Below are 124,389 nucleotides of genomic sequence, written 5' to 3'. Positions count from 1 at the left end.
AATATTTCCTTGTTTTTGATAAAAGAAATGACAAACATAATTACCTGCCCTCCCGAAACAGTTTTTTAAAACTCTGGACGGGAATCTTATTTCCCATGGCCTTAATTTGCAATGATCATAGCATTTCAGATGAAATTTGGTCTCGTATTTATTCGACTAGAAATAGAAGAATAGCCGTCAGGACTTTAGAGGGGCATAATTCCGGAGAGACTGGCGCAATTCAAAACGTAATCAAACTCGGTCGAAACGTTTCAACCAGATATGATGAAGACTGGAGAATTATTTATTTATTTAGAGCGCAGATACTGAAACTGTGATCGATTTTGGACCATACTTCCGGGAAAAAAGGCATTTTTGGACTAGGGCACTTGTGGCCTAGTTCATAGACATGACCGCGATGTCTGCATTTTCAAGCCGCATCTGAGGGTTCACTGACGTACTGTATTCATACGCTGTATTTTGATTGGATTGCCGTTAGCGAATTTGAATAATCAAAGTAGTACCAGAACTGATTACAATCACAACATCCAATAAAAATAGTTCTCTTAACAATTCAAGCTAACTGTATGTTCTTTTAATGAAGCACAATAAATGCATACGTAGCGAGTGAGTTAATCGGGTTTACCACATGAATGTTCTTGCATACGGTCAGATTACATGCAATAAGAATATGAACATATTGGAAAAGTACGCATCGAAGTTTTTCCGTTCAATGCTCTGTAGTGATATACTGGTACCCTCTTTCTCTTTTATCCGAAAAGAAATTAGTATCAGCTAACCGTGGTGCCCGTCGCGCATTCGAAATGTCTTGTGAATTCATACGTATTAAAAGCGAATAAAGCGTGCGGTCTAAGTAGAAAACAAACAGGAAAGTTGGTTTAAAAAAGTAGTGTTATCCTTTGTATACAATGTTGGTATTCCGAAGTCGGTCCCTGATCTTTTTTTCGACATAATTTGCATGTTTCCGTGATATTTTCTTTTCGATACAAAGTTTTTTTAACTAATCATCGCATGGCACTTAGCAATTGTTTTAAATACAACATGATTTTTGGTATTTATTGTTCAAATACTATTAATGTTAACTAAAAACCATATGCCGCGAACCTGTATAACTTTATATTTTTGAGGAAAAGTAAATCAGGGTACCGGTCTACTTATTGACCTCAAAATTTACTCTGATCAGAGCGGCCGAATGATTCAGACATGTATGTTATCACTACTTCCGGATGGTGATGATGTGAATTTCATAGTGTTTTATTGAGGAAATTTATCAATAAAGCCGCCATTGAATGATTACCACCATCAAACGGATTTATTTTCATCTTACCGTGGGTAGCATTTTTAATTTGACACGTTAATTTTCAAGCAATACAAGTTCGTTTGAAATCAAAGCGCTGAAAGCGCTGAGGAACGGTGGCCCCGAGAGAGTAAGCATTTTTTTTCAAATGATGACAGGAATTTCAGAAACGAATTGATAGGAACACACAAGGAAGTTGAGAGGTGGGGTTCATATGTTTACAACAACGTACGAGTTGTCATGCTTCAATTTTATTAGGCGTGATATATACATATAGAACATATATGTATAGTGTAAGATAAAAATAATGTATGCAGAATATGTTTGAACATTTTAGGGTTGGGACGTTTGTTATTTCGAAGTAGTTGAAAGGGAAATACAGATACATAAGTTGATATGAAATGTATGTCATTGTATATTTTTATGCAGTAAGTATGCATAATATGGTCATTTTTTAAAACTCATCCAGGCATGTATGCTAAATGATGTTGATATTGATCCCAAGGGATAAGTTTCACAATGGAAATGAACATCACGTTAATTTTGAACAAGAGCTGTCACAGAGACAGTGGGCTCGACTATTCCGCCGCTGTTCAGTGTAAGGATTGAAAAGTTTTGGCGAAACATGCATGGATCGCTGTTAGATAAGATTTCAATGCAATTCATGTGGTGAGATAATAACATAAATGTGGTTACATGAACATTTTCAACCAGAATGTTTAAGTCTAATAATAAAGGGCAATTATTCGCAAAATACAGTTATATATCTTGGTTATTCAATGGCATTGAGTGGTTGAATACCATTCTATAAAGTCTCAATGCAATACATCGAGTAGTTGCTGAGAAATTTACCTATGTGTGCTTACACGCAAAACCTTAACTAGAATTTCTATGTCGAATAATAAAGGGCAACTATTTGCATTAAATGAAACTAGAGCTATCTTACATGGGGAAGTTTGATGGTTGAGTACAATTGTATGAGTATCAATGCAATACATCAAGTAGTTGCTTTGATATTTATATAATGTGTGCTTGCACACAAAACCTTAATCATAATATCTAAATCTAATAATAAAGGCCTATCATTTGCATTAAATGCAAAGTCAAGTTATCTTACTTGGTTAATTAATAAGGTTGGATGGTTGAGTACCTTGTAACATGTCTCAATGCAATACCTCAAGTAGCTGCTGAGATATTAACCTATGTGTGCTTGCACGCAAAACCTTAACCAGAATCTCTAAGTCGAATAATAAAGTGCTATTATTTGGATTAAATGCAAACTACAGTTATCTAACTTTGTTAATTAAGTAGGTTGGATGGTTGAATACCATTGTATCAAGTCTCAATGCAATACCTCAATTACTTAATGAGATATTTACCTATGTCTGCTTGCCTGCAAAACCTTAACCAGAATTTCTTAGTCAAATAATAAAAGCCTATAATTTGCATTAAATGCAAAGTAGAGTTATCTAACTTGGTTAATTAAGTAGGTTGGATGGTTGAGTACCATTGTATCAAGTCTCAATGCGATACCTCAAGGAGTAACTGAGATATCAACCTATGTGTGCTTGCACACAAAACCTTAACCAAGGTGTGACGCCAACGCCGACACTTGGGTGTGTAGTATAGCTCTCCATATTCTACGAATAGTCGAGCTAAAAATTGATATGAAAATATCATATGTATGCAGTTAGAACATGGAAACAAACAACATAGCAAATGAAAAGTGTTTTGTACAAACGAGAAGTACAATGTTTTATTTACATATCAAAATTAACGTAAAGTAGTAATACATTCAGTAAATGTCTGTGTTGGAAATATGTATGTGAGCAAACTATGCATGTTTTGAAGAGGTTGGCAATAAACACATGTGAAAATGCACATGAAATATGTCTTAACATTATCACCATATACACTGAAAGAACATGTACAAATGTATGAATGAAACATTTATGTGTTGTCAGTGTTTATGTTTATTTTCAATAAAAGTTTCAGTATAAGGCAACAACTGGTACATAAAAATGTGGTCATTGCAGCATTGCTATATTATGATAGATGGCACAGTGTAATTGCAAGCATGTTTAGTTGTGGAATACGAATGAGTAAGAGATGCTTATGAGTAAGACTGTTTGTCATTATTCAGTAAAATTTACATCGAAATTGGCTGATGAAATAAACAGAGCATCCCAAAAGTTTATGGTCAGTTCGTGGTACATCTCATATTCAAAACAAGTGACAGTTTGTGTGCTCCTCCTCATAATGATTTCCATGGCAACAGGGCAATGGTCCATTTAGAACGTCTGAATGTTGTTCGGATAGTGGCTTGAAGGCATGTTACATCACAGCTGAGTACATCAATACCATGGTGGCATTGACTCCCTGAAGGCTTCAGTTTTCTGAAAGTACATGTACCACATACATAGTCATTGATATCCATTGCATGATAGAGGGGGGAACAGGCTTCAAAACTCATATAGTTCATCTGCAGGCTATATGCAACACATACTGAAAGTTTAGAAATGATATATTAAACAATAAATGATTGAGACAAATATTAGCACCTGTGGTATTTTCATAAAAAGCAGAAACAGCCATTTCCCTCAAATGGTAAGCTGCAAACCTTTGAAGAGCCATTATTTCCTTATACATTGGAATAATTTGACCAAATAAAGTTTTCCTTGTAGCTTTCAATGGTGTCTACAGAACAGCACCACAAAAATGACCTGCCTACTCTTATAAGTTTTTTTTCTAAGCAAAATAAGGTTTTTGCACATCTTTTGCGCTTAGAGTTTTATATAAACAAGAGGCCCAAAAGGGCGTATGCTCTACTGGCTGAGTGGATCTGGCTGGTTTTCAAAAGGAACCGAGCTCTTATGGATATGTAGATACTGTACAAGTTTCATCGAGATACAATCAAAACTGAAGGCTGTATCGTGTTAATGAGCAATTGTTTACAGGATTTTTATACTATCAAGGCCCATAATCTAGGCAAGCATGGTCGTCTCTGGTTGGTTTTCAACAGAAACCGAGCTCTAATGGATATGTAAATACTGTACAGGTTTCATCAAGATACAATCATAACTGAAGGCTGTATCGTGTAAACATGAATTGTTTACAGACGCACGGACGCACATACTACGTACAAATTACCATCTCATAACAAAAATGACATAGAGCCAAACTGAAATGCTTCAACTTGTCAAAATTTTGCTTTTCTTATCCACTTATATACAAAGGTAACAGAACTGTTCAGTTTAACAAAAGAAATTTAGTGATAATGTGTTTATAGACAGTCTAAACACCACTATATGCCTAACTGTTTGCTTCAGGGACAAATGGTGCAACAAAAGAAATGGTAAAAAACCCCACCAAAACTGACAGATTCATGACAACTGCTAGTGTTTTCATGTATGAGGTGGCTACATGATGTAGAGATAGCATTAATATGCCCGTTTTTAATATTGTTTTTACATTAAGTATCTGTTTTGAAGGCTAGATTTGGCATTAAAATCAGAGTACAGCACTTCACCAATGTCTATAAGTTGCTTATTTACACCTGATTTGCTATAAATCTCACTCTTTTGATCATTTACACACAAACAAGTACCACAGAGTTGACTTACATATTCATTCTCCTGAAATATTGGATTCAGAGCTGCATCTCCTGGATTCAGATTGCAGGATTACCGGTGGGAGGAAAAAGGCGCAGCTAACTGAAGCTTATTGGCACATCATGATCTGCAAGCAAGACACAAAAGCAATGTTTTACACTTATAAAACTATCTGCCAATACTGTTAAAGTTTGAAAAAAGCATGTTAACACTCATTTGAGGCATACACAACCTTTTGTGGTCATAAATGTGATAAATATGCAGAAAAGCTCATGAATTGAAAGATTTTCAGGACAAATTTTATGAAATATATAGTCTTTTGGACATTTTGCTATCAGTTTTTAACAATTCAAAGGTTAATCTCATCTTATTGAGTACCCAGATGCATTTTGAAAGCATTAAAACCAGACATGCTTAGAATTTCTTCTTACTTGGAGACAGTATTCCTTTCTCTGAAATCCTTGCTGAATGCCGGTATGGAAAACCACATGAGACCACATTTTTACCAGCACTGGTTCTTGTCCTTGAATTCCCCTGTGGTACAGCAACCAGGCTGGCTATTGAAATAATTAATACATTAGGGTTTAAAGACATGTATAATGAATTAAGGTTATTTTTAATGTATGAAGGGAAAAGGCTCTAATCTTTATGAAAGTGGCTCAGTTTTTATTTATTTTGCCTTGAGAAATGTAAATTCCCCTGTGGCTACAGCAACCAGGCTGGCTATTGAAGTAAACAATACGTTAGGGTTTTAAGACATTTATAATGTATTAAGGTTGTTTTTTTAATGCATGAAGGGAAAAGGCTCTAATCTTTATGAAAGTGTTTCACTTTTTATTTCTTTAGCCTTAAGAAATGTCAAGTTTTTCAATGTATAAACTGCATAAATATATATGAATGATTGATGGAATGAATTAATGAATTATTTAAAAAATGGCATTATTTCTTTAAAATAGGGATCTCGTTGTGTTGCTGTGATTGTTGAAGTAGATGTTTTCTTGTCCATAAGCTGAAAACATCATTCTGCATCAAATGTGCAGTAAGTTTTGTTTAATTGCTTATAGAATTTTAAATTAATGTAATGTTTGCTTAAAAGAGCAAACAAAACGTGCGAATAGATGCACAATACAGACCAAAGACTAATAATACGAGTCAGCAGTTTCATTAGAAAATAATATTATTATCAAAGCCGCACCAGAAATGATCGACAAACAACATGAAAGGAATTCATTTAGGAATGGAACAAACAGTATCAATGGGCTTATATGACCAAAACTTACTCACTTTATACTTCAGTTTGGATAAAAATTTCCATTATATGATCTTGAAGTACTAACAAATTACAGCATGGCGGCATGTTGGCATACACAAAGTACAGCTCGGCCGGGTGGGCAGCTCGGCGGGCGGGCTGTCTGGCTGGCTCTTTACAGTTCCTCCCGGGTCTGTTTAAAATAATAAGAAAGGAAAATAAATCAACAACACCCAAACATACAATCATTGACGCCCTTATAGCCTACACAAGATACTCAATTAACACATCTCTGGCATACCAGTTTAAATTGATGGGTTCAACTTTTAAGTGTTCCACCACGACCAAAAGCTGCTCATGACAGGTGCGATGAAGCCAACACTTGAAGATGAACCCAATATCACATTTCAGTTAGAAAACTACTGATGTAACCTAAAACTGGCATTTTTCTCGGGCTTTATTTTATATAAACACGTCTTTATTACATACTGTAAACATATTTGAAAACGAAACCGTGCGAAACTTGGGACGAACACAAACTTTGTGAAAAAACATGGGTTTTTTTAACAAATATTTAAAGAACATACATAAAATGTACTTATTCTTAATGTTTACACCTATTTACACAAGGTGTACTTGCATTTTGAAGCTGTAAGCAACTGCTTCATGCATTAATCATCAAACATCTGACTAAGTGAAAACTGTAGTCCAGTTGTTTTCGTATCAAAAGTGATAAAAACTATGAGAGACCCCTCCCATACTTAAATACAAACCAAATAATCCTTTGTACTTGCCTAAAAACATGAAAAATACGTTTAATCAATTTTTCACTTTCGTTTTTCACGTTTTCAGTGAACTCTGGGATCCCAGAATATTTCATCATCTAGTTAACTATAAATAGCCCCATGATTATTCGCAAATGTTGATACATGCGTTTTAAAGGGTGTACAAGAAAGACCATTGATGCAAAGCATCAAAGGGCGCCGTTTAATAGTTTATGCATTTGTTATATGTTGAAAAACAAGAAATGTCAAGGCCAACAAGCATATTACAATTCATCGAACCGCATCCATGAAATTCTCAAAATATTTGTAGTATTCTGCTTAGCAACATAGGCTAAAGCATTGAAATTAAAGAGTTTCAAGTTGAACATTTCATTAGGGGTGTGGTACATTAATGAACACGACAGAATTAGGGTGCACTATACTATTTGTCATTGCCACCTATCCATATACCAAGTTTTATTTCAATACCATGAGTATTTTGAAAGTAATGCTCTGGTCAAGAAAAAGAGGCAAAGGGCAATAATTCTGTAATTAGCTGAAATACAGCTATAGTCATTGTGCACTGCACTTCCTCTTGTTGTGCTTTACCATTGAATGATGTTTAATGAAATTCCAAAAAGTAGTTTTCTTGTTATGCTACGGACAGGAAAAGGAACAAAGGGAATAACTCTTGCAATTCGCTGAAATAGAGTTATTGTTCTTGTACACTGCAGTTCTAATCATTTAGGGGGAGGGGGCAAAGTCACCATGCTGGAATGATAACTTGAAGGGAAGAATAAGTTTTCTGATTATATGGGGAATTCATCATGAAGAAGTGACATGAAATAACATTTTTTGTAGTACTTTAATAAACATTATCATTTCGTCTGAAAGTTACATAAATAAATAGAACATAATTATTGAACTGTTATATAAAAAGAGAACATTGTTTACTAGATGAAATGCATTTATAACATAACATGCCTTGTTTTTAGCTGTTAAATAATACTAAAATGTATGAAATTGGACAAATTGCATAAAAAAACTGGTCAATGGAGTTATAATGTTAACTTCCCCATTTACATGGTAAAGAAGAGTTAAAAATGGATGTTTTTAGTTGATAGTGATATTAACACAAAAAAAGCATGTGTCTTATAGGACAATGGCAAATTTTTCAAATATGATATAAATAATGCATACAAACTGAATATCAGACTATGTATGAAAGAAATAATACTGTTTCTATTTTTCACAAAGGTTTTGAAATACAACAATGCACAAAGCATAAATAGGCCAAATATGCACAAAATAATAGTAAACAATGTGTGAAAGTGATACTGAACACTTATAATAATTTCTTTGTGCATTAAATGAATATATACCAGAAAAGCAATACGGAATCAAGTCCAAAATGTATAATAACATGAATAACACCCCTTTATGAATATCTTCATAACAAATTAGAGTACATGTAAACAATAATCATTTATATAATTAGTATCAAATGTGTCTACTTTAAAGTGTGTTTTCATTTGCATTAAATTAATATATACCAGAAAAGCAATTATAAAAATTCTTAAATGTATAAGAAACTGAAGACAACAAAGAATAACACTCATTTATGAATATCTCCAAAACAAATCAGAGGTCACCTAAACAATAATCATTCATACAATTAGTATCAAATGTGTCTAGTTTTTGTGTGTCTGTTCATTATCTTTAAATGAGCATCTTTAAAGTGAAACTCTTATTTGAAATCAATACATATATGATATAATTGTATTTATAACACACATCAAATTGACTGATAGAACAATAACTACTTACTAAATAATGCATTTACTGAATTATTGTTTACTGATTTATAACAAGCTTGTGACAAGCAAGCTTTATTTATAATAGCAGAAAGCATGACAAATATTAAATGATTGGTGATTGCTAAAAGATTTACTGTGGTCTACTATAGTATCACAAGGCAAAAATACCATGTTTTATGTTTATTCTTATTAGCAAATTGAACTCAAAATCCTTCATTAGAAACATTGTTGTTGACATCTACCAACCCATTTTGAAAAATCAAAACAATAATATTAATTGTGATAAGTCTTGTTTGGGAGTAAGAGTGCATCTTTAAAAATAGTGTGTGTTTTTTTCACTTTATATGAAATATGTACCAATTCAATTTGACAAATGAGACCATTTTTTTAAGTTAGGAAATAGAAGTAGTAATTGTACATAATAAAAACAACAACAAAATTGACAAAGCTCAATATAACAGGAAATCTATATGAAAACAAAAATCATTAAAGGCCATAATTATTTAAACTGAATTAAGGTATTAGTAATACACACTTTAATAAAAGCTTTCACCGACAACAAAGTTATTATCATGGTACACAATGGGACTTTTTTCCAAATTTTGAAGATATTTTACCGTGAATTAAAAAAGTTATTTATGTTTCATTACACCCACCACCAAACTCCAAGGGCTACAAAGAGCAACAAGTAAATATTTTGTCTATATTTGATTTTTTTTCACATTATCAGAGCTTATGAAATAAACACAACAGTTTCTGGTGAAATAAACTTCAGTTAACAGAAAACTTAAGTTCAACCGAACAGCATTATTGATACACATGGAAAAAAATCATTTTGATTGATTTTGTGAGTCTTCTGAACAGAGCAGTATTTCGATGTTCGAAAATATAAAGCAGTTTTATGAATTCATAAAAAATAATTAATAATAAGACAACCTGCTGAAATCATTTTAAATATTTTCTATGATGTCTAATGAACAATTTAAAAGACAATTCATGATAGTTTACCGTTCAATTTTGAAGAAAATATACATAATGTCATGTAACCATACAATTTTATAGCTAATAAAATGCTTAATCATTCAAATAAAGGAATTTTACGTAAGATACTTACTCAGAATTCAGATTTAAAAACAACGAATGTACTTTCAAATTAAAATATGTAACGAAACAAGAACACTATGTACATGTAGGCGGTAATGCCCCTCCAAAAATGTTAGAGTGAAAGTTCTCAACTAATTTGTCTTTTTAATATTATAACATGTAAACAGTCTCTGTAGGTAATCGATGTCTATTTGTTTTATTTTGTCAATGGTTTTCTTACATTTAGAATTTTTCACAATAATTCTTCACTCTTCAACATTTGAAGCTTGGTCTGTTCCCATGCGTTTGTACTTGTAGTGTGTGCACAGATGATAATTACTCAATGCTGAGTCAATGCTGATTTGGTTTTCATGCCCCTTCAGGTTCTTTACCCATCTAGAATGTTTAGTGCTGTAAAGGAAAAAAATGTACTTTAAAGCCTTTCTAACTTATTAGTATAGATAATAATACTGCCATACATATACAAAATAAAATATAAACAGTTTAATATTTCTCGACATTATTTAAAAAAACAAAAACAAGCTGATACATACATGTAGATAATATATAAAGAAAATTACTAAATTTATCAATAAAAATCATCATCATCATCATCATCATCATCATCATCATCACCACCACCACTTGATTATTGAATACAGTGAGTTTATAAAACAACAAACACCAACTCAAATATGTTTTATATGAAATACTCAAATCATCTCTATCAGATGTGACTGCCTTGTGGATGACATGGATGTCAAATCTGTCTCAATGATCCAACGTAGTATTTAATGCAGGCTGGAATTCTTCATAACCCCAATTTGTTGACTTAGTAAAATTCAGTCATTTTCCTACCTGAAATAAATTAGACTTCTGATTACCAACCGGCAGAAACTACAACTGTGAAAGACAAATGCACATGTATCAATTATACATTCTGCACTAATATCCGTGTTAGCCAAGAGTAAGTTGGTAGGCACAAATGTGTAGTTGTTGTGCATATGGTTGATAATGATTCACAACAGTACGGGGTTTTAACGAGACCTACACCAAGCAAATGAATGTCGCTAGTGTCAAAGCTGTCGTGGCTTCCAGCCCGAAACCATGTACGTCTTTTCTTACAAGTTTATTTTGAAAATATGCAGTTTGTAAACAAATAATGGGTATGTTCATGTATTATGGTATGTTAAAAATTGGTCACATACCAAAACACATCATTTTTAAACCAAATTTTAAGTCTAATATTTTTCTAAGATAAAACAATCAAATAAAAGATTACATACTCATATCATATACATAAATAATGTGCATAAGTACATTTAAAATATGAAACATGTACATAATTCACCAGTCAATTTTAACCATGGCCCCTCAGGTCCGAGGTTATGCCGGGGAAACGGGCCGTGTTTTTACCTTTCAGGTTGCCCTGCAGTGCCGGGTGAATGCGGTGGTTTTGTCTTCGAGCAAAATATAGCGGGGAATATGCCTCACCTAGGCACCTAGGCTCCCTGGGGTGCGGGGGCATATGGCAGGGATTTGACCATCAGTTCGTCCTCGCAGGACGAGGATTTTACCTGGGGTTGGCTGGACCGAAAGTCAAAGTACCAGCTATTCTCCTTACCTGGGGGGGCGTGGTTACAATTGACTGGTGCATAATGCACCAGTCAATAGTAACCACGCCCCACCATCGCATTCACCCGGCACTGCAGGGACACCCCGAAGGTAAAAACACGGTCCTTTTCCCCCGCTATCCCCGGTATACCCCCGACCTGGGGGGGCGTGGTTACAATTGACTGGTGCATAAGTAGATGTAACAGGTATATTTATAATAATATATAATTATAGTACACATGTATGTAAAAATATACACACGCTGTCTTAGCATTTAGCAAATAAAAATGATTTAAGAATTCCAAAGATAAATTAAAAACAAACATTTTTGAAAACATCAACGTACAAAACTACTCAAAGATACTTAAATGCATAGCCCTTTGATACGAATATCCCAGTTCCATGCCGATTGTTGACATTCGTTTTTTCGACAGAAAATCTTCTCCTACGCGTATAATTCACTTATAATCCATATTTTACTGTAATGACTCAAATTGTTAGGTGTATCGTAATCAACTGTCAGTGTGCACTTTTAGAGTTTACTTATTTTAAACGTATGTTCATGATAAAAACATCACACGAGTTTCCAACTACTACGACGTAGAAATTGACCTATGAATAGCGGGGAAATACCTTCTGGTTCTAAAAATAGCAACATCCGGTATGTGTTACAACTCGGGGACAATCGTAATAAAAATTTACTAATGTCACCTTCAACACATTAACAAATAAAGTTAGGTGAACATTTAATTCCAATATCGATTAGATTTAAGAAAAAAGATTACCCCATGGTTTATCAATGCAGTAAACATAACAAAACAACATAAAACATAATTATTCCCATTCACATAATTACCGGTCCACACATTTTACATTTCCGGCACATGATATTTCAGATATTTCAGGTTACCAATCGGAAAACGTAAACGAATCGGGAATAGTTATTAAACTTATTTGTCGTTCTTCCTAAATAATGTTTTAAAGATAAATTGAAGACTATCTATTCAACCATAAATAGCATTTTTAACACCAATGCAATCGCCACCCATTTGCATTTTTTAATCATTATAAAATAACAGTAAACCCCAACTGTCAACCAACTTAAAAACCGGTCCTACCACTAACTAAAATAAATTCCCATTCCATAATAGGCGCGCACTTCAGTGCGGCGCCAATAAAACCGGTACCAGCATTGAGTCGCCTTCCGTGTAAAATTAATATTCATGAGATTCATAAGGGGAGATTACTACAATCGATTTGGCTTCGTTACTGAGTACATTCATGATACATGTATGTAACTACGTAGTAGGTCACCTAAGGTCACGAAGCTGTGTGAGCCACGAACGGCACGAATGCATAAATTAACGAAAAGCATAATATACGTCATTAAAATTAGCTAGTTGAACTACACAAATTCACATCGTAAGCTAAACAAATTAAATAATAGAAAAAACACGCAGGTTCATGATTTAGGCATCTCAATTAATGTAGGTCACGCACATAAACAACGCAGGTAAAACACAGATATTTGCACAAAGAACAATATGTATACAGTGCAAATAATGAAGCAATTTCAATAACTGTCATGTCACGCACACGTAGAGCCGTTCATGTGTAACAATCTGATTATAAAATACTTACAATACACATTTAATCCAGCTGAAGTCCATGAGACACTTTTAGGCAGGGCGCTTACAAAATGGCGACGATCGAAAAGTGAAATGGTCATGCTAAATATAGGCGGAGTAATCTGTATAATATACTTTATCGATATACGGTTTCCAAAAAGCATTCACTTCGTTTGTTTGTTTATTGATCAGTGAAATAATGTTCACATATCATTTCATTTTTAAGGAAATTTTAGAATTGTTTGGAATCGATTAATCAATTATGGTAACTACTTCTTATACCTACTCACACCTGTAACAATACATTAAGTTTTTCGCCGTTTTTGAGCGGTTGCGTATAAATAAGTTGTCTTCATTTTGTGATTTTTTTTCAGCTGCATTTTCAGGGATATGAAAAATGTACGAGTTCAAGTGTACATTACTATACATCAATTCAGATTTGTTGAAGTTTAAAGATGTCATGTGTATTCAAGCATTCAATGAGCGCATTATTTCGACCGAATCACCGTGTAATCATTTGTAGTAACGATCTGATGTGCCTACTATGAACGAGGCCCTGAAGGGCCCCCGTTCAAAAATCATGTGATTTCAATTTTGCAAAATGGAGATAAAAAATATCAAATATGCGCATACTTATTTATGAAGTTTCATTCTAAATGAAGCCAAATGTATGGATATGTGCACAGCATCTGTGAATAAGATGATTGTTTACCTATGTGCATAGAAAAATCTTGGAGCCACTCTCAGTGTAAGTACATGACATTGTGATAAACCATCGCCATTGATAAAACAATCTTGCAAGCTCAATTTTGATTTCCTCTCTTATATAATGCACCAGTCAATTGTTACCACGGCCCCCTCGGGGATATACCAGGGAAAAGGGCTGTGTTTTTACCTTTCAGGTGCCCTCGTAGCTAAAGAACTTCAGCGAATACATTATATATTACCTTTTTGGACGTGTTGTAAACATAAAAAAAAAGAAATCAACATTACAGTTATGGAAGCCAGAACTAGTGTCCTCGCAATGCTGGGTGATTGCGGTGGTTTTGTCTTCCCTCAAAATATATCAGGAAATTGCTCTTACCTTAGATCCCCGGGGTGTGGGGTTATTCACGGGATTTTACCACCACTTCGTTCTCGCAGGGCAGGGATTTTACCGGGGATTGGCTGGATGGAAATCCGGGGGGGGGGGGGGGGTCGTGGTTACAATTGTCTGGTGCATACTTTACAAGTTCTTTTTCTGAAGACGCTTTGTGCTCACTTTTTGTTTTCTAGCCAAGAATGAAAATCAAAAATTCAAAAATCAGTCAGAGATACAGTATGGTGATGCATTGTTGTTGATAGATCATTATAAATTTGTGAAATATTTGAGGGAAAGGTATTTGGTTAAATAATTTACAAGTGTAACTTTTGAGTTTTATTTAACAATGCAGTGCCGAAAATTGTGGATATATAATTGAATTTGTGTTACGGAAATTAATCAGTTGACTTGTGGCGTTTAGGGAACAAAATCAAAATATTCAATAAAGATCCCTTATGTTGTGGAATAGTAAAGTAATGAAGATTTAATCTCACAACAGTCTTTCTCAAATGCTGTCAAGGCTTTTTTATGCTTAGGAATATCTAACCTCGCGATGTCAGACCAGAAATCATCTAGGCATGAGCTTGGATCACTATGTACCATTATCCACCAGTCAATTGTAACCACGGCTCTCACATCCGGGTGTATACCGGGGATAGCCGGCGAAATGGGCCATGTTTTTACCTTTCAGGTGGCCCCGCAATGGCAGGTCTTCCCAGAAAATACAATGACCAGTGTGGATGGGGCTTAACCTAATGTCCCTTGGGTGCGGGGCATTTGGTGGGGACTTTACCATCAGATTATCTCCGTAGGTCGGGGATTTTAGCTAGGGTTGGCTGGACCGAAAGTAAAAGTCCCCGCTATTCCGGGACTGGGGGGCGGGGCCATGGTGACAATTGACTGATGCATTAGCTTGTGTATTCAGATAAAGTTAAGAATAACTATTTATTTATATAACTTATACTTTGTAATCTAATTCAAAGATTTGAAAAAGGTATCCTTTATCAATAAATGCAAATATACATAAATGGCTGTGCAAATCTTTTTGTATCATCCAAATATGAGTACCTTGCAGGGTGAATGTTATTTGTAAAAATTATACTAAGTGAGCTTTCAAGATTTCTTTTCCAATCGCATACACAATGCAGTTGAAACCTGAATAATTAAAACAAATCTTGGTTGTAGACCATTACTATTAAATATTTGATAAGTCACAGACATTATAAGGTACAGTTTAAAGGGGCTGTACTAAGTTAATGATGAAAAAGCAAAAATTTAAAGAAAATTGTAGAAAATTGACATAAACTTGGTATCGATGTGTACAATTAATGCATTGAAACTTACTACTGATGATCCCCATAGTTTACAAATGATTTATTTATAGCAGTTATTTCGTGTTTTTCCATTAAAAATGATTACTAGGTATTGTCGTTCCAAGACAAAAATTAAAAAAGTTGTCAAAATGAGAGTGCAGCTTTAAACTCATAATAAAATGTCAATGCTCTTCATTTGACATAATTTTAAACAGATGAAAAAATGTTATTTTTAAAAAGCACAATATATCTTTTATGTGACCTTACATTCTAATAAATTTATTCAGATCAGTGACTTTTCTTCATTTAAATGAGAACAAGAAAGCTTGGGATTGAACACTAAATGAAACAGGAATGAAATTACATGTAAATGAATCACAAAATATCATCAAATTTATACACACAAATGTTCTTTGATATACCAAAAAATAAACTTTTTAGACATACAAAAATTTAACATTTACTAAATACGGTTATAAAAAATGATGAATACATGTGTAGGATTTGATATCCTACTAGATGTAACTCGGCTTCGTTCATTCTTCTAAACTTTCTCTCAGTGATGAGGAATAAATTTTATTCACTGCAGTTGTGTTTTCTAAGTTTATGAAAATAAGAACAATTGAAACAATTCATTAACTTCTGTTGATCAGTGCTGATTGTGGAAGGTCATGGTTGATTCAATGAACCACCAATAAGTCCTGCCAAAATTGGATACTGATTGGTCAGTCAGGTGCTTTTGGTAGGCATGATTAGCATGAATGTTAATTTTATCCATCATTTATGAATGTTTACACAATCATTGAATATTGAAATAACAAGCGAAATGTTAGTTTGAATGATGAAAGCCATGAAATATGTGAAGTATTCAAAAAGAGACCATTTTTTCAGCTTGAATGTGTAAAAAATGAGAAAATTGTTAAGTAAAATTATTTATTGTTTATCAGGAAAATGTTGAAATCTCATGTTTAGACCTATAGTGATCATACTTGATTGCTATGTTATTGGCACTTATTGCAATATGTTTTATTCATTGCAATATTTATGTAAAACATCAATTATTATGTTGACTTAAGTTTGTAGATAAGAACTAATGGTATAGGTGATGTGAGAATGATCTCATAAGTCTTTAAAACCCCTTTTGGTATTGTGAGTTTTTTGCTCAAGTCTTGTTCAGTTTAGCTTTTGAAGATTTTCAAAGTAACTGCAAAACAAGTCCAGCTGTCTAGAAAGACTATGTCAAACCCTGAAATTTCTTGTCTTTTCAAATAACCAACTTGGCAATGGTTTTATCATAACATAGGATATTGGTTTTAAAGAACATGTTAGTGTTTTTGTATGTGGAATGAAATATCATAAGTGGCACTAAATTGAACATAATTTATAGTTCTCATTGATATTACACATAGCCCCAAGTACATGTTGATCTAAGATTTAAGGCTTGGATGGAGTCAAGGCAAGAAAAATGCATGTTAATGCATTGCACTTTCCAACACAAGAACTGTTTGTTTATTCAAGTAAATAAAGCAATCCCAACACCAAGGAACTGCAGTATTGCATAACCAGCTTAATTGACATTATGAGTTGGAGTTCAAATTGCTGCAATTAAAGGCACATCTAGTTTTCAGAATTATTCAAACTCTGATTAAGCAACCTTAATTTAGTTATAGGAACTTCTTTTGCGAAATAAAAGCTTTTTTAGATTTACAAGGACGGGTGAAAAGTATTTGCCAAATGTACTTCAACACCTGATACCTGTTGCCTAGGAATCCAACAAATTCTTGGCAATCCAAATGTTACAGTATTATTCAATTTGGAGTGCCTGAAAAGAAAGCTTCTTGATTCTACATTCAACATCTTCTTTCTGTATGACATATTGGACCAGGGAATCATGAACCTACAACCTTTTGCATCTATTGAGATAGGGAGCTATCAGGACAGTGACAGAGGACAATATAAGAATGGCCAACTGCTGCATTTATTGAGTTATCTAATGCATACAAATTACGACGGAGAAAATAATTCTAAATTTTTCCAAACTACTTCCTTAAGCATCTTGTACATGTATTTAGTTGTCTTTTACAATGATTGTTCAAAGTTACAATGGCCCTGTGGGTTAAAGATGCTCTGTCCACGGGGTAACAGGTTTTGTACATAATAGGGTTATAAGTACTGCGTTTTGATCCAGGAGGTTGTATTCGACTCAAGTAGATTTTTGCAGATTCGGACACCACAAGGCACAGGCCGAGTAAAATCAAAATCTACAAAAAAACTACCAGAATCAAATATGACATTCCGCCATATCCGGATCAAAACGCAGTTACCACATTTTAGCCTAAAATGTTATAATTATGGGAACTACTTTTATGCGCAGTCACCCATAGTCGCTTAGGTGTTAATCCGATCTGGTCATTGTTCAGTTTAATTTCGTCCCGTCCAGACGTCCAGTATTTGACTTAAAAATGGCGACATCAGAAAATGGCGCTCGACCGAAGACAAATGCTTCGCGAAACGTTCAAGAGGCCATTGAGTCTCTAGTGGAGGAGAACAAGGAAATACAAGAGGAGCTTGTGAATTTGACTCAGAAGAAGGAGACCTCTTACGACTCTCTGGATGCTTTACGTCGTGAACGCTCGGTTCTACAAGGGATGACGTCACCTTTACGTCGTATGTACTTCCGATTGAGCTAGCTTTGGGTGTATTTATGTATGAAGGACTAATCGAAAGTGTTTTTCATAAAAAATGCAGGGACGGGTTTAGTTATAGGGATGACGTCACCATTACGTCATATGTACGTCCGTTGTGTGGAAAATTCTCAATAAAAAAATGTTCTTATGATTGATAGACATGTTTTCACATGCTCAATTTACTGTAAATCAAAAATATCATTATTCCTGAAACTTTTATACCTTAAGTATCTATTCTTGCTTGATTTATCATTTAGAGTAGAGATTAAAGCATAAATCGCTGCCCTATAGTTGAAAGGTCATTTTGGAAGAACTGTCATGGCGGACGGTGCAATTTTTAGAATTTGTTTTTCAAGTGGAGTGATTTTTCTTTGGAATAACTTGACCCCCCTTTTTTATTGGCTTAAAAGGTAATTTAAAGCTTGTACTTTAAGAATATATGTGGTTATCATAGCCTGCATTCGCTCGAAATGCCTTTAAATGTTGTCTAAAAATTATAATTTTACATTGAATTGTATAGGGAATAACAATGGTGGTGTGTAACCTAAAACAGCAAAAAAGAAGAGCGGCGTACCGACGTCACAAGAGTGGTATATGGCCGTATTGCACTGAAGCGGAATATGGGTTAAAGTATTTTGTGATATGTATTGCATGTGGATTGATGATGGGTATAAAATAAAGAATAAAATTATGTTTGGTATTCCATTCTCACTAGCAGTGTGATGAACTGCTGATACCATGTTATGAAATTTGATGGTCAAAGCATTTAGAAGACATTTCAATAGTACATACTTTAAAAACGATATTCATCTCATCTTCGTCTACTCCACTTGCTTTGCTATGTACAAAAGTCCGCAGCAGTAATATGAATAGCATTAGACAGAAGGCAGTTATCATGGTAACGTGTTATATGAATTGAATACCAAACACAAATTAAGAGGGAGAAAACAATTCTTCACTTTTTAAATAAAAACTACTTCCTAATAGCATTGTGTATGCAGTCTGACATAGGTGTACAATGTAGATGTCTTTTACAAAGATTGTTCAAAGTATGGCCCTGTGGTTTAAAGCTCCCCTGAAAAAGAGGTGACAGGTTTTCTATATAGTATATAATTACATCATTGAAAATCTTCTCTGAAACTGCAAATATCAGTCCTTTGATATAAAAAGAATTGATCAAATTAAAGAAGTATGTGTGCCAACCACGTAAATTAATTTGTACAAGTCTGATTTAACGACTTTGAGAAATTCAAAAGAACTATGACTTTATCTGATTTAACGCTTTAGCCCCCCCCCCCCCACCCCCCCCCCCTCACTCTACACACACTTAACTAGATTTTTTCAAATTTCCTTTGCAGCTTGCTTGTTTTAGTCTAAAGTTTTTTCAGCACTTTGATTGTTGATTATAATTATATTCTTCGCTCCTACCTGCAAACTGTTTGACCAATTTATTGAAGATTGACTAAAAGAGACGGAGAGAAAAAATGATGTATCCGATAAGCACATACCGAGGGATGACATACGTTGTCGATATATGTTACAGTGTGGACATACCACGTGATTTGTGACGTCACATTTGGTTATTGCAGGAAGCAAAATACATCTCGGTTCAGATAGAATTATATAGCCGTAAAGTTGTTATTTTCATATCATTTTTTACACATAACATAATTCAATACTGAAAAGATACAAGGACAATGTATGTCATAACTAAAACAGGCCAAAGGGCAGCCATATGATATCGTTCCATATCAGTGAGTCGGATGTGGCCTACACGGGTCCGACATAAGTTCTGATGAATCACAATAAATAGTATTTGTTGGGGATGAAAGTTCTCAACATATTAGACATGTCAATTCATAGATCGGATACACATGCGAGGGTTTATGAAATGTCATTTATATATGAACGTGAAGTTAGCGGCCTAGCGACGTGAAGTTAGCGGCCTAGCGGCGTGAAGTTAGCGGCCTGGCGGCCTAGCGGCCTAGCGGCGTCAAGTTGGCAGCCCGGCGGCCTTATGATTTTTTTTCTATTTCCAAGCAATTGTTAATGCGTTTTTTTTAAATCCATTATAAATCAAAGTTTTTTATTCATATAGTTACATAGCGGCCTTAAATTGTTTTCTATTCAGAACATTTTTCATTACCTTTTATTCTAAAACATTTTTAAATTAACTGTTTTATGCACAAATTATCACTCTGAAGCGTTTTTCAAGTATTTTCAAAAAAATCGATCAAGCATGTCAGCGACCTAGCGGCCTAGCGGCGTGAAATGAGCGGCCTGGCGGCCTGGCGGCCTAGCGGCCTAAACTGAATCCTATTTCAAAGCATGGATACATGCATTTTCTTCTAAAACAATTACATATTAACTGTTTTTATGCAGACATTAACACATTGAAACGATTATCAACATTATTTTTTCAAAAACGTCGTTAAAGCAGTCAGCTAATTCAAAGTATTGAACATGCATGTTCTTCTAAAACAATGATGTATTTACTGTTTTTATGCACAAACTATCACTCTGATGCGTTTTCAACTTTTTTCCAAAAAAGTCGATCGAACACTTCAGCGGCCTAGCGGCCTAGCGGCGTGAAGTTAGCGGCCTGGCGGCCTAGCGGCCTAATATGGTTTCCTATTTCAAAGCATGTAAACATGCATTTTATTCTAAAACAATGACATATTAACTGTTTGAATGCACAAATTAACACTTTGAAGCTATTAGCGATAATCAACATATTTTTTTCAAAAAAGTCGATTAAGCAGTCAGCTATTTCAAAGCATTAAACATGCCTGATCTTCTAAAACAATGATATATATATATATATATATATATTTAATGCTCTTATGCACAAATTATCACTCTGAAGCGTTTTTCAACTTTTTAAAAAAAAAAGTCGATCGAGCACTTCAGCGGCCTAAGCGGCCTAGCGGCGTGAAGTTAGCGGCCTGGCGGCCTAGCGGCCTGAAATGGCTTCCTATTTCAAAGCATGTATACATGCATTTTCTTCTAAAACAATAACATATTAACTGTTTTTATGCAGACATTAACACATTGAAACGATTATCAACATTTTTTTTTCAAAATCGTCGATAACGCAGTCAGCTAATTCAAAGTATTAAACATGCCTGTTCTTCTAAAACAATGACGTATTTACTGTTTTTATGCACAAATTATCACTCTGATGCTTTTTTCAACTTTTTTTCAAAAAAGTCGGTCGAGCACGTCAGCGGCCTAGCGGCGTGAAGTTAGCGTCCTTGCAGTTTAGCGGCCTAGCGGCCTAATATGGTATCGTATTTTAAAGCATGGAAACATGAATTTTCTTCTTAAACAATGATATTTTAACTGTTTGTATGCACAAAATATCAATTCGAAGCGATTTTCAACATTTTTTCAAAAAAGACGATCAATCGATTCAGCGGCCTAGCTGCCTAGCGGCATGAAAGTTAGCGGCCTAGCGGCCTAGCGGCCTAATATGGTATCTTATTTCAAAGCATGGATACATGAATTTTTTTCTTAAACAATGATATATTAACTGTTTTTATGCACAAAATATCAAATTGGAGCGATTTTCAATATTTTTGTCAAAAATGTCGATCATGCTTGCTCTTCTTAAACAATGATATGTTTGCTGTTATTATGCACTAAAGATCATTTTGAAGCGATTTTCATTTTTTTTCCTCCAAAAAGTCGATCAAGCGATTCAGCGGCCTAGCGGCCTAACGGCGTGAAGTTAGCGGCCTAGCAGCCTAAGATGGTATCTTATTCTTAAGCATGAGTACAGGCCTTGTCTTCTTAAACAATTATATATTTACTGTTTTTTATGACAAAATATCAATTTGGAGCGATTTTCAATATTTTATTCAAAAATGTCGATAAAACATTTATCTATTTTAAAGCATGCAAACATGCTTGCTCTTCTAAAACAATGAAATATTTGCTGTTTTTACGCACTAAAGATCATTTTGAAGCGATTTTCATTTTTTTTTCCAAAAAGTCGATCAAGCGATTCAGCGGCCTAGCGGCGTGAAGTTAGCGGCCTAGCGGCCTAATATGGTATCTTATTCTAAAGCATGAGTACAGGCCTTTTCTTCTTAAACAATGATATATTAACTGTTTTTTATGCACACAATATCAATTCGAAGCGATTTTCAACATTTTTTAGAAGAGCAGGCATGTTTGATGCTTGAAAATAGATAAAGGTTTGATCGACATTTTTGAAAAAATGTTGAAAACCGCTTCGAATTGATATTTTGTGCATAAAACAGTTAATATATCATTGTTTAAGAAGAAAAGTCATGTATCCATGCTTTAAAATAAGATACCATATTAGGCCGCTAGGCCGCTAACTACACGCCGCTAGGCCGCTGAATCGCTTGATTGACTTTTTTTAAAAATTGTTGAACATCGCTTCAGATTGATCATTTGCGGATATAAACAAATATATCATTGTTTTAGAAGAGCAGACATGTTTGCATGCTTTAAATTGAAAAAAAAATGTTTGATCAACTATTTTGAAAAAAAATGTTTCATCAACTTTTTTGAAAAAAAATGTTGAAAATCGCTTCAAATTGATATTTTGTACATAAAACAGTTAATATATCATCTTTTAAGAAGAAAAGGCCTGTATTCATGCTTTAGAATAAGACACCATATTAGGCCGCTAGGCCGCTAACTTCACGCCGCTAGGCTGCTAGGCCGCTGAATCGCTTGATCGACTTTTTTGAGAAAGAAAATGAAAATCGCTTCAAATTGATATTTTGTGCATAAAACAGCAAATATATCATTGTTTTAGAAGAGCAAGCATGTTTGCATGCTTTAAAATAGATAAATGTTTGATCGACTTTTTTGAAAAAAATATGTTGAAATCGCTTCAAATTGATATTTTGTGCATAAACAGTTAATATATCATTGTTTAAGAAGAAAAGTCATGTATCCATGCTTTAAAATAAGACAACAAATTGGGCCGCTAGGCCGCTAACTTCACGCCGCTAGGCCGCTGAATCGCTTGATTGACTTTTTTGAAAAAATTGTTGAAAATTGCTTCAGATTGATCATTTGCGGATATAAACAAATATATCATTGTTTTAGAAGAGCAGACATGTTTGCATGCTTTAAATAGAAAAAAAATGTTTGATCAACTTTTTTGAGAAAAAAAATGTTTCATCAACTTTTTTGAAAAAAAATGTTGAAAATCGCTTCAAATTGATATTTTGTGCATAAAACAGTTAATATATCATCGTTTAAGAAGAAAAGGCCTGTATTCATGCTTTAGAATAAGATACCATATAAGACCGCTAGGCCGCTAACTTCACGCCGCTAGGCTGCTAGGCCGCTAACTTCTCGCCGCTAGGTTGCTAGGCCGCTAACTTCACGCCGCTAGGTAGCTAGGCCGCTAACTTCACGCCGCTAGGCTGCTAGGCCGCTGAATGGCTTGATCGACTTTTTTGAGAAAGAAAATGAAAATCGCTTTAAAATGATATTTTGTGCATAAAACAGCAAATATCATTGTTTTAGAAGAGCAAGCATGTTTGCATGCTTTAAAATCGATAAATGTTTGATCGACTTTTTGAAAAAATATTTTGAAAATCGCTTCAAATAGATATTTTGTGCATAAAAACAGTTAATATATCATTGTCTAAGAAGAAAAGGCATGTATCCATGCTTTAAAATAAGACAGCATATAAGGCCGCTAGGCCGCTAACTTCACGCCGCTAGGCCGCTAACTTCACGCCGCTAGACCGCTAGGCAGCTTACTTCACGTACAACATTTATAATGTAGATAAAAAACCGTAACACATGTATAATGTTCAAGCAAAAAAAAATTACAAAAACACCTATTAGTGACTTTTTTGAGACCTTTACCAAGGGTAAAGATTCAAACATTTTTTTAATAAGTCTTCGACACAAAATCCATGCTTTGTACTCGTATGCTCATTATACCTATTAGTAGTGTTGGGAATCGGTTGCAATTTTACTATCGATGATCGGTTCCGCTCAAGTAACCGATTATCGATAGTACAATCGGTTTTTATAGATAGTACCTGAGTTGTAGTTTTATTCATGTACAGTATTAAACTCTTAATCATTATATGCATATACCTTATGTCTATGATTAAAGTTATTAAGTGTTGTTGTATAAAAAATAGTTCATTTTCTTGCTCATTGTGGCTTTCATCAGCCATTTTGTTAAAGATAGCATCTGAACACTTACTAATATATATATATATAGTTCAAGTTATCCCTTTAAGGATAGCTTTCGTTATTGGTATCTTGGTAATACATCTAATTAATAGTGTTCTACAACCATATCGCCAGCAATTACATGACGTAACGTAGTACACTGTTCTGATTGGCCGCAGTGCGCGCCCCCTACAAAGCACATGGTTATTCAGGCCTCTTTTGCTCTGACTATCGTAAGAGAAAGGTCAGTCTGTGGCAGCTCTTATATTAAATTCTGATTTATTTTTCCCACCCTCCCAAAACCCCAAGCTTCGCCTACGTACATGCATATATGTTATGAATGATATTTTTTTCGATACATGTGTTCTGCTTGCTTGCTATCTATATTTTCAGTAAATTCGGAAATTGACTCGAAGTTACAAACGAAATCGTACTGCACATCGGGCTGACCACTCGGCTTTCTACCTTATGCCAAATTCCAGCTGACTGATTCCAATTTAAGATGTGCTGCTCCTATTGTGTTTCCTTTGCTATTTGCCATTACAATATTTTGATGTTGCTTTGTTCGTTTTTTGTTGTTGTTTTTTGCTTTGTATTTTTATTCTTCTCTGGTAAGGCTCTGACGATTTAAATTTCAATCACACCTAGCAGCTGAGTATTCAGAGGGAGTAGTATACCGCTTCCTCAGCATATTCTTTTGCTCGGCGATTGGCAACTCTCAAAGAACTGTTTATGGACAATTTGTGGTATTTAAATAGATTGGTTGGATCTGATCATAGATATACCATGACAGAACCGTTGATGTTTTATCTACTCTTCGTCCGAGCCTTGCCCATTTTCAAACATAAGATAAAGACAATGAAAATGAAATAAATATTGAAAAGGCTATGTTTTCCTTGATTGAAATGATGGGTAATATAAGTATCTATCATGTGTTTCCGGTACGGATAGAAAAATCCGACCCGAGGGCACGCGCGTAGGCCGGTAACGAGGCTTGCCGAGTTACCGGTCATGCAGCGTGCCCGAGGGTCGGATTTTTCAGTCCGGACCGGAAAAACATGATTGATATTTTTTCTTGCATACCTAAAATAATGAGTTTGTGGAAAAAATGACGTAGAAAACGCACTTTTGTACATTTCACCAAAAAGCGCGTGCGACGTGCGCGTACTGACGTCATAAAGCGCAGTAATTTTAAATAACTAAAAATAGCGTTTTATTACGATTATTTGTTTTTAATTTTAATTGAAAGTCTTGCAAACATATATATTTGATTGCGCTTTAATTAAATTGCATAATATGTTTTTCATAAATCATGCAATATGTGAAATAAGAAGTGGCGCATTGTTGCGCGTGACTCATCTTACATGGGGTATGTAAGATGGGTTTTTCCAGCACTGGTCACATGACCGGAAACACACGTCCGGTATGCAAGAATAGGATATCCACTACGGGCTTGCCCTAGTTGCTGATCTACTTCCGATCATAAGTATACCAATAAATATATATATATATATTTGATAATCGGTTATAACTAAATACTATCGATTCACGCCGATTTCAGGCCCAACCAATCGATTTTCGATTATAATCGATCATCGGAACATCACTACCTATTAGTCACATTGTCTTTGGCATTGATGTAGGGTATTGCAGGGCACGGCGCAACTCCCTTTCATGGCTAACAGCTCATTAAAAGCCTCAAGGATCGGCAAGTGGCAGCTAAACACTTGATAACATCATATATGTTATACACAGACATATGGACAACTTGGCAATTTTCCAGTATCTTAAATGCCGAGAAGGGGAAAATGTTGCGAAATCGCAGTCATCCGTATGAAATTCTCTTTTTCTGTGTTAAAGATGTGTAATTATGGAATATGTGCCAAGAAGTCTATACATTCAAAGTTGTCCAGCATAGTTAGGAAAGTATTTAACTCGTTTCAAGTGTATTTTATCAGTTAATTTGGGAACTTATTTCGCGATCGTCTGAATTACAGACAAACGCTTGTATTTGATGAACTTGCATCTGTGCTGTTTACCCTATTAATTTCAAGATTGAGGGAAGAATGCTCAACTTTTGGAGTTCGTTAGTCTCCGGAAAAGCAGATAAATATTGTGCTGTCCTATATAAACTTATGTATAATTTGCATATCAATAATGTCTACAGTTGCCCCTGGATTGTTAAAGTGGAAAGTGTATTAAATAATCTAGGTATCGCTGAGTATTGCTCTCTTAATCGGTTATAAATGTTAGTATGTTTAATAGTAAAGTAAAACTGACTTTGCAAGATCAATATAAGCGAACTTGGTCAAGTGACATTAACACTTTTTCTAAATGTATGAGCTACAGATTATTCAATACAGAATTTAAGTTGGAAAACTATCTTACACATGTTTCATGGAATCTTGCTTATACGATATGTAACTTTAGATGTTTGAACAATTGTATTCCTGTTGTGAGTGGTCGCTATATGAATGTTGATAGGGCTTTACGAAAGTGTACATTATGTGATATAAATGACCTTGGTAATGAGTTTCATTATCTTTTGAGATGTTCTTTTTTATGCTGATAGGAAAAAGTTTATTGATAAATATTACTTTCAGTATCCAAATACACTTAAGTGTCAGAAATTAATGTGTAGCCGTGACTGACATCTGTACTATAATTAGATTAGCTAAATTCATAAAAATTATTTTGTTCAAATTTAAAAGATAAATTTTATATAGTTCCAACACCACCTTCCTTTTTTTCTTTTCTTTGTTTCTTCTGATGCAAACTATTTTGTCATTGTTCATTGTACATATATCTTGTTGTGGTGTTGTAGAGAGTAGTTTCCATGTCATTATGTGTATGTTATGTGTATCTATTGTTCGCCATTCAATTTTATTATTGTATTTTGTTTGTTAACTCGTATGCATGTAATATGCCATGAGTATTTTAATAAAAGTTCAAAAACGAAAGGTCACCATTTTCTCAATAGTAAACAACTTGGTAACTATGCCTTTTATTAAAAAGGCATAGTTACCAAGTCGTTTACTATTGTCAAAATGGTGACCTTTCGTTTGGCCGACTACACTTAAACTTTGAACTTTTATTAAAATACTTTATGCATGTAATTTATAATATTGTTTGATTGATTAGTTTAAAGTAATTGGTGTTAATTTATATTATAAGCATTAAAAGTTTGATGAATACAGTAAGTTTATGGAAGCAGCAGTGTTGTGCCGATGATCGATTATAATCGACAATTGATCAGAAAGGTCTACGTCGGCGACAATCGATGGTGGAATTTGAACAATCGATTATAGAAACAAGGGACGTAACCGCTACCGACTAATTTTCTTTTTCTGGTTAATGCTAGTTAATGTTGTACTATTAAGGTGTTACTATGTTAAGTTATCTTAGTCATATTCTTATCAAGTCAGTAAGTCACTCCAATACCTGATATCAACACTGTACTTGATACTGACTGATTATTAAAAAAAGATATCTTTCTTTGTGTTTATTTTACACATGTATACAATACCAAATGTAAGACAAAAATAAGAGCCTGTGGTCTCATGTTCTGTAATAGTAACTTGTAAACACTAAAAGATAGTCGCGTTCTAAATAAAAAATGTAATTAATACAAAGAAATCAACAAACAATAGTGTAAGGGAACATTGGTGCTTAAACATGGTGCATTTACTATATATCTGTATGCATTAATATGGTAACAAAAGATAATTATATAATGATTCGATCGATTAATAATCGATCATTGATCGGTTTCATAAACCGATTATGGATAGTATTTTTTCTGTCTGATTTCCAACACTAGGAAGCAGCATAATGTTCATTTTTGTCTTAACTCTTACACATTCGGTCTTAGTAGATATGCTAGGCAAAATCAAGAGAAACTGTTTAGGGAGCGTAGTAATCGTGCGGAGTTACTCTAATTTTTAGAGTGGATTAAACCGTCAGGTACAAGAAAGGGATAGGAGCCAGAATGCTGATGTAGTAGCTGCGAGTCGGGTGGACAATAGGACTAATACTGGTGGTGGGGACCGAGACGAACTACTCGGAGGTCACCAGGCCCAAATATTTGGCAGCTGAATTGGAGGAGTAACAGGTGGAAGTGCAGCGAAGGATTTTGGTGAAAGGTATGGTTTTCAAGGTAGGGACTCTAGAAATAGGAGAGAAGTTACCACTGAAATTAAGTTTCGTTCATTTAATGGCAAGGAGGAGTGGAATTTTTGGAACAGTAGCATGGGCAGTAATGTCAGGTGCGTCCAGGTTTAAGGGTTCATTGTTTGGGTTGAAAAATATCCTCTATTCGGTAAGTATTAACATTGTTTTCTATACGTTTCACCGATATATTTTATTAAACACCTAGTGCACCGAGTGTTCGTGAAGTTGGCAGACTGGCAGCCCAGCAGCCCAGCGGCGTGAAGTCAGCAGCCCAGCAGACTGGAAGCCCAGCAGCGTGAAGTCAGCAGCCCAGCAGACTGACAGCCTAGCAGCGTGAAGTCAGCAACCCAGCCTGACGGCGTGAAGTCAAAAGCTGAGCAGCTGGGCAGATTAGCAGCTATGCTAAGACGAACTCGTGTGAAGTTTCCCGTCGGTTTTCAGTTTTCAAAGCCAAACAAATACTTAAAAAATGAAAAAAATCATTCACTGTTTTGCAAAACACACCTTAAACTGAAGCAAAAATACTAAAATGAATCATTTAAAAACATGTACACTATTCCTTTTTTGTGAACTAAAGAAATCACTTTACTCCACTTTTTGATTTCACGCGTCTGACAGCCCCAGACGTTTTATAATATTTTTACTCGTGCTGGATACATGGCTTCTAGTATATGAAAAATCAAAAAAATCATTCACAATAATTCGTTTGCGAAATACTCTTTAAATGACGCAAAATACTAAAATGAATACTTTTTCAACATTTACACTATTCTTTGAGTGGGAACTAAAAACATCACTTTACTCCACTTTTCTATTTTAGTTTTCTGGCAGATCCGAGCAGCCCCGGGCGTTTTATGGTATTTTTACTCGGGCTGGAGACATGGCTTCAAGTATATGAAACGTTCGAATAATAACATGTTTAATGACTTAACAACACGGAAAATTCTGAAATTCATGTTTTCAAAGCCGAACAAAAAATCAAAATATCATTCACAATAATTTGTTTGCAAAATACTCTTTAAATGACGCAAAATACTAAAATGAATACTTTTTCAACATTTACACTATTCTTTGAGTGTGAACTTAAAACATCACTTTACTCCACTTTTCTAATTTAGTTTTCTGGCAGCCCCGAGCAGCCCCGGGCGTTTTATGTTGTTTTTTTACTCGGGCTGGATACATGGCTTCTAGTATATGAAACGTTCGAATAATTACAAGTTTAATGACTTAACAACACGTAAAATTCAGAAATTCATGTTTTCAAAGCCGAATTTAAAAAAAAAATCATTCACAATAGTTCATTTGCAAAGCACTCTTTAAATGACGGAAAATACTAAAATGAACACTTTTTCAACATTTACACTATTTTTTTGTGTGAACTAAAAACATCACTTTACTCCACTTTTCGACTTTAGTTTTCTGGCAGCCCCCAGCAGCCCCGGGCAGCCTGAAGCGTATAACGATATTTTTACACGGGCTGGATACAAGGCTTTAACTATGTGTAACGTGCGGATGATTCCAAGTTTAATGACTTTAAAGCAAAGATAAGATGTAAAATGTTACAGAACACTAATTATTTAACGTAATCTTGCTAGAATTTCACTCGATTTTTATCGCTCTGCTAAGACGAAATCGTGCGAAGTTTCCAGTCGTTTTTGTAAAAAAAAGCGCGTCTTCAAATTCAAAACACTTAAATTTGCCATTTAAGCTGTAATTTAGTTTCCCCTTACCACACTACGCATCAGAGCGTTATATGCTGAATGTTGTCTTTTCTAACAACACGGAAAATTCAGTAATTCATGTTTTTAAAGCCGAAAAAAATCATTCACAATAGTTCGTTTGCAAAGCACTCTTTAAATGACGCAAAATACTAAAATGAATACGTTTTCAACATTTACACTTTTTTTGTGTGAACTAAAAACATCACTTTACTCCACTTTTCGACTTTAGTTTTCTGGCAGCCCGTGACAGCCCCGGGCAGCCTGAAGCGTATAACGATATTTTTACACGGGCTGGATACAAGGCTTTAACTATGTGTAACGTGCGGATGATTCCAAGTTTAATGACTTTAAAGCAAAGATAAGATGTAAAATGTTACAGAACACTAATTATTTAACGTAATCTTGCTTGAATTTCACTCGATTTTTATCGCTCTGCTAAGACGAAATCGTGCGAAGTTTCCCGTCGTTTTTGTAAGAAAAAAGCGCGTCTTCAAATTCAAAACACTTAAATTTGCCATTTAAGCTGTAATTTAGTTTCCCCTTACCACACTACGCACTATCAGAGCGTTATATGCTGAATATTGTCTTTTCTCACAACATGGAAAATTCAGAAATTTATGTTTTCAAAGCCAAAAATAATCATACTAGTAGTTGGAGTCATAGCTGAAGCTGTAGAAGTGGCAACAACAACAGTATCAACAGCAGCGTCAGTTATTTTAGGGGATGCAAAGTCATCACAATATCGGTGGTGGTGATGGTTGCTGTGGTGGTAGCGTCGCTGGTGATTTTGCGGTGTTGATGACAGTGGCAATAGCAGAAACAGTAGTGGTAGTATGGACAGCAAAATCTTAAGCATTACCAGCTGTATTACTAAGATTTAAAGCAAACACACTTAATGACCAAACATGCTCACCTAATATATCTATTTAAACTTCAATAGAACATAGTCGGTTCTGTTCGGGGATATATACTTTTTTACAGACACGATCGTGGGAAGTCATTTATTATTTTTAGAGGTTGTGGGGAGGGGGGGGGCAATATAATACAGAAAACGAGTCACTCAAGGATGATGATTTTATGTCGGCAAAAATATGTTCTAACACAGATCGAGGTATGAAGAAAATGCAAGATGCATCTGTTATACGAAAATGAATTCACAGTGCCCTAGAATGTGTTCATGATGATGTAAACACAAATGAAGTAGATTTGACATTTGAAGTTCAATTTCACCAATATGATATATTTTCAAGTTTCGATTGTATTTTACATGGTGTTTAGGTATACAGTACAACTCCGTTGGCTCTAACTCGTTTGGCCCGAATTCCTCGTTGGCCCGAAAATGTTTCATTATACTGAAAGTAACCATTCCCGCTTGGCTCGAATTTTCCGAGGCTCGAGGTATTTTTGCCGGTCCGTATGAGTATGAGGCAATCGGGTTAGACAGTACTAACGAGTTTTATAAAAAAAATACAGTTATCAACGGCAAAGCTTTAAAAATGAATAATTAAGAGTTTTCGTATCTTTTATAAAATGCGAAATCAATCAAGCTTCGAAACATTCGAAACATTTTATTTTGCCATCTAAGCGGAAGTTTTGTTTCACCTTACCATATCACGCATCAAATCGTTATATGATGGATTTAGTTTTTTCTTTTACGCGATAGTATGCAACCCGGCCTTACATTGTGTACAGTGATCAACCATTGTCAGACGGGACACATGCGCTTGCTGTTCGTCCTTTACCAAGCGATCTAGCACGAACACCTCTCATATTCAGATGCACTTTGTTTACCAACAGACAGAGTCAGTTTAACACCGTCGTCAAATACCCAGGCATGTATACGTTTTGTTAATAAGTCCATTGTTATGCTAAGTGTCTCAACATACCGTAGTTGCTGACTGACGTTGAAGAACGTTGACGTCGACGTCACGAGTGCAAGCATGGTGCCCCGTCTTTCCTTACATTGTGGAATTGTTGTCAAATTATTCAGATGACCTTACTGTCTTCATTATTTCGATTTACGTGTACTTTAAGTTGGATTTTGTTTGAAAATTAACTAAGTACTTATGAGCATGAGGAAAAGAGCATTATGTCATAAATAAAAAAAATCATTTCCAATTAGGCAGCGAAGTATTCTTTGCTGTTCCTATTAGAAATCAATCGACTCTCCAACACACACGTCTATGGTTTGTCAAAGGGAGAGCAATCAGTATTTCGAGATGTTGACAAGTATTTTACAGTCTGCTCCCATGAATTGAAAACTCGCAATGTTTTGGTTTATCACTTCTAATATAATAAATCAATTATTATCAATTTATTACATTAATTATTAACTTTGGTAAAATATATAATAAAATTATCACTAAGTAATAAAGATGTCTATTGGTGGTAATTTTGACAGTTAAGGCGTAACTCATACTTTCCAGTTGAACACGTATAGACGTGGCAAATAACTCGTGCACCGACATTTGGTAAACAAAAGTTTTTATCGGTATTTTCGATATATTGTTGAATAATTCGCTTCACTTGATTAATTTGAGAGGACCTTTCACCATGGAATCAACTCTGCACTGTGGAAAGTGCAATTGTCATTTAATATAAACATAAATGTATATTGGTGATATATTTGACGATTAAGGCTTAACTCACATGTAGTTTACAAAGTCTCCATTTGTTCAAAGGCATCAATGATGGTACTACGATGACGATGATGGTAAGGAGAATAACGATTACATATTCACGATGTTGCCGTGACTACCCAAACTCGTTGCTATCATTTCGGGGGTCAATTAGGAAACCTGTAACGCCTTCACTTTCGTAGAAACTACTAAGGGCTCATGCAAAAAAACACACCCGAATAGTCGTATTCAAATTAGTGTTTGGAAATCAGACTCCATTTGCTATCGAAAATCGAATCGAATCGGACCAAGCATTTCGATTTTCTATCGGACAATAATCGAAAGTTCATTATATCAGTAAGGAATACATTCTTTATACATAGTACCATCATGATAATTTAAATGGTTAATCCTGGAATCAGTACGTGTGCTGCTATCGTCATGCTTTTTACAACAGTGAGTAAATTTCCATAACCTTTTTCTGTCTTTAATAAATAAACGAAAAAACATAACAACACAACACATACTAGATAATTGCACATCAATTGCAAAATGAAGCACACCGCATCAAGTAAGTTATCTTAGCATTTTATCCTTTTAAAAGCATATTAAATATGTGTGAACCGGCTTAACATAATAACCAGTAACATTGAAGATTTCATTAGAATATCTTAAGTTCATAAAACTTTCACAAAAAAGTAAATTAGTTAATTACAAACGATACCAAAAAAAGGTTTTAAAAACAGAATGCATCGAGCCGGGATTCCCGGTAATTGCAGGTAAGACCGGGCCTACTACACCATAGAGACAGGTAACTGAAGAAGGTTTTATGGAATATATATACAATTTAATACAATTTGTAATTTTGGGAGAGTTTGTAAGTTTTTAAGCAAGTGTTTACATTCACCGCCGCTTTTTTGTGTAAGAGAGTGACCTACCTAGTTAAAATGAACTCAACGAGAATTTACCTGAAAGAAAAATTGTCATTTACTCTACTTTTACCACAAAAAAAAACGTAGTTAGCGGAAGTAACATTAGCGACATCAATTTTGGACATAACATTGTCAGCAACGAGTTATCGATTGAACTTGATAATCGCTCATCACTTATTCAAATCACAACATCATATATCGTTTACCATCGTCACCATGATTGTTAATGTCTGTGTTTTACCATGACGATGATTGTGATAGCTCAAGAATCACTACCAGTTTCGCTGCAAATGTTTACAAGAAGCGTTCCATAATTTTACCAAAGTACGCACTTTTCTGAAATATCTAACGACACATGCTTTTAATCAGTCGTCTGCTGAGATCAGCCATTTGCAGACGCCGTCTGATTAAAAAAATTTTTTAGGGCTTGTCTCAAAGTTGTGTAAAAGTTAAACTTGAACACATTCTCTATATCGAAGTGGGCCTGTGACTGTATTGTATGTCCTTCTAAAAGTACAGGTAATTAGTACAATCTTACAGGCCACGATGATTTAAAACAGTTACTGGCCCTTATACTTTTAGCTCAGTATTTAAATTTAATGTTATTGTAAGAAAACTATTTTTTAAGCTTGATTGAAGCCATACACTTGACCAGCACAATTTAGTAACGACATAGTGTGATTTACAAACGTAACCCATAGAAAGTATAGCATACAATATAGCTGAGAAAGTGGCAACATAATGAATGATAACGACTAGGATCTACTACCCTATGCTTCAAGCATTCCTCATAACAAAGGGTCAACACCATTATAACATTTACCAAACATATAAAGTTAGTGTTCTTGTATTTCATGGGTCGAAAATTCTATGAGTTATTTAACATATCTGTCAACTTTCAAAATGCAAAATCCCTTATGTCAGCTTATTTCGTATCGAAAGAGTCTGAACATGATACGCTGCTATAACAGTAAAACCCAGCTGCCGAGGCTTATCAGTACTTAATCTGCCATACACATAGAGTTCTCTCACGCTTCGTCTGCTGCGGTTAATTCCACTTTGCTTGAAATTAAAACAAAGTCAGTGACCTACATATCCATTGCAAAGTACATAAAAACATATCGCTCCGCCCGATGTTGGATGTAACAGAAACTCCTATTGGCTGAGACATAGTAGGCGGCGCTTATGAGGTAGTTGTTGCCGCGGAAAGCTGTAGCGCGGACGGGAAGCCTAACATTGAGACTGACGGCTGTGACGGCCGTTTGAGGCAACCGAAGAGCTCCGGGATTGAGCGTTCCACGGAACACAGGAGCTCCGCGTCCCCTAACGGTAGCTGGCGGTAGCTGGCTTGCCAAGGACGCCATTTCCTGTTTTAAAAACGCGTCCTTCATGTATTGAATAGGGGATTATAAACATGAAGTTCGACATAGTGCGGTGGGCGCTTTTACCCTTGCTGGTGGTTGCCGTCACTGCTCAGAGCGAAGGTAGGCTTTGATTGTGCATGTCAATGTATCAGAAATTATTCATTTACGAAGTTATCACTTATAAAACTTAAAAAGACACCTTCCGGTTGTGGCAGAAAAGTAATAGGTAAAGAAAAGGAGACTTATCCGATCGTTCTTAATTCCGTTTAAAGTCGAAAAATACAGAAAATATATACAATAAAATAACAACATGCTTCACGACTTTTTTGTTTCGGCACAATATGAGGAGTGACCTGTGTTGCATTTCACCATGGTGTTTATGACGTAATTTGCTGTATAAATGCATAATGGACCGAATATCTTATTATCATGTTTTTGAACAACTGTATTCAAATAAATCTTTATCATAAAATTATGACCAATAGAAAAAGAGTTTAGCTATATTACACAATTGTACTATAAAAACAATCGTAATGGTTGTTTTAAACCGGAAACAAAGTGAAACATGTCATGATCCATAGGTCTAATATTATTTTCTTAAAGCTGTACTCTCACAGATTGAACGTTTTGACAACTTTTTTTTGTCTTGGAACGAGCCAATTATTGTGAAAATCCATGAAAACTAGTCAAATAAGACTGCTGACAAAAAATAAGATCGCAGATTTTTATATTCAATTTCAAAAATTGATGGTTTTTGCATTTTCCTTAAACCGTTAGTAATGGTTTAAGCCATAAAACATTAATTTTCGAACGGAAATATGAAAATTTACGATCTGATTTTTTGTCAGCAAACTTATATTATTGGTTTGCAGATATTTACGCAAAAGTTTGCTCTCCCCAAGACAAAAAATAAAAAAGTTGTAAAAGTGGTATATCTGTGATAGTGCAGCTATAAACCGTAATCATTTATTAATCAGTAGTATTCCATAATAGTTGTATATTTACTTGTAAAACAACTTTTGATTATTCACGGCTCGCTAATCATGTATTATAAGAGATTTGTCTTTAAATCGGTATCTTGTGTAAAACAATAATCATCAGCTATACTAAAGATGGCATTCATGATAGGTATTAGTTATGTATCATTCATTATTCATAAACATACTACTGAAATACCGATTATATTTCAAATATTCAATGTGTTCGTCTGTTATAATGGCCTTATTTTGTCTAAACTAATTTATTCCATAAGCATTGGATCTCCATGAAACATGCTGTAGTTTTGTCAAACATTCGGACATCGGCATCGGCTCGAGAGGAAAACGAACTAAAAGGCACGGCTAAGGTTAGGATCCCTCGATAATATTGGCCTGTTTTGACGATTAGCAACATTATTCATGATTGTTGTGTCAAGTTGGTGCAATATAAATGTGTATTGATCAAAAGTTATTTGTCTAGAAACCGGTAATGACGTATTTGCTTCCAAATTAGTATTTATGCACAATGCTAAGGAGCAGTGCACGCAAATAAGTGGCTAAGGTTAGGTGCCATTTATTGAGAGAGGCGTTCATTACCTACGGTAATTTTGTTTCGTGTTTGTATCTGTTCTTTCTGAGAGATTAAAGGTTTCCGTAACACTGTGCGACATCATCATTATCCAGATGAGGTATTTTGAAACTGCCAAATCTGATTTCGCTGTGTTTTCATCTAGATACAGTTGAGAAAAAAACTACAGTGACGCGATGTTGTGGATGAAAAGCGTCTATTTTGTACTTTTGGTGTACCTTTTTAAATTTGAGGATGCATTAAAACAAGTAATAAAGAAATATTCACATTCATATTTAATCAATCGTTACCAGAAGCGAAACTGATCGCACTTAATTAGTACTTAAATTGTTAACGGTAGGTCGGTCTTGTCAAAAATGTTGACAAAAGATTGTAATGATGATAAAGGTTTAAAGTAGATGAATGATGTTTCCTGTATACTCGTATTTGAAAATAATGTCTGGCTCGATCAAACATAGTTTAAACGGTTGCAGGCATAGGACGAATACTTTACAGGTTGTTAAATAGGGCCGATCTAGAACTGTTATGTTTGCTGTGTCACTAAACCCTAGTTTCTCCTCACATAATAATACTCTATTGTTTAGATCTTCATTTGTGATTTAAGACAGTCTTGCTGTACGTAAGCGCAAACATGGCTAACGCTATTTAGCAACCCGAGACAAATTTACCGTACGCACAGCTGTCATTAGGTCTAGAAAATGACACAGCAGGATCCAGATAATAAGATTCTGAACTTGTCTCGGAGGCAGAATCGGTAAATGCCACAAGTCGAGGGAGTGAACTGAATCTCCTTAGACCGAGCCTGGTTTGGCAATTTGTACCAACAAAAAACATGTTTAGTGACACAGCAAACATAACAGTTCTAGATCGGCCCTATTTAACAACCTGAAAAGTATTCGTCCTATGCCTGCAACCGTTTAAACTATGTTTGATCGAGCCAGATATTATTTTCAAATACGAGTATACAGGAAACATCATTCATCTACTTTAAACCTTTATCATCATTACAATCTTTTGTCAACATTTTTGACAAGACCGATCTACCGTTGACAATTTAAGTACTAATGAAGTGCGATCAGTTTCGCTTCTGGTAACGATTGATTAAATATGAATGTGAATATTTCTTTATTACTTGTTTTAATGCATCCTCAAATTTAAAAAGGTACACCAAAAACTACAAAATAGACGATTTTCATCCAAAACATCGCGTCACTGTAGTTTTTTTCTCAACTGTATCTAGATGAAAACACAGCGAAATCAGATTTGGCAGTTTCAAAATACCTCATCTGGATAATGATGATGTCGCACAGTGTTACGGAAACCTTTAATCTCTCAGAAAGAACAGATACAAACACGAAACAAAATTACCGTAGGTAATGAACGCCTCTCTCAATAAATGGCACCTAACCTTAGCCACTTATTTGCGTGCACTGCTCCTTAGCATTGTGCATAAATACTAATTTGGAAGCAAATACGTCATTACCGGTTTCTAGACAAATAACGTTTGATCAATACACATTTATATTGCACCAACTTGACACAACAATCATGAATAATGTTGCTAATCGTCAAAACAGGCCAATATTATCGAGGGATCCTAACCTTAGCCGTGCCTTTTAGTTCGTTTTCCTCTCGAGTCGATGCCGATGTCCGAATGTTTGACAAAACTACAGCATGTTTCATGGAGATCCAAGTACCAATGGGTGTGGAATTTTCTCTAGCAGGTTTTTCACAATATGCCAGTGTCTAAGCTGGCTTCCAAAATTTTAAATCGCCGAAAAACTCACCTTTTACATGGGCGCCGCCATCTTGTTTGAATGCTAAGGTTAAGCTCGATTCTCCCCCCTGTTAAGGGCCATTTTGAATTATGATCGTGTGTCACGACTCAACGAGGGCTAGTATTCTATGTGTAGGTTGCGAGTGCGTCATATATCTTTGTGTTGGCTGTTTTTTATTCAATCAGTTGGGGGGATTGGGTGTCATAGTTCTATGTTATACCGGCAATCTTTTATTTGACATCAAATTCAAAAGAAATTTATTCCACTTTGTTTCGAGCCCTGCATAAATTGTGATGATTAGAACGTTGCGCTTTTCTACCTTTGGTGAGAACGAGGTTTACGCAAATCAGTTTCTATCCATACTAACCGTCCGAAATAAGCGACGATTTGTCTTGGTATTTTTTAAACCGCTGACTAATAAAGATGATTCATACGTTTTTGTGTCAACAGAGAAACCGTGTGTCGAGGACAACGGGGACACGTATTATGACGGCGATACGTGGCGTCAAAAGGTTGGTGATGTGGAGAAAATCTGCGAGTGTATCAACGGGAATATAACGTGCCTTACAGAGGAAGAATATAACATTGGTACGTTTCAACGGGCACATTCTGTAATTCACTGTACTCGCCTCGCTGTAACCGTATATTTGAAAGCTCTTATAAACGCAATGAATATTATTTAAAGCAACATGCTACCCTAAGGCGTCAACATATCTTTGCTTCCACTTTTATTTCATACCGACCGTACGTTTTTTTTGCGTTTTGATCGGCATGTTGCTGTTTTTAGTATTTCTCTAAATAAACTAATAAATGAACATGTTAATTTTTACCATTTATATAATTTAAAACTTCCTGCAATAGTGATTTACCCTATTAAAGGTCTGTTTGGTACAGACTCCTGGTTTAAAGAAATAGGAAAGCAGTTTTGCCTACCTACCTACCTACCCTTTTTGAGTTGTTAGGGAAACCAAGATTTAAATTGATTATCACGTTAATCATTTCAACTGTATTCTATAGAGTACGAAAAGGAGCCGGAATCCGTACCCTACCACGACCCCTACGAGTACAAGACCATCATGCCGGTATGTGTTCATTACTCTAGTGCGTAAGACCAAGCATGCCAATATGCTTAAACTATACTAGAGTGTAAGGCCAACATGCCGGTATGTATTCCCTACGCTGGTAAGTAAGGCCAACATGCCGGTATGTATTCCCTACGCTGGTATGTCAGGCCAACATGCCGGTATGTATTCCCTACGCTGGTAAGTAAGGCCAACATGCCGGTATGTATTCCCTACGGTGGTAAGTACGGCCAACATGCCGGTAAGTATTCCCTACGCTGGTAAGTAAGGCCAACATGCCGGTATGTATTCCCTACGCTGGTAAGTAATGCCAACATGCCGGTATGTATTCCCTACGCTGGTAAGTAAGGCCAACATGCCGGTATGTATTCCCTACGCTGGTATGTCAGGCCAACATGCCGGTATGTATTCCCTATGCTGGTATGTCAGGCCATCATGCCGGTATGTCAGGCCAACATGCCGGTAAGTATTCCCTACCCTGGTATGTCAGGCAATCATGCCGGTATGTATTCCCTACGCTGGTATGTCAGGCCATCATGCCGGTATGTATTCCCTGCGCTGGTAAGTCAGGCCAACATGCCGGTATGTATTCCCTACGCTGGTAAGTCAGGCCAACATGCCGGTAAGTAATCCCTACGCTGGTAAGTCAGGCCATCATGCCGGTATGTATTCCCTACACTGGTATGTCAGGCCATCATGCCGGTATGTCAGGCAAACTTGCCGGTAAGTCAGGCAAACATGCCGGTAAGTTTTCCCTACGCTGCGGCCGGTATGTCAGGCCAACGTGCCGGTATGTATTCCCTACGCTGGTAAGTCAGGCCGACATGCCGGTATGTATTCCCTTCGCTGGTAAGTCAGGCCATCATGCCGGTATGTATTCCCTACGCCGGTATGTCAGGCCATCATGCCGGTATGAATTCCCTTCGCTGATAAGTCAGGTCATCATGCTGGTATGTATTCCCTACGCTGTTAAGTCAGGCCAACATGGCGGTATGTATTCCCTACGCTGGTAAGTCAGGCCAACATGTCGGTATGTATTCCCTTCGTTGGTATGTCAGGCCAACATGCCGGTATGTCAGGCCATCATGCCGGTATGTATTCCCTGCGCTGGTAAGTCAGGCCAACATGCTGGTATGTATTCCCTACGCTGGTAAGTCAGGCCATCATGCCGGTATGTATTCCCTACGCTGGTAAGTCAGGCCATCATGTCGGTGTGTATTCCCTACGCTGGTAGGTCAGGCCAACATGCCGGTATGTATTCCCTTCGCTGGTATGTCAGGCCAACATGTATGTATTCCCCACGCTGGTATGTCAGGCCATCATGCCGGTATGTATTCCCTAAGCTGGTATGTCAGGCCAACATGTATGTTTTCCCTACGCTGGTAAGTCAGGCCAACATGTCGATTTGTATTTACTGTTCAGACCATCAAGCCGGATGCCAAAATTACTATATACTGTTTGAATTTATTTCTAAATATTAATCTTAATTTTAATTCATGTTAAATGATAATTATATTAACGGGATAACGTTTCAGGGGCCGGCGGGACCCGTGGGAGAGCCAGGGCCGATGGGACTCCATGGACAGATGGTACGTGCCTCTCGGCGGAATAATGCCCGCCCTAGACTAGACTCCCAGAATAGATAACCATTAATTGTTTATGATTTCGTTAAGAACAACTTTTGCATACGATTGATCATGATATAAACAACAAGAAGATAATGCGCGAACTTTTATCGAAGAGTAGTACATGTTTATGTTGTTTTTACAATACTGGGGAGTAGAAGTTGAATTCTTATTTAACCGCTGATCATATAAACTCGTGTTTGAGTGCGCGTGCTTCCGGTGTTGCAGGGAAGCCGTGGGCCGGACGGGGAACACGGAAAGCCGGGACCTCCGGGAAATGTCGGACAGACACTTATGGTAAGTTGTCGGAGACGCAACATTTGGTATCTAACAAGTAGTTCTACACAAGCAGACCTAATATAATTGAAGAGAAGTCAGACAATCGATCATCATAATAAAACACAAATTTACGCGACGTCAGTTTGAAATAGGTTTCAATGTTGTACCATGGATGATCACGTGATTAAAATGGATCAGCCAACATTATTATTGTAAAATAAAACTATAAAACATGTTTGATAAAAAAAAACCTTTATAAACCAACAATTGTATTAACTGAGGGAAGAAAAAGGAAATATCATGGTACAAAAAACTTTGTTTTTTTACCGTTATTACAAACTTTTGGGCACATTTAATTAAGGAATGAATTGCGCGGTTGATGTCATAATCGGGGATATGAACGCAATTGGGCTGGTCAAAGTACGCGTGGAGTCCGTACTTTGACCAGTCCAATTGCGTTAATATCAACGATAATGACATCAACCCCGCAATTCCTTCCCTATATTTACACCAATAGTTCATTATTTCATTATAGAATTGTTTGAAAAAATACTTCATTCAATTTAAGAAAACCTTTCAGTAATCCTTTCTTACCCTTTCTGTAAATAGAGCGACCCGACTGTAACCGGAAACATTTTTTTTTCAAATGACGTCACAATAACGCGGGAAAAGATCAACCACTAGAAATCTTTTCAACGTAAAAACACTTTTGGCAATGGTACGTTTAAAATATAATAAATTAACACTTTCTAAAATGTTGATCTATATTTTACGGCAGCTGCTGACACAATACAAACAATAACAAGATCAATTAAGTTTTCATGTATATTGTTATGCGATGAATTTCGATCCGAACATATCCGAAGATGTTGCGTTCATCGATTGACGAACGCAATTGCCGAAAGGCAGTTCATTTAAGGAATGAATTGCGGGGTTAATGTCATTATCGGGGTATGAACGCAATTGGGAAGGACTCCACGCGTACCTTGACCAGCCCAATTGCGTTCATATCCCCGATAATGACATCAACCCCGCAATTCATTCCTTATATTTACACCAATAGTTCATTATTTTATTCAAGAAACGTTAAAAAGATACTTCATTTCATTTCAGATTACCTTTCAGTTATCCTTTCTTACCCATTCTGTAAATAGGACGACTCGACTGTTACCGGAAACATTTTTTTAAATGACGTCACAATAACGCGGGAAACTCACTTGAAATCGCTTTTAAACATAAAATTGAAACACTTTTGGCAACAAAACGTTTAAAATTTAATAACTTAGCACTTTCAAAATGATGATTTTTCTTTCATGCTTTATGATGAAATATGGGGTTTTAACAGTGAAATAACAACAGTGAAAATTCACTGCAAAATAAGGAGTGAAAATATCAACTTTCAGAACTACTTTTAAATCCCTTTGTTGTTACATGTACTTGCCTTGATCAAAACAGAACACTGGACTTCAGTAAATTATGTCAAAAAATGTTAAAAAAAATAAAAAAAATTTTTTATAAATTTAAATAAATATATAATTGGAAATTAAAAACTTACCGCTTATTACCGGTTATACCGTTTATCAAACATTTTACTGATCTTTTAAGCTGAATGTTCGAACATTTGCTTTCATACCAAACAAATTACAGACAAAAACAACTGTTCGAACATAAATAAAATTTTATATCATCGTTCAAATGTATTTTGAACTGTTAACCGTTGAAGTACGTAAAATGAGCTTCCTGGAGAATTCACACAACAATTTACAGATAGATCCGATATTTTTTACCCCACCCACACCTCAAAATGTGTCAACAAACTAGCGTGGCATTAACTCTTTATCTGGAAAACAAACATTTTAAAGCGAAACAGACAGGTCTCTGACAGTAGGATGACAGAATATTAACTTACTATAAAAACACGCGTACATGCAGTCTTAAGTAAGAAGAATGGTTAAAATCCAATGAGTATCCGCATTTGTTTTGCTAACACATTTGACCTTCCAAATTTTCATTCTTTAAATATCGGCGTAGTAATTTGGTTATATATTCATGCCCATCTTAAAATAAAAGGTGTTTTCATTATTTTTTGGAACAAATGTGCACTAATAATACTTCATTGTTAACTGTTCATAAAGCTTTGCAATGAAAAACGAGCGAATATTAAGCTATAAGAATGATTAGCAGAGAACTATTTCTAAGCAAACCGAAAGTAGAAAAGTTGACAGCTATAATTATGCATGAGGGGCGCCCCACGGGTAGCGGGGTAAAGCCCACCCTTTTCAAAAAAGGGGGTAATTCAGAAATAAATAAAAAACAAAACGAATAAAACTCCGAAAATAAGCATAAAAGAAACAGAAAATTTGTTTATTTCAGTGTAAGGTCGTATTTAATTTCACTCGTGATAATAAAAAAACTACATTTTCTATGACACTCGTGAAATAAAATACGATCTTACACTAAAATAAACACATATCCTCTATATATTTTACGGGACCTGCTGACACAATACAAACAATAACAAGATCAATAGTTTTCATGTAATGCGATGAATTGCGATCCGAACATATCCGAAGATGTTGCGTTCATCGATTGATGAACGTTCATCGATTGATGAACGCAATTGCCGAAAGGCAGTTCATTTAAGGAATGAAGTTGAGGTGTAAATATTGGGTATTTAATAACTTGTCCCTTAACTCGTAGGCTTTTATAGCTTGGTTTACGAACCTTATGCTTCGATTCATCAAAGCTCAAACTGTCATTTCTGTTGAGAAATTAATACGCATTAAATGGTTTAACTTTAGGTATTTCAATTACAATAACTTATTATAATTATTTCAATTGTGGATTAAGCTTGAAATGATATCCCTGAAAATATACAGTTTCTTATCAATAATTGAAAAACGCTTAGGCGTAGAAACCTCAAACTTAGTAGACATCCCTCATACATGACCAGCGTTCTAACTGTTTTACGTCAGTTGGGCTAAGATCCAGGTCGTGGTGACCTCGAGCTAAAATCCGATTATTTCAATAAATGAAGAAGTATCCAGGTACCTCAAACTTGGTATGGTAGTAAATTGGAAGTGCTTCCTTTAAGTCATATTTCAACAACGTTCGCGACGTCTTTAATGCTTTGCATCAACATTAATCTTGTACATAACTGTAATTTATCTTAGGGTTATAACAATCAGCGACTTTAATCTTGTACATAACTGTAATTGATGTTAGGATTATAACAATCAGCGACTTTAATGAACCTTGGTATGGTGTGTAATGGCACTATTTGCACACAAATCAAAACAATTTACAATTGTTGTTACCTACAGTTTTGAGTTAAAGTCGGTTTTCATGAATGAACACTTCCGAGCCAGATTTCACTTTCAGTCAGCAGATCAGGCGTACCAGAACTACTACCAGGCGATGTATGGCCAGAAAGCTGGTGGCTTCCAGATGGGACCCCAGTACCTCACCGCCAATGTCGTAAGTTACAATTTCATGCACGCTTACGCCATTCAAATTATGGTCGCTCTGCTTCCAGCATTTGCGTATAAATAAAAAGTATTGGCATTATTTAATATAAACGCATAAAATCATAGAATGAATAGTATCTTGTTATTGTGTTGCAGGTAAATTACAATGTATAGTATTTGAAGCATTAGCAATGCGAAACCTGAGATACAACTATTTTAAACTTAGACAATTATTTTTGTTTCTTATCTCATAAAAGTCAAATAAAAAAGCACCATTACAAATAAGCGTGCTTCAGGGTCACGTCAGGTTATAATAACAAATCCTGCAGGCGATGAGACACTTACGGTCGGTAATCATTTCTGAAACATCATGGGCTGAACTCAGAGTGAATATCAATATGTTATCTTCCTACCAGAGCCTCCTTTCTTGACCCTTATTAATCTGATAAATATAACGATCTAAAAATAGTTATATGATAAAAATAAAACGACGGGATACATAATTACAGCGCGGAAATAGCCGAACAAGCAAAAACTCATACTCGGACTGCAACACAACCAATCCATGTTTATGGTTTCGACGTCATTCTGCTAAACATAGAGCGCATTGAGACAAAAAAAATGGGTTAAAACGACACAAATAGAAGTAGTTCTTTGGAGTTTGTGGTCTTAAGACTACCTGCGCGCATGCGCAGATAGTCTAAAAAGTATGCTTTTAATAAATCGCATAAACACCGAAAATATTTCTTTCACTGTTAAGAAATCAATGGCTGTTGTCTGTGCTGGTCACGGGTGTTAAAAAATCTTACACTCTGATGGCTATTCTTGAGTATTGCCATATATCTTTTATTATCATGGATGGACATTGTAAAATGTATTGATATTATAACAAGAAACACCCGTTTGCATGCTACAGTGGGAAAGTTTGGAACTTTTTACCAGAAGGAATACGTAAATCGAACACGGAAACGACATTTAAAGCCTAGTGCAAGAAGTTGTTTTTTTACATCATCAGTTGCAAAAACCGTTGTAAGAATTGTACGCATAATTCCATGACTATTGTGTTTACATTATGTATATCTCGAGTAAGGTGTTAAATACATGTGTGACCGTCCTACTTACTCAGTTAATTAATTTTTAATGATAGTTTTTGTTAATCTTTAGGTACAAATTGATGTATTGTTCGGCATTGATGTATTAATTAATTATTATATTAATGTTTCTTTATGTTTTCGTATATTTTTTAATACAATACAATACGTTTATTTCGGCTTTAAACTTACATAGTTTATAGCAGTGAAAAATAACAGATGAAAAGTAGTAAACAGAACTTAACAAAGGGATGTTATGTATAAAAGACATATGCATGAGATGTTATTTCATACATGTATATTATTCCAATATAACAGTACAAAAAGTCAGACGAAGGTGTAATTTCAGGTTTAATATTTAACTTAATATATTAAGTCGTTGGTAAAATTTCATTTCTTAATTTCATTGCAAAAAATATGTATTGCGCAATATTCATTTGACATTTTTTTGATTTGGAGGATATAAGCGTTTCGAACTTATTTAAAGTAGGCCAACTACAAAAGTAAGGTTTAAAATATGTTTTTCTTAGGATCTATATACAGGACAGACAAGCAAAAAGTAAAATTCTGTTTCTGTTAATACGTACCCTTTTGAAATAACATAAATCCATGCTTACGTTTTCATTCTAAGCATTTATGTGTGTGTGCGTGTGCGTGTGTATGTTCTTTCAGAAGGCCACATTGTAAAGAAGTCGTATGTAATGTTTGTTTATAATATGATGTCTAAATGTGTTACCTTCTTTAAATAAAGTTATTATTATTATTATTGTTATTATTGTTATTATTTTATTATTATTATTATTATTATTATTATTATTATTATTATTATTATTATTATAACACTGTCTCTGTTCTAGGCTGGCGGTATTTAACTGTATAATTATATATTCGTTTTTTCCAGGGCCCACAGGGACCACGCGGCCCCAACGGTCTTCCTGGTCCCTCGGGACAGCAGGGTCTCCAGGGTAACCGTGGCTCAACAGGAGAGCCAGGTCCGCCGGTAAGGCTCGCTCACACGTGCTACCGTTCTTGTATTTTACTACACTATTGTCTGCTTAAGGTGGTGTAGAGATATTTTTATAATTAACATGTTTAGATGACTGAAATTGAATACAACTAAAGATAAATATGCAATGCTCTCCTTCAATTGATTTTACACTGACTTGCTTTTCAAAACTGGTTTCAAATCTATGAAGAAAAACAAAAAATATGTATCCTGGTATTACATTACTTTAGTTAAACAATGTACAGGTTGCTAACATAGTGTACCCATTGGGAAATCCTTAACATTTATGCTTTTAGGGACCTCCCGGACCATCCGGTTTGCCTGGCTCCTCTGGCCCCCCTGGCCCCGACGGAAATCCAGGCCGCAACGGCGTCCCGGGTCAGAGAGGACCACAAGGAACAAAGGTGGGAGTTTCAGTTGTCTTTAATGACTATCTCTCTTTTTCGTCCGAAAACACGCTGTCAAATAAACAACAACAACTTCTACTACTACTACTGCTACTACTACTACTACTGCAACTGGTACTGCTGCTACTACTACTACTACTACTACTACTACTACTACTACTACTACTACTACTACTACTACTACTACTACTACTACTACTACTACTACTACTACTACTACTACTACTACTACTACTACTACTACTACTACTACAGCTGCTGCTGCTGCTGCTGCTGCTGCAGCTGCAGCTGCTGCAGCTACTGCTACTGCTACTGCTACTGCTACTGCTACTTCTACTTCTACTACTACTACCTGTTACTGCTACTTCTACTTCAACTGCTACTGCTACTGCTACTACTACTACTACTACTACTACTACTACTACTACTACTACTACTACTACTACTACTACTACTACTACTACTACTACTACTACTACTACTACTACTACTACTACTACTACTACTACTACTACTACTACTACTACTACTACTACTACTACTACTACTACTACTACTACTACTACTACTACTACTACTACTACTACTACTACTACTACTACTACTACTACTACTACTACTACTACTACTACTACTACTACTACTACTACTACTACTACTACTACTACTACTACTACTACTACTACTACTACTACTACTACTACTACTACTACTACTACTACTACTACTACTACTACTACTACTACTACTACTACTACTACTACTACTACTACTACTACTACTACTACTACTACTACTACTACTACTACTACTACTACTACTACTACTACTACTACTACTACTACTACTACTACTACTACTACTACTACTACTACTACTACTACTACTACTACTACTACTACTACTACTACTACTACTACTACTACTACTACTACTACTACTACTACTACTACTACTACTACTACTACTACTACTACTACTACTACTACTACTACTACTACTACTACTACTACTACTACTACTACTACTACTACTACTACTACTACTACTACTACTACTACTACTACTACTACTACTACTACTACTACTACTACTACTACTACTACTACTACTACTACTACTACTACTACTACTACTACTACTACTACTACTACTACTACTACTACTACTACTACTACTACTACTACTACTACTACTACTACTACTACTACTACTACTACTACTACTACTACTACTACTACTACTACTACTACTACTACTACTACTACTACTACTACTACTACTACTACTACTACTACTACTACTACTACTACTACTACTACTACTACTACTACTACTACTACTACTACTACTACTACTACTACTACTACTACTACTACTACTACTACTACTACTACTACTACTACTACTACTACTACTACTACTACTACTACTACTACTACTACTACTACTACTACTACTACTACTACTACTACTACTACTACTACTACTTCTACTACTACTACTACTACTACTACTACTACTACTACTACTACTACTACTACTACTACTACTACTACTACTACCACTACCACTACCGATACCACCACCACCACCACCACTACCACTACCACTACCACTACCACTACCGCTACTACCACTACTACTACTACTACTACTACTACTACTACTACTACTACTACTCCTACCTACTACCCACTACTCCTACCTACTTATTATCATTTAAACACAGCATTTTGTTATTTATACGACTTAACTTTAGACTTTTTATTTCAATTATGTATTTGAAAATTGATCGAAATAACTTGACCAATTTTTAATTTGATGACTGATTCACAAGCCCTTATTGTATTATATTTATTTACCGAAGAATATGAGATATGTTTAACAATTAAAACATAACTCATTTTATTCATTTAAAGAAATCGTGGTTTGATACCCCAATACAAACTTTAGATCCAGTACGCTCTTTATATTCGCGATCCGAATATATCCAAAAAGTCGCATTTGCTAAAAGGCCGCTCACTGAAGGAATGGAAGTTGATGTGGAATTATAAACATTTGGCCGGTTGCTCTAGTTTACCTAGACCGAGTTTATAGCCTGGATTAAAAAATGTCTTACCTTTAATTGTATTTTCACCGTTAGCTATTGACCCAAGATTGAATAAGAAACAGCTAAGCGACTGGCCAATAGTCTTAGAGAGAAAAAGTAATGAAACATTAGAGAAATAAGTTTTGCTATTGACCGTTAGGCCTAGAGTTTACATACGCGCGTGAGCGATATGTACAGGTTATAGTAGAGTTTACATACGCGCGTGAGCGATATGTACAGGTTATACTAGAGTTTACATAAGCGCGTGAGCGATATGTACAGGTTATACTAGAGTTTACATAAGCGCGTGAGCGATATGTACAGGTTATAGAAGAGTTTACATACGCGCGTGAGCGATATGTACAGGTTATACTAGAGTTTACATAAGCGCGTGAGCGATATGTACAGGTTATACTAGAGTTTACATAAGCGCGTGAGCGATATGTACAGGTTATAGAAGAGTTTACATACGCGCGTGAGCGATATGTACAGGTTATACTAGAGTTTACATACGCGCGTGAGCGATATGTACAGGTTATACTAGAGTTTACATAAGCGCGTGAGCGATATGTACAGGTTATACTAGAGTTTACATAAGCGCGTGAGCGATATGTACAGGTTATAGAAGAGTTTACATACGCGCGTGAGCGATATGTACAGGTTATAGAAGAGTATACATACGCGCGTGAGCGATATGTACAGGTTATAGAAGAGTATACATACGCGCGTGAGCGATATGTACAGGTTATAGAAGAGTATACATACGCGCGTTAGCGATATGTACAGGTTATAGTAGAGTTTACATACGCGCGTGAGCGATATGTACAGGTTATAGTAGAGTTTGCATACGCGCGTTAGCGATATGTACAGGTTATAGAAGAGTATACATACGCGCGTGAGCGATATGTACAGGTTATAGAAGAGTATACATACGCGCGTTAGCGATATGTACAGGTTACAGAAGAGTATACATACGCGCGTGAGCGATATGTACAGGTTATTGTAGAGTTTACATACGCGCGTGAGCGATATGTACAGGTTATAGTAGAGTTTTCATACGCGCGTGAGCGATATGTACAGATTATAGTAGAGTTTACATACGCGCGTAAGCGATATGTACAGGTTATAGTAGATTTTACATACGCGCGTGAGCGATATGTACAGGTTATAGTAGAGTTTACATACGCGCGTGAGCGATATGTATAGGTTAGGCCTAGAGTTTACATACGCACGTGAGCGATATGTATAAGTTATAGTGCATTAAGTAATTTCTTCGTGAATAAGTTACCCAAGAGAGCGGGGCGCAACGAAGCGACCGTGGTTTCTTATTCACAAAGACAATACTTAATAAAATCTAACCGACCTGTGTAAACTCCTCAAAATTCAGCTTTAGAATTAAGCCGTGCGCCTGTTAAAAATACCTGTTGATCAATGTTAGATATTGTAACATCATTCCAATCAGCATTGACACTGAAATTGCCCCTTTGTATATATAAACAGTGGGCGTGGCTCTATGCTTATGCACAGTTATAGCAATTTACTTAATCATAAAGAATCGTCTTCAGAAATAAGTAACGATCCTTCACAAGTAAGAAACTGTATATTGTTGTTTCCGGCCAATCATTTATCATAAATGTAATATGTAGGATGCTATTTCAGGGACCCTCGGGCTCACCAGGCATGCCAGGGATGCCCGGCGCTAAAGGACACATGGTAAATACCAAATATCTTATTTACCGTAGCGGTTTCCGCATCAGTGGATTTGCATTATACATAATTAACGTAGATAATGATTTGAGTTGAACGCGTTTTCTGAAGATATATCAGTATATTAGAAAATACGAATAACTGCTTTTCTAATTGTGTGGCCCCTGAAGTGCGCTTCCGCTATTTTAGGGATTCCGGGGTGCACCCGGCTCGGCCGGAGAGCAGGGATCGGAAGGAGAAAAGGTCAGTCTCATAGGATTTTGTCAAGACATCTTACTTTATTTGTGAGTCGATAATCAAATGTGTTTTTTTCCTTAAATGAGAGAAAATGCAGGCTCTTTGTACGCTATCATTGAAAAGTGTATGCACTTGCGAATAATGAAGGGTTTATACAGACAATAAAAGACTGGTTACTGACATGGATAGCTTTGGATTATTAGGGACCAGAGGGGCCTCGCGGACCCCCGGGCCGCCCAGGACTGCAGGGGCAACGCGGTGTACAGGGTGACCGCGGACAAGACGGATCTTCCGGACCACAGGTACGTTACATTTTAATGTCACTTCCGGCAATTTGATAACAATCCATAAGTAATGAAACTGATGAAATATGAGGGGTTTTAGCTTATAAAAACAAAACAGTGAAAAAGAATTAGACGAGTATTGTGATTCACAGACATATTAAATGAATTATTTTCTGATACCAGGGCCTGCGCGGTGTTGACGGACTTTCGGGTCAATCAGGACCCCCGGGTAACGTAGGAAACATGGGCTCCCCGGGCTACCCCGGAGTTCCCGGCCTTAAGGTGAGATACCGTTTATAACACAACATTCCGATTTTGCTGATACATACGTTTACATAATATAGCATAAATTGTACACATTGCTGATTAACGTTTATAACGTAGCTTCCACATTTTGTTGATATATCTTACATTACATAGCGTACAACATTGTTGATATTCCGTACATTGCAAACACATATTGCCGAGATACCGTACATTGCATACACATATTTCTGTTTTACCGTACATTGCATACACACATTGGTGTTTTACCGTACATTGCATACACTCATTGCTGTTATTCCGTACATTACCTACACATATTGTTGATATACCGTACATAACATTGCATACACACATTGTTGATATACCGTACATTACATGACATAGACACATTGTTGATATACCGTACATTACATGACATAGACACATTGTTGATATACCGTACATTACATGACATAGACACATTGTTGATATACCGTACATTACATGACATAGACACATTGTTGATATACCGTACATTACATGACATAGACACATTGTTGGTATACCGTACATTACATGACATAGACACATTGTTGATATACCGTACATTACATGACATAGACACATTGTTGATATACCTTACATTACATGACTTACACACATTGTTGATATACCGTACATAACATGACATAGACACATTGTTGATATACCGTACATTACATGACATAGACACATTGTTGATATACCGTACATAACATGACTTACACACATTGTTGATATACCGTACATTACATTGCATACACACATTGTTGATATACCGTACATTACATGACTTACATACATTGTTGATATACCGTACATTACATGACATAGACACATTGTTGATATACCGTACATTACATGACATAGACACATTGTTGATATACCGTACATTACATGGCATACGCACATTGTTGATATACCGTACATTACATGACATAGACACATTGTTGATATACCGTACATTACATGGCATACGCACATTGTTGATATACCGTACATTACATGACATAAACACATTGTTGATATACCGTACATTACATGACATAAACACATTGTTGATATACCGTATATTACATGACATAAACACATTGTTGATATACCGTAAATTACATGACGTAAACATATTGTTGATATACCGTACATTACATGGCATAAACACATTGTTGATATACCGTACATTACATGGCATAAACACATTGTTGATATACCGTATATTACATGACATAAACACATTGTTGATATACCTTACATTACATGACATAAACACATTGTTGGTATACCGTACATTACATGACATAGACACATTGTTGATATACCGTACATTACATGGCATAAACACATTGTTGATATACCGTACATTACATGACAGAGACACATTGTTGGTATATCGTACATAACAGTGCATACGCACATTGTTGATATACCGTACATTACATGACATAGACACATTGTTGATATACCGTACATTACATTGCTTACACACATTGTTGATATACCGTACATTTATACATGGCTGACACACATTGCTGATATACCGTACATTACATGACATAGACACATTGTTGATATACCGTACATTACATGACATAAACACATTGTTGATATACCGTACATTACATGACATAAACACATTGTTGATATACCGTATATTACATGACATAAACACATTGTTGATATACCGTAAATTACATGACGTAAACATATTGTTGATATACCGTACATTACATGGCATAAACACATTGTTGATATACCGTATATTACATGACATAAACACATTGTTGATATACCTTACATTACATGACATAAACACATTGTTGGTATACCGTACATTACATGACATAGACACATTGTTGATATACCGTACATTACATGGCATAAACACATTGTTGATATACCGTACATTACATGACAGAGACACATTGTTGGTATATCGTACATAACAGTGCATACGCACATTGTTGATATACCGTACATTACATGACATAGACACATTGTTGATATACCGTACATTACATTGCTTACACACATTGTTGATATACCGTACATTTATACATGGCTGACACACATTGCTGATATACCGTACATTACATGACATAGACACATTGTTGATATACCGTACATTTATAAATGGCTTACACACATTGTTGATATACCTTACATTACATGACATAGACACATTGTTGATATACCGTACATTTATAAATGGCTTACACACATTGTTGATATACCTTACATTACATGACATAGACACATTGTTGATATACCGTACATTACATGACATAGACACATTGTTGATATACCGTACATAACATTGCATACACACATTGTTGATATACCGTACATTACATGACATAGACACATTGTTGATATACCGTACATTACATGACATAGACACATTGTTGATATACCATACATTACATGACATAGACACATTGTTGATATACCTTACATTACATGAAATAGACACATTGTTGATATACCGTACATTACATGATATAGACACATTGTTGATATACCGTACATTACATGACATAGACACATTGTTGATATACCGTACATTACATGACATAGACACATTGTTGATATACCGTACATTACATGACTAAGACACATTGTTGATATACCGTACATTTATAAATGGCTTACACACATTGTTGATATACCTTACATTACATGACATAGACACATTGTTGATATACCTTACATAACATTGCATACGCACATTGTTGATATACCGTACATTACATGACATAGACACATTGTTGATATACCGTACATTACATGACATAAACACATTGTTGATATACCATACATTACATGACATAGACACATTGTTGATATACCTTACATTACATGAAATAGACACATTGTTAATATACCGTACATTACATGATATAGACACATTGTTGATATACCGTACATTACATTGCATACGCACATTGTTGATATACCTTACATTTATACATGGCTTATACACATTGTTGATATACCGTACATTACATGACCTAAACACATTGTTGATATACCGTACATTACATTGCATACGCACATTGTTGATATACCTTTCATTTATACATGGCTTATACACATTGTTGATATACCGTACATTACATTACATAGACACATTGTTGATATACCGTATATTACATGCATACGCACATTGTTGATTTACCTTACATTTATACATGGCTTACACACATTGTTGATATACCTTACATTTATACATGGCTTATACACATTGTTGATATACCGTACATTACATGACCTAAACACATTGTTGATATACCGTACATTACATGACATAGACACATTGTTGATATACCGTACATTACATGACGTAGACACATTGTTGATATACCGTACATTACATGACATAGCCACATTGTTGATATACCGTACATTACATGACATAGACACATTGTTGATATACCGTACATTACATGACATAGACACATTGTTGATATACCGTACATTACATGGCGTAGACACATTGTTGATATACCGTACATTACATGACGTAGACACATTGTTGATATACCGTACAATACATGACATAGACACATTGTTGATATACCGTACATTACATGACGTAGACACATTGTTGATATACCGTACATTACATGACGTAGACACATTGTTGATATACCGTACATTACATGACATAGACACATTGTTGATATACCGTACATTACATGACTTACACACATTGTTGATATACCGTACATTACATGACTTACACACATTGTTGATATACCGTACATTACATGACGTAGACACACTGTTGATATACCGTACATTACATGACGTAGACACATTGTTGATATACCGTACATTACATGATATAGACACATTGTTGATATACCGTACATTACATGATGTAGACACATTGTTGATATACCGTACATTACATGACGTAGACACATTGTTGATATACCGTACATTACATGACGTAGACACATTGTTGATATACCGTACAATACATGACATAGACACATTGTTGATATACCGTACATTACATGACGTAGACACATTGTTGATATACCGTACATTACATGACGTAGACACATTGTTGATATACCGTACATTACATGACATAGACACATTGTTGATATACCGTACATTACATGACTTACACACATTGTTGATATACCGTACATTACATGACTTACACACATTGTTGATATACCGTACATTACATGACGTAGACACACTGTTGATATACCGTACATTACATGACGTAGACACATTGTTGATATACCGTACATTACATGATATAGACACATTGTTGATATACCGTACATTACATGACATAGACACATTGTTGATATACCGTACATTATATTGCATACACTCATTGTTGATATACCGTACATTTATACATGGCTTACACACTTTGTCAATATATACCGTACATTACACCGTACATTACATAGCTTACACACATTGCTGTTATACCTTACATAATTTATACATTCATATATTTCTAACATTAAAACATTGCTTATAAAATGTTTATATCAAAGCATTCACACATTGCTGATATAACGAACACATCATAATGTTGCTGATATTGGCATTACTTAAAGGACTCAATTGTTGCGTATCGGTTCTTTTAAGTATCTTGTATTCTCAATATCAAGATAATTAATAGCAGTATTCTACAATGCATCAATTGCTCGGTATTTTGTAAATATCAAACTGTTAGTTAGCCTTTTATCAGTTGTTATACCCTTAAAGGGAGAATCCGGGGCATACGGTCCAAAGGGAGCCCGTGGGCCTCAGGGTCCCCGGGGCGAAAACGGCGTACCAGGCCCTCAAGGCGAAGAAGGCCGGCAGGGACCTACGGGCAGGGACGGGGCAAACGGAGAGAAGGGATCTTCTGTAAGTTATCAGAAGACAATTGTTCTTATATAAATTGTGCTAGTAAATAGCGGAACTATCCTCATAACCAGATGAAAAATAATACTAGTACTCTGGTATAGTTGTAGTTGAATGCCTACACTATGTATACACCGATTTATTTTATTTCAGGGCGACTCTGGACCAGCCGGACCTCCCGGATTCCCCGGACCCCGTGGACCGCCTGGTGTCGACGGCAGCCCCGGCTCGAATGGACCAAAGGGACATCCGGTAAATGCCGTCTCACGTCGAATACTACATAGGAGTGTGTTCTTTTTAAACTCCCGCAAAAAAGTGCATTGAAGTAATCACCCTGTATGTCTTCATGTCTGTCCGTTCTTCCATTCACATGTATTGTGTTGTTTTGTAATAATTTCGAAACCGTTGAAGATTTCAAATTCCAAACTTTATGAATTTGATAAAAGTAATAGTATGCTCCTTCACGAGAAGTTATGTGAGGCGACTATAAATTAGTTGTTAGATTTTCACCGCGGCCCCATTAACAAAAAAAAATGGATGAAATCCAGCAATTAATTTATATTGGCCTAACCGAAACTAAAATATTGTTAGATTTGTGATCCTTTGTAACCTTTAGCAAATGAATTAACTTTTCATGGTTTCAAATGAAGTATATGAAACTTGCGCATCGATATAGGCACGGCAATCAGAACGTGTATGTAGTACAAGAATCATTACTATTATGGAACCCATTATTACCGAACCGCCATGTATTCAAACTAATAAGTGACTCGATCACACAAAAAGACCACATACCCCTGTGGTCAAATGTTCCCTACTTGTCTCGATTAAAATAAAGTGCATTAGAACTTGATTAATTTTAGATGGATGTAAATGGAACTTTAAAATGTGTGAAAAAAGTGATTTGATTGATGGCAGTAAGGACATGTGCTCTATAAAAATACACACTTCAGTCCTTTTGTTCCCAAATAATCTCTCCTGACAAACAAGAATGTTGTATTAAATATTCAAGAAAGAGAGTTAAAAGTGAAATTAGTTAATTGCAATATGCATTTGTAGTATTGTACTCATTTGTTTAACCACAACTCTCAGATCTACAATAGTCCCCAAGTTGATTATGTTAATGTAACTTCTTCTGAAACAGATTCTCAATGTGAAAAAAAACGCAATAACTTTAACTTTTTAAATATATTCTGTGATGACTTTAGTTTATATACGTCTCAAAATGAATATTGTCTAATAGTTAATATATTATTACGCTTGTACACAGGGTATGCCAGGAAACTTCGGTTACAAGGGTTCACGCGGGGCGAAAGGCTCCTCCGGTGTTGATGGGGAACGCGGACCCCCGGGCAGTCCCGGGCAAGAAGGCAAGAGGGTAAGTAGCGTAGCGGGCAGGGAATATGCATGTAGACAGTATGCTTGCTGCTCCAAACCGAGTGAAAACGTGGCGTACTTCTATCAAGATAGAAACAATAAGAAGCGCAAAGCAAAACAGATAAAACGCATGTGATGTTGCTTTTAAATGAGAGAAAACGACATCCCGTCCGCGGGAGCATATTTGTTAATCGAAACTTAACAAAGGGCAAATACTTCAATTATGAAAGTAAATCATACCGGTTGTTCAGCATTTTCATGAACAATGTTTCAGGGAGAGACGGGTTCCCAAGGCCAGCAGGGACCGCAGGGGCTCATGGGAGAGAGGGTACGCTACCTAATCCATTTGTCATTATTCGCATACTCATTAGTTTCAGGATTAATTATTTTGTTCGTTCTATCGAATTAACATAAGTTCTTCTATACGTTTGCCTTGGTGGAGTTTGTATCTTTTTTTATATGCCAGGGCACACCAGGTGGACGCGGGCGTCCGGGTTCTATCGGGGACCCCGGGCCGGCCGGTGAGCCGGGATCAGTTGGGCCGCGAGGTATCAGGGGTTCGACAGGACCTCTCGTGAGTACACTTCGAACCTTCTATTTACAGTGACTCTACATATATTTTGTATAAACATGTATTTTCACTTCAGCTTTTATACAAAGCTCACAGCAATACGTAAAGTACATAGATAAACATGTGTTGAAATACTGAACAATACCTACACGTGTGTGATACAACAGCTTTACCCGGAAGTTGTTTGTTGCAGGGCATGCCGGGACGGGCAGGACCACCAGGATTGATTGGAAACAGGGTATGTGTCTCACTTTATTACGCTTCAACGTAAAGCTGTGGAGCATCTACTATGTATGTGTATTATCAACGCCATGTAACACGAGAAACTTCATTATTGTAGAAGTTTCGGATATTATTTGAGTGCACGAAGGGATGTAAGAACAGACTATGTCAGTGTGTATGATTTTAGGGACCCCCAGGACCGTCGGGACGTGATGGCGCCGTCGGCAGACCGGGACCCTCGGTAAGCTAATATCCAGTTCAATTGGATTTAAGTTTGTATACAGTTTTTGTTTTTTAAGTTTGCTAAGTAGAAAGATATTAATATCGTCTTCGCTTGAATTGATAAGAACTACAACTAGCATATGGCGTAAATCTGTGTTCCTTTGTCCAGTGTTCAGTGGTAAGTTGATGCTTTCCAATTGTTTTGACGGACTGTGGGTGTGTTTTGCAGGGACCGGCCGGTAACGACGGGCGATCTGGAGAGATGGGACCCCCGGGAATACCAGGTGTACCGGGACTCCAGGGCGCCATGGGAAACTCTGGAGAAAGGGTTAGATGTGCTGCTGCAATGATGGATAACTCACAGGCTTTAAATTCTCTAAAAAAAATCAGAGTGGTGAAACTTAGGACTGCGCTTCCTCCTTCAAAATCGTAATATAAATACTTAAAAATTTGCAGACCTTCCCCAAGAACGTTTTTGCTATATTTAAATTAAAATGGTGAACTATTGTTAATTTTGTTTATGTATTTTTTCCGATATAGAAATAAACAATCAGTAAACTTGGACAACTTTCGACAACATAAATAAATGCATGGGCAACTGGATGTAGAATTATGTTGACATTTTAAACAACCTGATTTGTGCATTGTTTGACCTGTAGGGCGACCCAGGTCGAGATGGATCTACCGGACCCCAGGGCCAGCAAGGTCCAGCGGGCGACAGCGGAGCCCCCGGCTCACAGGGACTGGCTGGACCACCAGGACTTGAAGTGAGTATCAGCTGACTCGCTGAGTATGGCGAACACTGTTTTTTTCCTGTGGCTTCATCAGTTTTTCTTAGGATACGCATAAGAAAAGTTAACCATGCTTACGATTACATACGTTTCTACTTGTATTATGCAGTATACTTCGATGTTTTTATGACCAAAATCTTGAATAGTATTACTTTGTTCATGAACGATTGACTACTTTACCTCAACCCTCTAGGGCGAACAAGGCGGAAGAGGACCAGTAGGAAACGCGGGACCTCCGGGATTCCAGGGCCCCCCAGGGATGCAGGGCGCCCCCGGGGAACAAGGGATTTCTGGGGAACCAGGCCGCCCCGGAGAGGCCGGAAGACCAGGGAGAAACGGTGCTCCGGTAAGAAACTACGCCATTTCTAAAAATGGTCAACATGCATTTTTTCTACTGGAAGATGTTTTCCATGTCTGGATGGTGACAAAAGTAGTAAGAAAAACTAATCAATTGTGCTATTGGCGATGTTTGCAGGGTGAGCGTGGGTTTCCCGGGGAACAGGGATCGCCGGGAGCTGTCGGGGAGCCGGGCGAGCCTGGCCTTGTTGGACCTGCCGGAAGGGACGGCACCAGGGTGAGCTCCAGCTGCTGACATGTGTATAAACAAGTAGTATTGGTAATGAGTTAACTTCAATGATAATTTATTTTTATGTATATAACGAAAATTGCTGAAAACTAACTGTGTTAGTATTTAGTACATACTTCTATTGGTAAGTGAGGATTGTGCTTTTGTTGTGTGTTTCAGGGTGCTCCTGGTATCGCTGGTCCCACGGGCGAGGTTGGATCTCCGGGAAACAGTGTGAGTAACACACAAACTCTTCGTGGTTCTATGATCTACTTCGTTATAAAGCTGAAAATAATTTAACGAAAATACTACTTAGTGCCAACTAAAATCTTGAATATTTGTGTTGATTATCTTCATAAATGTATGCCATAGCAGTTTTCAGATTTAAAATATTTCCAACATCATTATCTTTGTATAGTTGTTTTCGTCTGGAAACACAAACTTGGTTTCTGTGTTTTAGGGACCACCGGGACCAAGAGGCAGCGCCGGGGCACCGGGAGGCAAGGGAGAAGTGGTAAGTTCGCCGGGGCGCCGGAAGGCAAGGGGGAAGTGGTAAGTTCGCCGGGGCCCCGGAAGGCAAGGGGGAAGTGGTAAGTTCGCCGGGGCGCCGGAAGGCAAGGGGGAAGTGGTAAGTTCCCCGGGGTACCAGGTGCCAAATAAAAGGGATACGTTCACAGGAGCGCCTGTAGGCAAGGGGGGAAGGGGTAAGTTCATGAGGGTGCCACGAGGCAAGGAGGAAGGGGTAACTTCACCAAGATGCCGGGGGATACGGGGGATGGGGTAAGTTCGCCGGGGAAACGGGAGGCAACGGGAGGGTTAAGTTCACATGGGCACCGAGAGGCATGGGGAAGGGGAAAGTTGACCAGGGCGCCGGGAGGAAGGGGAAAGGAGGTATTTTCATCGGGGCACCGAGAGACAAAGAGAAACGGTATATTTAGGGGGAAGGGATAAGTAAACCAGGGCACCAGGAGTCACGGGGAAAGGGGGCAGTTTACCAGGGAACACAGGGAGGCAAGGGAGAAGGGGTAAGTTCAACGGGGCGCCGGGAGTCAAGGGGGAAAGAGAAAGTTAATTGGGGCACTGGAAGACAATGGGGAAGGGAAAAGTTTAGTCAACCACGCATGTGTTATGTACAAGTAGCATATAACATTATATAAATAAATAAATAAATATAAACAGGTATGTGTTTCACCTGACCACAAACAAAGAATTTGCAGCAAATTTGACTGAAATAATAATTCAAACTGTTATTACTAAAAGATGACGCGATTCTCGTAAAAAATAAATTTCTCTGATCGCTCAGTGAAAATAAGCTGATATTTCAAAAATGTGTTACCATCAATTGATTAACAATCATCTTTGCAAATTTTCTCTTCCTTGTATAATGTGAATATATATGCACATGATATTCACTTTATTCTTTAGGGCGACCCCGGAAACCCCGGAGAAGACGGCAAGCCTGGACGACCAGGAGCCCCGGGTGTGGTTGGGCTACAGGGTCCCCCGGGTCCTGTCGGTGAGACACCTCCGAAGGGTGAGGCCGGCGACGCCGGGTTCCCCGGTCAGCCTGGATCGCCCGGAAAGACGGGGCCGCGCGGACAAAAGGGACCGGCCGGGGAAGCGGGACCTCCAGGCATGATGGTGAGTTGCCAGAGTTAAGCTTACTGCAAAATAAAAGTTTAGGTGAATATCCTTAATATTTTTTTATTCAGAACTTAATTTCAGTATCTGGTTAAAAATGATATACGTCCAGTCTTTGACCTTCAATTTTGACGATTCGCAGTGATATTTGTGTTTTCTAACGCTGATCCTGCTTCTTTTTTGTTTCAGGGCAACCCAGGATCCCCTGGACCCAAGGGCCCCTCTGGCGCACCCGGTGAGAAGGGAGAGGAAGGAGAGCCCGGATCTCCAGGAGATTCAGGAAAACCAGGACTGACGGTACGCCAAACAATCCTACTTAATTGTTTATGTGACAGGCATTATAAATAAAACTGTGAGTTTAAACTAGCATCTTTAATTGAAGTTGTAATCTTTTCAAAGCTTGAAAAAAAAATATCATTATAAATAAGGGATCACGAGGGGTACGCGGACCAAAAGGCAGCAGAGGCGACCGTGGACAGCAGGGACTTCCGGGTCAAAACGGTGCTTTGGGACGGCCGGGTCCACAAGGCGCCCCTGGCAAGCAGGGGGAGTCAGGACCCACGGGCGTTCCTGGTGAAGACGGTGTGAAAGGAGCCCGCGGCCCCACGGGACCTATGGGTCAGAGTGGTGAGGATGGCCTGTCTGGACTTCCAGGTGTCCCAGGACAGAAGGGTTCTATGGGAGAAGTTGGATCCGCTGTAAGCTTCTCTTCTATTTATTCTCCAATAGTTCATCAAGAAATAATTTATTACATTTTTAAAGGTTCACAGAAAATTCTTAAACATATTTGCTTTAGCACAAATTCGCTTGCCTATGTTTTTGCTGTTAAACACGCATGCTTTTGCTGTATTGTCACATAATATTTGTACCTGTTGTCCATCGTTTTCATAAACATAAACATATGCGTCTTAAATCTAAAATTCTGAGATAGAATAGGAAATAAGTTTACCGCATTAGAACATAATTATGTTACTGTTGTGCATTATACAATAGATCGAATCAGTTTCTAAATTATGATAATCTTTTAGATAATTAGTTTTCATCATCAAATTTATTGCTATTTTTTTGTCTGGGCATGGGCTTAACGAAAAAAGCATTTCCCGAATTCACACGGTATATTTTGACAATTTTGCATAAAACATAATTTTACTGTTTATATGTTTAAAACATTGAATCCTACTCAAGGGCGAGCCAGGCCCAATAGGACCCGCAGGACGACAGGGTGACCAAGGCGCGCCGGGTCAGCCGGGCGTTATGGGCGAAACTGGCCCGATGGGCTCCACTGGCGACCGTGGGCAACGGGGAGAGCCTGGTCGCCCTGGTGACGACGGCATTCCTGGCCCACAAGGACAACCAGGACCGCCGGGATTGCTTGGACCCGATGGTATTCCAGGAGACCCGGTAAGTTTAAAAAAATAAAACTACCATGATAAATAAATTATCACAATACATACCGCTTTTTAAAAACTCTCGTTTACAAAATCATGACCTATCAATTGCTTCATTAGGGACCACCAGGTCATGACGGACTTCCAGGATTAGCAGGTGCTAGAGGGGAGCGCGGCATGGCTGGCGACCAGGGACCCCCAGGACCACCAGGTGCCTCGGGATTCATGGGACCGCCGGGACCATCCGGCCAGCCGGGACCTACCGGACCTCGAGGGGAAAGAGTGAGAATAATTTAAGATAACTGAAAAAACTTATTTTGATTTTAATAAATACTATTGTTACTAAAAATATGCGATGTTAAGTTTTACTGTTGCGTATATGATTAAACTATTGTTTAACTACCTTTTAAAATGGTGATAGTCATGGTGTTTTTCTCTACAGGGCGAGTCCGGACCCGAAGGAGCACCAGGCGCCAACGGACCGCGAGGCCCACCGGTATGTCATCTACCCTGTAATAATTATAATGCTATTTTTGGATTGAATAGAAACGTTCAGTTAAAGGGATTTATCGACTTCATTGCCAAATAATGGTTAAACACCATCTTAATCTATTTCAGGGCACCCAAGGTCTTGAGGGCCTTCCGGGCGAACCAGGAGACGAGGGAACAGATGTACGTACTTTCTATTGTTTGTCTTCGTTTCTGTTCCCAAATGCTATATTTCCGAGTGCATGCTAGGTGCTGCCTATTGCTGTATCTCCGAGTGTATGATGTGTGTCTACCATTGCTTTATTTCCGAGTGTATGCTGTGTGTTCACCATTGCTTTATCTCCGAGTGTATGCTGTGTGTTCACCATGGCTTTATCTCCGAGTGTATGCTGTGTGTTCACCATGGCTTTATCTCCGAGTGTATGCTGTGTGTTCACCATTGCTTTATCTCCGAGTGTATGCTGTGTTTTCACCATTGCTTTATCTCCGAGAGTATGCTGTGTGTTCACCATTGCTTTATCTCAGAGTTTATGCTGTGTGTTCACCATTGCTTTATCTCCGAGTGTATGTTGTGTGTCTACCATTGCTTTATCTCCGAGTGTATGCTGTGTTTTCACCATTGCTTTATCTCCGAGAGTATGTTGTGTGTTCACCATTGCTTTATCTCCGAGTGCATGCTGTGTGTTCACCATTGCTTTATCTCCGAGTGTATGCTGTGTGTTTACCATTGCTTTATCTCCGAGTGTATGCTGTGTTTTCACCATTGCTTTATCTCCGAGTTTATGCTATGTGTCCACCATTGCTTTATCTCCGAGTGTATGCTGTGTGTTCACCATTGCTTTATCTCCGAGTGTATGCTGTGTGTTCACAATTGCTTTATCTCCGAGTGTATGCTGTGTGTAAACCATTGCTTTATCTCCGAGTGTATGCTGTGTGTCTACCATTGCTTTATCTCTGAGTGTACGTTGTGTGTCTACCATTGCTTTATCTCCGAGTGTATGCTGTGTGTCTACCATTGCTTTATCTCCGAGTGTATGCTGTGTGTCTACCATTGCTTTATCTCCGAGTGTATGCTGTGTATCTACAATTTCTTTATCTCCGAGTGTATTCTGTGTGTAAACCATTGCTTTATCTCCGAGTGTATGCTGTGTGTCTACCATTGCTTTATCTCCGAGTGTATGCTGTGTGTTTACCATTTCTTTATCTCCGAGTGTATGCTGTGTGTTTACCATTTCTTTATCTCCGAGTGTATGATGTGTGTCTACCATTGCTTTATCTCCGAGTGTATGATGTGTGTCTACCATTGCTTTATCTCCGAGTGTATGCTGTATGTCTACCATTGCTTTATCTCCGAGTGTATGTTGTGTGTTTACCATTTCTTTATCTCCGAGAGTATGTTGTGTGTTTACAATTGCTTTATCTCCGAGAATATGCTGTGTGTCTACCATTGCTTTATCTCCGAGTGTATGCTGTGGGTTCACCATTGCTTTATCTCCGAGTGTATGTTGTGTGTTTACAATTGCTTTATCTCCGAGTGTATGCTGTGTTTTTACAATGGCTTTATCTCCGAGTTGTTGCTGTGTGTTTACCATGGCTTTATCTCCGAGTTTATGCTGTGTGTTTACCATTGCTTTATCTCCGAGTGTATGCTGTGTGTTTACAATGGCTTTATCTCCGAGTTTATGCTGTGTGTTCACCATTGCTTTATCTCCGAGTTTATGCTGTGTGTTCACCATTGCTTCATCTCCGAGTGTATGCTGTGTGTTTACAATTGCTTTATCTCCGAGTGTATGCTGTGTGTTCACCATTGCTTTATCTCAAAGTGTATGATGTGTGTCTACCATTGCTTTATCTCCGAGTGTATACCATGTGTTAACAATTACTTTATCTCCGAGTGTATTCTGTGTGTTAACAATTGCTTTATCTCCGAGTGTATGCTGTGTGTTAACAAATGTTTTATCTCCGATTATATGCTGCGTGTTTCCATCGTTTTATCTCCGAGTGTACGTTGTGTGTTCACAGGGAGACAAGGGCGACCCCGGTCTGATCGGACTGATGGGGCTCTCGGGACCGGAAGGGCCGCACGGCGATGACGGTCTACCAGGACCACCCGGACCACAGGGAATGAGAGTACGTTACTTTATGTTGTTCAAACTTCACAAAATATGGTGTCCTTGTTACGCTTATATGATTGTAAAAGTTAAACATCTGCACCATCTGCTCCTTCATACACGTGACATGCATGTTAACACACGAGTTTAAATTGCAGGGACCCGACGGAGCACGCGGCACTACTGGGCCGGACGGACAGCCGGGACCTGTCGGATCGACTGGGCCTATGGTAAGTCTCGCCTGCTGAAATACAATTATGTTACATGCAACTGATTATTTTGCGCTTTAATCTTCTTTTGAAAATGAAAGGAAATCAATTTTAAACATAACTAGTGTATTTCAGAAGTTTTGAATCTGGAGCAATGAGCCGGACAAGTTAAAACGTAAACCCGAATATCTATATCTGAAATATATCAGTTTAAGTCTTATGGGGATAAAGTCTACTGGATGAAAGGGATATGGACCAAGAATTATTCGCTATGTTAATTTTGAGGCACGTTGGTTTTCGAAAATGATCTCGACGAACAAACAACAAACACGTTAACTAATAAACTTAGCATATGCACATTTATCATGGTAAAAAATAAGTAAAAACATTCATAATGTTAGTTCAAGTAAAACAGTTCTAAAGAACAACGCTGACATCAAAGTAAATAAAAGATTGGTATACTCTGACGTGAAAAGTGTATCAGTTTTGTTCGACATACTGTTGACTACACATCATAAGAGTTCTGTTTTTCCAAGCAAAAAGGTATATATATATACATATATATGCCGAGAGCTGAAATACCGTTTATTAAAGGAATGACGTCACCATTACGTCATATGTACTTCCGTTGTGTGGAAAATTCTCAATAAAAAAAAAGTTCTTATGATTGATAGACATGTTTTCACATGCTCAATACACTGTAAATCAAAAATATCATTATTCCTGAAACTTTTATACCTTAAGTATCTATTATTGCTTGATTTATCATTTAGAGTAGAGATTAAAGCATAAACCGCTGCCCTATAGTTGAAAGGTCATTTTGGAAGAACTGTCATGGCGGACGGTGCAATTTTTAGAGTTTGTTTTTCAAGTGGAGCGATTTTTCTTAGGAATAACTTGACCCCCCTTTTTTATTCGCTTAAAATGTAATTTAAAGCTTGTACTTTAAGAATATATATGGTTATCATAGCCTGCATTCGCTCGAAATGCCTTTAAATGTTGTCTAAAAAATATAATTTTACATTGAATTATATAGGGAATAACAATGGTGGTGTGTAACCTAAAAAGGACCAAACTGCTTTGTTTAAAAAGTGTCATTTTTGGTAAGAAATGTATTGCATTTCTCTATTTCTGGCAAATTTTCACATTTAAATGCATTTATTTTGTCCGGTTGATCAAAATATGCTATTTCCTGGTTTTCACAACTTTCGCCTTTTTTTTTTTAAATGAGTCGTCTGCAATCTTACTAGCACTGAAAATATCAAAATTTGGTGAAAATTCGACTCCGGGAACTTGAAATGTGTGCAAAGATGTGTAGAACTGCCCCCATTTGATGCTTAGAATGCCATTTGGGTCAAGGTTCAGTTGAAAAACCTCAAAGAATGGCATTTTGGGCCAAAACGCCTTAGAGAATACAGCCGCACAGGCACTTGGGTGACAGGCAGTGAAACTGGAAAACCTGACACAGACTATCAGATTGAGCTAGCTTTGGGTGTATTTATGTATGAAGGACTAATCGAAAGTGTTTTTCATAAAAAATGTAGGGACGGGTTTAGTTATAACGTTATTTTCTGTTTTACAGGGCCGTCGCGGACCGGAAGGCGAAGACGGTCGCAGTGGTCCTATTGGGCCGCAGGGACCACCTGGCCAACCGGGACCCCCTGGACAGCCCATGTACGCTCCAGCAATGGGGGCGTGGTTTGGGGCCAGCGCTTACAAGGGCAATGTGAATCCCTACCAGGCCGACGACGACACATCAGAGCCCGTGAGTTGCCGTTTTATTAACATTTTTTGGCTTTTATTTAAAACACATGTTTATTTAACACATCTTATTAAAATAAATTTAATCCACGATCCAGTAATTTTATATTAAAAATGAATAATCATTATGGAAAAATACTTATATAGCATCAAAAAGACTAGTTCAGAGCTTCTTAATATTTAGGTTTAAAAGTAGAACGCAAACCACACAACAGCATAGAACGTTTTCGGGAATTTATTTGGACCTAACCGTAGGTAGCGTGTAACTACTTGTATGTTTGTTTCCCTTGGCAGGAGAGGAAGGCACTGGAGACGCTGGGCGAGGTAGGAGAGAAGATTCAGAAGATGAAGGCGCCCACAGGGGAGCCGGACGCTCCCGCAAGGTCCTGCCACGACTTCCGGGAACACAACCCCGAGGAGGCAAACAAAGGTGATTTTCCGCGCCTGGGCGTGCGTGTGTGTGTGCGTGCGTGCGTGCGTGCGTGCGTGCGTGTGTGTGTGAAGGGGTTGACTCTTGCAAACATATATCTAAATAGACGCGGCGTGATTCTTGTAAACATGTATCTATATAGAGGCGGTCTGATTCTTGTAAACATATATCTATATAGAGGCGGTCTGATTCTTGTAAACATGTATCTATATAGAGGCGGTCTGATTCTTGTAAACATGTATCTATATAGAGGCGGTCTGATTCTTGTAAACATGTATCTATATAGAGGCGGTCTGATTCTTGTAAACATGTATCTATATAGAGGCGGTCTAATTCTTGTAAACATATATCTATATAGAGGCGGTCTAATTCTTGTAAACATGTATCTATATAACCGCGGCGTGATTCTTGTAAACATGTATCTATATAGAGGCGGTCTGATTCTTGTAAACATGTATCTATATAGAGGCGGTCTAATTCTTGTAAACATGTATCTATATAACCGCGGCGTGATTCTTGTAAACATGTATCTATATAGACGCGGCGTGATTCTTGTAAACATGTATCTATATAGACGCGGCGTGATTCTTGTAAACATGTATCTATATAGACGCGGCGTGATTCTTGTAAACATGTATCTATATAGACGCGGCGTGATTCTTGTAAACATGTATCTATATAGACGCGGTCAGATTCGTGTGAAATCTTGTTTCATTTTAATTAAGGTAATTGACATTATATTGAATTATAGAACTAGTTAGGAACATGACTGAAAGGTCGCACGGCTGTTTACATCTATCTGTTAAAAGTACTGGTAGGGATTTGACTAGCGTATAGCTTACATGTATTTACCGTTCGAGTTACATATGATGGAAATATTGTTGCTTTATTTTAGACCACAAGATCTGGATCGACCCTAACAAGGGTGATGACTCGGACAAGATACAGGTGGTGTGTGAGTTCCGCTCCAAGATCGCCTGGACATGCATACACCCATCCAAATATCGCGTACGTTATGGATTGAACTCTATTACAACCTTTACACATGCTACTACCTATATGAATGGACTCATTGAAAACAAACATAAACCTCTGGCTTTGTCCCTATCAGTATTAAGCACAAATACGTTATGTGTTAAGCACATACTAGACGTGTTAATGTATCCGGTGCACCGTACTGTGAGTGTTCATGTCGGGTAACCTCATACTAGACGTGTTAATATATCCGGTGCACCGTACTGTGAGTGTTCATGTCGGGTAACCTCATACTAGACGTGTTATGTATCCGGTGCACCGTACTGTGAGTGTTCATGTCGGGTAACCTCATACTAGACGTGTTATGTATCCGGTGCACCGTACTGTGAGTGTTCATGTCGGGTAACCTCATACTAGACGTGTTATGTATCCGGTGCACCGTACTGTGAGTGTTCATGTCGGGTAACCTCATACTAGACGTGTTATGTATCCGGTGCACCGTACTGTGAGTGTTCATGTCGGGTAACCTCATACTAGACGTGTTAATGTATCCGGTGCACCGTACTGTGAGTGTTCATGTCGGGTAACCTCATATTATTATGGCATTAGATGAAAGGGATTTAGGAGAGAAAGAGAATGTCAATAACATACCAGGGAAAGGATTGGAAAAATAGGTCATTACACAGCCGATTTCATTTGAAATAAAGAATAGAATTAAAAACGACTTTACGACGATTTTTCATAATATAACTTGTCTAAAGTTTTGTAGCCCACCAATAGTTCCGAACTTTCTAATGAGTAAACTATTTGTTGTTGGTTTATTTCATATTATTTTATTTCTCTTATTTTAAATACTCATTTATCGTGAAAAAAAAACATCTCTTAAATTAAATTGCTGGTATGGTCGGGCTTTTTTGTTACAAAATTCTAGTTACAAATGTATCTAGTTTCAAATATACGCGGTTCGTTCTTTTTTTCTTTTTTTAAAGAGGTGTTTAGTTCAAATATTTTAAATTCATTCACGTTTGCATACTCGCATTTTAGACTTTATACATACACACAAGCAAGAGAATTTGATAAATAGATCTTACGAAAAACAGGCCTCAATTCCTGGAAACTTCTTACGTTTAACAGGCTTAAAGATTTTATTTTTAAAAGCAAAACTACTTGCTTCAATTTTTGGTTTTGTTGAATAGAATTTATTGAGATGGTGATTATAAGACATATTATAGAAGAACACAAATAGTAAGCTTAGCTGTCATAGTTTCGAGAAATCGGCCCAGGTGTGTGTTTCACACTAAGGTATTTTATGATGGTATATTGTTGTGGATACTTAATACGCTTGAAATTGATTTCTAAAGTCATGCATTAAAACACTAATTAAAAGGCTTGTCAGTAAAAAACGACCACCATTTCCCCTCTGCCGTAGAAGGCTCAGGTGAACATTTGCCATAGAGCCAAAGGTCACTGATCATTCCCCGACCGCGGGCAAATAGTTTTGATTACTGACCGACAAGCCTTCACTAGGACAGTCTCGGTCTCTCTAAGATTGTTGGATGTTTGTTTTCAGTTTGAGGTTCGGCGATGGGTTGACGAGCCTCCCCGTAACCACACCTGGTTCTCAGAGATTCAAAACGGCGGCGCAGCCCAGGTAAAGGAAACCTCTTTATATGCTTATTTTAAAATAAGTATGTTTGAAGTTTTGAACAGATTGTATATACCATGTTTGAACGTTAATGGTACCAAATGTTAGTAAAATCATATAAAGACTCGGTTATGATAACTATTTATTAAAAATATATAAAGTACATGTCTCACTTTGTAGCTATTGTATATGTGCGTGACAACAACACAAAGTTAGAACAATTAAAACAATTTCGAAAAGGACAAGTACATTCTGTCAGACCGTTGTTGTGTACGCTGTTCCTGCTTGTCTCATCAACCATTCCCATTTCTGCTGCAGGCGAACCAGTACGAGTTCAGTTACGACGCCCGTAGGTCTCAACTGAATTCACTAGCCGGGGTCAGCAGCATCGTCCGACAGGAGATCCGTGTGAATTGCAAGAACAATATAGCCTACTACGACGCCCGCACCCAGGTACCTAAGCTCCTATATTCACTGCGCCACTCAGGTACTTTAGCTCCTATATTCACTACGCCAGTCAGGTACCTAAGTTCCTACATTCACTGCGCCACTCAGGTACCTTAGCTCCTATATTCACTGCGCCACTCAGGTACCTTAGCTCCTATATTCACTGCGCACTCAGGTACTTTAGCTCCTATATTCACTACGCCAGTCAGGTACCTAAGCTCCTACATTCACTGCGCCACTCAGGTACTTTAGCTCCTATATTCACTGCGCCACTCAGGTACCTTAGTTCCTATAGTCACTACGCCAGTCAGGTACCTTAGCTCCTACATTCACTGCGCCACTCAGGTACTTTAGCTCCTATATTCACTACGCCAGTCAGGTACCTAAGCTCCTACATTCACTGCGCCACTCAGGTACTTTAGCTCCTATATTCACTACGCCAGTCAGGTACCTAAGCTCCTATATTCACTACGCCAGTCAGGTACCTAAGCTCCTACATTCACTGCGCCACTCAGGTACCTTAGCTCCTACATTCACTGCGCCACTCAGGTACCTTAGCTCCTATATTCACTACGCCAGTCAGGTACCTAAGCTCCTACATTCACTGCGCCACTCAGGTACCTTAGCTCCTACATTCACTGCGCCACTCAGGTACCTTAGCTCCTATATTCACTGCGCCACTCAGCACTCAGGTACCTTAGCTCCTACATTCACTACGCCACTCAGGTACCTTAGCTCCTATATTCACTGCGCCACTCAGGTACCTAAGCTGCTATATTCACTGCGCCACTCAGGTACCTAAGCTCCTATATTCACTGCGCCACTCAGGTACCTTAGCCCCTATATTCACTGCGCCACTCAGGTACCTTAGCTCCTACATTCACTACGCCACTCAGGTACCTTAGCTCCTACATTCACTGCGCCACTCAGGTACCTAAGCTCCTACATTCACTACGCCAGTCAGGTACCTTAGCTCCTATATTCACTGCGCCACTCAGGTACCTTAGCTCCTACATTCACTACGCCACTCAGGTACCTTAGCTCCTATATTCACTGCGCCACTCAGGTACCTAAGCTCCTATATTCACTACGCCAGTCAGGTACCTAAGCTCCTACATTCACTACGCCACTCAGGTACCTTAGCTCCTACATTCACTGCGCCACTCAGGTACCTTAGCTCCTATATTCACTACGCCAGTCAGGTACCTAAGCTCCTACATTCACTACGCCACTCAGGTACCTTAGCTCCTACATTCACTGCGCCACTCAGGTACCTAAGCTGCTATATTCACTGCGCCACTCAGGTACCTAAGCTCCTATATTCACTGCGCCACTCAGGTACCTAAGCTCCTATATTCACTGCGCCACTCAGGTACCTTAGCTCCTATATTCACTGCGCCACTCAGGTACCTTAGCTCCTACATTCACTACGCCACTCAGGTACCTTAGCTCCTACATTCACTGCGCCACTCAGGTACCTAAGCTCCTATATTCACTACGCCAGTCAGGTACCTAAGCTCCTACATTCACTACGCCACTCAGGTACCTAAGCTCCTACATTCACTGCGCCACTCAGGTACCTTAGCTCCTACATTCACTACGCCAGTCAGGTACCTAAGCTCCTACATTCACTACGCCACTCAGGTACCTTAGCTCCTATATTCACTGCGCCACTCAGGTACCTAAGCTACTATATTCACTGCGCCACTCAGGTACCTAAGCTCCTATATTCACTGCGCCACTCAGGTAGCTAAGCTCCTACATTCACTGCGCCACTCAGGTACCTTAGCTCCTACATTCACTGCGCCACTCAGTTACCTTAGCTCCTACATTCACTGCGCCACTCAGGTAGCTAAGCTCCTACATTCACTGCGCCACTCAGGAACCTTAGCTCCTACATTCACTGCGCCACTCAGGTACCTTAGCTTCTACATTCACTGCGCCACTCAGGTACTTTAGCTTCTATATTCACTGCGCCACTCAGGTACCTTAGCTCCTACATTCACTGCGACACTCAGGTACTTTAGCTTCTATATTCACTGCGCCACTCAGGTACCTTAGCTCCTACATTCACTGCGACACTCAGGTACCTTAGCTCCTACATTCACTGCGCCACTCAGGTTCCTTAGCTTCTATATTCACTGCGCCACTCAGGTACCTTAGCTCCTATATTCACTGCGCCACTCAGGTACCTTAGCTCCTATATTCACTGCGCCACTCAGGTACCTTAGCTCCTACATTCACTGCGCCACTCAGGTACCTTAGCTTCTATATTCACTGCGCCACTCAGGTACTTTAGCTCCTATATTCACTACGCCAGTCAGGTACCTAAGCTCCTACATTCACTGCGCCACTCAGGTACCTAAGCTCCTATATTCACTACGCCACTCAGGTACCTAAGCTCCTACATTCACTGCGCCACTCAGGTACCTAAGCTCCTATATTCACTGCGCCACTCAGGTACCTAAGCTCCTACATTCACTGCGCCACTCAGGTACCTAAGCTCCTATATTCACTGCGCCACTCAGGTACCTTAGCTCCTATATTCACTACGCCAGTCAGGTACCTAAGCTCCTACATTCACTGCGCCACTCAGGTACCTAAGCTCCTATATTCACTGCGCCACTCAGGTACCTTAGCTCCTACATTCACTGCGCCACTCAGGTACCTAAGCTCCTATATTAACTGCGCCACTCAGGTAGCTAAGCTTCTATATTAACTGCGCCACTCAGGTACCTAAGCTCCTATATTAACTGCGCCACTCAGGTACCTAAGCTCCTACATTCACTGCGCCAACCAGGTTAAACATTCGTCGGGCTTTATACACTAAATCTTGGGTTTATATTTACTTTAACGAACTATCGCCAAAAAAACTCTAAAAACCATACCATGATTTCTATACAATAACCATTATTGCCTAGTATAGTAACGATTCAACTTGTTCTTTACATTACCGATGTAACTAGCACCGATGGTAAAAAAATATTTTGTATACTTATCAGTACTTTTTAGTATTTTTTTTCAACACATCTTTTCAGAGGAATCGATGAAACATAGACATCAACGAACAGTAATCTTATTCAAACAATGTAAACATCAACGAACAATAACCTGGTTAGATCAATGTTAACATCAACGAACAATATCCTGATTAAAACAATGTAAACATCAACGAATAGTTAATTTTCTTAAACATTTCGCCGTCGCTTGATTTCCAGACTTCTTAATGTGTTTTGGCTCAAATAGAGACATTCATATCACAGGTATCGTCTTTTCAAGCACTATCGGAGTTGGACAGGCAGTTAGTCAAACTAAGAAAAGCATTCATCATTCCATTTTGTTCTCATTCAAAATCTGCTGCTCTCATAACTTCAAGAATTTGTTAAGTCTTGAATTGGCCAAATGAATTATGGTATCACCGACACGTGATTCATTTTTTTACAAATCCATAAAATTATTATGTTTTTGTGAGTCTCGATGCCTTTGTGTTGTCGGACCGGTAACAATGTGTGTGTTGGCTGGGTAACAATGGGTGTGTGTGTGTGTGTGTTGTCTGGCTGGTAACAATGTGTGTGTTGTCTGACCGGTAACAATATGTGTGTTGTCTGACCGGTAACAATGTATGTGTTGTCTGACCAGTAACAATGTATGTGTTGTCTGACCGGTAACAATGTGTGTATTGTCTGACCGGTTACAATGTGTGTGTTGTCTGACCGGTAACACTGTGTGTGTTGTCTGACCAGTAACAATGTGTGTGTTGTCTGACCGGTAAAATTGTGTGTGTTGTCTGACCAGTAACAATGTGTGTGTGTGTGTGTGTGTGTGTGTGTGCGTGTGCGTGTGTGTGTGTTCAGACCGGTAACAACGTGTTCGTGTGTTGTCTGACCGGTAACAATGTGTGTGTGTGTTGTCTGACCGGTAACAATGTGTGTGTGTGTTGTCTGACCGGTAACAATGCGAGTGTGTGTGTTGTCTGACCGGTAACAATGTGTCTGTTGTCTGACCGGTAACAATGAGTGTGTTGTCTGACCGGTAACAATGCGTGTGTGTATGTTGTCGGACCGGTAACAACGTGTGCGTGTGTTGTCTGACCCGTAACGATGTGTGTGTGTGTGATGACTGACCGAACAATGTTTGTGTTGTCTGACCGGTAACAATATGTGTTTGTGTGTGCGTGTATGTGTGTGGTGCGTGTGTTGTCAGACCGGTTTTAATGTGTGTGTTGTCAGACCGGTAACAGTGTTTTAACATGGATGCCCCATGTTTCAGTCGTACGACAAGGCCGTGCGTCTGCGCGCATTTGACGAGAAGATCCTGACAGAGGGCGGTAAGCGGCGGAGGAAGGGCTCCTTCAAGTACGCTGTGGATCCCAGAGACGATGGCTGCATGGTGAGTCCGTGTACTTGTTATATGTATGCTTGTTATAATACTAGCTATTTCTGGTTTAAGTTTGTTTCATAAAGAAAGATACATTTCACCATGACTCCAACGCATGTCTTCGGTTGATAAATGTTCTGTAACGCCCTTTTTCGTAGGGAAATCCTACGAAATTCACAGTTGATTCCTAGTCTCATGTTATCATTCACAGAACGGAAATGTTGACGCCTCGTCACTGATCGACATTCGCACGAAGAAGGTGAGTTTGTTACCCATCATCGACATCGCTGTCCTTGACGTCGGCGCTGACGACCAGCAGTTCGGATTCGAGTTGGGACCGGTTTGCTTCGGTACCAAGACATCCGGCGGCCGCAATGACGACGACGACGACGAGACTGACCAGTAAAAGGAAGGGCGTGTCACATAAAAACACAATTCTCTAAAATCTTCAGCTACCCAAATGCTTTCCTCTGTGACGTTCTGCGATTTAACGGGCTGATTAATTTGCCGGAAAACATAAAACTGTTCCCTCAGCATGGTTACTTTACATGGCGTTGGTGATAACTTATAAGACATGACGTAATGCCATTCGGATGATGCCTGTTGAATCGTATATTATAAAAGGTTGCTCCGCAGGAAAGTGCGACACTAATGGTGTATGTGCGTGAATAGGAAAAACGGCTTTAAATGCGAATGTACTTTTGTTTGGCTTTGTTATTTGTTACTCAATTTTACATTCCTTTACATCACAGTTATGATCAGGGAATGACGTCATATTATGTGAATTTTTATCATTACTGCATGAACTGTACTATTTTCAATTGCATCTACCATTCGTCATGGAAACGGAAGTGACGCCATTTTGAAATGGTTTGCCATGATACCTCAGAAATGACGTCACTTCCTATACTCTGCGAACTGTGATACCCTGTGTTATCAACTTAATCGTGACTTTAGATGCGACGTAAAATAAATTGTGTGCTAATTGTATGTATGTCATGTGATATGTACAACATTGTCATGTCAAAAATAAAATAAAAAGTAAAATGTGAAAATTGTGTTTTAATTAATTAAAGTAGCATAATTACATAATAAAGACCAGATACAATAGATAATACTTCACACATGATTGTTCTCGCTTTTCTCTTCAATTATGTTGGGCATAAATTAAAATCAAGGAAACAAGTTTTAGTATAACTAAAATGTTCCAAGGATAAACTATGCTTTATTGAAGTTCTTCACGTTCTTTACCTCCCAGAGGGCAGGTTAAACGTCACGCGGGTCAAATTTAGTAACAAAAATGAATTTATAGGTCCCGCCCCAAACGTTCAATCTCGTGTATAACAAAATCCATATCTGCGGTGGTGCAGGACGGGTTGGCCACGATGATTCGGAAGAAGTTGACGAGCCCTTTACACGTGAGCGGGTTATAGCCAATCATCATCGTCCCCTGCTCCATCATCCTGGCCTTTATTGCAGGCGCCACCTGTAGGACAAGGACTTTCATGAGCAGGAGTTGTTGAACGTTATACAAACTACCACCCATAGGTTGTTACTACGAAATAAAGTTAACCGATTTAGTATCATATGCGTGATTGTTTTGTTGAAATTAAAGTTATCAGTGGATGTGATTGGTACCGACACTACACAACGTTCTTGTAAAAATGTACCATTGGGAATGATGTATGCTCATTGAATGTCGGTGAGAATGCATTAAGCTTATGATCCTATCATATATAGAAATAAGGACATTTCGAAAAAAGGCATTCACTTTCCTTCTTAGTTTTTAAAAGCATAGCACGGTTCAAATTGAGTTGACTAAACACAAAATACTGTTTCTTTTGTACAGTTGAAGTCAAAACCTCAACTACATGTACAGTTATGGAGGGAAGTCAGTTATGGAGGGAAGTCAGTTATGGAGGGAAGTAAAAATAATAGCATAACAATGGCAGCCACATACTTCCATATCCTCCGCCGAATTAAGAACAGTATCAACAAACGATTAGAATTATACAATGGGCGATAACTCAATAACCAGTTGATCCAGGGTTATGGTTTGTTTCCACTTCTCATAAATGAGATCTATCTGTATATGAAGTTTGAATTCAATACCCCAAAGATTTTTCAAGTTATACTCCGGTCAAAAAAAAGAGAATGAATTAAAATAACAAAAGGCAATTACTAAAACATACTTCAGCCAGAGTTATGGACCCTGTGCACTACCTTTCTTTTCAATGAGATCAATCTGTATATGAATTTAGATGTCAATTCTTCAAAGACTTTTCAAGTCATGCTCCGAACAAAAATAAGTATGAAAACTAACAAACGGCAATAACTACTGCAGCCATAGTAATATATATATATGGATCCTGTACACTGCATCCTCAATGAGATCAACGAAGTTTGAAGACAATACCACAACGACTTTTCAAGGTATGCCCCGGACAAGACTCCGATGTCCCAGGACGGACGGACAGGCGGTCGGACGGGCGGACGGGACAAGGTTATTCCTATATCTACCTCACAGCTACGTGGTGGGTGTTGCGAGTATTATGAATAGTAAATTCGCACCATGGAAAAAGAAGGTGTACTCTTCTTGCATTGATTGATACTTCCCAACATTTCTATAGAGCAGAGATTACTAAACGACCGGTGAATTTATACAATTTAACAGCTAAGCACACATTGTGCAAAAAAGCTCGTTTGCACTTAGATTATACGAATGATAAATCTGATGCACAGAGATTGATATAAATTACCTTAGCGAGCTGGTTCCACCAGTCCGGGGTTTCCTCCTCACCTCGCATTGAAGGCGGAATGTACCAGAAACACACGTTACCACACTCGAACTGTAAAATACGGCGACGTACAAACATACGAACTATAATTTAACTTAAAACTAAAACAGCCACGTTTCCACACTCTCACTGAAAAATCAATAACAGTTATCCTACTCTCAGTTTCCACGAAAAGTAATATGGACATGTATATATGCCATTTAGAGCAAAAGGTTGTATTATGATAAACAATCAGAGTTTCACACACTGATTGAAAGTAAACTGGAACTAGCAGTGCTGCTCGTGCATGGTACGAGATCTGTTCTCTATCCTTTCTTTCCGCTTGGCTTGAGTCACAATCTCTCATGTGGTTGCGTATGCTGCGAAAACTGCCAAATCAACTTCCTCTATTACTACAAGAACTGACCTTCTCTTACCCTACCTCTATTCCCCTCTCCCTTCTCTCATACCCTCTCTCACACCCTTTGCCCCTCTCTTTCTCCCCTCTGCCTACAGCCACTCTCCTTTTTATCTACCCCTATGTTTTATCCTCATTCACCCCATCAGTCTCTCATTTCCCTATCTTCCTCTTCTCTCTATTTGTTCCTACCTCTCCCGTGCCTTCCCCTCCTTCATATATGTATTTCTTTATATATCGATCCCCATCTGTTCTTACTACTTTTTCATCCATTATTTCCATTATCTTTTTGTATCACTACCTCTCCCGCGCCTTTCCCTCCCTCATTCACATCTATATGTGTTTCTTCTTATAGCCCGCCCAATCTCTTCTTACATCTCTGTCGCCCCTTTCTCTATCTTCTTTCTCTTTCATTCATCCACTTCCTGCTTATCCCATCTTCCCTCTCTATTTATTCCCTTCAAATGTTCAAAACCAGATGAACCTTTAATTCTTCCCCGTTACCCTTTTATTTGAATCCCCCTTACTTTATATGAATCCTTTATCCCCTTTTGTCCTTAAATAATCTTTTCCCCTTGCCCATTTTACCTGTTAATCAATCCTTTCCACCTCCTCTATAACCTGTACATTAATCCTTTTTCCCACCAATTTTACCTGTTCATGAATCCTTCTTCCTCCAACTTTTACCTGTTCATGAATCCTTCTTCCTCCAACATTTACCTGTTCATGAATCCTTCTTCCTCCAACTTTTACCTGTTCATGAATCCTTCTTCCTCCAACTTTTACCTGTTCATGAATCCTTTTACCACAGAGAGAAACATACAGGCAGGTTATCACAGACAGAAACATACAGGCACGTTACCACAGAGAGAAACATACAGGCACGTTACCACCGAGAGAAACATACAGTCACGTTACCAAAGAGAGAAACATACAGGCACGTTACCACAGAGAGAAACATACAGGCAGGTTATCACAGAGAGAAACATACAGGCAGGTTATCACAGAGAGAAACATACAGTCACGTTACCAAAGAGAGAAACATACAGGCACGTTACCACAGAGAGAAACATACAGGCAGGTTATCACAGAGAGAAACATACAGGCACGTTACCACAGAGAGAAACATACAGACACGATACCACAGAGAGAAACATACAGGCACGATACCACAGATAGAAACATACAGGCACGTTACCACAGAGAGAAACATACAGGCACGATACCACAGAGAGAAACATACAGGCACGATACCACAGATAGAAACAGTTACCACAGAGAGAAACATACAGGCACGATACCACAGAGAGAAACATACAGGCACGATACCACAGAGAGAAACATACAGGCAGGTTACCACTGAGAGAAACATACAGGCACGATACCACAGATAGAAACAGTTACCACAGAGAGAAACATACAGGCACGTTACCACAGAGAGAAACATACAGGCACGATACCACAGATAGAAACAGTTACCACAGAGAGAAACATACAGGCACGATACCACAGATAGAAACAGTTACCACAGAGAGAAACATACAGGCACGTTACCACAGAGAGAAACATACAGGCACGTTACCACAGATAGAAACATACAGGCACGTTACCACAGAGAGAAACATACAGGCACGATACCACAGATAGAAACATACAGGCACGTTACCACAGAGAGAAACATACAGGCACGTTACCACAGATAGAAACATACAGGCACGTTACCACAGAGAGAAACATACAGGCACGTTACCACAGAGAGAAACATACAGGCACGTTACCACAGAGAGAAACATACAGGCACGATACCACAGATAGAAACAGTTACCACAGAGAGAAACATACAGGCACGATACCACAGAGAGAAAAATACAGGCAGGTTATCACAGAGAGAAACATACAGGCACGTTACCACAGAGAGAAGCATACAGTCACGTTACCATAGAGAGAAACATACAGGCAGGTTACCACAGAGAGAAAAATACAGGCAGGTTATCACAGAGAGAAACATACAGACACGGTACCACAGAGAATAACATACAGGCACGTTACCACAGAGCGAAACAGACAGGCACGTTACCACAGAGAGAAACATACAGTCACGTTACCAAAGAGAGAAACATACAGGCACGTTACCACAGAGAAAAACATACAGGCCGGTTATCACAGAGAGAAACATACAGGCAGTTTATCATAGAGAGAAACATACAGGCAGGTTATCACAGAGAGAAACATACAGGCACGTTACCACATAGAGAAACATACAGTCACGTTACCAAAGAGAGAAACATACAGGCAGGTTACCACTGAGAGAAACATACAGGCAGGTTATCACAGAGAGAAACATACAGGCACGATACCACAGAGAGAAACATACAGGCACGTTACCACAGAGAGAAACATACAGGCACGATACCACAGATAGAAACATACAGGCACGTTACCACAGAGAGAAACATACAGGCACGTTACCAAAGAGAGAAACAGTTACCACAGAGAGAAACATACAGGCACGTTACCACAGAGAGAAACATACAGGCACGTTACCACAGAGCGAAACAGACAGGCACGTTACCACAGAGAGAAACATACAGGCACGTTACCTCAGAGAGAAACATACAGTCACGTTACCATAGAGAGAAACATACAGGCAGGTTACCACAGAGAGAAAAATACAGGCAGGTTATCACAGAGAGAAACATACAGACACGTTACCACAGAGAGAAAAATACAGGCACGTTACCACAGAGAGAAACACAAGGCACGTTACCACAGAGAGAAACATACAGGCACGTTACCACAGAGAAACATACAGGCACGTTACCACAGAAAGAAACATACAGGCACGTTACCACAGAGAGAAACATACAGGCACGTTACCACAGAGAGAAACATACAGGCACGTTACCACAGAGAGAAACATACAGGCACGTTACCACAGAGAGAAACACAAGGCACGTTACCACAGAAAGAAACATACAGGCACGTTACCACAGAGAAACATACAGGCACGTTACCACAGAGAGAAACATACAGGCACGCTACCACAGAATAAAATATTATGTTTCTCATGTTTTCACATTCGGAGTAAATTGAACAGTCACATTATTGTATACAGAATAAAACGTTATCACGGTCGAATGGATCTTTACAGACACGTTACCAACTACCCAGTAATAACACTATGAAAAGAGAGCAAACAACCTGATTGGAAATGCCTACCTCGGGAATTACAAGCCGAAAGCTATCCGTTTTAGCCATGCGCTCAGCAAGATATCTGAAAAAATATTGTCATCTAAAGTTTAAGGACCACCCAAATGTATTTGACTTACTACTGTCTGCGAACATAACTTGTCAATCAGGTACTGAAAGCTCGACCATATTGCCTTTTTGCAACGAAAAGTCAATTTGTACCGTTATAAAGGCGATTTCGAACAGTTAAAAGGTTTCGATGTTATTGACTGGTTTATTTGAAACCAACGCAATCTGTAAATGTATCCATCCTTTGCAGGTGTATGAGTCCGCCCGTTAATTTTAAGTTCCACGTTGATTCGTAAAAGAATTTGCTCAATCGTTGACGCAGTCGGTTTTTTATGTGTAAAAACGATTGACATGCATTTGAATCGAAATTCACTTGATGTATTTTGGCAGAGCAAAAGCGTTCAAGTTTTAAGTGCATTTGCAAACAGAAGTAGAACGTTATGTTATGTTACGTTACGTTACGTTACGTTACGTTACGTTACGTTATGTTATTTTATGCAAAAGGAACATTATGTAGACTGGCAGACATGAAGACTTCGTGGTGAAGTATACGCGTGTATTTGTTTGATGCAATATTGTGTTATGAAATGCAGTGGTTTACAAAGTGATCAGTACTTGAAACATGAAGATCTTCTAACCATACGCAAAACACAAATAGCCTTTCATCTCGTCAACTGCATTGTGTTATTCACCTGGCGTTCCGGAAGCAGTTGTCAGTAATAGCGGCCATGCCGGCGTCCCCGATTGCGCGCCACATAACCCAAAGCTTGAGTGCGTCCACCTTCCGGCCGCACTGTACGGTCTTGTCGCCTGGAACACAGCCAGCACACAGTGTTTCGCATACTTCAGAAATAAAGTGTGTGTTTTTTTCGATACAAATGTCATCGAAATTCATTTAAAATATGGTGACCTGTAGATCGATTTCGACGGATAATATTTGGTAAACCAAAACTGAATTATTATTTTTTTCAGACGGTCTAATAACATTTTAGGATTCTATGAGTGTAGTTTGTGCATTTGGAAATATGTTACTGCCTTTTGCTATACATTTCTCATTTGATCTTCTTTTTGTTAAAAACTCATTTAATAATTATACAGTGATGTGCGTTATTATACATTAACAATTAAATCGCGGCAAGTTTAAGCCAACTGACGTAATACCGCTACGGTTTGTTCATATGTGGTGGCTTATAAGAATATAATCCAAATTTTAAATGAGATTGATGGGCACTATATATTGAATATGTATGTATGTGAACTCTTAGAGTTTTTCAATTACAACGAAGGTTTAATTTATTCTTATACAATTATTATTAAGCCTTTTAGTTTAAACTCATTTTCTTTACAACGAATGTGAAACAAATTATTACAACATACTACAGTTAAGTAATTCAACCAAGCCGAAAAGCTAGTGTCCAGGAATATAACAAAAAAAGGCTTATATTTGTCGGAACGTCTAGTTCTACAGTTAAATAATAAAAAGTGCCGAATCACGCTGAAATTAAGTTAAAATGACCATTTTCATCATAAAACAAAATACAAAATAAATTGATTATAAAATGAGAATACTTAAGAAAACATAGGTTTTCTTAGAATATACAGTGCATGCATGTTTGTTCATAAGTGTTTGCATTGTCTACATGGCTGCATGTCAAAACCAGCAAAGTCCTAGAGAAAAACATAATCCATTATTGGACAATAGAATAAGGTTGCAATAATAATCAGGTAAGATAGATATTAGAATGTTATTAATCAAAATGTCTCTAGCATTAAAACACACTAAATTCGTTTTCGCACACACAGAATCATTTCAAAACTGCAAGTTCACAAAGTATTTGTAAGAAGTAATTCTTTTCAAGCCAGAGCGAAAATGATCAAATGTTATCATTCCACTTGAGCACGGGTGATGAAATAACTTGATAATTTCAGCCTGGCTCGGGTGCAATAATAACCTTTGATATTTTTAACTCTAGCTTGTAAGGAACTTATTTTTCTTCAAATATTTGGTAAACTTTTGGTGCAATGTGAGCTTTGAGGTCTTACAATGCTCCTCACTTGAAATGTCGCCCAATAAGAGTTTAGAGAAAAGGAATGAAGAGGACACGAGAAACGCAAGATCATATTGTTCTCAGTCGTTGTCATAGAAAAGTAATAATGATATATGACCACTCGTGAAATAAAAAACAAACGATCTTACACTGAAATAAATGAAAACATCCATCTTTCTTCTTAAATCTAATATAAAAAAAAACAAGAAAAAGAAGAAACAAACAATTCACTGGATTTCACTCGGTGAAATAAATTTTGGCCTTTACAAATGTATTTTAATGTACGTCCATATAAGGTGTCACATGCATGCACAATGTACGTCCATATAAGGTGCCACATACACGCACAGTGTACGTCCATATAAGGTGCCACATGCATGCACAATGTACGTCCATATAAGATGCCACATACACGCACAATGTACGTCCATATAAGATGTCACATACACGCACAATGTACGTCCATATAAGATGCCACATACACGCACAATGTACGTCCATATAAGATGCCACATACACGCACAATGTACGTCCATATAAGATGCCACATACACGCACAATGTACGTCCATATAAGATGTCACATACACGCACAATGTACGTCCATATAAGGTGCCAAATACACGCACAATGTACTTCCATATAAGGTGCCACATATACGCACAATGTACGTCCATATAAGGTGCCACATACACGCACAATGTACGTCCATATAAGGTGCGACATACACGCACAATGTACGTCCATATAAGGTGCCACATACACGCACAATGTACGTCCATATAAGGTGCCACATACACGCACAATGTACGTCCATATAAGGTGCCACATATACGCACAATGTACGTCCATATAAGGTGCCACATACACGCACAATGTACGTCCATATAAGGTGCGACATACACGCACAATGTACGTCCATATAAGATGTCTAATGCATGCACAATGTACGTCCATAATAGGTGTCTAATGCACGTACAATGTACTTCCATATAAGATGTCACATGCACGCACAATGTACTTCCATATAAGATGTCACATGCATGCACAATGTACGTCCATATAAGGTGCCACATACACGCACAATGTACTTCCATATAAGATGTCACATGCATGCACAATGTACGTCCATATAAGGTGCCACATACACGCACAATGTACTTCCATATAAGGTGCCACATATACGCACAATGTACGTCCATATAAGGTGCCACATACACGCACAATGTACGTCCATATAAGATGTCTAATGCATGCACAATGTACGTCCATATAAGGTGTCTAATGCACGCACAATGTACGTCCATATAAGGTGCCACATACACGCACAATGTACGTCCATATACGATGTCTAATACACGCACAATGTACGTCCATATAAGGTGCCACATAAACGCACAATGTACGTCCATATAAGGTGCCACATACACGCACAATGTACGTCAATATAAGGTGCCACATATACGCACAATGTACGTCCATATAAGGTGCCACATACACGCAAAAAATACGTCCATATAAGGTGCCACATGCACGCACAACATACGTCCATATAAGGTGTCACATGCACGCACAATGTACGTCCATATAAGGTGTCACATGCACGCACAATGTACGTCCATATAAGGTGTCACATGCACGCACAACATACGTCCATATAAGGTGTCACATGCACGCACAATGTACGTCCATATAAGGTGTCACATGCACGCACAATGTACGTCCATATAAGGTGCCACATGCACGCACAACATCATATAAAGTGCCACATACACGCACAATGTACGTCCATATAAGATGTCACATACACGGACAATGTACGTCCGTATAAGGTGTCACATGCACGCACAATGTACTTCCGTATAAGGTGTCACATGCACGCACAATGTACTTCCGTATAAGGTGCCACATACACGCACAATGTACTTCCATATAAGGTGCCACATGCACGCACAATGTACGTCCAAATAAGGTGCCACATACACGCACAATATACATTCATATAAGGTGTCACATGCACGCACAATGTACGTCCATATAAGGTGCCACATACACGCATAATGTACGTCCATATTAGGTGCCACATGCACGCACAATGTACGTCCATATAAGGTGCCACATACACGCACAATGTACGTCCATATAAGATGTCACATGCACGCACAATGTACGTCCATATAATGTGCCACATACACGCAAAGTGTACGTCCATATAAGGTGCCACATACACGCACAACATACGTCCATATAAGGTGACACATACACGCACCATGTACGTCCATATAAGGTGCCACATACACGCACCATGTACGTCCATATAAGGTGCCACATACACGCACAATGTACGTCCATATAAGGTGTCACATGCACGCACAATGTACTTCCATATAAGGTGCCACATACACGCACAACATACGTCCATATAAGGAGTCACGTGCACGCCTAACATACGTCCATATAAAATGCCAAATGCACGCACAATGTACGTCCATATAAGGTGCCACATCCACGCACAATGTATGTCCATATAAGGTGACACATGCACGCACAATGTACGTCCATATAAGGTGCCACATGCACGCACAATGTACGTCCATATAAGGTGCCACATGCACGAACAATGTACGTCCATATAAGGTGCCACATACACGCACAATGTACGTCCATATAAGGTGACACATGCACGCACAACGTACGTCCATATAAGGTGTCACATGCACGCACAACGTACGTCTATATAAGATGCCACATGCACGCACAATGTACGTCCATATAAGGTGCCACATGCACGCACAATGTACGTCCATATAAGGTGCCACATACACGCACAATGTACGTCCATATAAGGTGTCACATACACGCACAATGTACGTCCATATAAGGTGCCACATGCACGCACAAATGTACGTCCATATAAGGTGCCACATGCACGCACAATGTACGTCCATATAAGGTGCCACATGCACGCACAATGTACGTCCATTTAAGGTGCCACATGCACGCACAATGTACGTCCATATAAGGTGCCACATGCACGCACAATGTACGTCCATATAAGGTGTCACATACACGCACAATGTACGTCCATATAAGGTGCCTATTACACGCACAATGTACGTCTATATAAGGTGCCACATACACGCACAATGTACGTCCATATAAGGTGCCACATACACGCACAATGTACATCCATATAAGATGTCTAATGCACGCACAATGTACGTCCATATAAGGTGCCACATACACGCACAATGTACGTCCATATAAGGTGCCACATGCACGCACAATGTACGTCCATATAAGGTGCCACATACACGCACAATGTACGTCCATATAAGATGTCACATGCACGCACAATGTACGTCCAGATAATGTGCCACATACACGCAAAGTGTACGTCCATATAAGGTGCCACATACACGCACAACATACGTCCATATTAGGTGACACATACACGCACCATGTACGTCCATATAAGGTGCCACATACACGCACCATGTACGTCCATATAAGGTGCCACATACACGCACAATGTACGTCCATATAAGGTGTCACATGCACGCACAATGTACTTCCATATAAGGTGCCACATACACGCACAACATACGTCCATATAAGGAGTCACGTGCACGCACAACCTACGTCCATATAAAATGCCAAATGCACGCACAATGTACGTCCATATAAGGTGCCACATCCACGCACAATGTACGTCCATATAAGGTGTCACATGCACGCACAATGTACGTCCATCATATAAGGTGCCACATGCACGCACAATGTACGTCCATATAAGGTGACACATGCACGCACAATGTACGTCCATATAAGGTGCCACATGCACGCACAATGTACGTCCATATAAGGTGCCACATGCACGCACAATGTACGTCCATATAAGGTGCCACATACACGCACAATGTACGTCCATATAAGGTGACACATGCACGCACAACGTACGTCCATATAAGGTGTCACATGCACGCACAATGTACGTCCATATAAGGTGCCACATGCACGCACAATGTACGTCCATATAAGGTGTCACATGCACGCACAATGTACGTCCATATAAGGTGCCACATGCACGCACAATGTACGTCCATATAAGGTGTCACATACACGCACAATGTACGTCCATATAAGGTGCCACATGCACGCACAAATGTACGTCCATATAAGGTGCCACATGCACGCACAATGTACGTCCATATAAGGTGCCACATGCACGCACAATGTACGTCCATATAAGGTGCCACATGCACGCACAATGTACGTCCATATAAGGTGCCACATGCACGCACAATGTACGTCCATATAAGGTGTCACATACACGCACAATGTACGTCCATATAAGGTGCCTATTACACGCACAATGTACGTCCATATAAGGTGCCACATGCACGCACAATGTACGTCCATATAAGGTGCCACATACACGCACAATGTACATCCACATAAGATGTCTAATGCACGCACAATGTACGTCCATATTAGATGTCACATACACGCACAATTTACGTCCATATAAGGTGCCACATGCACGCACAATGTAAGTCCATATAAGGTGCCACATACACGCACAATGTACGTCCATATAAGGTGCCACATACACGCACAATGTACGTCCATATAAGGTGCCACATACACGCACAATGTACTTCCATATAAGGTGCCACATACACGCACAATGTACGTCCATATAAGGTGCCACATACACGCACAATGTACGTCCATATAAGGTGCCACATACACGCACAATGTACGTCCATATAAGGTGCCACATACACGCACAATGTACGTCCATATAAGGTGACACATGCACGCACAATGTACGTCCATATAAGGTGCCACATATACGCACAATGTACGTCCATGTACGGTGCTACATACATATCTATCAATAAATCTAGACAAGTCAAAATGAGCATTTCTTTGTTGGAAATTTATTCAGCTTTAAAATTAAAGTATTGCATATCAGTTGAGTTATAATTTGAATTTAATGTTGCCCTTAAAGCTGCACTCTTACACATTGACCATTTTGACATTTTTTTTTATATTTCTTGTCCTGGCATAACCAAATGTTTGCGTAAATATCTTGAAACCATTGATATAAGACTGGTGACAAAATATCAGATCGCAGTTTTGAATATTTATTCGAAAATTGAAGTGTTGTGGCTAAAGGGGTTACTAAAGCTTTAAGAAAAATGAGTTTTTCGGCATAAAACGTTCTGTGAGATTGCAGCTTTGACTTAGCATTCAAGGTATTGTGCAAAAAATAGAAAGTTTATGCACAATTAATATAGCATTATACATTTTACACGTTGTTTAAACATTACCGAAAGATGTACTGTCCGTGACCCATTATTGAAATGGTTTTGATTAATTCACAATGCTGATGTACTGTCCGTGACCCATTATTGAAATGGTTTTGATTAATTCACAATGCTGATGTAGTGTCCGTGACCCATTATTGAAATGGTTTTGATTAATTCACAATGCTGATGTACTGTCCGTGACCCATTATTGAAATGGTTTTGATTAATTCACAATGCTGATGTAGTGTCCGTGACCCATTATTGAAATGGTTTTGATTAATTCACAATGCTGATGTACTGTCCGTGACCCATTATTGAAATGGTTTTGATTAATTCACAATGCTGATGTAGTGTCCGTGACCCATTATTGAAATGGTTTTGATTAATTCACAATGCTGATGTACTGTCCGTGACCCATTATTGAAATGGTTTTGATTAATTCACAATGCTGATGTAGTGTCCGTGACCCATTATTGAAATGGTTTTGATTAATTCACAATGCTGATGTACTGTCCGTGACCCATTATTGAAATGGTTTTGATTAATTCACAATGCTGATGTAGTGTCCGTGACCCATTATTGAAATGGTTTTGATTAATTCACAATGCTGATGTAGTGTCCTGACCCATTATTGAAATGGTCTTGATGAATTCACAATGCTGATGTAGTGTCCGTGACACAGTAGTGTTCCTGACACAGACAACATGTTGTTTTCATTATTTGTCCTTATTTTCATTAATTTTTGCATTTTCAAGTTCTGGATGAATAAAATGACGACAAGTGCTAATGCATTATTCGATATATAGAATGTACATATTTGTGTAGATATAACATTGTCTCCTACTAGAAAATATAAAGAAAAGCAATACGGTGAGTGTTATTTTCTAGAGGAAATTGCTTTGTATATATGAAAAGATTCACAAAACAATATGAAACAGAATGTTAATCAGTTTTATTTAGAATAATAAACAGAGAAATATCAAAGACATTAAAGCTGGCCATAGCTTAACAAACCTGGCATCAGACTATGAAAAAGATAATAGTCTACAAAATTTAAAGTAAACAAAAACATGGTACCAGTGGGAGAAATTCATTTTTTTAAGCTACAGTAACACCAAAGCCGGACCCTGGAATACACAATAGCCCAGATTAAAGCGGAACACCCCGGATCAAGCGATATTTTTATCCGGGAAGGTCCGAGTGGTTCTCGGAGAAATTGCGTCGACGGTCCCTCCACGGTCGCAAGACATTGGACCAGCCCGAACCCAACACGGCACCACAACGCATGAGCACAGATCAACACGGAGCCAACGTGGACCTAACATAGATTACGCCGGTACCACCACGGCAGCACAACCGACCATCCCGGATCAACTACGGACTGTCCCGGACCCAACACGGACCACCCCGATCTGTAACCAGCACGATGTACCGGACTGCCTAGGATCAACACTACGGGCCTCGTTTGAGCCAACATGGTCGCTACTAGATCCTTCCCGGACTATTCCAAGACCATCACGGACTGCATCGGACTGTCCCAGATCAACCTGGACCCAACATAGATCCAATACGGATCTGATCCCGGATCGGCCAATATTCAGTCCGGGACGATCCGTGACAGTCTGGGGGTCGGTGGGAATGGGGTGTTATCCAAGTACAACTAAGCTGCTCAAAATACTGTGAAAATAGCGAACAATAGTAAGACGAATACAGCCAATGATCACAACAAGTAATATATACGACAAACAATTATCATGAAGAAGGCGTTACTCACCTATATCATATTCTGTGTTGTAGTTTTTGTCTGGCTGGAACAGGTACTCTGCCCGGAAGCGATTACAGTCTTCCAGGAGGCCCTGGGGTCGGGGATGTATTCATAACATGCAACATTAAACACACGCGAAATGTAAACATTAAAAAAAACTTTCATTTACAAATTAGTTGGCTCAGAAAAATATGAGTAAAACAAATATTTTAACCCGGTTAAATAAGAGTATATAATAATTGAGAGTCTGTGCTTTTGTTGGAGTTATTTTTTGTGGAAGATAAAATTCGTGTTTATGCCCACGTCCTTGTCGGCGACGTCGGAATGATTAGGCAAAGTCGTTCAATATGTTAATTTCTTATACAACGTTAAAATTGGAATCCGCTATTACTACGAGTTTCATTTTAATATTGTTATGGCCGCAATTAAATATATTCATTAATCAAGTGAAACAACATAGTTAAAATTATTTTCTTTTTATGCAGGCAAGCACATATTTCAGAGTTACCGAATTTACTTCAATTTAAACGGAGAACTCGGTTATTACAAACTCATCATTTGTCAAACAAGAACTATATGCGGTGTGAGCATGCCTTTTCGATGTACATAGATCGTATTGGCACGAACTATTTGGAAGGTGTGTTCCCACTTTGCCAACCGATTATTTTTCCTATAGAAATTGTAGGTGGGGTTGGGGGATGTATTGTTTGTGGTAACAATAGAGTTGATAAGTGCTAATTGGTGAAAATGCTAGACTGGCCCCATTTTTTATTTAAAAAGTTTTAAGACAGTTGAGCCGTAATAGCATTTTTGCTACCATATACAGTATCAGAATGCATAATGAGTTTATACCTGTATAGGCTAGATTTTGACTCGTAGAATGTTGGTAATTTAGCCATAACTTCCTGGGTGGAATCATCCCACTCCATGGATCATGTGTCTGCCAACATATCATTGAAGATAGAGGGAACAGGTTGTGCTGACAGGTTGTGCTGACCCCCTGACTTGCTTTCGGACACCACTCATGATGTCCGCAGCAACAATGGCACTGTCATCTCTGGGATGAGGGTGTTCTCCAGATACTTTCAAAATTGGTAGGAATATCATTCCTAGTGTTTATCTTAGCGTTACAAACTCTGTCTACACAGCGCCAATAGCTACTCTCATTTTTCCTGGTTTTCAGGCTGTACATGGAACCATTTAAAACCAGTGTTCGACCTCCTCTGCTATTCTCAATGAACTTTACATTTACTAATGCGTTTGCCATTTTTGGTTTGACATGCCTGCTTAGGTGAAACTCCTTCTTATATACCATGTTAAACAATGACTTACAGCTAGTGAGCTGTTTGTCTTAGTTTTCATGTGTATATTATCAGGAATGTATTTATTAATTTTGATAGGGCTGACTTTAGTGTTGTTTGCATTGTTTTATGTGAATTAACATTAGTGTTTGAAAATCGGACTCCATTTGCTATCGATAATCGAATCGAATTGGACCAAGCATTTCGATTTACTATCGGACAATAATCGAAAGTTCATAATATCAGTAATTAATACATTCTTTATACATAATATCATCATGATCATTTAAATGGTTAAACCTGGAATCAGTACGTGTGATGCTATAGTCATGCATTTTGGAACAGTAAGTAAAATTCAATAACCTTTTTCTGTCTAAAATAACTTAACGAAAAAAATAACAACACAACACATACTTAATAAATCAACAAATGGTACACACCGCATCAAGTAAGCTATCTTAGCATTTTATCCATGTAAAAACATATTAAATATTTGTGAACCAGCTTAACATTCAATAACCTGTTATATTGAACATTCATTAGAATATCCTAATTTCATAAAACTTTTACAAAAAAAGTAAATTAGTCAATTACAAACGATACCAAAAAAGATTTAAAAACTGAATGCATCTAGCCGGGATCCCCGGTATTTGCAGGTAAGACCGGACCCACTACACCAAAGAGAAAGGTAATCGAAGATGGTTTTATGAAATATATAAACAATTAAAACAATTTGTAATTTTGGGAGAGTTTATTAGTTTCTAAGCAAAAGTGTTCACCGCATTTGTGTAAGAGAGTGACCAGTCTCTTGTTAAAATGAACCCAATGAGAATTGACCGGAAAGAAAAATTGACATTTACTCGACTTTGACGACAAAACCAAAAAAATACGTAGTTACCGGAAGTAACACTAGCGACATCGATTTTGGACAACCACTATCGATTGTCGCCGACATAGCATTGTCAGCGACGATTAATCGATTGTACTCGATAATCGTCTCATCACTAATTAACATAACTAAACACAATGCTATGGAATAGTAATTGTTAATTATAAACATTCCAAGTTTAAAGTGGATAATTGTAAAAGCTTATTAATTAAAGTTGTTGATTAATTTAGATTGATTAATGATAAAGATCATTTGGTTTATTGTATGATATAACTGTTACAATGAACATGTCAAAATCAACATTGTTTTTTGTTGAAACTAACTTCTAAATTTTAATATTAAAACATTTTATATCTGATAAGGAAGGATTAGAAGTTAATTTCAACTACAAATAAATTTGGGTGCCAGTCTAATGGTGAAAATACAGGTAAGTTGGAGGTGCGAGAACAAAATTGGTAGTAAGTTTAATTGGAGGCAATTAACGGTTGGCAAAGTGGGAACAAACCATTTGGGATACAGTTTGCGGTGACGAACTGTATGCGGCATTACAATGCTGTAATAATGTTCCGCAGATGACTGACTGCCTCCTGTCTAATATGGTACCCCAAAGGGTTAATAACTCTAACCTTTTGTTTTAGGACGAGGACAGAACACTGGAGCGGCGCGGCCGACATCTTGTGGAAGTTCCACGCCATTGAGTCCGTCCTGAAAACACGTTCGTACAATCACGATAGGCGAACTATTTTCTACAATACCAAAAGGACCATTGAGGCACTTGCTGTTCAAGATAGTAGAAACAGTTTTTCTTAAAAGTGTTTAAACAGATCTTCTTTTTTAGTGAATAACGTACCTTGTCAATTATATGCCTTCAAACGTTTGGTCAAAATAACATTTGTTACACACGTTACCTTACGTTACATTATAAAATAATACCAGTAAACTGTATGTTATATGGGTGACGGTGTATTAAGCGGCTCCAACCTGTGAATGCCGTCCATGAGATATTTGAGCGATGGGGACAGCAGAGCACCCCCACCCCAGCACGCCTGAAGGATATACACAGTGTATTGCGTGTAGTTACTCTCAAACATGCATACACATATTAATTAATGGCTCCGGGTACAATACTCATTTCGAAAACACTTGAATCCTACAATAATAAACAATAGCCACTTTAAGGGAAACGAATGATTGGTGATTAATGGAGTTGATATATGATCCATAGAGTTGCATAAATAAGAACATAAATAAAATATATCTGCTTTGTTGTAGGTATTTGCTTGTTCACAATATCAAGTTAACATTAGTCAACGTTTAAGATCCGTTGATACTCACGTCACAGTGCAACCAGACGTCGAGCTCCTGACAAACGTCAGCGATATCCGCGAGATTATCGTATGCACCGAGAACTGTGGTCCCTGACGTCGCCATCACGAAGGTCGGCAGTGCACCCTAGTGTAACGTACAACGGACATATAAAATACAATATCTTTAAGAGTGTTTACATTATTAGGCATTTTAACATAGCCTTCTAGTTAAATACGAAAAACAAATAGTAAAAAAGCCTCTCTCTCTCATCATCCCTCCCTCCCTCCCTCAAACACTGCAATGCGAGGAAACCAAGTTTACAATGAGTGTCAGACGAATTTCAGCCTGTGTTGAGATAATAATATATAAGATGATTTATTGCATATTATATTTATAGCATGTAAAAGGGCATTCCCAATGGGCAAGAAAACATGTAAAGAAGACAGGAAGCATGCATAATAAAGGAAATAGACATTAAAAGGGAAGGTTACCAACCATTTTTCAATTTTATTAACAGTGAACTTGACCTTGACCCTACGGGCACTCAATGCAGTTATATGAAAGGTATTCATAAACGTTTTCTATATACCAAGTTTGGTCCCAATATGTTAACCGGAACTAAGGTTATTATGTCAACCCTTAATAAAGTTTTTCAGTAGGAACCAATTTTCCATTTTTAGTAACAGTGACCGTGACTTTGACCATAGAGACCACAAACACAATCCAATTAAAGGTCTAAATAAACTGTTCGTATATACCATGTTTGGTCGCAATATGTCAACACTAACCAAAGTTATTTAGTACCAACCGTTTTTCTATTTAAGTACGGTGGTGACCTTGACCGTATGGAACCTATGGGCACATAATGCCATCACATAAAAGGTCCCCATAAACTCGTCATAAATACCAAGTTATTTTATCAATATGTCAACTCTCACTAAAGTTATATAGTACCAACCGTGTTTCTATTTTTAGTAAAAATGACCTTGACCTTGATCCTAGGGGCCCAAAAAGGCAATGCCATGAAAGGTAGCCATAAACTTTTTCTATCTACCATGTTGGTAGCAAAAAATCAACCCTAACTAAGGTTTTTCAGTACCAACTGTTATTCTATTTTTAGTAGCAGTGATCTTTACCTTTACCCTAGGGGCCACAAACGCAATCCCATTAAAGGTCTCCATAAATTCTTCCTATCTAAGAAGTTTGATCACTTTATGTCAAACCTAACTGAAATTATTCGATACCAAAGCTAAGTTATCGCAACCCTAAGAACAACGACGAATCTCATTCTAATAACCAGGTTTCACTTTTTAAAAATCCGGTTAAAACCCCACAAATTTCACATCGTATGTGAAGAACACGTTCATATTAAGTAAGTGTATGCTTTCAAACTTATTTGTCAAGTGGTAGTATCATCATCATCATCAGCAGCAGCAGCAGCAGCAGCAGCAGCAGCACAGTAACATCTTTGGCTTAAGATGTCGATTAAATGATGGCCGGTGATATCATTGTTCCGATTAAAAAGTATTTTTTCTGCGAAATGATAAATACATATGCGATTTCTGGCATGTTCTATAACATGCAAGGGTCTACTGTTTGATATTATTATGCATCGTTTCATTCAATTAGGTCCAAATATGTAAAACCAAACTAGGTTTCTCTACGAAGTGCAGTAAAAGCGCTGCTTCAATAAAATGGTACACACGCATGAATGTATTATAGTTTGTAGAACATTAAAAACAAATGAGTTATCTATGTTTCCATACATGGAAGTTATAAATGTCTTCAATGCTCAAAGTTGAAATGTTAAGTACTGTTATATAAGTCATGCAGTAATTTTGTAGTAGCGCCAGCTTTACTGGACATGGGTTCGTCACACTCTTTTACTTTATCTAGCAAGGCTTAAGTGACCTTGACCTTGATCGAGAGGTTTCTGTGCGACTATATTTAAGAAATATTACACACCACTGAGGTTCATATGTCATTTTAAGGACCGGCCAGTCAGCCAACGAAGGTGTATATGGACCGAGGCGTTAGCCGAGGTCCATTCACCTTCGGGGGCCTCACAAGGCGTTGAACGGAAGATGGGAAAATTGCTTGTAGGCAAAGCTACATAATAAATCCCCTGTTTCTCTTCTATATCTCTATAATGGCTGACCTGTTCCAAGTCTTGTTGTATCTTGTTTCTAAGATCGTCTGGTCGCATCTTGCCGCGGGAGTCTGTATTGACTTTGACGACACAGTCTGTGCCTAAACCCAGCAACATAGCGCCCTTAGACAGCGAATAGTGAGCCTGTGTACACATACAGTTATGGTGAACATTACCTCGAATCGCAGTGCATATTATCAGCTATTACTAGTACATTGTATTACACAAAATGGCTGATATCATTTGCAACCAGAATCGTAATATAGCGACCTTCATTCGAGTCTCTGTTCTATTTATTGCCATGTCGTAATTCGTATCAATGCTATATCTAAGCTAGGCGCGTGCAAGAGATTCCAGCGGCTTTCAATACAAGCAACCATATTTGATAAAGATAACAATTTCATAGTAAGTATTCTAAAAAATACCCATCCCTCCCGCCCCCTTTTCTAAATTTTGTTTCCGAACGCTCAGCCACTAATGTGCCATTAGAACAGTGTGTGTGCTGTTTCCAAATATCGTAGGAGCTTTCGCCTCCTAGATTTGCAGTAACAGCCATTTATCCGGGCAGTCCAATGCCAGCACGTGCAGCCTGGAATATACCCCAAGACCACAGAGACCGGGTCACCTTGAAGACACACTCATAAAGCTACATAATGGCATATCTGTTACAGAGTTAACCAGAGTATCGCTGGAAGCGATGGATGCTCCCCAAACGCCAATTTTCAATGAAATGGCATAAAATATAATACAATGTGCTGGTAAAAGGTGAACTGTTGAAGCATTATTATACACAAGTGGAATACAATTATGACATGCAAAGAAATGAGCAGGTTTGAGAAAAAAATGAAGAAAAAATTTCAAGCAATGAAATAATAAAAGCATAAATTAAAATTCACAAATACCAGTAGAAGAGGAACGTTGCATGATAGCCTGAACATGGATCTTCAAACATAGCATGTATCTAGAAATTACCCGAACAAACACCCATTAATGAAAAATATCAGGTTCAAGAGATTTAACAAAATAAATGTGCTGGACATGAATATTACTCATGGGTACAGTACTTCCTATATTGCCATCTATTAGCATTGCAACTTTCATTTGAAAGTATATAATACTTTCCAAGATATGGCCCAGACGAACTCCAATTTTCCAAAAATATATAGCAAAAGGGAATTTAAGGGGAGTTACCTAAACATATGATGGACTAAATAATGGATCTTGTGCACTGCACTTCCTGGCTGGCCATATATCTATTTAACAAGGTTCTTGTAGTACATTCCAAGAAACGGCAAAGACAAACCCCACTTGTGGAAAATATCAGATTAAGGGGAGATAACTCAATAAGATATGCAGGATATGATTATAATTCTTGGGTACTGAACTTTCACATATTGCCATCTCTCTACCTTTAAAGTTTCATTTCGATTCATTTAGTTCTTTCAGACTATCACCCATTATAGAAAACCATCAGGTTTAGGGAAGGTTTAGCGGAGATCAAGGGGAAATAATTTAAATAAATATGCATGGCATGATTATGATTATTGTGCACTGCGCTTTCTTTCATTTATTATTCAGGTTTAATTTCAATCCCTTATGTATTTTCCAAGTATTTTCCTTAAGTGTATGGCCCGGACAAATTTTATTCCAAAAATATGGCCCGGACAAGCAAACCATTTTCGAAAATAATCTTGTTAAGAAGAGATTACTCAGGAAATATGTTAGGCATTATAATGGTTCTTTTGTACTGCACGTTCTCTCATAATCATATATCCATATTTCAAGTTTCATTTAAATCCCTTTAGTTCTTTTCAAGATATGACTCGGGCAAGCAATGGTTAAGGGTAGACAACTAATATATGAATGATATGATTATGATTCTTTTCACTACACTTCCTCTCATTGCCACGTATCTTTATATATATATATACTAACTTTTAATTTAATCCCATCAGTAGTTTTGAGTTTTTTCTCCGAGTTAGGGTGTGACGGACAAAGCGGCAACTACATGCTGTCCCTTCGCGGAGCTTGAACACTACCGATAATTCAGCATATCGACCGACAACTGATAATACTATTATTATTATTTTGAGTTTTTGAAAGGGATACAACACATTTGTACATGTACTGTTGTTGTATACTGCCGATTATCTGCACTTCCCTTAAACAATTGTATTGCATATTTAAGACACGTAGCATGTTGTTCATTGTTAAGAGAACGCGTACTGACCTCCTCTGACGTGTAGTACTTGAGATGTTTCATGGCGTACATGCCGTGTGTCTTGAACTCGGGACACTTCCGGTAGCGTGCAAGGTTCATAGCCATTATATTCACCATGGAGCCGCCTGTAGGTAGAGGTGGGCCGGGGTTAGTCCCAAGTAGGGTGCAGAGCTAAGTTTAAGAAGCTTATTCATAGAATACATCTTAACACCAGTCAATGGATTTACAAGCGAAGAGACATTACCAACAAGAAAAAATATTATTCAAGCTGCACTCTCACGGATTGAACGTTTTGACAACTTTTTTAAATTTTTGTCTCGGTACGAGCCAATTCTTGCGAAAATCCATGGAAACCAGTTATATAAGACTGCTTACAAAAAATTAGATCGCAGATTCTTATATTTAAGTTAAAAAAATGATGTTTTATGCATTTTTCTTAAACCGTTACGGAACGGAAATATAAAAATCTACGATCTGATTTTTTGTCAGCAATCTTAAATCATTGGTCTGCAGATACTTACTCAAAAATTTGCTCTTTCCAAGACAAAAAAAAAGTTGTAAAAATGGTATATCTGTGAGAGTGCAGCTTTAACAGGAACATATATTCGCATTTTAAACACTTGAAAGCAGCTGTTTATTGCAAAGCCATTTTTTGCTAAACATGACACATGTTTGATACCTGGACAGAAGATACCGTCACCGTCCGGATAACCGACGATACCGCAGATCTTTTGCATCAGGTACTGTTCCAGTAGAACGAACGCAGGCGACACCTCGTACGTGTGACTGGAAGAACGAGAATATACAGATACTGGGAAGTGAATGCCAGCGACACCTCGTACGTGTGACTGGAAGAACGAGAATATACAGATACTGGGAAGTGAACGCAGGCGACACCTCGTACGTGTGACTGGAAGAACGAGAATATACAGATACTGGGAAGTGAATGCCAGCGACACCTCGTACGTGTGACTGGAAGAACGAGAATATACAGATACTGGGAAATGAATGCCAGCGACAACTCGTACGTGTGACTGGAAGAACGAGAATATACAGATACTGGGAAATGAATGCCAGCGACACCTCGTACGTGTGACTGGAAGAACGAGAATATACAGATACTGGGAAGTGAACATCAGCGACACCTCGTACGTGTGACTGGAAGAACGAGAATATACAGATACTGGGAAGTGAACACCAGCGACACCTCGTACGTGTGACTGGAAGAACGAGAATATACAGATACTGGGAAGTGAATGCCAGCGACACCTCGTACGTGTGACTGGAAGAACGAGAATATACAGATACTGGGAAGTGAATGCCAGCGACACCTCGTACGTGTGACTGGAAGAACGAGAATATACAGATACTGGGAAATGAATGCCAGCGACACCTCGTACGTGTGACTGGAAGAACAAGAATATACAGATACTGGGAAGTGAATGCCAGCGACACCTCGTACGTGTGACTGGAAGAACGAGAATATACAGATACTGGGAAGTGAACGCCAGCGACACCTCGTACGTGTGACTGAAAGAACGAGAATATACAGATACTGGGAAGTGAATGCCAGCGACACCTCGTACGTGTGACTGGAAGAACGAGAATATACAGATACTGGGAAATGAATGCCAGCGACACCTTGTACGTGTGACTGGAAGAACGAGAATATACAGATACTGGGAAGTGAATGCCAGCGACACCTCGTACGTGTGACTGGAAGAACGAGAATATACAGATACTGGGAAGTGAAAGCCAGCGACACCTCGTACGTGTGACTGGATAAAGAACATACAGATACTGGTAAGTGAACGCCAGCGACACCTCGTACGTGTGACTGGATAAAGAACATACAGATACTGGTAAGTGAACGCCACCGACACATCGTATTGTGCCTTGAGCGAGAACATACAGGTAACGGTAAGTGAACGCCAGCGACACTTCGTATATATGCCTTGAACGAGAACATACAGGTAACGGTAAGTGAACGCCAGCGACACCTCGTATTTTGCCTTGAACGAGAACATACAGGTAACGGTAAGTGAACGCCAGCGACACCTCGTATATGTGCCTTGAACGAGAACATACAGGTAATGGTTAGTGAACGCCAGCGACACCTCGTATATGTGCCTTGAGCGAGAACATACAGTTAACGGTAAGTGAACGCCAGCGACACCTCGTATATGTGCCTTGAGCGAGACATACAGGTAACGGTAAGAGAACGCCAGCGACACCTCGTATATGTGCCTTGAGCGAGAACATACAGGTTATGGTAAGTGAACGCCAGCGACACCTCGTATATGTGCCTTGAGCGAGAACATACAGGTAACGGTAAGTGAACGCCAGCGACACCTCGTATATGTGCTTTGAGCGAGAACATACAGGTAACGGTAAGTGAACGCCAGTGACACCTCGTATATATGCCTTGAGCGAGAACATACAGGTAACGGTAAGTGAACGCCAGCGACACCTCGTATATGTGCCTTGAGCGAGAACATACAGGTAACGGTAAGTGAACGCCAGCGACACCTCGTATATATGCCTTGAACGAGAACATACAGATATCGGTAAGTGAACGCCAGCGACACCTCGTATATCTGCCTTGAGCGAGAACATACAGGTAACGGTAAGTGAACGCCAGCGACACCTCGTATATGTGCCTTGAGCGAGAACATACAGGTAACGGTAAGTGAACGCCAGCGACACCTCGTATATGTGCCTTGAGCGAGACATACAGGTAACGGTAAGTGAACGCCAGCGACACCTCGTATATGTGCCTTGAGCGAGAACATACAGGTTATGGTAAGTGAACGCCAGCGACACCTCGTATATATGCCTTGAGCGAGAGCATACAGGTAACGGTAAGTGAACGCCAGCGACACCTCGTATATGTGCCTTGAGCGAGAACATACAGGTAACGGTAAATGAACGCCAGCGACACCTCGTATATGTGCCTTGAACGAGACATACAGGTAACGGTAAGTGAACGCCAGCGACACCTCGTATATATGGCTTGAACGAGAACATACAGGTAACGGTAAGTGAACGCCAGCGACACCTCGAATATGTGGCTTGAGCGAGACATACAGGTAACGGTAAGTGAACGCCAGCGACACCTCGTATATATGGCTTGAGCGAGAACATACAGGTAACGGTAACTGAATGCCAGCGACACCTCGTGCATGTGCCTTGAGCGAGAACATACAGGTAACGGTAAGTGAACGCCAGCGACACCTCGTATATATGCCTTGAACGAGAACATACAGGTAACGGTAAGTGAACGCCAGCGACACCTCGTATTGTGCTTTGAGCGAGAACCTACAGATAACGGTAAGTGAACGCCAGCGACACCTCGTATATGTGCCTTGAGCGAGAACATACAGGTAACGGTAAGTGAACGCCAGCGACACCTCGTATATGTGCCTTGAGCTAGAACATACAGGTAACGGTAAGTGAAGGCCAGCGACACCTCGTATATATGGCTTGAGCGAGAACATACAGGTAACGGTAAGTGAACGCCAGCGACACCTCGTATATGTGCCTTGAGCGAGAACATACAGGTAACGGTAAGTGAACGCCAGCGACACCTCGTATATATGGCTTGAGCGAGAACATACAGGTAACGGTAAGTGAACGCCAGCGACATCTCGTATATATGCCTTGAGCGAAAACATACAGGTAACGGTAAGTGAACGCCAGCGACATCTCGTATATGTGCCGTGAGCGAAAACATACAGGTAACGGTAAGTGAACGCCAGCGACACCTCGTATATATGCCTTGAGCGAGAACATACAGGTAACGGTAAGTGAACGCCAGCGACACCTCGTATATATGCTTTGAGCGAGAACATACAGGTAACGATAAGTGAACGCCAGCGATACCTCGTATATGTGCCTTGAACGAGGCGTACAGGAAACGGTAAGTGAACGCCAGCGACACCTCGTATATGTGCCTTGAGCGAGAACATACAGGTAACGGTAAGTGAACGCCAGCGACACCTCGTATATATGCCTTGAACGAGAACATACAGATATCGGTAAGTGAACGCCAGCGACACCTCGTATATCTGCCTTGAGCGAGAACATACAGGTAACGGTAAGTGAACGCCAGCGACACCTCGTATATGTGCCTTGAGCGAGAACATACAGGTAACGGTAAGTGAACGCCAGCGACACCTCGTATATGTGCCTTGAGCGAGACATACAGGTAACGGTAAGTGAACGCCAGCGACACCTCGTATATGTGCCTTGAGCGAGAACATACAGGTTATGGTAAGTGAACGCCAGCGACACCTCGTATATATGCCTTGAGCGAGAGCATACAGGTAACGGTAAGTGAACGCCAGCGACACCTCGTATATGTGCCTTGAGCGAGAACATACAGGTAACGGTAAATGAACGCCAGCGACACCTCGTATATGTGCCTTGAACGAGACATACAGGTAACGGTAAGTGAACGCCAGCGACACCTCGTATATATGGCTTGAACGAGAACATACAGGTAACGGTAAGTGAACGCCAGCGACACCTCGAATATGTGGCTTGAGCGAGACATACAGGTAACGGTAAGTGAACGCCAGCGACACCTCGTATATATGGCTTGAGCGAGAACATACAGGTAACGGTAAGTGAACGCCAGCGACACCTCGTGCATGTGCCTTGAGCGAGAACATACAGGTAACGGTAAGTGAACGCCAGCGACACCTCGTATATATGCCTTGAACGAGAACATACAGGTAACGGTAAGTGAACGCCAGCGACACCTCGTATTGTGCTTTGAGCGAGAACCTACAGATAACGGTAAGTGAACGCCAGCGACACCTCGTATATGTGCCTTGAGCGAGAACATACAGGTAACGGTAAGTGAACGCCAGCGACACCTCGTATATGTGCCTTGAGCGAGAACATACAGGTAACGGTAAGTGAAGGCCAGCGACACCTCGTATATATGGCTTGAGCGAGAACATACAGGTAACGGTAAGTGAACGCCAGCGACACCTCGTATATGTGCCTTGAGCGAGAACATACAGGTAACGGTAAGTGAACGCCAGCGACACCTCGTATATATGGCTTGAGCGAGAACATACAGGTAACGGTAAGTGAACGCCAGCGACATCTCGTATATATGGCTTGAGCGAAAACATACAGGTAACGGTAAGTGAACGCCAGCGACACCTCGTATATGTGCCGTGAGCGAAAACATACAGGTAACGGTAAGTGAACGCCAGCGACACCTCGTATATATGCCTTGAGCGAGAACATACAGGTAACGGTAAGTGAACGCCAGCGACACCTCGTATATATGCTTTGAGCGAGAACATACAGGTAACGATAAGTGAACGCCAGCGACACCTCGTATATGTGCCTTGAACGAGGCGTACAGGAAACGGTAAGTAAACGCCAGCGACACCTCGTATATGTGCCTTGAACAAGACATACAGGTAACGGTAAGTGAACGCCAGCGACACCTCGTATATGTGCCTTGAGCGAGAACATACAGGTAACGGTAAGTGAACGCCAGCGACACCTCGTATATGTGCCTTGAGCGAGAACATACAGGTAACGGTAAGTGAACGCCAGCGACACCTCGTATATGTGCCTTGAGCGAGAACATACAGGTAACGGTAAGTGAACGCCAGCGACACCTCGTATATGTGCCTTGAACGAGACATACAGGTAACGGTAAGTGAACGCCAGCGACACCTCGTATTGTGCTTTGAGCGAGAACCTACAGATAACGGTAAGTGAACGCCAGCGACACCTCGTATATGTGCCTTGAGCGAGAACATACAGGTAACGGTAAGTGAACGCCAGCGACACCTCGTATATGTGCCTTGAGCTAGAACATACAGGTAACGGTAAGTGAAGGCCAGCGACACCTCGTATATATGGCTTGAGCGAGAACATACAGGTAACGGTAAGTGAACGCCAGCGACACCTCGTATATGTGCCTTGAGCGAGAACATACAGGTAACGGTAAGTGAACGCCAGCGACACCTCGTATATATGGCTTGAGCGAGAACATACAGGTAACGGTAAGTGAACGCCAGCGACATCTCGTATATATGCCTTGAGCGAAAACATACAGGTAACGGTAAGTGAACGCCAGCGACATCTCGTATATGTGCCGTGAGCGAAAACATACAGGTAACGGTAAGTGAACGCCAGCGACACCTCGTATATATGCCTTGAGCGAGAACATACAGGTAACGGTAAGTGAACGCCAGCGACACCTCGTATATATGCTTTGAGCGAGAACATACAGGTAACGATAAGTGAACGCCAGCGACACCTCGTATATGTGCCTTGAACGAGGCGTACAGGAAACGGTAAGTGAACGCCAGCGACACCTCGTATATGTGCCTTGAGCGAGAACATACAGGTAACGGTAAGTGAACGCCAGCGACACCTCGTATATATGCCTTGAACGAGAACATACAGATATCGGTAAGTGAACGCCAGCGACACCTCGTATATCTGCCTTGAGCGAGAACATACAGGTAACGGTAAGTGAACGCCAGCGACACCTCGTATATGTGCCTTGAGCGAGAACATACAGGTAACGGTAAGTGAACGCCAGCGACACCTCGTATATGTGCCTTGAACGAGACATACAGGTAACGGTAAGTGAACGCCAGCGACACCTCGTATATGTGCCTTGAGCGAGAACATACAGGTTATGGTAAGTGAACGCCAGCGACACCTCGTATATATGGCTTGAGCGAGAGCATACAGGTAACGGTAAGTGAACGCCAGCGACACCTCGTATATGTGCCTTGAGCGAGAACATACAGGTAACGGTAAGTGAACGCCAGCGACACCTCGTATACGTGCCTTGAACGAGACATACAGGTAACGGTAAGTGAACGCCAGCGACACCTCGTATATATGGCTTGAGCGAGAACATACAGGTAACGGTAAGTGAACGCCAGCGACACCTCGTGCATGTGCCTTGAGCGAGAACATACAGGTAACGGTAAGTGAACGCCAGCGACACCTCGTATATATGCCTTGAACGAGAACATACAGGTAACGGTAAGTGAACGCCAGCGACACCTCGTATTGTGCTTTGAGCGAGAACCTACAGATAACGGTAAGTGAACGCCAGCGACACCTCGTATATGTGCCTTGAGCGAGAACATACAGGTAACGGTAAGTGAACGCCAGCGACACCTCGTATATGTGCCTTGAGCGAGAACATACAGGTAACGGTAAGTGAAGGCCAGCGACACCTCGTATATATGGCTTGAGCGAGAACATACAGGTAACGGTAAGTGAACGCCAGCGACACCTCGTATATGTGCCTTGAGCGAGAACATACAGGTAACGGTAAGTGAACGCCAGCGACACCTCGTATATATGGCTTGAGCGAGAACATACAGGTAACGGTAAGTGAACGCCAGCGACACCTCGTATATATGGCTTGAGCGAAAACATACAGGTAACGGTAAGTGAACGCCAGCGACACCTCGTATATGTGCCGTGAGCGAAAACATACAGGTAACGGTAAGTGAACGCCAGCGACACCTCGTATATATGCCTTGAGCGAGAACATACAGGTAACGGTAAGTGAACGCCAGCGACACCTCGTATATATGCTTTGAGCGAGAACATACAGGTAACGATAAGTGAACGCCAGCGACACCTCGTATATGTGCCTTGAACGAGGCGTACAGGAAACGGTAAGTGAACGCCAGCGACACCTCGTATATGTGCCTTGAACAAGACATACAGGTAACGGTAAGTGAACGCCAGCGACACCTCGTATATATGCCTTGAACGAGAACATACAGGTTATGGTAAGTGAACGCCAGCGACACCTCGTATATGTGCCTTGAGCGAGAACATACAGGTAACGGTAAGTGAACGCCAGCGACACCTCGTATATGTGCCTTGAGCGAGAACATACAGGTAACGGTAAGTGAACGCCAGCGACACCTCGTATATGTGCCTTGAGCGAGAACATACAGGTAACGGTAAGTGAACGCCAGCGACACCTCGTATATATGCCTTGAGCGAGAACATACAGGTAACGGTAAGTGAACGCCAGCGACACCTCGTATATATGCCTTGAACGAGACATACAGGTAACGGTAAGTGAACGCCAGCGACACCTCGTATATGTGCCTTGAGCGAGACATACAGTTAACGGTAAGTGAACGCCAGCGACACCTCGTATATATGCCTTGAGCGAGAACATACAGGTAACGGTAAGTGAACGCCAGCGACACCTCGTATATGTGCCTTGAGCGAGAACATACAGGTAACGGTAAGTGAACGCCAGCGACACCTCGTGCATGTGCTTTGAGCGAGAACATACAGGTAACGGTAAGTGAACGCCAGCGACACCTCGTATATATGCCTTGAACGAGAACATACAGGTAACGGTAAGTGAAGGCCAGCGACACCTCGTATATATGCCTTGAACGAGAACATACAGGTAACGGTAAGTGAACGCCAGCGACACCTCGTATATGTGCCTTGAGCGAGAACATACAGGTAACGGTAAGTGAATGCCAGCGACACCTCGTGCATGTGCTTTGAGCGAGAACATACAGTTAACGGTAAGTGAACGCCAGCGACACCTCGTATATGTGCCTTGAGCGAGAACATACAGGTAACGGTAAGTGAACGCCAGCGACACCTCGTATATATGCTTTGAGCGAGAACATACAGGTAACGGTAAGTGAACGCCAGCGACACCTCGTATATATGCCTTGAACGAGACATACAGGTAACGGTAAGTGAACGCCAGCGACACCTCGTATATATGCCTTGAGCGAGACATACAGGTAACGGTAAGTGAACGCCAGCGATATGTGCCTTGAGCGAGAACATACAGGTAACGGTAAGTGAACGCCAGCGACACCTCGTGCATGTGCTTTGAGCGAGAACATACAGGTAACGGTAAGTGAACGCCAGCGACATCTCGTATATATGCCTTGAACGAGAACATACAGGTTACGGTAAGTGAACGCCAGCGACATCTCGTATATATGCCTTGAACGAGAACATACAGGTAACGGTAAGTGAACGCCAGCGACACCTCGTATATGTGCCTTGAGAGAGAACATACAGGTAACGGTAAGTGAACGCCAGCGACACCTCGTATATGTGGCTTTAAACGGAAAATAAAGGTAACGGTAAGTGAACTCCAGCGACATCTCGTATATGCGGCTTGATCGAGAACAAACAGGTAATGTAAAGGAGCGGCAGGGACCCCTTGTACATGTGAATGGATAGAGATCCTACAGATAGTGTCAAGTTAACGCCGGCGGACACCTCGTACGTGTGACTTGATATTAAACATACAGGTAATGGTAAGTGAACGCCAACGACACCTCGTGACAAGGCTTGCTATAGAACATACAGGTAATGATAAGTGACGCCGGCGACACCTAATTCGTGTGGCTTGCTATAAAACATATAGGTAATGGTACCTGAACGCCAACGACACCTCGTGACAAGGCTTGATATAGAACATACAGGTAATGGTAAGTGAACGCCGGCGACACCTCGTATATATGCCTTGAACGAGACATACAGGTAACGGTAAGTGAACGCCAGCGACACCTCGTATATATGCCTTGAGCGAGACATACAGGTAACGGTAAGTGAACGCCAGCGATATGTGCCTTGAGCGAGAACATACAGGTAACGGTAAGTGAACGCCAGCGACACCTCGTGCATGTGCTTTGAGCGAGAACATACAGGTAACGGTAAGTGAACGCCAGCGACATCTCGTATATATGCCTTGAACGAGAACATACAGGTTACGGTAAGTGAACGCCAGCGACATCTCGTATATATGCCTTGAACGAGAACATACAGGTAACGGTAAGTGAACGCCAGCGACACCTCGTATATGTGCCTTGAGAGAGAACATACAGGTAACGGTAAGTGAACGCCAGCGACACCTCGTATATGTGGCTTTAAACGGAAAATAAAGGTAACGGTAAGTGAACTCCAGCGACATCTCGTATATGCGGCTTGATCGAGAACAAACAGGTAATGTAAAGGAGCGGCAGGGACCCCTTGTACATGTGAATGGATAGAGATCCTACAGATAGTGTCAAGTTAACGCCGGCGGACACCTCGTACGTGTGACTTGATATTAAACATACAGGTAATGGTAAGTGAACGCCAACGACACCTCGTGACAAGGCTTGCTATAGAACATACAGGTAATGATAAGTGACGCCGGCGACACCTAATTCGTGTGGCTTGCTATAAAACATATAGGTAATGGTACCTGAACGCCAACGACACGTCGTGACAAGGCTTGATATAGAACATACAGGTAATGGTAAGTGAACGCCGGCGACACCTCGTAGGCAAGGCTTGCTATAGAACATACAGGTAATGGTAAGTGAACGCCGGCGACACCTCGTACGTGTGACTTGATACAAAACATACAGGTAATGGTAAGTGAACGCCGGCGACACCTCGTACGTGTGACTTGATACAAAACATATAGGTAATGGTAAGTGAACGCCGGCGACACCTCGTAGGCAAGGCTTGATATAGAACATACAGGTAATGGTAAGTGAACGCCGGCGACACCTCGTACGTGTGACTTGATACAAAACATACAGGTAATGGTAAGTGAACGCCGGCGACACCTCGTACGTGTGGCTTGCTATAGAACATATAGGTAATGGTAAGTGAACGCCGGCGACACCTCGTAGGCAAGGCTTGCTATAGAACATATAGGTAATGGTAAGTGAACGCCGGCGACACCTCGTACGTGTGGCTTGCTATAGAACATATAGGTAATGGTAAGTGAACGCCGGCGACACCTCGTACGTGTGGCTTGCTATAGAACATATAGGTAATGGTAAGTGAACGTCGGCGACACCTCGTAAGCAATGCTTGATATAGAACATACAGGTAATGGTAAGTGAACGCCGGCGACACCTCGTACGTGTGGCTTGCTATAGAACATATAGGTAATGGTAAGTGAACGCCGGCGACACCTCGTAGGCAAGGCTTGCTATAGAACATACAGGTAATGGTAAGTGAACGCCGGCGACACCTCGTAGGCAAGGCTTGATATAGAACATACAGGTAATGGTAAGTGAACGCCGGCGACACCTCGTACGTGTGGCTTGCTATAGAACATATAGGTAATGGTAAGTGAACGCCGGCGACACCTCGTAGGCAAGGCTTGATATAGAACATACAGGTAATGGTAAGTGAACGCCGGCGACACCTCGTACGTGTGACTTGATATAAAACATACAGGTAATGGTAAGTGAACGCCGGCGACACCTCGTACGTGTGGCTTGCTATAGAACAAATAGGAAATGGTAAGTGAACGCCGGCGACACCTCGTAGGCAAGGCTTGATATATAACATACAGGTAATGGTAAGCGAATGCCGGTGACCCTAAATGAACATAGATATACTTTTGATGGTAAATGTTCCTTAGTGATACAACCCAATTAACTATGTCTCGCTCTCAAATGTTCCTAAGTGAGACTACCTTATTAACTATGTCTCGCTCTAAAATGTTCCTTAGTGATAATACCCAATTAACTATGTCTCGCGCTCAAATGTTCCTTAGTGATAATACCCATTTAACTATGTCTCGCTCTCAAATGTTCCTTAGTGATAATACCCAATTAACTATGTCTCGCTCTCAAATGTTCCTTAGTGATAATACCCAATTAACTATGTCTCGCTCTATAATGTTCCTTAGTGATAATACCCAATTAATTATGTCTCGCTCTAAAATGTTCCGTAGTGATAATACCCAATTAACTTTGTCTAGCTCTCAAATGTTCCGTAGTGATACCATCCAATTAACTATGTCTAGCTCTCAAATGTTACTAAGTGATATTACCCTATTAACTATGTCTCGCTCTCAAATGTTCCTTAGTGATAATACCAAATTAATTATGTCTTGTCTCAAATGTTACTAAGTGAGACTATCCAATTAACAATAACTCGCTCTCAGATGTTACTAAGTTATACTACCCTATAAACTATGTCTCGCTCTCAAATGTAACTTAGTGAGACTACCAAATTAACTATGTCTCGCTCCCAAATGATTTTAGTGATACTACCAAATTACTATATCTTGCTCTAAAAAAATCTTAATAAAACGTTCTACTAAATTAACTATGTCTCGCATCTCAAATGTTCCGAAGTAATACTAACCAATTCACTGTGTCTAGCTCTCAAATGTTCCGTAGTGATACTGCCCAATTAACTATGTCTAGCTCTCAAATGTTCCGTAGTGATACTAGCCAATTAACTATGTCTAGCTCTCAAATGTTCCGTAGTGATACTAGCCAATTAACTATGTCTAGCTCTCAAATGTTCCGTAGTGATACTGCCCAATTAACTATGTCTAGCTCTCAAATGTTCCGTAGTGATACTAGCCAATTAACTATGTCTAGCTCTCAAATGTTCCGTAGTGATACTACCCAATTAACTATGTCTAGCTCTCAAATGTTCCGTAGTGATACTAGCCAATTAACTATGTCTAGCTCTCAAATGTTCCGTAGTGATACTAGCCAATTAACTATGTCTAGCTCTCAAATGTTCCGTAGTGATACTAGCCAATTAACTATGTCTAGCTCTCAAATGTTCCGTAGTGATACTAGCCAATTAACTATGTCTAGCTCTCAAATGTTCCGTAGTGATACTACCCAATTAACTATGTATAGCTCTCAAATGTTCCGTAGTGATACTACCCAATTAACTATGTATAGCTCTCAAATGTTCCGTAGTGATACAAGCCAATTAACTATGTCTAGCTCTCAAATGTTCCGTAGTGATACTAGCCAATTAACTATGTCTAGCTCTCAAATGTTCCGTAGTGATACTACCCAATTAACTATGTCTAGCTCTCAAATGTTCCGTAGTGATACTGCCCAATTAACTATGTCTAGCTCTCAAATGTTCCGTAGTGATACTAGCCAATTAACTATGTATAGCTCTCAAATGTTCCGTAGTGATACTACCCAATTAACTATGTATAGCTCTCAAATGTTCCGTAGTGATACTGCCCAATTAACTATGTCTAGCTCTCAAATGTTCCGTAGTGATACTAGCCAATTAACTATGTCTAGCTCTCAAATGTTCCGTAGTGATACTACCCAATTAACTATGTCTAGCTCTCAAATGTTCCGTAGTGATACTGCCCAATTAACTATGTCTAGCTCTCAAATGTTCCGTAGTGATACTAGCCAATTAACTATGTCTAGCTCTCAAATGTTCCGTAGTGATACTACCCAATTAACTATGTCTAGCTCTCAAATGTTCCGTAGTGATACTAGCCAATTAACTATGTCTAGCTCTCAAATGTTCCGTAGTGATACTAGCCAATTAACTATGTCTAGCTCTCAAATGTTCCGTAGTGATACTAGCCAATTAACTATGTCTAGCTCTCAAATGTTCCGTAGTGATACTAGCCAATTAACTATGTCTAGCTCTCAAATGTTCCGTAGTGATACTACCCAATTAACTATGTATAGCTCTCAAATGTTCCGTAGTGATACTACCCAATTAACTATGTATAGCTCTCAAATGTTCCGTAGTGATACAAGCCAATTAACTATGTCTAGCTCTCAAATGTTCCGTAGTGATACTAGCCAATTAACTATGTCTAGCTCTCAAATGTTCCGTAGTGATACTACCCAATTAACTATGTCTAGCTCTCAAATGTTCCGTAGTGATACTACCCAATTAACTATGTCTAGCTCTCAAATGTTCCGTAGTGATACTACCCAATTAACTATGTCTAGCTCTCAAATGTTCCGTAGTGATACTACCCAATTAACTATGTCTAGCTCTCAAATGTTCCGTGGTGATACTAGCCAATTAACTATGTCTAGCTCTCAAATGTGAAACTACGCAATCAACGATGTCTTGTAGCTTGTTGATAGGATACTTTCAAATAAGAAAGGTATTAAAAAAAAATACTTGAATTTTCTATCCTGTCTTTCTTTTATTTTAAATAGATTTAAAACACCACTAGCCGTTGATAATGATACAATTCGACACCCTTTAACTATAAATATTCTTGTTGCACAGCATTTCTGCGCTTGAATGCAATTTTTTTGTGCACTAAACGCAATTTCGATCTTCTTTCGTAAAAAGTGGTCAGCTCTCAAACACATCGAATCATGTATGGAAATATACAAATACAATGTAGTATATATGCGAGCTTAATTGAACATGAATAAGAGACTTCATATAGACTAAACGCATATGGTATACTCATTAATAACGGTTGACCTCAAGTTTCGGAGAGTGATAAAGTAAGAGGAATGGACTTGAGTCTTGCACGTAACATATACGACGGTTTTGTGTGAAATATTCTGTGTATTAATAAAGTATAGATCACGAGAATTAATTGACCTTCATATTTGGTTTAGGGACGTTGATTTTGCACGAACACTTATCGTTAAGCCTGTTAGTGTGACCTTGATCTTTGAGGTAAAGACCCAGGTAGACCCCGATGTATCAAACACATGTTCAAAGTAATTTTACAATCCCTACGTGCATTACAGAGTTAGAGCCCGGACACGACCATCTATACTTAACTCAAAATTATTAAATTTTAAGTGTGACATTGAACTTCGAAGAAGGGTCGTGGGTCTTGCCCACGATACATCGCCTGTATGTACCACACACATTATGCCAAGTAATATTACAATACCTCCATGTACGACAAAGTTACACACCGAACAACCGGAAAGAGGAATAGACGCGCGATGAGATTTTGATATGCCCACCTTGAATTGTTTGCGCTTTCGTCCCTAAGTTAGTTTGAAACTGTACACCAATATACGCAAATAAAAGAGACGTCAACACTTTTTTTGTAAATAACGACACCATCCGTGAAAGTACGTACATGTTTGTGTTGAGGGCATCAGTGAGCCAGGAACCAGCGACGCCATAACCGCTCAGGCCGCTGTACAGTTGATTGAAGAAATGGGGGTGATCTAAAATATGACATATTCATCATCATCATCATCAGCAGCAGCAGCAGCAGCAGCATTACCATCATCATCATCATCATCATCGTTATCAGCATTATCGCCATCGTCATCGTCGTCGTATATCAGGGTTTTTTTTTGCAATTTGCGACGCTTTCTAAACTCCTTATTTACACATTATATGCCGCTCATTATAAACACAGTATATGATGCTCTATCACAGGTTTTTATTGGTATGATAAAAAATCATATTTATCCAAATAACTTCTCCGATTTATATATTTCCAAATTTTATATAACTTAAATATCCAGAACTACAGTTTATAACGGACCATATACATAAACGCGGCGTTTTAAAACTTATCGTGGTATATTGTGAAAATGATTGGCGCTCACAAGTTTTGACGGAATATTGAGCAATCTGGCTGCATGCATCTACGAGCTTTTTCCGGTCTGCCGGGGCCGTCCCAATCTCAAGGTCAAGGCTCGCCTGCAAGGCGAATATAAAAGAATAAAAACACGGATTTGGTGACTACAAGTATACTGTATGTAACATGAGAAATCGCAGATGTTGGTGCCACTGTCGGTCATAACAGTCTGGCAAAAGCACAGACAGACCTAAGCATAAATACGTCTAACTTGTAACTATACAACAACCTAGTATGAATAATCAAACAGCCAAACATTCTGACCTTCAGTTCCTCTGGCTGTCGGAAGCTGATGACGGGTTTTGCGCGGTCCGTGCCTGCCGTGAGCGCCCCGTCCACGGCCAGGCGGTGCATGTCCTCCATGAATCCCCGAAGTTCCGGGCAACTCCAGTCACAGCCTGCAACATCAGTCATTCACATGCTACCAAGTATGTCAACAGTCTCACCATGTCATGGAAATTTATTCTGTATTGATACAGAGACGACAACGATCACAGAAATGAATGAATATACGCTGTATATTTAACTTAAATATGCTATAAAATCCAATCAACAGGTTATGATGACCTTAGTAACTGACTGAACTGAGACTATTGCAACGGTCGCAAACATGTACACATTTAAAAAGGATGTACATATACACACTGAAATAGAGTAGTTAGTTGGCACAAAGGAGACTAGAAAACGTTAAATACAAAACTTCCGTGTTCTAACAGACGAGACACTATGACAACTATTGAACAGAAACACCCGTTTTACAGGCGCAGAACATGGACATGACCGACTAACCTGCCAACTTCGCCACATTGTCCGCGTTCCCATCGGCCGATTTACTTCCGCTAGCCGCCATTCCGTAATTCCGGCTAGTGCTTCCCACCGGAAATACCTTGTGGATCGAGTGGCCCTTAATAAATTGAGCAGAAGAGGCGGCAGAAAAACTCAGACGGCGAGCTAGCATCTGAAGTACCGTGCCAAAAGTGAGTGAAGTGTTTCAATGATGGCTCAGTAATAAAACAAACAACAGCAAGCAAAAGTTAATACTATGGAAATTCGTACTAGTGAGATAACTGAAGGGAAGGTAATATCTTCTCTGAGTAAAGTTATAGGTTGTTGTTTTTTCAGGTAGTTAATGGTACTCTTGGAAGATTCACACAATAATTGTCAATATAATACCATATATTGATATTTGTCTTTAGGTTGTCAACTAAACTGTTCAGGTATGTTATCATCTTTAACAATGTTAATATTTTATATTTATTATATGCCTATCAAATTCATTTTCCATATCCAACAGTGAAAATACAGCACGCCGTATTGAAAAATTCGTATCATGATACTGTCGTTTTCTGATTCCGTATCATGCGAGTACCGTGTGTAATCTCGGAACTACTTTCGCGTTGCTAAAAATGCCGTGACCAAAAACAAAACTGGTAAAACCTGTCAACTTTTAAATACATAAAATTATCTAATTTTACTCACGCTCCTGAAGCATGTCAATATTCAGGAACATAGTTCTCATGTTCTTCAAAGAACCATGAGGATAAGCATGAAGCGGAGAACACTTCCAATCTATCCAGGGGGGTCCAACGTGTTTTGTGTTTTCCGAATTTAAGTGAGGGAAATGTGTGATGCGGAATAAAATGGCGGTGTTCGAAGACATTTTGGTGTTTTGGGATGATATTTTTGCCTGGTAAGTAAGTTTTATCATTTTTTTCGCAATATAAATACGCCTACCCGGATTCCACACGTGTAAGCTTCTATCAGTTTTTTAATCTATGTTTCTAGAGGCATTAACAAAAATGTTATTGAATATATAAGCTGAACGATTGCTTGTTTACAAAGTGAAAACAGAAAATTGCGCGACTTGATGTTTATTATCATGAATATGAGCAGCTCGCCAATGCAACGAAGAAGGCGAATTCGCATCATCGATAGAATCATCAATTTAAATAGCGATTAACTCACAAACTTCCCTCAATTCTGCATATTATGATCGTCAAAAAATCCCACGAATAGTTACTTTGTTAAAAATGGCCGCCTTACGCCTACAGGAAATGACGAATAGTGAATACTCTTAAAATAAGTACCGATTTTTTGTTGTTGTTTTTTGAGATGTGACATTTAATAATTGTTTCCGTTTTAACAATTTGTTAATTTTTCTAAAACATAAATATTTTGATCTTATTTTGCTCAATAAAGTGAATGCTGTTACTTCGTTTCGATGTAGTAGCCTCGCTTGACTTCATTACACAAAACTATGTAAAACATTGGAATTCATACACGCATTTGACAGATGGCGGTAAATTTAAATCAAAATGAAACCGAAAAATAGAAAGGAATAATTAAATAGGCAGGTAAATAATAAATGGAATATTACGATAAAACGCTTTTCTGGTGACCTGCATCACGTCGAGTTCGGTGTGTAAACACGTATCCGGATACGTGTTTACACACCGAACTCGACGTGATACAGGTCACCAGAAAATCGTCCTATCATAATATCCCATATAAACCAAAGCCAAAATGCTCAAACCTGGATAGTAAATGTGTCATATTTTTTTTACTTAAACATTTGTATTAAAAATGAACATAAAATTTAAAAAAAGAACAAACAAAAAAAGTATTAAGAAATGTAAGGTTATCTACGACTAAAATCCTTTACAACGATAATGTCCCTAGAACCTGATCTAGCTGCTGAAAATAAAACAGACACATTTTAGCGTTCACGACTTCGATGTTTGGTTTTCAATAGTTCAATGATTCAAAATTTCTTTAAAATAACAACAAGGAAATAGTAGGATTACTTCTTCAACATCTGTTCTCTATGACACAAAATTAATGAAACTTATCTGTTTCGAATTGATGAGCATGAAAATACTATCTTTAGATGTTTATGTTAATTTACAATTACATGAATATGCTCACACTAAGTATCAGGCCTTAAAGCCTTTCAACGCTTTAAGCCCTTTGAATTTTATTACAGGCAATAGTAAAGTGTGGATTCGAACCACATACCAGAATTGTCATATCTTTATCGATTCATCTACTGTAACAAATAAGAAATCCTTATGTTAGTATGATAATACGACAAATTAACGCGCTGCCCTTAATAGCCATATTTTCAACATGTACGAATTAAATGTACACCAGTCTGGTAAATATACTAGTTACTACATGTATTTCCCTTGATATTAACACGGACCTATAATCAGCCAATATTTTAAATCTAGATTTACAGATAAGCCTTTACCCTAGCAACCTGGCATCAGTCCACTGGGTTGTTTTATGGATTTAGGGTCTCAATTTGTTATAAACTTGTATTTGTGTACAAATGTATTTGTACCATGATGTTTTATAGAATATCACAAGGTATGCTGTCAATGAATAAATGAAATCTATATAAATCTGATAATTTCGAAATACTTTTGTATATAACATTGGCATATTTTAGGGGAATAAGGACCAACTAACGATTATAGAACCAACCTACAAGTCAAGACATTAATTAGGAAATACATCGTTACTCTTGATATGCGCTTAAGGTGTATTATACATTTTGGTACAAATATTAATGGTATCCCATTTTACCTAACATTGGCAACTGTGCTTATAATTGATAATAATAACGCATCCAGGTATATATATATATATATATATATATATATATATATATATATATATATATATATATATATATATATATATATATATATATATATATATATACTAGAATCAGATCGTTAACAAAAATCAATGTCATGAAAATACATCCGGAAATATGAACGCACTAAGGCTTTGTTTTTATTTTAAGCAATTTATTTCAAATGGCATTAACTTAGGACTTCTTACCTTATTCAGTCTGTTAAATAATAAGTTACCAGCAGTTTATATTTCGTATATCAGATACATATGTACATGTACTTTGAACCTTAGTGTTCGAAATTTTATTTTTTTCAAGGACATGGCAGTATTTTTCAAATATGCCGTATATTTATTTTGGTAGTTAGCCATTATAAACTATAATCAGGTCATTTGGCTGAGTCAGTGGACAGAATATAATATAGAAAACATAATTTCGAACACACGATTAAGGTTGTCAATAACAGCTGTGTGAAGTTAGCTAAACATACGACATTGGACATTGGACATTCAAAATCGAATGTTGTGCTGGCACGACATTGGACATTGGACATTCAAAATCGAATGTTGTGCTAGCACGACATTGGACATTGGACATTCAAAATCGAATGTTGTGCTGGCACGACATTGGACATTCAAAATCGAATGTTATGCTGGCACGACATTGGACATTGAAAAGTGAAAGTCGTGCTGGTACGACATTGGACATTGGACATTCAAAAATGAATGCCGTGCCAGCACGGCATTGGACATTGGACATTAGGAATTCGAAAATGAATGTCGTGCCAGCACGACATTGGACATTCAAAAGCGAATGTTGTGCTGGCACGACATTGGACATTCAAAATCGAATGCTGTGCTGGCACGACATTGGACATTGGACATTCAAAATTGAAAGTCGTGCTGGCACGACATTGGACATTGGACATTCAAAATTGAAAGTCGTGCTGGCACGACGTTGGACATTCAAAAATGAATGTTGTGCCAGCACGACATTGGACATTGGGATTTCAAAAATGAATGTCGTACTAACACGACATTGGAAATTGGACATTGGGATTTCGAAAATAAATGTCAAATGTCCAATTCGTGCCAGCACAACATTCGATTTTGAATGTCCAATGTCGTGCTGGCACGACATTCATTTTAGAAATCCCAATGTCCAATGCCCAATGTCATGCTGTCACGACTTTCACTTTTGTATGTCCAATGTCCAATGTCGTGCCAGCACAACATTAGATTTTGAATGTCCAATGTCCAAAGTCGTGTCAGCACAACATTCGATTTTGAATGTCCAATGTCGTGCTAGCACGACATTCATTTTCGAAATCCCAATGTCCAATGTCCAATGTCGTGCTAGCACAACATTCGTTTTTGAATGTCCATTGTTCAATGTCGTGCCAGCACAACATTCGATTTTGAATGTCCAATGTCCAATGTCGTATGCCAGCACGACATTGGACATTCAAAAGCGAATGTTGTGCTGGCACACATTGGACATTCAAAATCGAATGTTGTGCTGGCACGACATTGGACATTGGACATTCAAAATTGAAAGTCGTGCTGGCACGACATTGGACATTGGACATTCAAAATAGAAAGTCGTGCTGGCACGACATTGGACATTGGACATTCAAAAATGAATGTCGTGCCAGCATGACATTGGACATTGGGATTTCAAAAATGAATGTCGTACTAACACGACATTGGAAATTGGACATTGGGATTTCGAAAATGAATGTCGTGCTAGCACGACATTGGACATTTGACATTCAAAATCGATTTTGAATGTCCATTGTCCAATGTCGTGCCAGCACGACTTTCACTTTTGAATGTCCAATGCCCAATGTCATGCTGTCACGACTTTCACTTTTGTATGTCAAATGTCCAATGTCGTGCCAGCACAACATTCGATTTCGAATGTCCAATGTCGTGCTAGCACGACATTCATTTTCGAAATCCCAATGTCCAATGTCCAATATCGTGCTAGCACAACATTCGATTTTAAATGTCCAATGTCCAATGTCGTGCCAGCACAACATTCGATTTTGAATGTCCAATGTCCAATGTCGTATGTTTAGCTGACTTCACACAGCTACCATATTGATTCTATTTTCATCTGACTTATCATGTCGATAATTTAACAAATTGTAAAATGTTCGCCTATCAGTATAGCATTCCTCAGTACTACTATTTGTCACTGAATTATCAGTCTTAAAATCCCGTATTTTTCGCCTTAAAGTTGACTGCCCGTGAAAATTCGGCATCGCGTTCGAACGTGTCTGTAAGAGTCACCAGTTCATGTACACTTCCCGCTGTCTTGCGGTTTGTCAGAAAAGCAACATGTTTAAATGCTGAAATTGATAGAATTCCAAATTTTGTTGCATCTGTCTTAATTTACTCCATTTTCGTAAAAAGACGAGCATATGAAGAACATACAACGTGTCGTTGGGATAAGTTTCCTGATAAGTAAATTGAGGGAAATACTAAGCAGTATCATTGTGATATTTATTTGTCAAATACATGTCTTTCAATTGCTGTAAAACATAACCGATGCTCATATATATTGTCTTTGCAAACAAATTTTGAAAAAAAAATATGCTTTATTCGGGCTCATGGCAAGGAGAGAGGTTGATCATTGTACCTCGTAAACCTGCTTATCGCTATGACCAAATCTATTTTGCTTTCCGTAATAACAAAACACAAACAGGCTTGATTCACATATTGAAATGATCGTCAAAATCAGCCGATGTGAAAACCAGGAAACATTTGAAGAATGGAAATATTGCCGTATAATTCCAATAACACGCGAGAAAATATGCATTAGTTTAATTTCCAATTACTCGTTATTTTTAGTAGCTGATGCCATTTAAAACCAATGAGTTATGTCTCGTTTTTTCATCTTTCATCCCGTTCAAATCACTGACGGCAAATAACAAGACTAAGATATGGTTGAACATGGCTTTTGGTTGATAATTGCCCAGTAAAAGATAAGCATGCTTGGGCAATTACTCTTCAAACTGGGGCAATTAGCAACCAAAAGCAATCATCAATATACATAAATATTATATTTTTGTCCTATTAGAAGGCAGTATTTCAAACACATTTATTTCAGTAAATCAGAAGTCAGACGGTATTGATTTTAATCAGGTGAAGTGATATACATGAGCAGTGGCTCAGACAGAGGCTGGCCCAGTGAGTGGGTAGTCTATGCAGTAGTATGTATATGCCAAAAACTTAAAAATTGTTAGTATGTACTTACACAATATAAATGAGTATGCGACTCAACTGAGCATCAAAGAACGAAGACATTAAAATGCTTATAAAATTGATTGACTAAACAATCGTCATGTCCAATTGATATAACACATGTATTCTAGTCTTTGGAGTGGTATGAACAACTGGTTGTCACCTCATTCACATAACTATATCATAAGTAAGTCCAGTATATCACACACAGTTTATAACCATCTTAAGATCGTTAATTATATGTATATTGAATGTAAAATATACCTTGCAGTAGAAATCTTAATATCAAATTACTTTCGTCCTCATTTTTGACCGTGGAGATAACATAAATTGTACTTGCCTACTCCGGAAGTTTGATCAATGTCACACACGTCCGTTGACCGTGTTATCAGTCCTAAATGAGCTGTCAGTTTGGATTTAAGTATATAATAACGTTAATTTTATTTTATATATTCCCAAACACGAGGTAATTAAACCTTACACATTTAACCACAGTTGCTTGAAGTTGAGTCTAAGCGACCTCCGTAGATCTTGATCCGTGTTCTTGCACACATACATTTATATGCATATGTGAAAAGAGGTAGATATCATATATTATGATATAACCTATACTTATATAACGAAATCAATAAACTAACTCAGATGGCATAGCAATATGGAAATACATAAAATGCTCTGAAGAAACATATACCCAGTTATAGCAAAACTGTAGAACGACAGATACATGTTAGACTGCTTCGCGTGGTGGGTTTCCTAAAGTTTTCAATTCAACCTGAGACAAATTTCTTCATAAAGCTTGTACGTGAAGTTAGCGGCCTGGCGGCCTAGCGGCGTAAAGTTAGCGGCATAGCGGCCTAGCGGCGTGAAGTTAGCGGCTTATTATTTATATTAAACTTGCACAAGTGTTAACCTCTTCAAATCAAAGTGCTGAAAGCACTTATGGACTAGGGCTTCATTAAGGGGAACGTTGACAACCATGTTCTAAACATTGAAAGAATCGGCTCACATCACAAGGGGTCACTGTTTAATGGGCTAGCTTAAACTTTAGACTAAAACTGCTTGCAAGCTGCAAAGAAAATTTGAAAAATCTAGTTAAGTGTGTGTAGAGTGAGGGGATGGAGGTGGGGGGCTAAAGCGTTTAATCAGATAAAGTCATAGTTCTTTTGAATTTCTCAAAGTCGTTAAATCAGACTTGTACAAATTAATTTACGCACACATACTTCTTTGATTTGATCAAATCCTTTTATATCAAAGGTCTGTTATTTGCAGTTTCAGAGAAGATTTTCAATGATGTAATTATATACTATTTAGAAAACCTGTCACCTCTTTTTCAGGGGAGCTTTAAACCACAGGGCCATACTTTAAACAATCTTTGTAAAAGACATCTACATTGTACACCTATGTCAGACTGCATACACAATGCTCTTAGGAAGTTGTTTATATTTAAAAGTGAAGAATTATTTTCTCCCTCTTAATTGGTATTCAATTCATATAACATGTTACCATGATAACTTAGTGTTGTTGATAAATATTAGGCACTGCCTTCTGTCTAATGCTATTCATATTACTGCTGCAGACCTTTGTACATAGCAAAGCAAGTTGAGTAGACTAAGATGAGATGAATATCGTTTTTAAAGTATGAAATATTGAAATGTCTTTTAAATACTTTGACCATCAAATTTCATAACATGGTGTCAGCAGTTCATCACACTGCTAGTGAGAATGGAATACCAAATATAATTTTATTCTTTATTATATACCCATCATCAATCCACATGCAATACATATCACAAAATACTTTAACCCATATTCCGCTCCAGTGCAATACGGCCATATACCACTCTTGTGACGTCACGTCATAACAAGTATGTTGCTCAATATTAAATTGACGTCATTAAACCAATGAGTGCATCCTTAAAATGAAATTTATTATGCAAAGATGTGGCTTCTTAGTGATCTAATCAGTAATGTATAAAATAAAAGGGTTATTAGTACTGCGTTTTGATCCGGATATGGCGGAATGTCATAATTGATTCTGGTAGTTTTTTAGTAGATTTTGATTTTACTCGGCTTGTGCCTTGTGAAATCCGAATCTGCAAAAATCTACTTGAGTCGAATACAACCTCCTGGATCAAAACGCAGTACTTATAAGTTATAACCCTATGTACAAAACCTGTTACCCCGTGGACAGAGCATCTTTAACCCACAGGGCTATTGTAACTTTGAACAATCATTGTATAAGACAACTACATACAAGATGCTTAATGAAGTAGTTTGGAAAAAATAAGAATTTTTATTATTTTCTCCCTGTTAATTTGTATGCATTAGATAACTCAATAAATGCAGCAGTTGGCCATTCTTGTATTGTCCTCTGTCACTGTCCTGATGGCTCCCTATCTCAATAGATACAAAAGGATGTAGGTTCATGATTCTCCTGGCCCAATATGTCATACAGAAAGAAGATGTTGAATGTAGAATCAAGAAGCTTTCTTTTCAGGCACTCCAAATTGAATAGTACTGTAACATTTGGAGTG

General features: G+C 38.6%; 2 protein-coding genes and 1 long non-coding RNA gene across 7 annotated transcripts; 1 reads left to right on the top strand and 2 right to left on the bottom strand.

Annotated features, from left to right (window-relative positions):
* Positions 1 to 3,021: 3,021 nt before the first annotated feature.
* Positions 3,022 to 13,147, bottom strand: LOC128234334 (uncharacterized). 2 transcript variants are annotated; one of them, XR_008260930.1, is made up of 5 exons: positions 13,077 to 13,147; positions 6,193 to 6,350; positions 5,340 to 5,465; positions 4,921 to 5,035; positions 3,022 to 3,693 (listed from the first exon to the last, which is right to left on the bottom strand). It is a non-coding gene; the product is annotated as an uncharacterized LOC128234334 (long non-coding RNA). The 2 variants fall into 2 exon arrangements; XR_008260929.1 differs by lacking the exon at positions 13,077 to 13,147 and adding an exon at positions 6,931 to 6,999.
* A 21,832-nt stretch (positions 13,148 to 34,979) lies between these two features.
* On the top strand, positions 34,980 to 77,192 carry LOC128234330 (fibril-forming collagen alpha chain-like). The gene is made up of 41 exons (XM_052948505.1): positions 34,980 to 35,249; positions 38,924 to 39,061; positions 39,491 to 39,555; positions 41,091 to 41,144; positions 41,409 to 41,477; positions 44,841 to 44,936; positions 46,919 to 47,017; positions 47,320 to 47,427; positions 51,182 to 51,235; positions 51,419 to 51,472; positions 51,670 to 51,768; positions 51,934 to 52,032; positions 56,776 to 56,919; positions 57,070 to 57,168; positions 58,187 to 58,294; positions 58,568 to 58,621; positions 58,760 to 58,867; positions 59,058 to 59,102; positions 59,274 to 59,327; positions 59,538 to 59,636; positions 59,968 to 60,075; positions 60,293 to 60,445; positions 60,575 to 60,673; positions 60,845 to 60,898; positions 61,125 to 61,178; positions 62,090 to 62,305; positions 62,495 to 62,602; positions 62,734 to 63,003; positions 63,491 to 63,706; positions 63,814 to 63,975; positions 64,136 to 64,189; positions 64,312 to 64,365; positions 66,205 to 66,312; positions 66,452 to 66,523; positions 68,085 to 68,267; positions 68,558 to 68,693; positions 69,589 to 69,701; positions 71,239 to 71,319; positions 71,632 to 71,766; positions 76,030 to 76,149; positions 76,349 to 77,192. The coding sequence occupies exons 1-41, from the start codon at positions 35,180 to 35,182 to the stop codon at positions 76,541 to 76,543; spliced, it is 4,407 nt and encodes a 1,468-aa protein (XP_052804465.1). The 5' UTR covers positions 34,980 to 35,179; the 3' UTR covers positions 76,544 to 77,192.
* Positions 77,187 to 122,540, bottom strand: LOC128234332 (cysteine sulfinic acid decarboxylase-like). Of its 4 annotated transcripts, none has more exons than XM_052948507.1 (16): positions 122,196 to 122,538; positions 115,757 to 115,925; positions 115,232 to 115,365; positions 114,936 to 115,029; positions 114,455 to 114,545; positions 100,268 to 100,374; positions 99,598 to 99,713; positions 97,377 to 97,511; positions 95,246 to 95,362; positions 94,892 to 94,956; positions 94,537 to 94,615; positions 91,730 to 91,811; positions 83,283 to 83,400; positions 82,552 to 82,606; positions 78,897 to 78,986; positions 77,187 to 77,623 (listed from the first exon to the last, which is right to left on the bottom strand). In XM_052948507.1, the coding sequence occupies exons 2-16, from the start codon at positions 115,923 to 115,925 to the stop codon at positions 77,444 to 77,446; spliced, it is 1,632 nt and encodes a 543-aa protein (XP_052804467.1). In that variant the 5' UTR covers positions 122,196 to 122,538; the 3' UTR covers positions 77,187 to 77,443. The 4 variants fall into 4 exon arrangements, with proteins under 4 accessions (XP_052804467.1, XP_052804469.1, XP_052804468.1 ...); XM_052948509.1 differs by lacking the exon at positions 122,196 to 122,538 and adding an exon at positions 122,120 to 122,173; XM_052948508.1 differs by lacking the exon at positions 122,196 to 122,538 and adding an exon at positions 121,869 to 122,107.
* Between the last annotated feature and the right edge of the window lie 1,849 nt (positions 122,541 to 124,389).

This window comes from Mya arenaria, chromosome 5 (assembly GCF_026914265.1).
Source record: "Mya arenaria isolate MELC-2E11 chromosome 5, ASM2691426v1".
Lineage (NCBI taxonomy): Eukaryota > Metazoa > Mollusca > Bivalvia > Myida > Myidae > Mya > Mya arenaria.
Note: the sequence above shows the minus strand (reverse complement) of the source record. Positions and strands in the feature narration are given on the sequence as shown.

Bases quoted from the DNA above. Each gene is read 5' to 3' on its own strand.
- LOC128234332 (XM_052948507.1), bottom strand. From the start codon at position 115,925: ATGCTAGCTCGCCGTCTGAGTTTTTCTGCCGCCTCTTCTGCTCAATTT. The intron at 95,363-97,376 runs GTCAGCCATTAT...ACGTTACACTAG, and splicing joins TACAACAAGACTTGGAACAG to GGTGCACTGCCGACCTTCGT. The intron at 94,616-94,891 runs GTTGGAGCCGCT...ACGTGTTTTCAG, and splicing joins CTCATGGACGGCATTCACAG to GACGGACTCAATGGCGTGGA.
- LOC128234330 (XM_052948505.1), top strand. From the start codon at position 35,180: ATGAAGTTCGACATAGTGCGGTGGGCGCTTTTACCCTTGCTGGTGGTT. The intron at 66,313-66,451 runs GTACGTTACTTT...TTTAAATTGCAG, and splicing joins CCGGACCACAGGGAATGAGA to GGACCCGACGGAGCACGCGG. The intron at 69,702-71,238 runs GTACGTTATGGA...GTTTGTTTTCAG, and splicing joins TACACCCATCCAAATATCGC to TTTGAGGTTCGGCGATGGGT.